Genomic DNA, 130,696 nt, shown 5'->3' on the forward strand with positions numbered 1-130,696 from the left:
ATTTATAAATCTGTAGGTCTCTGGACCTTTTCTAACTTTCTTTTCCAAAACTGTGTTCACATCTGTTTTTTTATTGCTTTAGTACCCTTTAAGTAGTGGGTTGTGCACTGCAGTTAGCAGAGCTTTTACAATCCTGGGTAAATACCATATGGTCACGCTGATTCGTTACTACCTACCTATTTTAGTAATCTTCCCCTACTAGTTTTGAGCTGCTCCTATTTGTTGTCACCAGGAAAGCTGATGCAGTGGGAATCTCCATGAGATGCTCTTACCTGGCTAGAGTCCACTTTGCTATTCCTTTCTTGAAGACCTGTGGGCCTCATTGACTACCTGACAGGCTGCCTGTTTGAGAAAGGTTTGACTACTTCTTTTGATTCTTTTAGCCAGTTGTCTCTCATAAGGTTTTTCTTACTTGTCTCCTTATGACTTTACCTTTTGCTTACCAGAATGTATTCTTTACTTGCCCCCTAGCAATTTGTCCTATGTGTTGTTTGTATCAATCAAATACTTTTTATATTGTAAAAGAACAATATCCTGTTTAGAGCAGTTTAGAGTAAGTGAAGCAATGATCTACATTAGGCACATATTATTTCCTTATTATTATGGTAAAGAGATAGTGTCACAGTTTAAACCCAGCTGTAACTCAGAACCATGCAGTCTCTCTCTCACTCCCCCCTGTTCCTTCCCCCTGGCTCCCAGAGGGATGAGGAGGAGAATCGAAAGAATGTAACTCCCATGGGTTGAGATAAGAACAGTCCAGTAACTAAGGTATGACACAAACCACTGCTGCTACCACCAATAATAATAATGATAAAGGAAATAACAAGGGGAGAGAATACAACCGCTCACCACCCACCAACCAATACCCAGCCCGACCGAGCAGTGATCTAGCCCTTCTGGGTAACTGCCACCAGTTTATATAGTGGGCATGACGTGCTGTAGTATGGAAAAACCTCTTTGGCTAGGTTGGGTCAGGTGTCCTGTCTCTGCTTCCTCCCACTTCCCCTCCTCCCTGGCAGATCATGAGACTCAGAAAGTCCTTGGTCAGAGTAAACATTACTGAGCAACAACTAAAAACATCGGTGTTATCAGTGCTGTTCCCAGGCTGAAAGTCAAAACCACAGCACTGCACCAGCTACTAAGGAGGAGAAAAAATGACTGCTGCTGCTGAACCCAGGACCCGTAGTTTGCCCATTTCTGCTCACAATCTATACTTTTGGTAACGAGAAAGAGAATAATTTCCATTAGTCTGAGATGGCCAAATGTAGGCAGCAGGGGCATTTGTGCTGTGGTACCCTTCCTTTCCATGCCATTTTTAGAATGCTCTCTGCTTTGTTAAAAAAAGAAGAAACACCTTCTGTTTTTTAAATTAATTGAGTTAATATTGCTCTCACAAGAGAGGAACTTCCTCAGAGGAAGGTCAATAACATAATTAGCAAAACATAATTAAGAAAGTGGTGCTGAAGAGCCAAGTTGTTGGCTAGATGCTTCCCTCAGTACAGATGGTAGGGCCAAGTAGTGATGGGTGTACCCCTGACACCGAAGCCAAAATCTGGTTTTAGACAGCACAGTAATGCAGGGTGAGAGGCAGGGTCTGTCCTTTGGCCAGGCTTGTGGAAAAGATAGAATTTGGCAAAAAAAATGCTCCCAGGCTTGAATGTCTGGCACTTGGAATTCAACACACAGTACAGTTTGGGTTTATAAGCACTTGATCTCTTGCAACTTTGCATCACCAGTGTGCACAAAAGGCATCATTTATGTTCTTTATTTCAAAAGTTTTTCATCGCATATTCATTTGGATTATTCAGTGTTTTCAATTTGTACTATGATACTTATTTGAAGATATGAGACTGACTGAAACCTGAAACAATGAAAAGCCTACTTATGCAGTCTACACTTTTTATCTTAATGAACCCTCTCATATGTAAGAGATTTTTATAGTGGGAATCACAATTAATTTGGAATCACAGTCATATTTGAAAGTTTGGACCTTAGTCTGTGGCAGTTCATAAAGAGAAAAACCCTATCAAGTTAGGCAATAAATTACTGGCAATGAATTGTTGTCCTTGCTTTATTAATTATCATAGAAACATAGAACCATAGAATCATAGATTGATTGGAGTTGGAAAGGGCATTATCTGGTTCAAAGCCCCCTGGCACATGCAGGGACACCTTCCACTAGACCAGGTTGCTCAAAGCCCCATCCAACCTGGCCTTGAACACTTCCAGGAATGGGGCATCCACAGCTTCCCTGGGTAACCTGTTCCAGTGCCTCACCACCCTCATAGTAATGAACTTCTTCCTTATATGTAACCTAAATCTCTTCTCTGTCAGTTTAAAGGCATTGCCCTTGTCCTGTCCCTACATGCCCTTGTAAAAAGTCCCTCTTCAGATTTCTTATAGGCGCCCTTTAGAAAGGCTGTGATAATGTCTCCCCAGAGCCTTCTCTTCTCCAGGCTGAACAAGCCCAACTCTCTCAGCCTGTCTTCATAGCACTAGTCTGATGAGTCCATTACTGTTTCTTGCACGGTGGTCAACACTGTATGTTTCAAAGGGAGGTTGAATAGATCCTATGAATACATTATGTAGTAACCGAATCACAGGGACAGTTCTTAACTTCTGGCAGCTGGTGCCTGATTTATGTCCTCAAGCATGGCAACAAAAATCCTAAATGGTTTCACAAGTCTTTTCCCAAAATGACCTTTGGTACCGATAACACTGTAGAACAACATCTGGGTTCCACCTACACATTGTGGTTTTGGCTTTGTTTTTATTTTTTAAAGAAGAGTTAATGACATTTCAGGTATTTACTTGGTATCTTCAGAAAAAGGACTTGTATCTGTCTTTGTAACAGATGCTGGAAAGGCAGAGGAAAAGGGAAATTCCCCACACTGTCCTATGGGGACAATTTAATCAAAGTATTAAGAGAGGGAATGAAGTCTATCATCTCACCTTCTTATTTCAGCTTCTCAAACTCCAGCCCCTGTTCCATCAGAGCACAAGAGGGTTTAATAATACAGCTACATTCTCACTGCTGCTAACTGGATTAAAACCAACTACTAATTTTACACACAGGAATGTCACTTTCCAATTGCTAAGCACAATTGTCTATCAGTCACTGCTGTGAAGAATCGTGTCTATTAACAAGTCAAAATCTCTGGGGATTTCTTGTTGCTTGTGACCCTTCTTTCTCATGTGATTCAATTCTCACATGGGTATATAATACCAGTGAAACTGTAATGTCTAATAATTCGGTCATGCAGAGTGCAGCTTTAGGTGTTTGAATGCTCTGGGCATGGTTTGCCTGATGTTCATTGACTAACACGTGGTTCCAGGTTTTATTTAGTGACCTATGGTTGCTTCTATAAATACATGCTTGGGCATGGATTGAATTCATTTGGCAACACTACTTAGGCATGGATGACTGATGGACCATTAGAAGCCATTGACTGTGGAGAAGGTTAATCAGACAAATCTTCTCATTAACCTGTATCTGATTCTCCTCTTCATTATTGAAAGCCAGATAATTTTAATTTCCACTGTGAAGTCAAGGAATTATTTATCTTATTATAAATTATGTTTATATACATATTAAGTGTGTGTGTAGTTTCTGTGAGAGCTTTATAAAATAGGGAATATATTGCACAAAAGCATTCTGTAATGCTCTGTAATCAGAAAAAAAAACCAACAAACAGTACATGTAAATGAATAGAAGACTTTGTTTCCAGTACAAAAATGCATGAAAATGCATGAAATGCAGCTGATGACCTTGGTCGTCATTATTTTATCTAGCCTCTTCTCAGTCTTCCAAACAGCCTTAGGTGGTAATCCCAGAGGTGGCACACTCTTGTCTCTTAGTGGCATTTATGTTTTTAAAACAGATCTCAGACCACTAGGTAAAACCCCATTTATTTATCTTCTTTTGCAATCATGCTATGCCAGTGCGAGTGGTATGTAGACAGCAGGTCAACGCATTCCTTGTGTCGTTCAAAATTGACAGTTGTTTATATAATTTTGACTTATTAATGGCAGTGTGCTACATGTATGCCTCCATCTACATGTGGGAGAGGAACCAGACTAAAGGAGTCCAGGGTATCCTTTTTCTTTGTGGTTGTTGGACTTCCCCTTAAGATTCATATTGTAGAGAAAGCTGGAAGCAGCAGTATCTCCAGCACATCATATATGCATATGGGGATATCAATCCATAATTAAATACTTAAAATCTTGTCTCTGGTGCTGGCTGACCCTGTCAGGATCTTAAGTCTCCAGGCCCCAGTGTTTCTGCCAGTAAAGTCCTTAATTCTTGGAAGATAGTTTAGGGACATGACCAACCCTGTCTCATTACTTAGGGCAACTAGGTGTTTTCCCATATCCACTAAACATGATCATTTCTTCTTTCAGATCAAGTTTTTTCTTCTCCAGTCAATGTTTCATGTAAAATAAGTGATAATCATGACAGCAGAAAACAGAATGCAACCCTCTTCAGCTCATACTCTAGGTGCCTAGATGTCCCGGGTTCAGCTGTAACAGTTATTTTCCTCTTTCCTAGTAGCTGGTACAGGGCTTTGTTTCAGCTTTAGTCTAAGAACAATGCTGACAGCACAACGATGTTTTTAGTTGTTGCTAAGTAATGCTTACCCCAATCAAGGACTTTTCAGTTTCATGCTCTGCCAGTGAGAAGGGGAACAAGAAGGCGGAAGGAAGCAGAGACAGGACACCTGACCCAAACTAGCCAAAGGGGTATTCCATGCCACAACACATCATGCCCAGTATATAAACCAGAGGAAGTTACCGGGAAGGGCAGATCACTGCTCAGGTCGGGCTGGGTATCCGTCAGTGAGTGGGGAGCAATTGTATTGTGCATCACTTGAGTTTTCTGAGCTTTCCTTTCTTCTCTTGTTGTTTCCTCTTGTCATTATTATTATTATTATTGGTGTTCTTTCTATTATCACTATATTTTACTTTATTTTAGTTATTAAACTCTTATCTCGGCCTGTACAGTTTGCATTCTTTTGATTCTCCTCCCCATTCTGGGGAGTGAGCAAGCAGCTGTATAGTGCTGAGTTACCAGCTGGGCTTAAACCACAACACTAGATTAGAGAGGAGCTTTCTGCCTTGCAAGTACAACAGACATATAAGCATTTGATAAAAACTAGAACAATTTACTATGGAGAAACTGGGAGAGCACCATCCAGTTTGATACTGTTGGCTACAAGATTAGGTTAAAATTGCCTTGAGCAGAGTGACCAAGGCTCCCACAGACCTGTATGGATGTCCTCGCTGCTTCTAGAAAGCAAGAAAAGTAAGAAGGTTGCACCAGCAGCTTGCTGGGACTGAGGGAAAAGAGGCTTTTACCCCCATCCCCTTAGTGCCAGCTCAGTGAGAGGGCTCCCCATTCCTTTTCATGGCCTTCCCAGATACTATTCCATATATGTCTCCATTTATTCAACAGGGAACCTAGGAACATACCCCCAGGCAGGTTATTTCTGGGGGGTCCAAAATCTTGGATTCATCCCACATAACAGCCTAAACTATTGCCTGGAGTTCTCCATTGACCTCGGAGGGGCTGAGCAAGATTTTTGTTCTCGGCTAAGGTTCCCAAAGTTAGTGGGATGAAGCTGGCCGAAAGTAGCAGAAGTTCATAATTTCAGCACTTGATATTGCGACATCTAAAGCCTTTTGTGGACTGATCTGCTGGGGTAATTCTGGTTAGGTAAAGGCAGTGGTGTTTTACAATTGACTTTAATGGCCCTGGAAGTCATTTAAAGAATTCTGTACAAAAGCTAATGCTGCTACTCTAGAAGTAGGTATTAACTCCCTTTGCTCTGATAATATTGAGGGATCAAAGCCATTCCTCCTAGGTCTTTCTCTAATGAAAGATGGGGTTTAACCATTCTTTAAAAGCAGTGAATCTTTTCAATTCTTTTTCTCCTAAAAGCTCTTTCTATCACATGTATTTCGATAGAGTTAGAATCATGTCCCTGTTTTCTTACTAAATGTTCCTATTTATATGTTAAAAAACCTGGCAGGTTTGCAAGTACTGAAAAAAAAAACTCTCAAGGGGACAGCAGTTTTTTAAATGGAATGAGATTTAAAGTGAGAATTCATGAATATCCCTTTGCCTGGGTATGACAGAGATCTGTGATGCTCTTATTCAGCAGAGTCCAGCTGGGAACTGGCAGGTAGTGCCTGTGTAGCCCTTTGCTCTCTGCATAGAGAAGAAGGTCAGCTCTCTAGCTGAGCTCAGCCCAGCCCCATGGTGGAGAAGGATGTGGGGGCTCTGGTGCAAGTAAGAGAGGGGGCCAGCACTTGCATGGTGGCTGTGGTTGCATCTGCAGAGTAGGCTGTATCCAGGGGTTCATAAAACCTGCATCACTTTCATGAAACTGGGCTACTGTCGGCTTTTGTTTGGTTCTGGACAAGAAAATTCAAGATTGTGGAAACCTGTCTGAGCTCAGCACTAACACACATATCACTAGACGTCTGGTTTGGCTTTTGTTGGTTACTTTTAACTGTGACTGTACAGATATATTCAGAATACAAATCACCATATTGCACTATGCATCCTTAATACGGGAAGCAATTATTGCCACTGGCAAGTCAAACACATCTGCCTGAAGGAAAATCTCACAGGCCTAGTGTGTGAAGGTGTTGCTATGAGATTGACCAGTGGTGGTTCCAGCATTGCCCTGTTATGTCACTCATCTCATTTCATTTCATCTGATTGTGCTTCCGTCTTCCTTTTTTTCCAACAGTTCCCTTAAACCAATGGATGAAAGAGCCCTAGGACCTGCGAAGGGCTGGAAGAGCTTCTGTCAGCTGCCATGGGATTAGGTCAAACTATACGGGAGCAGGAAGGATGGCACTGCTCAAGACACTGGTCCAAATTTGTACACCTGATTGAAACTCCACAAAGCCTGAGAACTTACACAAAGATAATTCATTGTTATACTTAACGGGAGGTTGGTTGTATTGCATCAGGTTCCCTTTAGGTTGCAGAGTACTTGGACAAAGCAGATTCTTACCACACCAACAGGCATCCTTTAAAAGCCTGGCAATACTTCTGTATAAAGAGAGACCACAGCTGCTTGATTCAGAAAGCAGATAAAAAAGTAAATGTATGAATAGAGCCAATATGGAGTGGAAGATGAACAAAACAATAAATGTAATAGAAAATCAAGGTCTCCTATTTATTCTTGAGCATAATGCCAAAACAAGGCAATTTGAAATGGAAGTGAAAAGCAGCACATCCTGAGTGCTGTATTATTAATTTATGGTATTGATTGATGCATCAAAATGAAGGATTTAGTGAAAATAAAAGCAAGGAAATGTCTCTGTATGGAGAATAAAAATATCTAAACCCTGTTAGACAGCACAAGATGACAAAAGCCACGTGAACAAAAGGCAGGCCCCTATAGTGTGTTTCTTGTCCCTTCTTTTTGGCAGTGATCTGAACAGGAGTCTGAGCTGGCCAGATCATTTCTCTGGTCAGGTGTTGCAATGCCGTACAGACAGGTTTAGACATGATTTTACTTAACTGCTTAGTATGGCTTGTGTGTATCCACATTTCCAGCTAAAATATGTTTGACACGACTTCAGTTGCACGCACTATGAACAACCTGTTGTCAGCAACAGTTGCTTTCCACAGCCTAAACAATACTAAGGAAAGTGAATTTGGCAAGAGACTTAACTGAAGAGGAGTACGCTCATTCCTGAGGTTACTCCACTGACCCCGCTATTGCTGCTCCAGAGTTCAGCTTAGCCTTGACCTGATTTTCTGTAGTTTGCAAGTCATGTGGCTGGAGAACTGCTGCTGCTTCTGCTGTTCCATCCATCTTTGTTCAAAGTAATAACAAAAGAATTAAAAAGGGTTCAGGGAAGGGTGACAAACGTTGGAGCAGAGAAAAACTCTCATATGAAGGGAGACTGATAAGGTTGGAGTTGTTTCCCTTAGAGATGAGACAAATAAAAAGGACACATAAAAAAGGAGGCAAAATAATAAATAGTCTAGAAGGACTCATCCGCGCACCCCTTGTGATCCACTAAAGAACCTTTAGAAGTCCATGACAATGAACTTAGATTAAGCTGCTGCTACCTGCCTCTCCCTGCTAGCTGACTGCACAGTCAAGCTCTCTGCTCTGTGCTTCTTTGCCTTTTGGGGTATAAAGGCTGAATAGAAAAGCAGGACAGGGGCAGCTGTTGTCCCTGTTTCCCACCCGTGAAAATAGGGGTATTCACAGAAAGTCAGAGAATATTCCATGCCAGAGGAGAGGGAGATACTTTTCCATGTAATACACATCTACAGAACCAGGCAATAAATAACGTTTGAAGAGCTTGTGCTTTGTAACAAGACTTTCCTGGATTGTAAGAGTTGCTGGAAAAGCTGGGTGCAGCCGTGCACACTGGTTTCTCCATCCTGTAAGCCATGATGGGTGCCCAACAGATGGTGGTTAGAGAGCCACTGCCCTCTCAGCCTGTTGCTGTAAATCTGCCCCTGCTTACTGCTAACAGGTATGTTATCATGTTTGCAACAGCAGGCAGCAACTGGAGTTTAGGAGGAATCCTTAGATGGCACATTCATTATGCCACCTCTGCTTAATGCACATCTAATGTTGACCGTCTGTTGGCTACTGGGTGGGATGGATAGGATGGGATGGACCATAGCATGGTGGATGGACAGCTGCTCCTGTGCTCCTGGTTCTGCATCTGCCAGCACCAGGGCTGCACAGCACCCCCAGAATCCATAGCAATTAATTTCTTCTCCAATAGGGAAATAGCTTCAGCCTTGACTCTGACAACCTTTTGTTGTCCAGAAGAGAAGCTTTTGCAAATACTTTCATTTTAGAGAGGAGTTAGTGCTTTTAAGAGAGGTCCTCCTGTGCTGTTTCAAACTCCATCCTTAGTTACATCTCATTCGTATGGCTAAGAAGACCACCTAGTACCTTTTGGGATCAGTTAGGGGCTAATGTAACACCAAAGTCATCAAAGTTTGAAGCTATAAATGGAAACAGACTAAAACTACATGACGTGTTGAAGTTTTCTAGCAGCTCATTGCTTTCTGAGGGAGTACTGAGGGAGTACTCCACACTAACTGAGGGAGTACTCCACACCCCACCATTCCTGCATCCACCTCGTGCTTACTGCTGGTGTTGGCCTTGGGCTCTGTTGAGCTGATGTGACTCACAATGCAGGCAAAAACCTAACATGACACAAACCTGGAATAGTCATCTGCTGGGGTGGTGATCTGAACTGGCTGATTCCAACTGAAATGAGTGATGACTGGGTGCTGCTTTTAGCTGCAAGACACCAAGCTCAGGTTTTGGGGTTGTGTTTTACTTCTGCTTGAGATAACTCACAATTTTCTATACATCCATCTTCTACAACCAACCACTGTGATAAGCAGGTAGGTTATATGGCATTGTGCGATGAAAGTAGTCTAGTCTCCATGTTTAAAACATGCACTGGTCTCAGAAGAGCACACCCAGCCCAGAGCAGGCTGACTGTACCCGCTGGCTGGGGCACTCAGCTGGACTGTCAGAGGCCTAGGCTACTGTTTCTGTATCAGTGTTTCAATTTATACAGTAGGTTGCTTTTATTAGGATGGGCAATTTGATAAGTGATGAACTGGTTAAGAATCTCTTGCTCTGTTGGTGCTGCTTGCTTTCCAAGAATGAAGGTTGGACTCAGTGGCCCTTTTACAGCTAGAAGTACCCTGTTTCACACTACAGGATTACAACACGCATCTGGGAAACAGAAGAACTGCCCTCCACTGCTTTCACTGCTGAAGGAAAAGTTAATTTCCCTTAATTGCCTCTTGCTTACTGAAAGCCTGTGCCAGCAAGTGGGAAGATGCTTGGCTGATCCTGTGGGATGCATGGTTCCCTGCACCAGAGAGGAGGATGCACAAAGACAGGCGGCAACCATGCTTCACAGGGAAAGGCAAGGCTGAGGTGTCTGGGGCTTGAGCCACACTGGGGAGACAGCTGCCTGAGTCAAGCCATTATCCTGCATCATCTGAGCCGTGAGAGTCAACGTAGCGTGTGTACACACCCCATGGTCGGCGTGGAAGCAGTATCTCACTGCTCACTGGGTAGAGCAGTATCCCTCAGAGGGATGAAACTGGGTCAGAGCCAGCGCAGTTTCTCACACATTTACAGCAGACTGGCATCAGAAACATGTCATCAGTTACCATGTTCATTTGGGTTTTGGTAACTCTGGAGGTGACGGTGACATATCAGGAGACCAAGTCCTAAAAACGTGCCACCTCGTGCCCCTGTATTTCATAGGAAACAACCGTGGCAGCAATCTCTGAGGACTCACTCAAATGAGTTCCTCAAGCAGCCAGCGATAGTGCTGTACTTCCTCAGTAAATTCAATTTTGTGTCAGTGTACTTTATTCCATGAATTTTTCATTCTTTGCTGCACAGCTTCAGCAGTAGCAGGGATGAGGAGTCATGTCCTTGGTGGTTCGTTCATTGCACACCTGGGTTTGTAACCTGGCAAGCCCCAGAAATGGTGAAAATGCATCTCTTGGGCCTGGGGCGTGGGTACCCTAGCTGGTCTCTTACTGCCCAGCAAACACCCACAGGGAGAAGCTCCATCATCTGGGAAACAGGAAGGGTCACCTGGGAGATGGGAAGAGCCAAGGCAGGTGCCGGAGCATCGGGACCCACTTGCAGGAACAGAGCCCTGGAGATGGCAGTGGGTCCCTGCTCCCAGACTGCTCCTGTGGGGGTTCTGAGTCTCTGGGGCTTTTCTTTTTACCTCCTCTTTCTTCCTTAGAGAGTCTTTGAATTCGGGGAGTTTATTCTTGTCTTAATATGGAGGGATTTACAGTGATCATTCTTGTTAACAGCTGCTAATGGGAATTTTATTCTTAAATCTCCTGCGTTTTGAAGTACCATTTTAGTTTTCAAAGCAAACTCAAATTTGTGAGCATTCATGGGAAGAAAAAAACCCGACCAGACTGGCCTTTGCACTGCCTAACTGATGTTATATTGGCTTCTCTGATTAAAAAGTATTTTTAGCTTAAGTATGTAACATAGAACCCTAGACACAGAGCTTTACAGTGCTTGTGACTTCAAACACAGTATCAACAACCTCCCCCCCAAAAGAACAGGTTGTAGGTGTGTAAAGGACTCCCTTTTTCCCTCCTGCAGAGAGTCTTTACTTTTAATATCAAAAGACTCAGCTGCAGTGATTCCCCCAGCTGCTTCAGCTTGACTCCAGTGACAGCTGAGGCTGCAGGTGAGCTCCCTGCAAAAACTGGGGTACCCCCCCAGTCCAAAGCAAAGCAGCTGGAGCTGGATGGGATGCACTCCACAGACACATTCCCTTTAGTTTTAAATTCCCTTTACTATATTATTTTGCGACATTTCTGTTCAATTTTTTTTCTCATTTTCTGACCCAATTAATGTTGTTTAACTTGAAATGGTTTGCAGTTTGTTAGAGGGATAGCAGCTATAAAATAGAAGCTAGGATGCTTTATCTGATAGCCCTCTGTGACCGCCCCCCTTTGTGTTCTCAGAGGCCTTTGTACACACTAACCTGACTAGGTGAGTTTATCTAAGGAATTTAGGCAGTTTCAGTTTATAGGGGGTTGGGTGGGTTTAAGATGCTTATGTGAAAATTGGGTATATGTGTGGACAAAAATAGTAGTAGAAAAGAAGACTGTAAAGGAATTGCCTTTCTAATACCCAGACAAAAATAACAGGTTTGTGTAACCTAAAGCTCATAGGATGAGCTTTCTTCTGACTGAGTATAGGAATGCTTATTTAGGTCCCAGATATCATGTTGCCTGTTCTGGTTTTTGGTTGTTTTGTTTCCAGTTGTAATGTATGTGAAAAAGTGAAAGATCATTTGCAAAGTCAGCTGTAAAAATAATAGTTTCATGCAACAATTGCAGTACTTTTTTAGGTAAACTTCCGACATTTCCTGAGCCACTCTTCAGAATACGGATGCAAAGGTTAATTTATGAAGATATCTGCAAATTATTTTTATAATGACATTAGAAAACAGCCCTGCATTGCTGCCCGTGAGGAGGGATGGTTATTGCCATACCAGCCACTCTCTACAAATGTGTCTGGCAAAAATAAGAGGGAAGACAAGTTCAACAAATTGTATTTGTGTTTTATTAACATTCAAAGTTGTTTTCCTTTTCATGTTAATAGGCTTTTAATGATTTTGCATGGGAGAATGTCCTGTTTAAAGAACGAGGAAACAGCTGATAGGTTCAGGAAATATAGGAAAAATAATTTAACATAACTCGTGTAGCATGGCAGCACATTGAAATTTATAACGTAACTTGTGTTGCCTCGGTTGTGAAATGCCCTCGTCTTTATTCCATTCCATACAGTTTAGTACTCAGCTGAAAGACTGTTGCTAGTAATTGTTTGTCTTTAATACCTTCACTAACAACATCAGTTTGCAGCCCACATTTAATGTAGGCTGCATTTTAGAAATAGACCCTGTATTAGATCACATCAAAAAGGTCCCTATTGCAGAGGGCAGAAACAAGCTGCTTAATAACTTCATTATTGCCTTTGTGAAAGCTTATATGGGCAACTCTGGAGCTTGTTGATCCATCAGGCTTGCTATTAACAGCAGCGATGAGGACCCCAGCAGAAGGGGTTTCCTCACGTACCCCGCTGCAGCTACCAGCAGGACCTGCCCCACTATCACTAGCACTGCTAAGCTGTCATTTGGGGACACGCTGATGGTTGCTAGTATAGGTAATTCTGAGCTTTATTAAAGCTGGGTTTCACTTGAGCTAAAAGGAGGAAAGATTGAAAGCTAAGAGGGGTTAAAGTCACTAAAAAGGAAGCACCTAAAATCAGAAGCATGACAGATAAATGAGTAGAGAAAAATAACTCAGTTGCTGCCTTGTTTCTGTTCATCCTCTCTTTTGAAAGCTCAGTGAAACTCCATACTGAACCTTCAGAGGATGAACAGGGTGGTATGTGACTTCCAGGCTTTACCTCACACAAGGAGGAATAGCTCTTAATCCCTCAGACCGGTAAATCCTGTTGCATTTAGCCAGTAAAATAATAGATATTGGAGGAAACAGCCCATTAAATTACCATTTACTAGTCCTAGAGAGATGTTTCTGAAGAAATAGATTACGAAGGCGTGAAAAAGCAACCAAGTCTCTTATCACCTCCTGGTTTTGAGTTTGGGAAAAAGAAAGACATGGTGCCTGGCTCTGGGTGAGTCACACAGCTTAGAGTAAGTCCCTTTACAGTCTTCTTATTCACTGCAATACTGATGAGAGACACATGTGCTACACGTGTTGTGCCTTACATGCAAATGTTATCTTGGGCACTGGAGGGGACTTTTCCACAACCAAACCCCCCAGACGCCTCCTGGTAAGCAGGGTCAAATTCCAGGGCAGAGGAGAGGCTGACTTCACCCCACCACAGCCTGCAGCAAATGCATGTGCTCTGAGCCATCCCAATACCAGCCTTGGAAACAGGGTGGGTTATCCACTCTTTACTCCTGTTTCTGGTTTTGATGGTGTTTCAGATCCCAGCACAGGCTGGACGAGGTGGTGGGGCCGCTGCACGGCTTGGTGAAAACTTCAGGTGAGGTTTCTGTGGTTGGATTCTGGTTTGGGGACTCAACCTCATGCTGCTTTTTCCAGGTGATGTTGTACACAGTGGAGCTGTCTCAGATAAGGGTGCAGGGTGCAGGGCTGGGGCTGTTTGTCTCTTAGGACTTCAGCAGAAATCCTGCCTTCTCAAGAGAAAAAATGTCAGTTTTCTTTTCTTCCACTCTGCTCCCCCTAACAGATTTCAGCTTGGGGTTTCCCTTTTGATGAATTGGTATTCTTTCCTGAAGAGAAATAGGTGTTGTTGAGAAGTTTCCAGTCAGCTGTATCTAGGATGACTGAAAAACTTCCCAGAGAGCTGGTTCCCTTAGCAGTACAGTGCATGGTTAGAAAACCAGCTTGCAAACACAGCCATCGGCACTGGAAAAGCCTTCAGAAACAGCTCAGGGGTGTTGCAGATACGGCAGAGGGGAAAACCCAAGTGCAGGATGTCAGTGGTAGTACCAGACAGGGCTCCCACCATCTGCCAGGATAAATGGGGTGCCATGGCTGGTTTCTGTCTCAGGCTGGGAGCTTGGAAGGACAGTGGAAACTTGCAGTATTGGGTCTTGTGGCTCTGATCCCACATACAGAATCATTAGAATCAACTAGGTTGGAAAAGACCTTTCAGCTCATCAAGTCCAACCTTTACCCCAGAACTGCCAAGTCCACCACTAAACCATGTCACTGAGGGCCTTGTCTGGTTTTTGAACACCTCCAGGGATGGTGACTCCACCAGTTCCCTGGGCAGCCTGTTCTAATATCTGACTATCTTTTCGGTGAATAAATTCTTCCTAATATCCAGTTAAATCTCCCTGGTGCAGCTTGAGGCCATTACCTCTTGTCCTATCATTTGTTACTTGGGAGAAGTACGTGAACCTATGCTGGCCATAAGCTGGTAATGATGAATTCGATGGATGGGACCTTAAGTTTGTTAAAAAAAAAACCTAATAATTAAATTGAAAACTTGACTTCAGATGGCCATAACTCATGGAAAGAAAATCCAGGCACTGGAGTACTTCCCTTCTGCTTTTCCTCATTTAAAACTGCTAGTGGCTAGTGCTGACCCAAACCACATCCATAGTGTGCCGGAGGGAGGAGTGGGAGCTGGCAGCCCACTCCTTCTGCAGGCACCCATGCTGCTGTTCCCTGTGAGTGGACCACGCTTCAACCTGATGCTTCCCAAAACTGAAAATACTTGTGCTTCTATCAGTAAAATGAGTTGGGTTTTACTAGATGATGAAAACAGGTTTTAAAATAAACCCAGTCTTTACAAAGCAATGCAAATCAGCACTTCATTCCACATGGTGTCGTACATCTCATTTTATATCTAAGCTAAACCATCAGTAACGACTGTAAACTGTATATCAGAAAATAGTGCATACCTTTGTAACTGATGTAAGTATCCAAGTCTTTTCTTTTTAATTGCAAGATTCTTTGTGTATTGGGCTTTTTCCTAATTTACAATCCTGAAAAATTGTTCAGTCACATTTGGTACATACCTAACATCCAGATCCCAAAGCACTCAGATGTCTTAACTAAAAATTCCTCCAACAGTTTACAAATGTGAATCTTAAAAAGCACTTAACGTCCATGTAACCTTTTTGATGATTGATGCAAAAAGTGATGGAACTTTTCTTCACCCTTCTACGACTTATATAAAATATATAAGGCACATCCAGGCAACCTCCCAGGAAGGATAAAAACCAAACACAGTTCTTGACAGATACAGAGCACCGAAAATCAGCCTAAAAGCGAAATTAATCTTAAAATCAACTTTGTTTGGTAACTGATGTTTTCAGTTCTAGCCAGTATCAGCTTCTGGACTTTAACTGCTCTCAAGGCATGTATTGATGTCACTAACGGGGAAGGGTCACATAAAATCTGGATTATTTTATTTCAGTCAAATTTCATTACAAAGCTAGGAGAAGGTAGGCCTAGATGTACTTTAGCAGCAACACCTTGGTCTTAGGGATTTGTAGATTTATGTTAATTTTTACACCATGAGATCTATAGCTCAATATGAACATATATATATATATATACACATAAATTTTTGCTCATTCACACACTTTCTATGGAGTGAACATCTTTCACTCTTTTTATCATCACTAAGCTTAATAATCTAAATTGAATCTGTTAATGTGAAATATGTATTTTTTCTTCTGTTAATACACACAAATCCTTGCAGAGAGCATCTTGGCATAAGTGCAGTGTTTCTGGTCCAAGCTGGGAGGAAAGAGGAGGAGATGGTGGCAGAGGAGGGAAAGAAGAAGCAAGGAGGAACATTTCTCCTCTTCCTGCCATGGGTAAGTGTCCAGGCTCACCCTGGGATGCTGAAGGCTTTGACTCAGATCAGCCTTCCCTGCCTTCAAACTTGGCAGGTACTGGATGGTACCTGGGATAAGGGCTAGCTGGGAGGGACTCTCCGAGTTTCTTCTAACAACATCAGTTTATACTATCATGGCATAAGGACCTCAGTCTGCTTTCCTCAAATCCCAGGTGAAAATGCTTTACTCTCTCGCCTTTTCCAGGCTTTTAAATCTGTCTGTGGAAAATTTCCCAAGGTCTTGGGTTTGCCTGGGGTTGTAGAATATAAACCAGTTTGGACTCTTAGAAACTCTCAGGGGACAAAAAATATTTCCCATTCAGCTCTTGCAAAAAAAGAAAGTTTTTTTCTTTTTTACTCAAATTTAAAGGTAGATAAGGGTCGTTAATTAATACCTTAAAGCTGTGTTTTCATGGAGCAAATAATGTTAGCAGATTAGACAAGCTCGTCCTGCTGTATGGGAAGGTGCCGCTGACAGCAGACCCATAAATAGATTGAAAAGAAAAAAATGGTGGGAAATGCTTGCTATGAAAATTGCCATGAAATTAGGTATTTAAACAGGAGGAGCTGATTTCTGTAAAACCAAGAGTGCTTTCTAATCTCCAGAGTGGTTCAGAGATTCAGTCCTCAAGTGGAAGAAGTCCTAGAAGGCCGCTGCCTTGTGTTGGTAAGCAAAGGACAAGGACCAGTGAATAAGAAACCAGTATTTGTTTAATAAACACATACGTAGAGCCTCTTCTCTGTAATGTATTCATCATGGAGCAGAAAAAGCACTTTGGCACCACGTCTGAAGAGGAACATTCAAGTTTTACTGCTATTGCAGTGCATCACATGTCCCACTTGATGTGCTTGCACACTCAGTGTATGTTTCGGGCTTGTAATTGAAGTGTGCTGGGGTTATTTCTTTATATTTAAATAATCATGTGCCAGACATTTTCAAGGAGTGCCAATATATCTGGCTGCAATGGAACACTGGGAGCAAACTCTTTCATACCAGCTAAGGATCTGGTCCATGTGTGCTTAAAAACAGCCTAATGAAGGAAAAACCCATCTTCCTACCTATTTCTACAGCTCTCCTCCTCATTTGGGAAGGTTCTGCTCAGCTTCTGCTTCATCTCCTTGGTCTCCTCCAAATTGTTCACAAAAGCAAATTCCACCAGAAAGAGAGGCAGCTGTTTCTGCATATATTAATAATACACAGCTCTATGAATGATTAATAAAGGATACCACTGACTTTGAGTTATGGTGTAGTAATTCACACTTAGCTGTTTAGTGGCTCTCTGCCTGCATCCAGAGTTGCATGAGGCACCCGAGCTGAATGATTACCCTGTCATGCAGACTGTTGTTTCTAGTTACTTAAATTGAGCACTGTACATATCAGACGGGATCATACAGCTGATTATGGTACACAAGAGAGACCTTGCCCACCACATGGATGGTCAAAATCAGAAGGATGAATTTTTCAAGTTGCTTAATGATACATCTGTTCGCCATGGACTGCAAGGGCTCTGTCCTTGGTGTGCTGGCAACCTAGAGCTGGTCCAAAGAGTTGTTTAAACTTGTGATCAGATTTAATCACATGTGCAAACATTGTGGTGGATCCTATAAAGTGCCTAGTGCAGAGCAAGGTCCTGCTGCTCCTCCAGTGATGGATGTGGTCATGTTGTTCACCCTATGGGAACTCACTGCACTTTCCTCTGTGCCTCTCCATGTGCTCCATGACATTTATGTTTGTGTGAGATCACAAGGAAAAAAGGGAACACTTCATTTTTAAAAAGCTTTACAAAGATTAAATTGTGCTTCCAAACAAACAAAGAAAACCTGAGAAGCTGGGGGCTTAGTAAATTAAATTGTCCATATGTGGTAGAGAACAGAAGCAGAAATCCAACCTTGCCTGGTCACCTGCAGACAGCTCAGCCAATTCTCGTTTACCTCCAGGTGATTTACCATATCCCAGTGTCAATCAAAATGGATAAGAAGGGTCACACCTGAAAAATGCCAGATTTTCTCTGTTAATTACAACAGGATTCTAGGGTGGCTTGCACAGAGATAGATGCCTATGCTCCAAAGCCCTAAGACTTGGGGAGGTGAGGCTTAGCCTTTAAATCCCTGTTTACCCCAACCTCTATTGGGGTGACAGTACACAGGAGATGTTTTACATGCTGTCTCCTTCCCACAGGTAAGTGAAAGGCCAGAGTCATCACTAACAGCCTATTCATCAAATAAATTCTAAAAAGTAACTCTGCTGATATGGAGCATGTAGGGGTGTAAAACCCCCTTAGATACTTTGTCCCTGATGATGGTCTGCAAATGGGAAGTGGAAAATTTGGTTGAGTTGTTCCAGGTGGAAGAAGCCCAAAGTATTTAGATCCGTAATTGAAGTCTTGCTCCTCTTCAGAGGGGCCAACCACAGAAAGAGGTTGGTGCCTTTGTGCTTCTGATTGAAACAAACCTTTCAGAGAAAACAATGCTAATAGAGTCATCGCTTTGGCACGTGAGCTGCGCTGGAAAGAAAGTCTGTTAATCCCCTCTATAGTTCCTCTATTTATACCCTTAGGCTGCACACAAACTGGCCAAGTACAAGAACAAAAGCTGACTAGAAACACCTCCTGTGTCTGTTGTTCTCATGAGCTATTATCCCCTTTATTAAGGATCAGGCTAAGAACAACCTCTGTTCAGGAGTGTTCTGCAAAGAAATGTGATTATCATGCTGATTTAGGTGAAACTTGGCTCTGTGACTTGCCTTTCCCTCAGCCCTCACTGCCCATTTCTCTTACTGCGCTTGTAAGGGATGGTGCCATCAGCCAGGCTGGAGGAATGCCCTGACCCCAGGCATGTCCCCTTGCCCAGGGACAGAGGCTAGGGTGGCATCAGGGCTTGTACACGCACCAAGATCAGCACCAGCCTAAAAGTACAGTTTGCTTTCTCAGCCATTACTTGAGATATTCAGTAATATAATTTTTTACAGTAAAAAATAAAAAAAAGGAAAATTAATCCTGCACTATGTATTTGTGTGTCACCTTAGAGATGGGATCCTCTAGAGAAGGGCAAGGCATGGGACTGTTCCTGATATCACTGGTGTCCTTTCTTGTGTTTCTTTACTTACCCGAATTTTAGAAATGAATCCATTTAATACTTCATTTTTCAATATATCTGAAGCTCATTAATAATTGTGATCATCTGCTCTGCAGTTTTTATTTCATGAAGATAAAAATCCACCAATGTTCTGTTTCACCGGGACTAAATGGAGATGCACCTTCTTGACCTTTGTGTCAGTCAAATCCAAAGAGGAAAACAGACCAAAGATGGCTTTTCAGATCTTTCTGCAAGGTTCATTTCCAGAGACTTTTAGAGAAATTTGTTCTTCATGGAAACATGCCAACAACTGAGGAGATGCTTTGAAAGTGTAGAGTGCAAACAGCTACAGTGGTTTTGTTAGAGAAAAAGTGTGTGTGCTATTCATCATACTTGCTTATGAATGTGAAGTTTCTTCCTTGGAAAGTTGTTTTTCTGCATCAAGAAGAACTGTGATGTACCTTATGTTCCTGCAGCTGGAACTAGTGAAAAGATCGGATTAGACTTACCTGTAAGTTTTACAAACTGTGACCAAACGTAATGCTTCTGTTCATATATTTGAAGTATGGTTGAGGATAAATCATCAGATAATGTGAACTTAAGGAGTCTATGAATTCAACAGTGAAGGTTCTTGAAGTAGTAAATTATGTTTTCAGATGATGTGATTGCAATTTTTTAACCCTTCCAGGACTGGACAACCAAAAATTTTATCCACAGGGTACTCTGACCTTTCAAGTCAGAATCCTACTTAAGGGCAGACAACACGAATAAATGAAATCAATGCAAAGAGCAACACATTAATTTGTAGGATTTTCATACTTCTGGAGCTATGATACTCATTTGTGAAATGAAAGTAAGCCACCCTCATAACATCTTATTTGTAGTCAGGCCAGATGAGGCTGTTGGCCTTTAAAGACAGAGGATGCTTATATTTAAAGAGATGAAATTCCTGTCACATTGGAAAGGCTAGTAAGATAAGAGTATTAAGTGTTTAGGCTTATGTCAGAGGATGACTGCGGGAGATGCTGGACTTAGATGAGGTGCTGCTGTGTTCTCATGAGCAGGACAGAGAAGAACTGTCCTGGTGCCATTTTGATCATAAGCTACAAAGTGTGAGTATAGTCAGTCTTCTTTCTTTGCAAGCCCAAGTGAAAATCAGAAACAACAGGAGAAAGCAAGGATTTGGGAATTTTTGCACAAATGTGACTCATTTTGGGATTTCAAAGCGGGTGAATCAGGGATTTCTAAGTTTTGTAAAAGCAAGACAAATCAGAGTATGTTTATTAGGTCATGTGCACACAACAGGCAGTCCTGAATCTGGAGGTGGGGAAAGCAATCCACCCCAGAGTCAAGGCTGAGGTATGCTTATATCTTATTTCTGGGTGTAGAAGAGGAAAGTTGGAGAGCCTATTATCCACCATGCCAAAGTTTGTCTCTTTGGGCTTGAGTGTCTGAATCCTCAGCTCACTTCTTGCCTTTTAAATCAGGAATGATCTCCCAGGACAGCATCGTAGAGAGCCAACAGCCATGTAGAAGCTATAGTAGCAAATATGGGAGCAGAACCACTGGAAATGTCCTGACTGGTTGTTGTAGAATTTTCTTTCTCTATTTAAAATGTCTATTTAAATATTTCAGAAGAAGTTTTTATTTTCCTCAGAAGCCAACTGTAATTGAGGAGAGGTATCTGGAAAATGGAAGTGGTCTTCCTGAGCCAGCTCTTTGCCGGCTTTGTTAGCATCTCTTTGAGAAGCCACTTCAGAAAGCAAGCCTTGCTCCTTCACAGGTCCTCCAGGATCCTCCCAGCCAAGCCTTGGTGGATATTCAGCTTCATTTGGATCCAGGCCCCTCTCACTTTCCTTCCAGCCTCAGCTCTGCATTTAGAAGATGCGTACTCACAAGTCAAGACAGCACATATTACTCTAGCACAGACATGGTTTAATATTAATCTTTGTTTACTCAACAGTAAAAGTTGTATTTAATCTAAGATCTGTTAAATTTAATACTGAAAAATGGAGCACTTTCTTAATGTATGTTCATGTTCTGTCTTAGTCTATTATATATGTGCTCTACAAATGTGATGCATTGGCTTTGTAAACGCACAAATAAGGAGAAAAAAAGCATTTGCACATCAAGTTACTTTTCTGTGGAGTAATGGGGCTGTGAGAGATGCAGTTCACCCCATGCGAAGCTGAGGATAGCTCATCTGATCTAATACATCATCACCTCTGAAAGGGCAGGTTTCGACTGTGTGCTCTCTCACCCTTGCACGGGTTCTGGTGCTAGCTGGATCTGTAATGAGCTGGTTTGACGCACTGATCCAGAGCAAAACTCAATAGGTAAAAATGGGGGCAATTTTCTGCTGGGTTGGTGAATTGTCTTCACAAAGAGCCTGAGGAATGCCATGCAGAAGTGCACAGTGAAGGCTGGTGGAGAGGGGGAGTGAGGGCACTTTTGGTAGCAGAAATATGTTAGGCCCCCTCATCTGCCTCTTCCACCTCCCCAGCCACGATGCGGGTCCATAAGAGTTTAAAGCAATCCATGTGGGTCCTGCTGTCCTCCCCTGCTGTGCTGTGACACAGTGCCCTGCTCTTTCCATGCACCAGCACGGACACATAATTGTGTCCATCTGGCCCCTCAATGAGCTGGTTCAGTGTGCTAGACTGTCAGAAAAGTGATCGGTATTTGCATGGTTTTATTTAGGTCTCTCCCAGTTTTGCATCTTGAGCTGGTTCTCCAGGATGTCAAATGAACACAGAACTCAAAGGATAATGGAGAAACGTGCAGGAAAGCTTGCTGGGGGACACAGGGAGGTGGTTGAACTGTGACAGAGGTGGCTTAGATTAGTTGAAAACTGTAGGCTGCAGTTCCATAACGTATCTGCTTACTGCATTTCTGTTTCCCATTTGCTTGGATGTATTTGAGAGGCACAGTTACATTTTCTGTCTGACTGATTTTTCATCTGTACAAAGCTGTATGCATACAATGGACCTAACTGACACATGATTTGCAAAAATCTCTTCTTACCTACAGGATGCTGAGAGGAGCCTAAAAGAAGGAGAATCCAGCCAAAGAGCAAAGGTGCATGAATAATTTTAAGATGATCATACCCAGATGTGAAAACCAAAACCCAAATCAACTGGTGTTTGCTCATGAAAAATGTCCACAGCTGCTTCAATTATTTTGATGAGGTACAGAAATCAACAAATACTTACCTTCAACTCTGATAAGGCTAAACTGGGTTGTAAGAAATGGATGGGCCTGGAAATGCAGGTCCATGCATATGTCAAGAACAGCAGTGAGAAAGGGTTCCAGCACTATTCCCATATGTACCATAGCTCATACTTTAACTGCTTGAGGCTTTGGGTATCCTTCTTATAGTGAGGTCCATGTACTTGATTGAGTTTGTAGTACAGGTGATACCTTGGTGAGCTATGCACACCTTCTGTGTGCCTGGGACTGCTAAAGGCCATTGGAGAACTAGAGCAGTCATTGTCTTTGATTTAGTAGCAAAACCTGTTTTCATTACTTGGTCTCAAGTCCTGAGGATAGCCCAAATCCTCCAGCACTGGAGCTTTCAATAAGACATTGTTTGTTCTGCTGCACTGTCAATAAGATGTCATTATTTAGCTGCAAGATAAGAAAGGATTTGTTAATGTCCCCTCTTGGGGGACGGTGACATTTTTTTCCCCTTACAGATCACTGCAGAAAAAATATGGGAGCAGGCTGACAAGGAAAGAAAATCAGTTCAGCTTATGTGTTGTATTTATCCCTCCCAGTTAATGCTTTAAGTTATGAGGAGCACAAATGCAGTCTTTTTCTATTATTTGTAGTTGTGTGTGAACACAGTGATATAATATGCATTGTACCTATTGTATATACCTTTTTAAGAGGGGGAAAAAAAGAGATACTTTAATATCTCCTTAAAAGCTGTACGAGGTCTCTAACCTATTGTTAATATGGAAGTAGGGTACTCTGCAAGAGGCAGATCAGGTTTTGCCTTCCCCAAATCTAACTAAATAGTTACTAATTAACAGTAGATATGGCAAGAATTTTTCAGCTCTTGCTTTGGCATAGCTGTCAGAGCTGTAACCTGGAGGCTGCATGGCTGAGGATGGAGCTGCTGCTGTCACCCTCGCCCCCTGACCTCTGCCTCTGGCCTAAACCTCCCGCAAATACCCCTGTCTGGTGTCACCTCTGTCTCCAGCAGCACAGCAGGCTTCTGCAGGCTGCCATCCCAAAACTGCCTGGTCACCCTGGGGTTTTCAGAGGCCAGGTGACGTTTTGGCAATCTCAGAAATAACAAGGTCACATTCTTTGCAAAACTACGTTTAGGACAGCGTATAAGGTCACTTATATGACAGCTTAAGGTCATATAAGTGTATACAGACAGTCTAGCTGTCTGTATAATCTTCTACATAAAGTTATGAAGACCCAGAGGGCATGTCTGAACTTGAAAAATTCACTCTGGCTTCAGGTGAAGCCTGAGCTCAAGGCACAATAAGTACCCTGAATAGGGGTATTCAGAGGACCTGGACCAGGTGCCAAGACCAGCCCTGCCCGTTCACAGTTGTGCAGGGGAATCTTAAAGGCACAGTCCTGCTCCTACAGCTGGATAACCAGCTCGGGGAGGCAGGGAAGTCTCTTGAACTCTCATTAAAATAATCATGGGATGAGGAGCACATTTGGTTGCATTTCGGTATTTCTTGGGCCAGAGGCTGCCCAGCTGCTGGTCTGCCTCTCCCACTGTCCCACTGTCTCATTCCTCACTTCCCAGCCTGCATGACCTGCTGGGCTGGCCACGCCACCACAGACACCCATGCAGTGATTAGGCATTGGAACAGGCTGCCCAGGGAAGTGGTGGAATCACTGACTGGAAGTATTAAAAGAGTGATGTAGATGGTGCCCTCAGTGACACGGTTTAGGGGTGGACTTGGCAGTCCTGTGGTAATTGCTAGACTTGATGAGCTTAAAGGTCTTTTCCAACCTAGCTGATTCTACGTTAGGCAGCACAGGCACCTGTGCCAGCACAGCCGCCCTGCCCTGCCCAGCACACAGCTGCACAAACAGAGGGGTTGGCACAAGGCAGCCTTGAGTGCTGGGAGGAGGCAGAACCCCCCTGCTTATGCTGGCAAGGACACCAAAGTATTTTCACAGGACAAGTAACCTTAACCCCTGGCTCACCTCTTGGTACCTGGGATGCTCTCAGCTCTGTAAAGCCTACGTGACAGATCCCAACCATAATCGACCCTTGCTGGAGGGTATGGGTGTTCGGGGCTGAATGACCAGGTATGGGTATTGGTCACTATTTCCACCAGCCTGCCAGGCTCCAGCAAGAGAAGATCCTGCCATGGATCCTGTGTCCTTGCCACAGAGGCTTACACGGAATTCTGCTCACTTCGAGCAGCCCGACCGGTTTAGAAAGTGACTGCATGAATGAGCACAATGCAGCTGTAACAGGAGACCAAAAGGGATCCCAGAGAATGGGGAGGTAAGGCAATAGCTGCAGGTGGCTGTGGCTCCCAGCACAGCTTATTTAGCCACTTGCTGTGTGACATCCACCCAGAAGCTGAGAAATTATGTGAGAGGCTTACATGGATGCTACATGAATATCTATTAAAATAATAATCCCTGATACTGTGTGTTAATGCTTTGGGTTTGGCTGTAATTTCCCTCAAGTTGCACAGCTCAAGAATGTTAGTTTCTTTTTGATTTTCCCCTGTAAACTCTCTCTTTATATGCTAGATGTGGCTTTTTGATGTCCTGGCCTGTGCTCCCTGCACCATGGAATGCAGTGGGATTTTCTTTGGGGTCTGTATTCTTCTTTTTTCTTTCTCTTCAGCTTAGCCTACATATTTATAGAGAATAATAACATATCTCAATACAGCGGGATTGGAGAGTTTTTTTTCTTAACTGGAAAGGAGCATCTTGCAGTGTGAGGCAAGCTGGGAGTTATGTTCCTTATAGCTGGCAGAACACCTATCAGTGTGTGCATGTGTGCGTGCTTGAAAAAGGGTAAAGGACACGTATTCACATGTGCACTTCCATACTCTGTGCTAGGACTGCTTGGAATAACCAGATTAGATTATATTTGGACTATAATGATACTATATCTTTCTGCTTGTAGGAAAATAACCCTTATTATGCTTCATCACAAAGATTCTTTTGTTCTCGCTCTGACAAATCAATGCAAGAGAACAGTTTTGGTACTGGCATCTGTATGACACATCGCCCTTAGTCAGCAGAAAACACGTTGAAAGTGGTAGTACCTCTGCTTCCACAGCTATCATAAAGCTACTGAAAGCAGATCTTGGAAATCCCTATGGGCAATAAAACCAACGCACTCAGTGCAAAGAAGGTCTCTGTTTAAAATTACTGTCTAACCTTCCTGTTCTCTAAGTCTTAGGAAAGGATCTCCTTGAAGTAGAGGAAGAGTCAGAGCAGAAGCAGGTGGCTGGCTGGCAGGGAGAGACACAGTGTGGAACGTCTGGAGGTGGGAGCATCACAGACTCAATCCAGATGAAGAAATAAATGATGACTCTGAAACATAACACAGGGTTTATCATGACAGGAGTAAGAGGGTATAAAGACCTAAACTGTTTATTTGTATGAGAACATAATGGTCCTTGTCATTGACTTGGTGTTGAAAGGAATGACTTCCATCTAGAGGATGCAGAAAAAACAGGAGATAAATTTCAGTACTAGTAACAGTTTAATGGAAAAAGATTGAAAAACAGGAGGAATATGGAAATTAGACAGGGATGATATTGTAATAAGTTAAACGTGGCATTTGGGAGCAGCAGTATTGTTCATGGAAAAACAATGCTAATCAACATCAGATGTATTGCTATTTTAAAATAGACTTTATTTAATGACAATAAATATAAAGAAATTTTAATATTGAGGAACTAACAGCAAACATTCTTAGAAAAAATACAAAAAATACCTTTTTACATTCTGAATTTTATCAACATACACAGAATCTACATTAGTGGCAATGGTCTGCAGTTTATGGTGTGTGTTAAGGCAATCAAATGGTCACTGGTCAAAATTCACCCTGATGTCAACACATCTGTACAAAGTAAGTGCCTGGCCTATATATCAAGTGTAAAAAAAAAAGAGTAAAATTGATTCATAGTGTAAAGCAAATGTTAATTTTCCCTTCAAGCAGATTTTTAGATGTTGTTCAAGTGACCTGGCCTAAAAAAAAATAAAGTTACAAATACTCATATGTTGGCAAGTGCCCCCCAGCCCCAGCATTTTGTTCTGATGCCTCTGCAGAGCTCCCTGCCTACAGCATTTGGAGGTAGCGGCTACAGAAATTGCACAGCTTAAATCAAACTATTAAAATGCAATTATTAGGCACTCTGTTGGTTTTCATCTTTCTCTCATTCAGAACTGCGCTGTGGATAACACTGTGCATATGGCACACTGAACTGAATTCCTGATATAATGTCTTCTGAAATTAAATGTTACAGCTACATTAGCAGGGAGCGCGGTGCTTCAGAATCACTGGAGCAAAACAGTTGATGTTGACTAGGTGATGCCCATGCAGTACTCACCACTCTCTTCAGCCTAGCTCTGGTTTCAGCTCTCCAGACTAAGTACCTGTCAGAGACCACTAAGTGCATATCTACAGCCTGCCTTCTGGTTCAATTTGAACCAAGAGCAATTCAGCCCACGTGCCTCGAGCCCAGTCTGTGGTGGGAAGCACTGCCCAGAAAGTGGGACAAGGGGAAGACTAGTTTCAGAAGCACACTCTTGCTCTGAACAAAGGTGGTAACGTGGAAACACATCCAAAACTGATTATGATTTTATGATGGGAGGAGCCCAAGTCATAGATCACACTTCGCAGATGTAGCATATTTTTAATCTCATATTTTAAAGGCAGGGATGTAAACTCTCAATATAAACTGAGAGCTAACTCCCCCTTTAGGAAATGCTCCAACTGATTTAAAAGAAGGGAACATGAGAGGCCACAGGAATAATTACTGGAAGACCAGGCAGTCCTGAAAATTAGGCTCACAGTGTGACCCCAGGCAAGGCACTCAATGCATTTCTCACTCTCTTTACCTCTCAAAGAGGGCAATTAATGCTTTCTTAAGACTAATAACTACTTGAAATAGTCGTGCATTTTTTCCCCCTTTACCACAGGATGCTTCCTTGCCTGTCCAGCAAATACCTGAAAAGCAGCAATACCTGGAAAGGTATTTAAGGCACATTGAGGTTGAGATCACTGATGGGGGTAAGAAAATGTTATCTCTCAGCTGAACACAAGTGCAAATGGTGGAGGGCCAGCTCAAAGATAAAAATCAAGGCTCCAAGTCAAGTTTGCCCAGGGAAGTCCCGAGTACTTCACTAAAAGGGTATTACGAAACAGTTTTTTTTTGACAGAGGTTTGTTTTAAACCAAAGTTTGGTATATTGTGCAGTGACGGGACCAGAGGCAATGTGCACAAACTGAAACACAGGACGTTCCCTCTGAATATGAAGAAACACTTTTTCACTGTGAAGATGACTTGAGCAGGTTGCCCAGGGAAGCTATGAAGTTTTCATCCTTGGAGATGTTCAAAAGCCATCTGGACATGTGGGTAGCCTGCTCTACATGGCCCTGCTTGAGCAGGGAGGTTGGACCATATGACCTCCGAGGTCCCTTCCAACCCCAACCTCTTGTGATCGGGGAAAAGGTCAAACCAGTGTTGAGAAGATGTATTTTGATAAGAAATGTTGTCTTGTTTAGAATCTTCTGAGTGTTTGTCCATCTGCCCAATTTCCTGGTGAATTAAAGACTTGTCATGATTTTGACAAAATCAAAACGAATTGTAAAGGGTAGAGTCCCCTGTGCAAAGAAGCACTGGTCCCATTGCTTCTCGGGTTGACTGCCCTTTATTGTGATGGTCTATCTTATTTTTCTGTCCTTCATCTTCTTTTTTGTCTTCAGCTGGTACCTACACAAAGTTTTCTGGGCATTATAATAAGTAAGCTTCAGTCCTTCAATGTCAGAAATGCAAGTGGTTCTCTGGAACCTATGTGAGTTTCCTTCATCTTTCCCTGATTTTGAACCAAGCTTTCCTCTCACATTCTTCCATGTAATCATGCAAAGTCTTGCTGAGTGAAAGTCTGTGTACCATGGCTGCTGAAAGGCCGCCCTCTTGTGCTACCTCTTCTGGTTTAAATGTTGCCAGAGAAGCAAGGAGGGGATTCAGCAGAACTGCTACCTCAGACCTCCAGAGGTCTTCCAGACTTCCTTGGCTGTTTAGGAGCCTGGTTGATAGAGCCCCTCGGGAGGAGGCCTGAAGGGCACAGGAGTCCAGGAAGGCTGGACATTCTGCAAGAGGGAAATCTTCAAGGCACAGGAGCAGCCCATCCCCATGTGCTGAGAGGTGGGCTGGCAGGGATGAAGACTGGCCTGGCTGAACAGAGAGCTTTGGCTGGAACTCAGGACAAAAAGGAGTTTATGACTTTTGGAAGGAGGTGCAGACTGATCAGGAGGTCTACAAGGATGTCTTCAGGGCGGAACGGAGGATCTGGGGACCTTAGTGCTGGAGGAGGTTACGGGGCAGATCATCTTGAGTGCCATCACGCAGCATGTACAAGACACCCAGGTGATCAGGCCCAGTCAGCATGGGTTTATGAATGGCAGGTCCTGCTTGACTAACATTATCTCCTTCTATGACAAGGTGACCCACATACCTAGATTTCAGTAAAGACTTTGACACCATTTCCCACAGCATTCTCCTGGAGAAACTGGCTGCTCATAGCTTGGACAGGTGTACTCTGCTGGGTAAAAAAGTGGCTGGATGGCAGGGTCCAAAGAGTGGTGGTGAATGGAGTTAAATCCTGTTGATGGTGGGAAGCGTATTGTGCAACAGCTGGCTGAATATGAGCCAGCAGTGTGCCCAGGTGGCCAGGAAAGCCAGTAACATCTTGGCTTGTATCAGAAATAGCATGGGAAGCAGGACTAGAGAAGTGATTCTCCCCCTGTACTCAGCACTGATGAGGCTGCACTTCAGTTTTGGGTCCCTCAGTACCAGAGAGCTATTGAGGTGCTGGAGAGTGTCCAAAGAAGAGCAAGGAAGCTGGTGAAGGGTCTAGAGCAAAAGTCTTATGAGGAGCAGCTGAAGGAATTGGGGTTTTTCAGCCTGAAGAAAAGGATGCTCAAGGGAGACCTTGTCCTTGGCTACAACTACCTGACAGGAAGTTGTGCTAAGGTGGGTGTTGGTCTCTTCTTCCAAGTCACAAGTGATGGGACAAGAGGAAACAGCCTCAAATTGCACCACGGGAGGTTTAGATTGGATATTAGAAAAATTTCTTCACTGAAAGGGTTGTCAATCACTGGAACAGGCTGCTCAGGGAAATGCCCGAGTCACCATCCCTGGAGGTTATTTAAAAGACCTGTGTATGTGGTGCTTAGGGACATGGTGTAGTGGTGGACTTGGCAGTGCTAGTTACTGGTTGGAACTGATGATCTTAAAGTTCTTTTCCAATCTAAATTATTCTGATTCAAAGGATATGCTTGAGGTACACAGCAGTCAGTATCTGGAAGTTCTGCTACAAAATTCAGATGTATGATTCCTTCTCATTATTAATGGAACAAAAATGCTTATAAATGCTACTTAGTTTCTGCAAATGAAATTCTTAACATATAAAAAGCTATATGAATAATCTGACTAAAAGTTCTGCGTATCTATTACATTTAAGAAGAGTACAAAATTACAAATGCAATAGCAATCACCTGGTTTACAGAGTACGGGCATAGTTTTGCTTTTTTAACAAGATTCTGATTTTCACGATTTCAGAAATTGGTCCACTAAAGCTGTTAAAAGAGAAAGCAAATGATAACCTGGAATATCACTGGCGCAGACACAAAGCAGAGCTCTCTATATATGCCTAATCTATAATTCCCTATCCTCCCAGTTTGCAACTGGAGCCAAAATAGCCAAGCAGATCTGCAGCCTAATTTGAAGATGATTGATGGCTCTAACACTTGCATCCACACCTCTAACATCCTTCCTCGTTATTTAAAGCTTCATAACGTGGTTAAGGCATATTAAATGGTTCATTCCAATCTTGAGTTCCAATAGATTCATGGTCTTGTCAGAATTCACTTTATCATGCAATGTTGTACCCCAACAAGTCCAGCTGCACATTCTTCCCGTGTCAAAATCTCAAGGAAAGGCACAGTGTGGGAGAAACACAAAAGACAGCCCTCCACAAATATTGATTTACTACGTGAAAAGACTTTTAACACTCATTACTGTTAGGAGCTTAACACCCATTACTGTTACAAGTAGGAGACCTTCAAGGCTGTGGTCATTGAGAGCAGAATGGGCAAGTGAACTAATGAAAGTACATTGACTAAGGAAAGATAAAACGCCTGAGTTTTCTACTCACTTGGAGTGCTGTAAAGTCAGTTTGTGTGCATTGATTTTAAAGGCAATTCTCCTGTTTACAGACAGATTGATGAACAGGATGGGCTTACAGTCCTGCTGCTTCTTGTGATCCAAGTCCATGATTAATTGAAATATCTTGTTATCCATTTAAGTCTCAGTATGCATAGCTAATTCAGTGTAGCACACAACAGCGCTTAGTATGTCACTTTCAATGGCTTAACAACATGATTTTGAGTTGTAATTTCCTTCTTTTTCCTTCATATTTTGTCTTTTTCTCTTCATTTTATAGTTGGGGTCTGCATTAGCAAGCAATCAACTCTTTCAAAAGGCATGATGTTATTCTTACAACAAATCTTTCTTGCTCTTAAGGTTTTATTCAAGTCAAAAGGAGAGATCTAATAGCTCTTGCCTAAAGTGGAAAGCACTGTATGTATTTCAGAATTAATGTTCATCGTCGTGAGATGATAGACAATTTTTATCTTCACATGTTAAAAAAGTATGTCCTACTAAAGCTGTTTAAAAAATTGGTAACTCTTCTCTGAGTCGCAGTGGTTGCTTTTGTCCAAGGGCAAGAGGTAAATGAGCAGGTAACAGCTGCAAGAATCAATGCTTAGTAAAGGGAATTAATCCAAAGTGTTTGGTTAGTGATTGGTAATACTTGGACAGGTATTAGTTGGCTAAATACTGTTATTCCATATAAAAAAGTACTTAGTCAGCTTTAGGTCGGAAAGTGCTGTCAACTCCTTGGATAATTTTGTCGGCTATTTTGCCCATGGTTTTCTTCACAATTTTGAGATCGTTCTCATGCAAGAGTTTCTGTGTTAGGTACTTCTCTCGTTTGACCTGGCTCTTGGTCTTTTGTGATACATCCGGAATTAAGTATGAAATAATGAACTTCACAAAGTATATGACATGCTGGGAAAGGTGAAAATGAAAAAACGTCAGTCAGGCTGAACAGGACACTATTATTATTATTATTATTATGAAGAATAAAACGTCACATTATCTCTTAAGACTCTAAGCTGGTTCTGTTTTATTTTCATCATACTGAAACAGTGTCTTAAAAAGCAGATACGACTAATGAATAGAATAATTGTCTGATAAACAAGAATTTCTGATTTTCTAATCCTGATTTTAACAAAGACTTCTCTGCCTGCTTTGGGGGAACCGTGGGTACCCAGTGCTTCTCCCCTCCATGATGATACTGGTTACAATTTCTTTTCAATTTGTTTTAGGCTTGTTCAAATGATTCTGGACAATGGACTTTTCTCTGCCACAAGAATTCTGATCTAACCAGTTGCATGTTTCTGATGATGTTGATAGTCCCTAGATCAGGCCCTATATTCCCCTCCCTTCATCTTGGACTGACTCCCATCTTTCATAAACCCAGATGTAGCTCCAGAGGAATGAGCAATTACTTTTTGATGCTCACTTGGAGACTCACCTCTTGCACTGACCATCTTTATCAGTTTCACTCTGCTAGTGAATATGTATTATGTAGATGCATTCATGAGGCTGTGCACAAACTTGTCTAAGTATATGTGAAAATATTTTTGGTGTAACTGCCCCTTCTATTTCTGATGCTAAAAATAATTTAACAATTCTTGAGAAAAGAACCTGCAAACATGTGGGGCAATCCTCAGCTGAGCTAATGACTTCACAGACCTCTTTTTCTAATGGTGCTACACTTAATTTACATCTCCCAAGCTCTTGCCCATGTTAGTACTTATCACCAGCTCTGATAGCTGTGCCTGGACAGAATGTCTTTGAAGGATTTTCTGCATGGAGGGAAGAGAAGTTCGGGTAAGTAAGTAATGCTCAAAATCTCATACTCTCACCTCCATGACAATGACGAATGCCAGCTTGGCTGCAATGACATGCCAGTAGTATATGTTATGCTCATACTGGTGCTGATGACCAGGAGGGTAGCGGAGATCCCGGTATCTGAAAGCAATGCAGGAATGTCAGGAACTATTTTCAGGAATCACTGCAGTAAGGCACTGTGGCCAGAGGATGGAGCAAGACATGTCCCTGCTTAACGCATCCAGGAACAGTTGCACGTTAACTACAGTAATGGGTAAAATCCTATCTGCAGAGTAAGTTATATTTGGCTGAAACATCTTTTTTTTGCCACTATATTAAGAAATCATTAGAAAATTTTTAAAGTGCCCTTTTTATTTTTTTTAAGACTATCAATTATGAGAAAGCCAAAATAAAAGTCAGAATCTTCTGAGTAGCACAAACTTACGGGTGAATACTTTCAGTCAGTTCTTCCATTCAGAATATGCTGGCTTTTACTGTGTTTTAACATTTCTCACCAGATATCGTTAACTGAACTAGATGATTTAGATATTAAACAATTATATTTATTTTTGTTATTGGAAAAGAATGGTTATTTGACACTTGCCTGCATGTTTGGTTTACAAACCATGGGGAAAATGGCTTGCTTGCATTCTTGAAGTCTGATATATTGAAGACAGAAAGCGTACTGTTTATATACCCTTTCATAGTGTGACTGCTGTGACTTCCATAAGGAGGGACTGAAAAGGACCAGTAATAAACCAGGCGAGGAATCATATCAGACGTAAAAGCAATGATCATAGCCTGCATTTCAGAAAAAAAAGAAGACAAAAAAGCAGAGCAGTGTTTAAGAAATAAGCCTTAATAGAAAATACGTACTTTTCCAGTTAGTGGTTCCCTCCGTAAATGAGCACATAGTTACTCATGGGCATAAAACACTCTGTTTCTGGAATGTGCACTCTGTACAGATTTTAGATTACGCTAGCTCTGCTGGATGCCTTAGAAAAGTTACACTGCAATCCATTTTTTCCTCATGAGCATGCAGTGGAGGTCAGCAGCCAAACTCACCTTAAACTACTCCAAGGTAACCTCCAGCAAACATGCTTACTATCAGATGTGCTTGTGAGATGCTTAAAGAAATCCTGCCTGATGAAACTCGTGGAAACAAAGGAAGAGTCCTTCAGTAATATAAAATCAGTTTCACCAGGAACCCTGAGGTCTGCGTGAAGGAATTAAATAAATTATATACATAGCTGAACCATCTTTGACCCTAGTAACATTCCACTCTTTCTGACGTGCTAGCCAGCCCAATTCATCTTGGCAGTTGTTGCCTCATAAGTTTCAATGTCACTACATGTGGAAAGTGTTGTTGATGCCAAGCTAATTTTTTCTCCAGTGGCAGCTGCATAGTGCTGTTTTATATATGACGTGACCATTTGTTTTTATCTTGTTCCCAGGAGAGTCCCTGTCCTACTCAGCCTGCTGGTCACAAACTGGGTAGGAAATTGGATCCGTGGGTTTGTTTGGAAGCCTTTTCTAAACGCATGAACTTCCCAAAACATCCTATTCTGGAGGACAGGTTAATTATGTTTAATCCAATCTCCTCCTCCGCTACTGCAAATTCAAAAGGTTTCCCTGTGAGAAAGACTTTCCACTGGCAAGATCTGCAGCTGAGTGCCTAGCAAGAGGCTGCCCAGCCAACTCATATCAACATCTGGGTGCCCAGCACCTAGGGAGGAGTGTGAAGCTGCACTCCAGGGCTGAAAGAGAAGCCTTTAGCCCATTAAAATGTCAAAAAACATCTAACAACATGAATGGGAAGAACCAGGGCAAAGACATGGGGGGGGGTGAGGCTTAGGTAGAGATGCCTAAAAGGTGCAGAAAAAAGCCATTGGAAGGGCATGAGACAGAGGAAGGGAATAAGTTAAGTGATAATAGTAGCATAAGAGCTGGTTAATGTCTGTCAAAGGGCTAGTATCAGCACAACACAAGAGACAACAAGGGGAAGACACAGGGAAAGGAAAGGGCAGGGAGTTGAAAAAGGTGCAAGATCCACCCAACCTCAGGTAGCACCACTGCCAAGTGATGAATGCTATCCTAATATCTTGCCTTTTGAATTAGCTTACTTTGCAGCACCTGAGAAGCTAAACTCTTGTTAAGATAAAAGTTGCAGAAACAATACTTTAAGACCATGGTCATCAAAGTGGTCAAAAAGTGTGGGTTAGATGAGTGGACAGTGAGGTGGGGCCAGACTCTTTTCAGTGGTGCCCAGGGTAAGGGGCAATAGGAACAACCTGGAGAACAGGAGATTGCACCTGAGTACGAGGAAAACCTTCTTCATGTTCTTCTTTACATTGAGGGTGGCAGAGCACTGGAACAGGCTGCCCAGGGAGGCTGTGGAGCCTCCTTCTCCAGGGACATTCAGAACCCACCTGGACACATTCCTGTGTAACCTGCTCTAGGTGGCCCTGCCTTGGCAGAGGGGTTGGACTGGATGATCCCCAGAGGTCCATTCCAACACCAACCATTCTGTGATTCTGTCCAAGCTCTACATCTGGTTCTCCAGAAAATTGTTATAATTGAGTTCAGTGGAGAAGAAGTTAATTTGGCTGATGAGAGAAAAAAAGAGAGGTGTCCTAAGACTAAAATAAACTCATTTAAAATTCTCAAGGGTAAGAGGTTTTTCTGTGCTTTACTCGAGCTTAAATCAAATGTAGTTGGCATGTACTCTCAAAAACTGTTTTTAAGTTTTAAAACTGTTTTTAACTGTTTTTACATGCCACTGTGAAGTGAAAATTATGTGTTGTTTATATTTACATGGAGAGTAGGTGTTTTTGGCTGACAAGAAATACATATTACTGTGTCTTGCAGTTGCAGGGAGACGACCTCACACCTAAATTACTCTGTTTTTAACTGAAGTACAAGCATAAAAAGTTTTATTTAAACATAATTTCTTTCTGTTCATTAGCTCATCCAGTCAGACCATAAATGAACTAGTAGCAAATGAACAGTAAGGCAAAAAAGAATCCCTTCTCTTTTTGGATCAAATAAGTTTGATGATGCTGCTTTGTATCATTTAGAAAGATGCTGAAATATGGTATTTACACAACTTAATATTTGCTCTTACTGTTTTTTTTTTTGCAGGGCCCTAGGTCTCTCATCATCTTAAATCTGAACCCTGTCTCACTCTCCTCCCTCTCCCAGAACGATCTCCAGATGTGCTCCAGAGAGCTGCAAGGACAGAAATATGAAAGCTAATCCTACAGCGTCCTCTCAAAGGAAAAGAATTTTTCCTCCTGAATTATGGGCTGCATTTCAGAGTATTGCATTGGAGAGCTACAAACAAATAGCACATTCTCTACTTCCCAAGCGTTACTGCACACAGTTTTCCATTTATACCGTAACTAATTAAAATCAGTCTTCAAATCAACAACAGATGCTTTGGTATCATGCAATACCAAGTCCGGTGACTGAGCAGCAAGTCTCAAAACTGATAGTTTTGTGCAAAAGTTGCTTGCACGTCACGAGTGGGTGTTGGAAAGGTAATGTATGGGGGGAAAAATGATACGCTACCTGAATTCTAATCAGCTATAACAAGTTACATTGAAAAGAAGAAACACTTTCTGTGAAGGAAAAATCAAGGCAGGGGTGGTAAAGACTGATGAACTATAGTAGATATTAGATGTCAAACAAGAAAAAAGCATACATAAAAGAATAAAACCGCTTCCAGCATTTGCTGTATAGCCCATACTTCACCAGCAAGAAATACAGATCTTTTTGAGGTCCTTACAACTCCTGCAGCAGGGTCTTTTGAACGTGACAGTCACTGGTGCTGTGCCCCTTGCACGCCAACAGCCCACTGAAGCCAGTGGCACATGCACTGCATTCACACTGACATTGGCTATACCTAGCATCTGACATCTCCAAAAAGGGTGAATCTGAAAGAAATGTGCCTGCAGTTGAGTCATGTGAACACTGGGGCTGAGTGCCTGTCAAGGACAGAGAGTAAAACCAAGCTGTAAATACACTTTCGCACATCGAGGACTCCATGTTTTTAGTGATGCCTTGAGGGTGTAGCATGTAAGGAGGAATCTGGAGAGAAAAAAGTTGCAAAGCTCAGATTAGCCTCAGGTGGGCCATGACTGGGTAGTGATAAACACCTACTGCTGGGTCATTCGTCTGCAGAAAGCAGGGCATGAGTACATTCCTGACAGAAGCCTAGGCATGTCTGAGTGTAGGCATGTCTGAGTCACTGTGAGGTCACCAAAGCCCCTTTAACATTATCCTGAGTATCACAAAGACAATGTCTAAGGTACTTATAACAATATGTTAAAGTAATTTTAAGACCTCATAGCAGCCTTCCAGTATCTGAAGGGGACCTATAGGGATGCTGGGGAGGGACTCTTCATTAGGGACTGTAGTGACAGGACAAGGGGTAACGGGTTCAAACTGAAACGGGAAGTTTAGATTGGATATAAGGATGAAATTCTTTCCTGTTAGGGTGGTGAGGCACTGGAATGGGTTGCCCAGGGAGGTTGTGAATGCTCCATCCCTGGCAGTGTTCAAGACCAGGCTGGACGAGGCCTTGGGTGATATGGTTTAGTGTGAGGTGTCCCTGCCCATGGCAGGGGGGTGGAACTAGATGATCTTAAGATCCTTTCCAACCCTAACTATTCTATGATTCTATGATTCTATGTATATGCAGCTTATTTCATAGTGGTATTACAACATCCAGCTGGATTGTTTAGGAAAGACATCTAAATTATCCAATGGCACAACATACTTGCTTTTTCTTCCAGGGCACCAGGAACTTTTTTTGCCTTTTATTTTGCAAGTTTTCTAGCTGCACAGTTCAAACTAGGTTATTGATGCACCAATATTGCCTCTACTTCTAGCTATGGTAGAGGAAGCTGTGCTGCATCTGTGAATTTGCATGGGAATCTGCTGGGATTTGCATCGTTTGCTAGGAGAGTTATCATTAACAATTTTTTTTGCACAAGCAGTAAACCAAAAGAGCCCCAAAGAATCCCTGGCTCCACCTGAAGTTTCTGATGATCTGAACACGTGTTACCAAAGTTGCAATGTTAAAAAATTATTTTATATCATTTTAACACCGGATTTACTACCAGGCCCTGGATGTTCACATGTCTGTGGAACAGCTGGATTTATGTTCGACTTGCCTCTGCAGAGCAGTGTGAAACTGATGGAGCATATGCTCCAGGTTGTTGTGGGCTCCCAGATTCTCTTGTAAATTTTTCATCCTCAAGTTCTGTTTTTTTCTTCTGACATTTCTCTGTGCTTAATTCTCTGCCTTTATGCCCTCCCAAGTCTCCTCTCTACATCCTAGCTATGTTTGCTGTACCTCTTGAATTGCTACAGGGCAAAATAAAGTTCTGCGCATGAGTAATGGCTATTCTGGTAGACCTTCAAATACCTGAAAGTACATCTGGTAGCTGAGGCTGACAGAAAATTTTCCTAATCACTGACATCCACCCTGGACTCCTGTTTCTATATGGCAGCACCCCCATCCCCCAGAATAATGAAAACCAACTACTGAGAAGATGATAACCCAATAGACAGTCAGGTCATGGAAGCTCATCTGTCCATTCTTCAAATGTAGCCTCATCTTTCCAGGGGTAAAACAAACTTTTTAAAATGAAGAAGGGGAAGTGAGAGGAATGTGTAGGGACACTCATCTGGGTGTGGGAAAAAGGAGGTGCACATATTTATCCCTATATGACCTCCATAAGGCAGAACCCTTGGGATTGAGACACCGCACTAGCCAAGAACCTACTGACCATAGAAGGTGCCCGAGATACAGGAATACAAGTTCATGCCCTTACTGAAATTTGAATTACTCTTTTACTTGAAATAAGTTCCCTAATTGAGTTAATATCTACAGTAGAGTGCTCAGCTCCATCTTCCTTCCCAAAGACCACCATTCTCCAAACAGGGTGAACTTCCTGTGAAAACCTGGGATAAGATGAACGTTTGTCTTCAGACTCAACTACTTTCTCCAAAAGCTCCTACTGACTACAGTAAGGTATGTTACTGCAAGGACGAGGACCTGGAGGAAGTGACAATCTAAGTGTGTGAGAAGGAATCCCTAATCTCATCGTTAACAGTAGAAAACGGTGATCTTGTTGAAAAAGGCTATTAACCATTGCCAGTCTGTGGTGTTACTGTCCCTGCAGGGGTAACCAGTGGTCACTGCTCTTTTAGAATGGCCAGCAGTGAGAATCTTTTGAAAGACAGTATGTATTAGCTACTGCTTATGAATAAGCAATCAAATAATGCACAGTGGTAAAATCCTATGGATTATTTTTCTCTCCACAATGAAGGCTATGTATAAGATCTTGGTAAATTCAAGGTATGGGAAATTTGAAAGGTCTGAATGTCATTGTTAGACATAAAAACTAAATTCTAAATATTTTAAATAAACTTTTAAAACTAATTTTAAATCCAACTGAAAAACATTAGTTTTCAAACTCTCATCATTCTGACCTGAAAATGTTAGTGCTGCAATTTTGAGCCCACATTGTATATTTAAGTATACAAGAAAGAAGCTGAATTTCTGTTTTAAGAGCAAAATTACTTAAAGCCAAATTCAAATATGAAGGCATTGACCATGAGAATTGTAACAATTAGAAAAAACAATCAATTATAACTTAGCTAAACTTCAACCTGTTTTTTTCTCAAACCTCATGCACTTAGCAGTAGTCCAAAAAGATCTTCACAGTACGCACTACAATTTTAGGAAAGATGGGCTACAGTCTTCATATGTAACAGATTTTTCTGAAGACTTTAGCGACTCTAAATAAAATTTCTTTTATTTAGATATAATATTATAGACAGTATTCACATTTTGTTACCAAAACATCTGGAAAGTCACTATTTCACAGGGGCTGAAGTCTTAAGACACTGATGCTCATAATTCATTTAGGATCATTTAAGAGCTACATTGCCACATGTGGCATTCCCACATTTGGGTGTAACACCTGCAGTGAAGACATTTTGCCTTTTGCAATTGTTGGTACCGTACTTACATTGGTGACCACAGCTAGAATGGCTATGCCTTGCATGATAGGCTGCCAGGCACCGATGTCTTGTGCCTTCTGTGGAACCATGCGCCTGAACTGGGTTGTCAACTTCCACGCATCCAACCGGATTTCCAACATGTTGTTAATAAGGGCCAGAAGAGGAGCCAGGGGGAACGATGCCACAAACAGAGTGACAAAGCCAAACTGTATAACTGTCAAAGGGAGAGGTTACATACATCAATGAGGCTTTCACTTGGTGGAGATAAGCATGTATGACCATGTATGTATACATGTGGGAGAGAGAGATACAATAAGGAGTAGCTTGGTTCCTAGTGAATCCTCTGTATGACAATATAAAGGCACAACAATACTGAAAAACCTGCTAGGTGAAGGGGACAGGAAATCGTTTCGAGTCACAACACATCAAGAGGAACTATTCTGGGTATTTAAAAATCCGTTTCTTTCTTATGTCTTCATCACAAAGACCTGGAAATCTAATGACTGTCTCAGTGCTATGCTGGAAAGCCTGAACTAACAATCATCTTATTGGTGTCCAGGTTCTGCAACAAACATGCTGGCAGTGCTGTCACAGAGGAGATGGTGGCAAAAAACCAGAGATCTGCCAGCTCCCAGGAAACCAGTGACAAGTCCTGGTGACTGCAGACCCCAAGCAGAGCAGTGTGACACACAGCTCTGCATACAACACCCGAACATGGCAGTGATCTGCCTTCTGAATGCATTTCTCAGAGGATGGGGCAAACAAGCGGCAATATTCCTCCTTGTACAACCATGTGCTGTTTCCTAATTGTAAATTGGGTTAAGGCTTAGCTGTTTAATAAAAACGTGAAAAACTACCTGTAATGGACCACCAAAATTTATCTGGGAAAACATTCATGTTTCCTCTGCCTATGCATGAGGCATTTCTTCCTGCCCATGGCAGGGGGGTTGGAACTAGATGACCTTAAGGTCCTTTCCAACCCTAACTATTCTATGATTCTATTCTACGCATTTAATAAGTGTTGCTTGTATGAAGATTCTCTTTGAAGTATGTTTGTGCCCAGCAGTGGTAGCGAATCTGAACTAAACTGCTACTTACCCATTTCAAGATACTCATAAAACAGTCCAAGTTTTCCAATGGGTTGCAGGTGGTAGTCGTGTTCCCAGCGTGGAATGACTTTTTCTGATCTAGCAGCTGCACAGTATCTTCCGATTAGATTCTTAACCCAACTATCAGCCAGGGAGAAAAAGACCACTAACATTGGTAAAATAACCTAAAAAAGTTCAGTAAATGGAAAAAATTGACATTTGTGCTGTTATAGCTTTGAACAGTGGATTTCGTTATGTTCTTGAATTACTGAAAGCCCTTCAATCATGAGTATAATCTTCCATTGCCTTATCCTGAAAGCAGTTATTTACAACCATAAATAAACATAAAAGGGCAATATATCAGAATCATTGTGGCTTATATGTCGTACAGGTGAATGACTGTATGAAATTCAAGGTAACAAACAGTCAAGTTAAATGTAGGCCTGTGGTTAGACAGATGAATTCCTTCTGATCACAAAATTTGCAGAATCACAGAATGGTTGAGGTTGAAAGTGTCCTCTGCAGGTCATTTGGTCCAACCCCTCCTTGCACAGGCAGGGCCACCCGGAGCTGGTTGCCCAGGACTGTGTCAAGATGCCTTTTTAATATCACCAGTGATGGAGCCTCCATGACCTCCCTGGCCAACCTGTGGCAGTGCTCAGTCCCCTCACAGCTAAAAGGTGTTTTCTGATATTCAGAGGGAACCTCCTGTTTTTCAGTTTGTGCCCATTGCCTTTGGTCCTTTCACTGGGCATTGGTCACTGAGATTAGTCTATCCTCTCTTCTTTACTTTCGCCCTTCAGGCATTTGTGCACGCTGATGGGATCCCCCTGAGCCTTCTCTTCTCCAGGCTGAACAGTCCCAGATCTCTCAGCCTCTACTCATAGATGCTCCAGTCCCTTATTCATCCATGTGCCTCCCTGCTGGACTTCAGTGTGTCCATGTCTCTCCTGTACTGGGGGACCCAGAACTGAGCCCATCACCCCAAGTGTGGGCTCCCCAGTGCTGAGTATACCTCCCTCAACCTGCTGGCAACACTGAAGATACCATTAACTTTTTTGCCATAAGGACACGTTGCTGGCTTGTGATCAGTTTGGTGTCCATCAGGACCCCTGGTCCTTTTGTGATGAGCTGCTTTCCAGCTGAATGGTCCCCAGCATGGGGTTGTTCCTCCCCAGGTGAGGACTTTGCATTCCCCTGCTGAATTTCATGAAGTTCTTTCTCAGCTCGTTTCTCCAGTCTGTGAAGGTTCCACTGGGTGGTAGCACAACCATTTGACTTAACAGTTTCGTGTCAACAAACTTGCTGAGGGTGCACTCTATCCCCTCATCCAGATCATTAAAGAAGACGTTAAACAGGGCAGGACCCAATAGTGATCCATGGATGACACCTCTAATGACTAGCCTCCAACTAGACTTCATGACACTGACCATCACCTTCTGGGACAGGCCATTCAGCCAGTCTTCAGTCCACCTCACTCTCTGCTCATGCAGTCCATACTTCAGTATCTTCTCTATGAGGCTTCTATAGAAGAAAACGTTAATGGCTTTACTGAAGACCACATAAACAATATCCACTGCTCTCTCTTCATCTAGTGAGCCAGTCATTTCATCACAGAAGGTTAGCAGGTTGGTCACCCATGACTTCTGACTACTAATGACTTCTGTGTCCTTCATGTACCTGGAAATGGTTTCCAGGACTAGCTGCTCCTTCACCTTCCCAGGGATTGAGGTGAGTCTGATCTTCCCATCTGAAAGGCTTGTATGAGAATTTAAGAAAACTGATAAACTGGCTGTAGCCATTTTCAGCGGTCAAATAACCATACTAAAAAAAAGGGGGTGGGAGCAAATGTCTATCAACAGAGAAAAACCCAAAAGAGTTCTCTTTATACTTGCAGAGATGCAGCATAAGAAGAACCAGATCTAGATGCGATACTCAGCATTTCAACATCTAAGTGTTACCCTAGGAAGTGAATTAAAACTTCTGGTCAGATAAAGTTATTTCCTGTACACAGAAGGAGAGTCTCTTTCTGTGGCTGGAGCTGACATCTGCAAGCATGCTCAGTCTAGGGAGTCTTCCTGAGGTAAAAGATGTTGAAAAGAAGGATGGGTCTAAAGGTCCATTCTGCAAGCAGCAGCATATATGGAGCATTGGGGTCTGGAGGAACTCTATGCCAGCAAAGCACCTTAGCTTCAACCCTAACAGTATTTACGGCACGCTTTGAAGTGGGGTCACTATGCAGCAAAGGAGCACAGTCTGTGGGTTTGGAAGAACCACAGTCAAAGGGAATACAATGCTGTGGGCTGGTGATTATGGCATTCAGGAGGGTGTGAGCAAACTGGGAGTTCCCTACTCCAAGCAACATTAACAGCCGCTGATCAGCATAATATAAGTTCTAGGAGAAGGAAATTAGTCCTGGATAGCATCTTAACCTAAATTAAAGGGAAGGCATTTGTGGTTAGCACTTTGCTTACTTTTTACATTAAAACATGACCTTCCAGAGACCTGCCTCGCTGAAAGAGAGAATATAGGCACTATGAATGTCAAATATAACTGCAAAACTAAACGAGTTAAAATAGTAACTTATGCATGACTTCTGAAAGCCCAATATATAACAACGTATCATTCCACTCAACATTAAACAACAATCTTTAATCTTTTCAGAACTTCTACTACCTCAGTTTTAAATATCCAACCTGAAACACATTGAGTCTGACTTGCAGAGGAGGAAAGCATCTCTGATGAGCCAGAACGACAGACACAGGAGCTCAGAGCTACCAGACCAAAAATACACATACTGTCTAAAAAGGCCCCAAAAGACTAGGCTTATTCGTTTAGAATACAATACACACCTATCAAATTTAGTGACCAAATGCCTGAACACATCAAGCAAAACCATTATCTTTCAAATATGAAAGAGCAGATTACTTAATAGTTTGAACTTACGGAAGAAGCACTTCTTGAATGTTGTTCCAGATTGCTTTACCTCCTACTATGATGGCAAGCTGAGTTGTGAGCTCAAGGAGACATCCACCTGGATCACACTGAAGGTTGGGAGAGACAGGAGACATTTGTGAAGCTGGGTATCTTTTCAGGCATGAATGAAGCATTTGAAATAGTGCATTCCTGGTTTATTATGGTAACATTTCTTAAAGCAATACAAGAAGACTATTTAGCCAAAGCTTTCTAGGAAGGTATGCAAAAGCCAATTCTAGTCCACATATAGTCACATATGACAGGTTGACGGGTGTCGTGGTTTAAACCCAGTCAGGCAACTCATTCGCTCACTTCCCCCCCTTTCTTGCCCTCCCCCTGCTCTCGGAGGGACGGAGAGGGGAATCGAAAAGAATGCAACTCCCACGGGTTGAGATAAGAACAGTTTAGTAACTAAGGTATAACACAAATCACTACTGCTACCACCAATGATAATAATGATAAAGGAAATAACAAGGGATTACAACACCTCACCACCAGCCGACCGATAACTTGCCCCCCCAGCCCCGACCAAGCACCGACCGATACCTCCTCCAACCCTGCAGTCTCCCAGCCCTTCCGGCTAACTCCCAGTTACATCCTGGGCATGACGTGCTGTGGTATGGAATAGCTCTTTGGTCAGTTTGGGTCAGGTGTCCTGTCTCTGCTTCCTCCCAGCTTCCCCTCCTCCCTGGCAGAGCATGAGGCTCACAAAGTCCTTGGCCAAACCAAAACATCTCTATCAGCTCTGTTCCCGAGCCAAAAGTCAAAACACTGCACTGCACCAGCTACCAAGGAGGAGAAACATGACTGCTACTGCTGAACCCAGGACAACGGGTCAGCAGTGAAAGACAGAAATACCAGGTGAACTCATGCAGATCTGTACTGTGCTGACACCAGGTGAGGGTCACCCAGCAGAATAGGAATGCTTCTGCTGATGTTCTTCTCTTTCTGTGAGTCAGTTCACAGATTGTTGAACCACGGGAAGATGAGTTTGTCTGGGTACGTGCAATATATTTCTAAACCCAACTGGTCTCATGTCATGTTCTTTTAATGTTAGGGCTAACGAAGGAGGCAATTGGCTTAGGAGGCAGTCACTTTTTGATCCCTCATGTTAAATAACGTACAAGTATGTTATACAATCCTAACTGCAGCAAAATGCCTGGACTAATGGCTCCTGCCGTTTAAAAACAAACAATATCATACACTCTTACCTCTTCATTGCGATACTTTCCTAGCCAATAAACTGGATTTCCAGGGTGGCCTACAAATTTGCCCTTAAAGAAGGCTATGTAGAAGCATGAAGAATAGTAGTTGACAAATTGAAACAAGAACATCTTTGTGGTCAGACTGTTTTCATAATCAGTTTGTGTCCTTGGAAGCTCTGCAATTAAAAAAGATAAAATAAAATAAAAGCAAAAGCCAACCCACAAGTAACCTACAAACTGCCTTAGAGCCTCAGCTGGAGATGCATACGCCCTATATTCCTTAATATGACTGAGAGCATTATAAATTAGATTGTACATAATCCCCAAGTATACTGTAACCATTATGCTAATTCTAAAACTATATGGGTTGTAATAAGGAAAGAACTTGTTCCCTGACGGTAGAGAAAAAGAACAAGCAGAAACGCCAATAACTCAGTGAAAAAAACCCACCCAAATCCAACATACTCAGGAAAGATGCAAATGTAACATTCTGAACTGATGAAACAGTATTAAATGAAACTATATTAAAACGCTGCACTACTCCACATAGCTACTTTAATGTTGATAGCCTGGATATAAAGAATAATAATATTTGTGACTGTTTATCTATTTAATGACATGGGAATGGTATCTAGCTTTGGAACAGTGACCTTATTTCATTTATTCCCAAGAAAATAGCTATTTTCCCCATAAACAAAAGCTAATATAATTGAATGTGTTATGCGTTACTGATCTGTTTTCATAAAGCTTGGTTATTACAGCAATTTTCCTTGCTTTGTCTGTTTCACAAGCATAATACTGTAAACAATTGATCTTTCATGCTGCCTATACAAGGACTTTTCAGGCAAAGAGGTCATTATCATATTCCTATGATATTGAGAAAATCTGTAAATTTCTAGATGGTATCATGTGATTTCAGGATTGGAAGATCCTGAAACATGTGGCACAGGTGTTCATCTACTGAATTCTTATTGCACATATAAATGCTATTTTTGTTGTTATTTTACCCCAAGTTTCTATCTGAGGAACAGCAGTAGCATACCGAAGTCAGTAATCAGGATTGCCACTTTTTCATAGATAATGTTGAGAACCATAATGACTACAAAGCTGATGAGTGAAGCAGTTACTGAAGTGGCTGTCTGTGGAGTCAGGTACTTGCGGATTGCGTCTGTTCCACTAATGTGCTGTGACAACGTTGCAGAAAATGCCAGGAAAACTGAGAGCCTATAGACAATGATTCCAATAACTGAAGCAATAATCAAAAGAATCTGCCAAGGAAATGCAAGAAAGATGTTAATGTTAAACCACTGGTTTTAGGAAAAAGGGAGTTTGAAACTACTTTTTACAGTAGGCAAAAGAAAACCAGCTATGTGCCTGTCATTCCATTGCCAGAGGATGATCAAATATGGTAGAAAGCACTAAATATAGAATCCATAGAAGAAGCTTTTTTTTATGCACTGTAGTCAATGTGCAGCAAAGAAAAGAGATGCTCTGGTTTATGTCTAATAACAAGGTTTGTACTGATGTAAGCAAAGATAATGAGATGTGTAATCAAATCTTACGCATCAAAGCATGTGATGGAAGAAATCTCCCTCTTTTGACATTGGGCAATTGGCATAGGATGGCAAATGTACTAGCAAGTCTGCACTGATTATAGAGGGGGTTGTTCCTTCCTTCTGCATGATAATATTAAAGATTACATAACCTCCAAAAGAACAGACAAATTTTAGGTCAAGTCGTGTGGTCTGCAGGAGTTGTAATAATGATCCACACACCCTATCTTGCTTGCCATCTCCTCTCTTTCTGCTTCTCTTCCTGCTTTTATTTCTTGTTACTTCTCTAGCTACTATTCAAATTGAGGTCCATAGATCTGTGAATATTTTTTTCACTGTCTCTGCAAACTGCCATGAATCCACCTGCCTCCCCTTACCCTGCACATAATGAGTGAAGTAGCACAAATGATAAACCCAGACCAAATCTCTTCCCTTCAATCTGGAGTCCTGCCTATTTAGATCCAACAGTAAACTACTCTTTCCTTTGTGTTACAGACATGTTAACGTTGAGGCTCCCCTGGCTGCCAGCCACTGCTCTATCTCCTATCTGTCTCTTGTCATCTAGGACAAGATCTTTTCCAGCTGCTGTTTGTGCTACAGGCAAGGAGGACACGAAGCATGCTAAAACACGGGGTTTTTCAAAGTGACCTCTCTGGGCATGATCACCATATTATATATTGTTTCGTGGGTGACTGGACTGCTTTGAAGTTTTAGTTGTAATTAAAGCAGGAGCTCTGGAAGATTAGAGAGCACCCAGATTTGCTCTGTGGAGTGAAACGAAAAACTTGAAAGACATCCAGGACTGTGAGACACGATATTGAAGCAAATGGCTGGAACAAGCAAGATAGAAACTGGCAAGGAGGAGAGCATATAAACCAAAGTCTTTCCCCTACTCCCCCACAAAAAGCAGAAACATTTGTCTTAAAATAATGAGGGAAAAGTCAGTGGACTGCATTTGCAAGCATAACTCACAAGGTACAGCTGCAGGATATTTTGATGTGCATTTTCTATTGACTCTATGCTAATGAGCATTTGGTGACTACGGCTACCTTCTTCATGTGGGTCTATACCTATTGGGCTTGGTTTATGAATCAGATTGCAATCCAGCTGAATCTGGTCCATTGTTACCTTTCGTTCAGCTCAGGATCTTTTTTTTTAAGACACTTGCTAGAGAGGTGTCTAAATTAAAAGAGAAGAACTTTACCCAGAAGAAGACAGCACTTGTACAGAAAGTCATCCGCATGCACTTCCCGCAGGCAGTGTATGGCACGTGTTCTTCTTGCTGTAAAAGATTAAGAACAGATCAAGGATGCACTCCATATTTTTTTTTCCTTAACTTTTTTTTGCTTCAATCAAACCCTTTACTATAATAATGACAGAAAAAGGGAAGGAAGTCCCTGCTTTGTTATCCTGGAAACTCACATTTATTCATGATTTCAAAAGTCTTGCCTGATTACAGGTATCTTTTGTGGGTTTTCTTTTTTGCTGCCCATTCTAAGATATAAATGACTTCTATAGAGGCTGAGTGTCCTCAGGTCTTACTGACTTCAGCTATGACAGGGCACATAGTCCTTTTGAATGGACACATCCTTCTTGGCTGATCCAAGATCCAAGGCCATTACCTTTCAAGCCCCATTGGCTAAAACTAGCAGGCACTAAAATTCCGGTCCCTGATGTCTGCAGTTCTCAATTTATCCCATAGGAACAATGGAATGGCTTTTCCAAGGAAACATCTACCCAAAATAGTGGTGTGAAAATTCACTGAGTCTTTATAGGATCTCTGAGGATCAAAATCATTATGGTTTAGCATATTCTTCACTCTTTGAATTGTCTGAAAAGGACTTTCCAACTATGACTTTATACACTGAAGGATTATAAGCTTTTAAACAGAACCATTTTTTTTGTAGTACAAGATATTAAAAGAAGACATATATAGGATAGTTTCAACTATGGCAGTTAATTTTGAAACTTTTCAAGTGCCCTCTAGTAAACATTAGTGTGACGTGGATGGAATGTGAAAGCAATGCAAATGCTCAGATAAATGCTAGGGTGATATATTGACAGAGAATAATAAAAAGTGAAGCTGAGCTGAAGTGAGCCACAAAAGCTAAAGCTACTCAAAATGTATAACAAATAGAGATCTGCACTAAGATCCTCATAAATATGAATCCTATTTCATTAAAATGAGGATTATCCTTGTCCCTGTGAGTTTGCTGTTATTAATCATAATTGCATCCACATGCACTTAGCAACAATACCTATTTATATAGGGTTCAAACAGAAACATCTTAAGATTAAAAAACCCTGTCTTGGCATAATATATAGTGTAACATCTTTCCCTCTATTTCACCCTTTTTTCCTGATGCAGTCTTAGGCAAAGATAGCAAATTCTCTATGATCTTGGCCTCTGGCAGTGACACTGAAGCATTTCTTGGGGAATTTAATAAGGTAGACTTAGTCTCCTAAGCTGGGGATGATGCTTGCTTCTGTTTATTCATGACACAGGAACCTAAGCAGTGCAAGCTCCTCAAAGCTCCTCAAGCTCCTACCTTAAGATGCCTACAGTTAGGTGTAAATTCCCTTCCATGCACCTGTACTTTATAAATTCACTATTTCCAGGCCAACTCCTTGAAACACTGCTGATTTACACAGCTCCAGCCCAGATTTGCCATTTTCATAGTGTCCTCTCACAACATGTCTGTTGCAGTAGCCATCAACAGTTATCGGAATATTTCTTACCTGTGAGATTTCATTCATCACTACATGAGTGCACCGAGCTTCATATTCCGGGCGAACTTGTTCTTCTTGCTCTAAGTACTCAACTGTGTCCCATTCATACTCCAGTTCAGCCTGCCTTCGCTTCCAAAACTCCAGAAACAAAGTAACTATCCAGAAGACAGACAAAATGAACAATGCCATGTGAGTACTGGACACTGCTTGACGCCCTGTGCTGTAACATTTGGCTTGGTTTTCCATGCAACTTTGCACAGACATGGCATAAAACCCCATGGCTAACTGGCTAATGCAATGGTGAAAATAACTGGATCTACTCCTTCATGCAATTATTGCTTTGGATGCATAGGTACTTTAATAAGAGAAACCTGAGGTAAATGGTGTTGTAAGCACCTGCGAAAGAATGCATATACGTTTATTTGCTTTCTGGCTAAGCCTAGAGTATGGTAACTTTGGATTTTGTATTATAGACTCCTTTTGATAAAGTTTGTCACAGGATGCATAAGAAAGCAAATTGGTTGGATAGGTGAAGAGAAAATACTGAAGAGTGCAGGACATCTAGCAAAGAAAAACTCAGTACACCAGAAATTGCCGCAGGGAAAAACGTTCATTGAATCTGCAGTTTCTACATGGACAAATAATGTTTGCAGGCAACAAGAACCAATGATGGTTCAGGTGAAGGTGCTTAAACACAGCTGTCCTTCCTTCTCTGCTAGCACCAATCTGATGAGGCCGCAGCTGTTTTTGCTAGGCATGAAGCTTAGAAACTCTCTGGGCTGGGCCATCAGTTAGTTCCCTTGGACTGCGCTCCTACAACTGGAAGCACAGATGCCTAAGGAGTACTGGCTAGACATGAATCCAGCCAAACTCATTACCTCGTCCTGAGACATTATGTGGGTAGGTCTGGCAGCAGAGGCAATGAGAGGCCCACTGAGAAGGCTGGGAGGTGCACATGACGATGGGTGTCAGTACCATGATCCCTGGTACCCCTGGATGCTCTGTTACTGAAGACAGTGCATCCTCAGATCAGTGGTGTGGCTCTGCAGCACTAACTCCAGGAGGAGTTAGTATCCCATTACTGCATTGTTCATTCTCTGGGAGCAATTAACCCTAAAAGTGGCGTTTGAACTTCATCCTGAATGATGAAACATCAATGGCATGCAGTTACATTTCAAAACATTAAAGGTTATTTCCAAAATATTTTTATTTCCAAAAAACCCCAAATTGAAGAATTTGAAAACCAGAAAATTCCATGGGCTGGGCTGTAAGAGGACCTTGGCATCTACACACAGGCAGAACCCCAGGAAACTCTCCTCCCCAGATTATTCACAGGCCTCTTTCACAAGGACTTCTCAGCTACTTCATACTTAGCAGCATAAAGGCCATTCCAAGCAATGGGCCATAAGACCACATCTGCCTTCTCCTGCAGAGCAAGATTAGTTTCCCATAAACCTCTAACTGCTGCCCAGCCCAAACCACAGGAAGATATACTGGCTTGCCCCAGCTGCAAATCCAGCTGCTGCTGGAGACCCCAGAAGTGCAGGGACTTTTTCTGTGACAGCCTTTCTGCTAACAGTGGAAAAGAGACACATAACATGGGGACAGCCTTCAGCCCCAGTACAAAGAAAACTTCTACTAGCCAAAATCAGCCAGCAGCCAAGCTGCATCTTTCAGAACAGGGAAGGAGCTGCTGCTGGATTTGACATTTTCCTTTTTTCCTCAACCAGTGGGCTTTTTTAACAGTGGAAACAAATGACATTTCAGAAGCAGGACATCCAAGCACTAATTCCACCTCATGCCGGTAATTTGTGGTGACCCCTTTCACGTGTCCCTCACCACTGCCACTCAGTGTGGCCCAGGTATTCTGCCTCTGAAACTGTGACAGCAAGGACTGAAAAGAAATGCTTTTGTTCAGGGACGGGATCAGTGATGGCAGCAAGTGAAGTGGAAGCTGCCGATCTAGTCATACCATCATGGGATAGGTGGCAGAAGTGTTGGTCCAGAGCAAAAAGGTATAGAGAATGAGAGCCTGAGGCAAGATTCCCTGGTGTTTTATGGTGCTTTAAGATCTTTGAAGGGAATACACTAAAAAAGAAGAAATTACTAAAAGTGCATTGATGATAATTATGCAATAATAGATCTAAAAATCTACTAATATTTTAATTGTTTTGGACCAGGAGGTCTACAAAAGTATTAGAGGAAGGTGGAAATTACAGCTGGAATTGCACCATGACCATGGGTCATTTGGATTCGGTACAATTTTGACTGAATATCTGAATTTGACTGGATTTGTAATGCAATTCACCTCCTTGTATAGTGAACTTACGACAAGAATACTAACAGACCTTGCAGCCATCACTATAACCATGCTTCTTAAGTTTGTGATTATTAATCTTGAAACCATTCTTCAAAACAGGAAACACAATTTTAATTAAAAAGCAAATTGCAAATAAATTATTTCGATGACAGGAGAAGATTACATTCGTATCAAACTTCTAATTTACTTTTATATAGAGTATTTCCTGCTAGTATTTTGATTTTAGCATGCATTTTAAAGAAGTCTTCTTTTGACACTATATGTTTCATCTTACATTACTTTAAAGCAGTAACTATTTGAAGCGCTTTAGGGGATGTTGGAAGTAGATGACCTCCAAGGTCCCTTCCGACCCAAACTGTTCTAGGATTCTAGGATCTTAGGATAATAAAAATGTGGTTTGCAAAGATGATGTATTCTTGTGAGCATACATACAAGTTTAAAATGTTACATGAGTTATTTTATTCAAAGTATCCTGTGTACAGACCTAACACTGAACTTACTTTGGTAATTTCTGGGTAAGACGGTGCGATAAAGGCCAGTTAACAAAGTTGCTAATATGAACAAACAAAATCATTTCTGGGAAAATGAACCTTGCCATATGCCTTGAATACAGCACCACATGGTTTCACCCATGGGAAACATCCTGGTTTCAGCTACGTTTTCCCCGCTAAAAGACACATCTAGTGCTTTGTAACCACTAGTTACACTTTTTACAGTCAGTTTCTTCAATAAAGACAGGAGGAACAATTTCCTGGGAACTGTAATAAATGACTGTTTTCCAATTGCCTTGTGCAGCCTCACAGCTGTTAATAGGCACAGGCAGCTCCAAAGCTCTTCAGAAAAATAACAGCTCCTCTGCCAGATATACTTAAGCATGTGGTGGCTCCTGCTGCATGAACATGAGGCAGCTCTAACGATTTCTCCTGGACTTTCCTCCAAGTCAAACGAAACAAAACAGACACTGAAAGACCAACTTTAAGTTCTACAGTTCTTTGTTTTCTTATGATGCTAAAAGGGAGTTCCTGTGAATGTGGATATCTTCTGCTACATAGAACTACCTACTGCTGAATTCCTGAGTGCTAGAACATAAAGTTGTTTCAAATTTATCTATGTTTATCTGGCTGATGCTGGAGGCTCGGCCAAAATTAGATGACAAACCACAGTTGTTGAAATCGACTTACCCCATATTCCCATAAATACTGCAAACACCAGTGTTCCAAAGCTATCAAATATACAGAGTTTCTGGAAAAATGGAAAAGAAAAAAGGCTTAAAATATAATTAACCTTTTTTTTTTTTTCTTCTACACTAACCCAGGACAGAAGCTGCCTACTGAATATGTCGATTTTTAGCTTGTATGTAGCTTAATAAACAGCCTTTATTGATTGTGTTTCCTCAGCTTCTGTCAATGTACACTATTCCACAGTAAATTAAGGAAATTAAATGCAAAGCCCAGAATTAAAAGTATAAGCCAAATGTGCAGCAAGAGGATAGTAAAATGGTGTGCTGTCAGTCTTCCTCCCATCTGTTGCATAGGAAGAGGAAAAACAGTGTTTCTAGTCCGGGAGCTCAGTATAGAGTTATGTTTTTTTAATACACCCACAAAAAGGCAATGGACACATCTGGTTTTCATGAGCAGGATGACAACAAATCAAGCCAGTTAGTGAAAACACATTGTGATGAGATACCTCTGTGGTCTCAATTTGCCTTTTCTTTCCATCATAGCCTTTTCCCTGTATTCTTATTTCTTTTACCCTTTAAATGCATTGAAGCAACACATTAAAGCTGGACAAAATATTTTTGGCAAATAGCAGAAAAATTGCAGTTTTGAGAGTGACTGAACCTATGGAAAGGAATAACAAAAGGCTAACATTAGCCTAGTGAGATGAGGTAATGGAGAAAGAAGGTGAGGTTCCTCTAGTGAGGTTAGCCTCCTCCATGGCTAACAGGACATGGCTGTATCAGAACTTCTATCATGGCCCACAACAACACCTCCTTGTTCCCATCTCCTCCTTGGTAACACAGGTCAAATTCAAGGTATGGATCCAGACAACATCTTTGGGGAGGGAAGGGGCAGAATTTAGAAATGTCAAAACATGCTTAAAAAATTTCCTTAGCTACTGAATCAAGACTTTAGGAATTGAATTTCCCATCCCCCAAATGAGGAAGTATCTCCAAATGAAACAAAGTGTTTCAATTAAAAATCCACTGTAGTCCTGTATCAAATATTTGTGAAATTAAAAAAAAAACAAACCAACAATTTGTTTCATCTTAGATCAAATTGGAGAAATCGATGTTGTTTTTACTTTCCCAAGTTCAGTCGTCCTATCAAAAGGAACAATTACTTGACTATTTCTAGCAATTCTGCAGGACATCATTAGTGGAGTAACAGCTTCTTTTTATATGCAGTACTAGAGAAAGTGCAACTAAAGTTCAATAGTGTGTCTATAAGCTGTAAATGTAGTTACCTTGGATGATTCACAAGTGATGGTGAGGTTCCAGTAGGTACATACTTTATCACACTGAGGGCACATGATGATTTTACCTCCTATGTTGGGATCACATACTTCTTGGCTAAAAACAAAACTAGTCAGTCACTTACCAACACTAAATTCTTTAGTCCTTTTTTTTTTGCACACACAGACAGCACAATAATCTCAGGGAATTGAGAAATAATTTACCAGTCATCTGCTCTCAGGAATTCCCCACCCCAGCCTGGCAATATATCCCCATTTCCATTCTTAATCCTCATCTCAAAAATGGATGACATAAGAGGAAAATGGTTTCCATCCCTCGTACATGGTAGTAATTCTCAAAACTGCTCCCATCAAAACTAAAACCACTCCTCAAAGATCTCACATTTCAACAGGAAACTCACACTTGCACGCTCACAAGAGCTACCATAGCAGGTCTGAGGGGAGAAGGAAAGGAACACTGCCTACCAGAGCAAGGAACAGCTGCAGAACCAAAATAGCTACCTAGTCCTTGTGGTCTTCTACAAAGGATCAGATTGGAAAACGCGCAGAGGGGGCTGCTAGGGCAATACAAAGAATGGCAGATTTGTCTCTTAAGAGATGGCAAAAGAGTTGCCATCTAACCAGTACGTGCTAACCTAGTATGGTGGAGGCTGAAAGGTGGTGTAATTACTTTCTGTAAATACATCAGTAAACACCATGAACTATTTAACTAAATGATAATACTAGCATAAGGCTAAATGGGTTTATACTCCATTAGCCAGAGGAGTGGAGCTCTGGAACAGCCCTTCAACATGTTTTCTAAAGATAAACACCATTCCAGAAGAGTGTATACAGTGTGACGGTCTGTAGATGATTTAGCACAGTGATGACCTCAAGGTTGAATTTGTCATATTCTGATGAGGGCTATGCATCATATCCTAATATATCCTAGGCAGATAAGGCCCCTTGTGCTTGCTCATTCTCTATTCTTCCCTCAAAATAGAGGAAAGAAATTTTGGGGGTCTTTGGATACCTTCTTCCAGAACGACCACAGTGAAAATGACATTATGGCTTCTGATTGCCACTCCTTTCTTTGTGTTTCTACACTAGGTGTGGTGAACCTAGTGCAAAATATCAATAAAATGAGGAAATAACAAACTCACAGATGTCTACCTCTCTAATGGTCCATGGACATCCATTACTCTTCTTATATTTTGTGTCTTTACTTTCAAATCCAGAACTGCTGTTTTCAGGCCCTTTCATTTTGCCTCTTATTGCGCAGTGTCTTGCAAACCCTGCACAGTCCCCCTCTATAGGTGACTGATCAAAATTTCATGGGATATTAAAAAAGGCCTGATCAGGTACCTCCATGTGCAGTTGTCCTTTGTCAGGCATCCATACAGAAAACAGCCAACTCCTACAATCGCAGCCATGATCAGCATGTTAGTATAAAAGCCCAGCCAAGCAAAGTAGATTCCAATTTTCTCGCCGTAGTATTTCCTGTGGAGGGGAAAGGTTTGGGGTTTTTTTCCTGAAATGCAAGTAAATTCACATTTCTGTTTCAAATGGCTCTTCATTTCATACATTTTGTACCAACTCATATTGTCATATTCCTCCGGTTTGAACTTTGGGATTGCAGTATTGCAGCTGGGTATTTCTATCACCACTTTAATGCCTTTGTAAGAGGATAGGAAGGGGGGAAAAATGGAAAAGGAGAGAAAAAGCATACCTTGCAAAGAAAAATTTTAACTGGCTGTTTTTTCAGGAAGTGGCTTATCATGAAACCAAGTTCAAAGTATGCTCCTGTGCATAAATTGATATAGGTGCATGGATCTGCCCTCAGAACTGAGCTGTGTCTCTTTGACATCCCCAAAACCAGACCTGCTAAGTAAATTCCTAGTTCATTACTCCAGCCTCAATCACACCAACCTGATGAAATCCAGGGGCTGCAGTTTGAAAATGTTTTTGGGATGAGCCCATTCTCTGTAGAGAAGGTATCGTTCACTTGGGCAGTTGGGATCGGTTGACAGGTGCCTAAAACTAGACTGCAAAACAGAAAAAGCATGAGAAGAAGATACCATTAATCTAACCAGCACAGATCAGCTGTCATCTCAGCAGACCCTATGGCTCTGGCCATGAAGCCAGAGCTTTGAATAGCCTTTTAGTCTAATCTGCTGCAAGCCAGGAAAAGGAGCAGGAAGGCAGCTCTGGAAAAGCACCAGCTTTCAGGATAGAAGGTCAGAAAGGCGCCAAAAGCTAAAGCAAACACTTTACGTATGTGAGGTGAAAATAACAGAGACTCACTATTAAATTAAATCGAAGCACATGTCAGCGTCTTGGCACTTAGGAATAGAAAACAGAAAAGGATCCATTCTAATTAGAGAACAGGACTAAATTAAAATGGATTTTAAGTAGCTTTAGCATGCTAACATCCTTTGCTTCAAAATAATACTGTACTGGAATGAAGGCTGGAAAGTCTGAGGGATAAATCCAGGGCTTCTAGTTTCTGTTTTAATTTCAAAAGAGAGTTCACATGGAGATAATACTTGTGGGTTTTACTAGGTTATTTGAAAATCTATTTCAATAAAGCCTGTTTTATTTGAGGGACTTTTCCATTCTGTATCTCTGATGCAACAAGACAAGTGACAGAAATCTATCATCTAATCTTGATTTTCAGAGGAGCCATGATATATAATTGTAATTGTATAAAAAGACAGTCAATAATTACTAGTCATACTGAGTCCAAATTCCCCATGCCATGATAGAAGTAGCCTGCAAGGCAGGTTTTTAATCTCTAAAAGGAAACCTTAAAATGGATAGTCATGAATGGTATTAATTCTATCCTGTAAAGCTTCGGGTTATTTACAAGAAACATGATTTGTCTTGATTCTGCCTTAAAGATTTCCTTGAAATCCTTGTAGGCCTCCTGAATATTTTAAGCCAAGTCCAAAGAGCTGAAGCAGCTACCATTCCTGACCTCTCATGTTCTTGGTGTCTTCACAGCAGAACACACCTCGGTCACAGAACTCAGGAGGAAGTGTGTGGGGTGTGGGTGTATAATAGATACAATGCAGAAAGCCAGCCCTCAGTCTTTGCTTGCTGTATCCCATGCACAGCTTAAGATGGGATTTTTCTTTAGGTAAATACTCTGAAATCTGATTTCTTTTTCCCTTTGTTTTCTTTTTCTGTTCTATTGGTAGCCTTTGTATACACAAAAATTTTCAGTATAATTTTCTTCTTGAAATGAGATGTGACACTTTTTAAAGTGTCAGAAGTGTAGTTACAAAAGCTGGATTTCTTAATACTGCCAGGTGAAATCCATCCCTGTTAAGATTCTCTCTGCATGACTCTGACATCACCTGTGAGGTACTGGACTACCGGGACAGAGCCAGTAGAGGCCTGTGTCTTCCTGCACGTATGTCGCAACGTATGGGCACTGCGGGAGTGTTTATTGCTGTGTGAGACTGTCACACATCCTAAGATGAGATTTGTAGTCTACATCTTTATTAACAATGTTGATATTTGATAGGAACTTTAATACTGAAAAACTGAGTACTAAAAAAGGGGACAATGTTAAAATTGATTTAGAACTGATGAGACTGTGCGCCATGGGAATTACCACTTAGGCCAGGCACTTTACTGAACTACATCTCCCAGGGAATACAAGTTTAACAACTCTTAAATGAAATATATTGGTTTTTTTTTCAGTTATGGAGCTACATTTTTAACCAACAGTGCTCTGAAAGAAAATCTCTTCAGCCAAACTCTGTCTTACTCAACTATGTGGATATAATGACCAGTCAAGGAGTAAAGCAATCAATAGTGCTTCTGTTTTTCGATATAAACCCCACAGATATAGTTCAGATCTCCATTTCAAAATACATTTTAGTTTCAAGCACTGGACTTACATCATGAAGGGGAAATGCTGCTTTGTAGATTCCAGTGTCCAGTAATTTGTTAATGCCAAACTTTTTCACATTGTTTTTGGTTGCATATTCCACACGGGACAGGATAAAATGAACCTGAAATTGATAAATGTTTTGGTGTCTCTTGCAACTTGAAAGTGATCACAGCTATACCTGTCTCAACATATAATCAGGTTAGGAAAGGGTAAGCAGTGCTAACAAAATTAACTGCATGGGGAACATAAACCATTCAAATTTCTCCTTTAAATTCAGGTGGAACAGAAATGGAATAAATGTAAGGTATATTTTAATTCTGGATTGCCCAGGCTGACTCATAAATGATACAGGACTACTGCATCCCAAATATTTATAATTTTTCAGGATGCTTTCATGAAGGTAATTGCACTGATTTGATTAAACGCATCTTTTCTTTTTAAGATCAAATTCTAAAAACACTCCATGGACTTACAATTCGGCTTCTAGTTGCAGGATTGAAAAATGTGTCTTTGTCTTGGACATAAAAGCTGGACAAAAGCTCCTTTTGAAAAGGGGCAGTGAAAAACTCTTGCTCAGGTTTGATGATATTTTCATCCACTCTGAAGAGTCTGCTAAACCAGTTGAAAGCTGAGTCTCGGGTTTTCAGGTCATTGGGTTGCAGGGGCAATTTGATGTGCAGAACCTCAGCATATGTGCACAGCACTTCCCAAGGTGCATGCACTTTCACAAAAATAAGTTTTTCATCCAAAACCTGGAATGAAAGAATATTAAAAATACATGTTCAACAAAATGAAAGCAAAGGACTTTTCAGAACACTTTTTAAACTATCCAGAATTTCTCTTTACATCTCATAGAAGACCAACTTAAAGTTGCATTCATTTTCTGTCTTAGGAAATATACCACTGACTTCTGTAAAAGCACTGACACGAGGTGGAAACACTCGGGCATATAAAAGCATATAAAGGTATACTAAGAAAGACAGCTAAATGTTCTTTTAATGCACTTTTTACATATCTGCAAAGTATTTTACAAAGCAATTTAAGAGTAGCATCCATATAGCCTGGCATGGCCGCTGTGGGTTTGGAGCTGTCAGTGTTTCCCCAGCAGTTTAAGTGCAACCCCAATGTGATGTGACTTGATGGAAGCAGTCTAAGCACACATGGATGCTCCTGGGCAACCCCAGTTCTCAGCTTCATAGTGAGAATGGGGAGAGGGAAAGGGAAATCAGCTAAGACTGCTGAGAAAGACTGCATGGGGCACTTTGATCCCAGTTGCATGCGCTAACCAGCACCAGTATGCAGTGGGGACATTAACAGCCACTCACCTCCCGTCTGCACATCACCTGCAGAACTTCTATTGATGCCCTGCATTACTGAGTCTCAGCCACTTGAAATTACATTACATAGCTCACTGGCTCTGGAACATCACTCAGATATCTGATCTAGCCTGGGGAAACTTCCAGTTTCAAAAGTTTTTCAGTCATGACCATGGCAGAACTACTGAAAACTGCAACATGTAAATATAGTGACATGTAAGTATAGCAAGAAGGCCACGTCAGACTTCCAGTAAGCGGTTAACTTATGAATGCGAAGAGCAAGACTACATCCTTAGATGTGCAGCACGAGTCTGCACTGCAGAAACCAAATAAATACCATGACGCCATAGATTCTGAGTCTAATTTAGGAGAAGGGGGCAAAATGACCTTTTCTGGAGCTCGCTGTAGACTGCCAAACAACAACAAATTTAGACTGGAAATGATTGCCTGGGACGGGGAGACCCATATGGAGCACTGCAACCCTGCAGGGCAGGAAGGAAAGGGGCTTTGAGGGCCTCTAACCCTTCCTGCAAGAGACAGCAGCTCCAGCAGCTGCTGTGAATTATCACAGCACTCTTGAACTGCCTGCAGGCAACATCGCAGCCCAAAAATACACAAAGCATGATAGTCTCAATCACTTGCATGGTGCCAGGCCTTGCAAAGAGCAGGGTCACGTGTAGGAGCCCTGCATTGCTCTTCTGGCAGGGGCATTCTGCCCTGCACACCCACTGGCTTCCCACATGTCCTACATGGCCATAATAGGGGGAGAACCTCAGAGTACAGCCAGTGCTTCCAAGTGCTGAACAAACACAACCTCCCATCCAACAAACACAATTCCATGTAATCTCCCAGCTTACCATCTGCATCATTTTGCAGAGGAAAGAACAGACACAAAGTTTAAAAATTGCACATCAGAAAACAGAGGCACTATTGATGGAAAAAGATGGGCTTTTTTCTCCTGAGGAGAGAAATGTTGCAGTAAATTCATATATCCAGTTTCCTTATTCCCACAGGGGCAGCTTTGCTCTCAGATACGGCCGTTCACACAGGGAAGAGCACTCACCGATCTCGTTGCTTCAAGTTGCAAGCCGTTGTTTATCAGGTTTGATTCATATACTTGTCTCTTCCTCTGTTAAAAGGTATTGAACACCATAAAACATCTGTTCCAAGTTTCACAAATACGTATGCACAGAAGAATGGAATTGCCTCCCAAAAAAATCATTGGGTCATTACCTCTATAGAGCCCACTTGACAGCTACTGGCTGATAGGTACAGTCTTACCTACTGATCTTGATCGGGGGTTTTGTCTGGTATGCAACATTGCCCATATGCAACGTTGTCCTCAAATGCAGCTACAGAGTATTCACCCTCTTAGTTTCTGGTACATTACAGAGGTAAAAATGTGTCCCAAATTTTGAATTTTGAAGAGCAATTACCCCTGAAACTTGTGATCTCCTTCATCTTTAGTCTCTAATCAAACTTTTGATGGCAGCCTCCCTCCCTGCATTAATTTGTCCTTTAGAAAGTCTTCATCTCAAGAGCTTTCATACCACTTTTGACCCAGCAACCTGTAACTTTATTCTTCTTTCACAATAATCATGAGTTCACACAGCGGTTCAAATTGTAGTAGCCTTCTACATTTTAACCTATGAATAAGCATCCCCGAAGTAAGTAGTCGAGAGCTATAGCACTTGAAGAGTCAGTGGTGTTATTCTACAAGCATTTGATGTCTCCTGAAGGATATGACAAGTTTTCCTTCATGGATCACTTTAATTTCACTTCACAGTTACCAGAACTTGGCAGGTAGTGAGTTACAAAAATATCTGAAATGTCTTGGCAATCTTTTTGCTTCTCCACACACATGGCCTCCCCCCAAAACCACACAGACAAACAGCCCCTCTCCCCTCAAAATACACAACACCATAAAGTATTTACAAGATATTTTGAAACTTCATATGGACTAATCAAATTTGAAAGCCATCTGCATCAACTGGATACTTCCACAATGAGATGTTTATGAAAGTCAAGGGTGGCCAGCTCTCCCTGGCCTACTGGCTGCATGTCAAAGTACCAGCATGGGTTAGGGGGGAGCACCTGCAGGTGGCTTGGGCTGGGAAAGGGGCCTCTGTGAGCAGTTGCCAGAAGGAGATGACATTAATACACTGTGAACTGATGGTTTTATGTGTGAACTAGGGTAGCAGGGTAAGTTAGGCATGCAGCGAGGTTCTTAGAGTGACTGGGTGATACTACTTTCTTACTCACAGATTGCTGTCATTCCACCGACCAATATTTTTGTTGTTTATATGCCCTGTGCTTAATGGATTCTGCACCTACCACTAAAGGAACTTAAAAGGAGAATGATCCAATGTTTTCTGTCACCTGGTTCTCTATAGTCAGACTAACTGCCTTAAGATCTGTGCTTAAGATGCAGGCCTGTGGAGGACCTAAGTCAATGAATGACCCTTTACATAAAGTCTTAGGAACTTTGGTAGATACATGGCAAATGATCTTTAGGACTAGACCCAAGACCCACTCAGTCTAGGTGGGTAATGCTTAAGCAAAAAGGGCAGAAATCCTCAGGAGTTCTCCCGGCACAGGTCATGTATCCCCACATAAGTTTCATCCAGTTCTTTAATGTTTAAAGACTGCTGCAAGTCCCCATGCAGAAAAAAAACATTTTCCAAAAAACTCTAGCAAGTCTTGGAATTAAAAGTCACAAACCTGAACAATAATCTAAACAGCCTACCCCTTCTAAACTTTCTTAGTTCTCAACTGCAGCACCTGCACGTGGCAATGTTCATGAGGGACCAATTTCATATTTTGTTCAAAGGTACTTGTCAAATCTGTTCCAGGCTTTCTGCCTTTTTGCTCCAGTGAATATCACCTTCTTCTTGAGTTAGGGACAGGAAGAGACAAATCTTCCAATCTGTTTTCTTCTTTCATCAATACTTTCTACATTTCTCCTTATTCCTCTATTTTGCCAAGATAAAACCACAATCCCAAACTTTGATTGGGGTCTTCATGGAGGCCTCTCTCCATGTCCCATTAATCCACTTGCTATTGGCGACAGTAGCATGCTTTTCGTATTTTTCCATTGTGTATATAACATTGTGTATATATATATGTGTAATATGCACACTTATATATACCTCATACTTTCTACTGACTAGAATTCTGATGGTAGCTGAGCTTGAAGAGGACACAATATAGCTGTTTACTGTGACATCTAAGTCTCTTCCTTGTACTAACAGCACTAACTTAGAATCCCAAATGTTAATGAGTTTTTTCCTTGCTGTAACGTATTTCCTTTCATTTTTCAAATTTCATAGGTAATAGTGCTCTCCATTTTCCTTCAAAGATAAAGGTTCACAGTTGTCTTAGCTTCTGAATAAACTATGTACTGATTTTCTCTGCAATTTTGGTTATGTCGTAACTCAATCCCCTTACCAGATCGTTAATATATGTAGTGCACAAGACAGGAATTGTTTGTCTACACCACTATTAACTCTTCTGCCTTTTCATCCTACCTCTTTGCTTCTTCCATATTCACATGATTTTTTTGTAAGGTGAATAATACCGAATAATGAAAATAATTCAACCTAAGCTCTCCTTTGTTTCAGAAAATAGAAAAGGCTAAGTAACTGCTTCGTTTCTTCTTAGATAGCACAAAGCAGGGCAATTCTCATTTACAGAAGTCTAATACTGATTTTTTTTTAATCTTATAATTCAGATTGCTTTAATAATTTATTATGGCAAGGCGTTACCCAAATTAATTTTCCCTCAAAATCTTAGAGGAATGTTGACAATATTAAGGTTTCTAATAATGCATTAATGCAAGTACTGGGGAACAAAGCCCCTGGGAGGCTTTGCTAATTAGGGGCTTTGCTATTTTATATAAATGATTGAATTATGTGTATGATGATCTATGGAGGAGCTAGTCTTTTACCCAGAGGAGTCTATAGTGGTTTTGCATTGACTGGGGAATACAGCATAAAGATATGATAGCTTATTAGGCTGGAAGGTAGAGACTGTCCCAGCTTTATTTCAGTATCTGGCATTTTGCTCAGCAACCAGCAAGGCTAAGCTGTAATGATAATGTGATGATGGTAAAGCTCAACCTGACAGATTTTGATGACTGAATGGCTAGCCAGTCGACAAAGACACTACAGGATGCATAAGAACATACAATCTTAAAGAAGTGAAAGCAAGTAAGTAAGTAAATTCCAAGTATTACAGGCATGTAGGAGGGCTAGCTCTTGCGAGCTGCTTTTACACCATAGTTCTTTCAGTGTCTCATGTCTTCCAACCCTGAGGAGACTAACAAGACTCTGAATCTGGAAACTGGTAGCAGACCACTAGCAGTTCTTTTCTCTGTGTTGCTTAAATGGTAGGGAGCACTTGCTGTGATTGACAGAAGTGACAGGACGATGCCCACTCATATCTTTAGTTTCTTTTGTGCAACAGAAAAGTTCCCTACAACAATATCTGTGTGACTTCAGAAGAAAACTCCTAACAAGGAAGGAGTGCTTGAATATCCACCTCTGCATTACCTGACAGGCAACACATAAAACACAGTCAAGAAGAGAAAGAGCACGGGGCCTGAAGCCAATCTCATGGCTATCAAGTAAAGGGAGTGGAGAGGATTGCTATATCAACATTAGCTACCTAGTCTCATGGTTTCTTTGGTGGTCTTTGAAAGCTCTCCTGAAACTCCCAGTTGTCAACATTAGGAAATTAATTGCTTGAGAAGCTCTGCTTCTGTAAGCTTCTTAAGTTTGAAGATAATAAAAATGTGAAGCAAAATATGCTATAAAGGCCAACAAAAAAAAAGTAAACCCAAAGAACTCAAAATACATATTTTCTGAGATACCCTCTGATTTTAAGCAGCCTCGTGATTTTCTGAAACCTGATTCATGACCACACAGCACTGGCAATACTGTAGTGTAGCCCTGCTCTCAACAGTGGCTTCTAGTCACCCTGTTTGGAAAGACCATTTCTGGTCCTATGGATGTATGCAGTAACTTCAGAGTAACTCCCTCCTTCCATTTGACTTCTGTCATTCTCCCTTTTATCCAATTGTGAAAGAAGTAAAATTCAGATTTGGGGTTGCCTCAGGAACAGAGATTTTATTTCAGTGAGTTCCTGCTTCAAAACCAGTCCATCCAGTAGACATCAGGGTAGGTGTGATTGCCCTCCACCCAGTGCTAAAGGTCCTTTTCTTGATTGTTATCAGACTTCCTCGGTAGGTTGACTGAGCATACCACAGGCATGTAAAGCCTGCCATCCTCTACTGCCTAAAATCACCACGTAAAATGGCACTGAGGTACCCTTCTTCTTTGTAAATGCAAGTATCGTTCTCTCACCACAGGTATGACACATGCTAAACACTGGGAAAAGTACAATTAGCTTTTGAAAAGTTATCCAAGTTTTTTTTTGCTGTTGGTTATCTAAACGAAACAAGTCTGGAAGCAGGAACTGTTCATTGTTTGCTTAGGAAGACAAACTCCTCTAACCCTGCTGAGGCTCTCTGCAAAACAGTACTTAAAAGTGTGTAATATTTTTTGTGAATTATAGTTTTCATTTAATTTGAAACAAAAATTAAAATCTAATTTTGTGAAGCACAAATTATTTCAATCCTGGAAATGAAGGTTTTGCCTACATTCCTACTTAATTTACTGACGGTCTTTCTGTTCGTTTCTGTTGGGGGGAAGCAGATGGACTAGAATGACATTCTGCATCGATTTACTTTGAATTCATCTTTCTGGCACTGACCCTTTAACTTTCAACAATGAGCTCCTTGCAGACCCCAACAGATAAAACTGTCATTTTGGAGCATTCCTGGGAAGACTGGTTATATTTAATTCCTGTTCTGATGGTAATCTACTCTGACAAATAGGGTACATAAATTGTAGGTTCAAAACCCATACTTTGAGTAGGAATTCTAATTGATTGCATTGCAGTTTCTGGAATATGCTTCTGACAGTTCGATTTTTGCTATTGCTTGCAAAATTAATTGCAAACCAACTTACAAAGGTTTGGAGTTTGAATTAAGTTGTACATGTGAACTGTATCTGTGAACATTTGGATCTGTATATTATGTTAGAAACTTCCATGAGGGTGCCATTTCTTTAATCTGATTTTGCCTCCTTTAAAACAGATTTTGGAAACATGAAAAAGAGGGAAGCACAGCACCACTGCATCTGTAATTCCGTATTTTTGATTCTTCTATCCAAATCAGCCCCATGTTTTCAGTTAATTCCTTCTGTATTAGACATTTTCCCAAGGATACTGCTAATTACTATAAATTAATGCTGGGTCATTTTCTCAGTTACACTTATGCAATTCTTTTGAAAAAGAAAGCCATTCAAATCAAATGTAATGATGGTCCCAGGACCCGATTCTTCTCTTGCTGCAGAAGAATAGATGGATCTGTGCCCTGTTTCTCTGAATCCAGTTACATTGGATAACTTGGTTGAGGTCTGATTTTCAAATCATAGAAATTTCAAATCATTCTGACTGAATTCAGTAAGCATCTGGGAACTCCTTCACTCTTGGTATCACACAAAACCACTCAGTCCAGCACACAGAACTTTTCACATCAGAAACATAGATCTGTAGTTGCCCACTAACAATTCAAGTTCTGCCCCAAATTCCATGTCATGCAACCAGGTGGGGTGCACTGTGCGTCAGAAAGAATTCGTGCCAGTGACTACATTGCTGATCCCTACATTTCACAGACCTGCAACGTTGCACATGGCCAGTGGAGACATTGCTGCTGACCTCATTGAGGTGAGGATTTCACCCTATGAGACCAGATCTGGATCTGCTATTACTAATAACCTGGAGATTCCAAATTCTGTGAACCGTAATGCTCCGGATAATAGCTCTATAAAAATGCCAGGGGTGTCAAAGAAAGAGTAGCATGAATGAAGAACCGATTTAGGCTTAAAGCACCTTGAATTATACAAGATAGTGCTTATAAAATTTGGCATTTTCAGTTCATCATTGATCACAGACAGACAGTGATGTATGCAGGATTTAAAGCTGATAGTAAATGGGAATACTGCTCATTTTGGTTGTATTTGGTCACAAGGGTAGAAGTCATTTGTCCCAGAAAAAAATACAACCAAATAAACACCAGCAAAGATAAGCTATCAAATTGGTTTTATGCTAAGACTGCTAAAATCTGTATGTATCTTGGGCAACAATATCCCCACACCACTCTGGGAACTGTGCTAGGCCAAATTATTCCTTTCCATGGAATTCCAAGGATGCAAAACTGTACCAAAAATGTCCTCTTCCTTTCCATCTCAGACATAAGGTATATGTATTTTCTTTCTTCTTTTCAAATATTCTATTCATACATGTTTCTTTGGTACTTCTCAGTTTCTGTCCTTTCACTCCTACTGTGGGTGTGAGGTAGGTCCTAAAGCAATGTCCTGCATCCCACTCAGGAGGACATACAGGAAGAAAAATATCAGTGCTGCCAGTGCCTGTACAGCATTTGCTTAGGAAGTGAAGATCTGCAGCACAGATAGCTTCCTCCACTTGCACAGCAAGTAATCTCAAGTGAGATGAAGGACTTTTCTGTCTTTGGGATGACTAAAGCACATTTGGAGTCCATATCACCCCAGTCACGTGTCTCAATCTCCTGGCTGTGCTTCTGTCTATACAGCTTTTGTTGGCCACTTTGCTCCTTGACGTCCACCAAGACCATGAGGGCCTCTTTCACAGAGCTGCTCCCCAGCCACTCAGTCTTCACTGTATCCCATCATTAGTCTAGTACACTCTCATTCTCACATATACTCTCATTCTCACATATACTTGCATTCTCACATTTTTGCATGTAAGTAGACTGCTTCCTCAGCATGCCACAGAGTCAGTGTGGCTGCAGATCTTTGTAGGATTGAGACCTATGGAAGCAAGGTTTGGTTTTTTTTTTGCAAGCATCTAGTGCATTACCCACAATCTCCAGGTCTTATTACTCGTGATTTCATTCTGGTAATGCCCTAACATTAATGCTGCACTAAAAATACTACTCTATGGTTCACATTTAATTTCCATCACTGCTTGGAAAAGTCACTCGTTATATTTTTAAGTACATTTGGGCAATGGCCAAATATTGCAAACATAAATGTCAAATGCTAATTGCTAAAACCAATTGTTTCCAAAGGGGCAGCTTTTTGTTTCTAATTATGTCTTTCAATTATTTTTTATTGCTGATCTTGTGATCAGGGATAATGCAACATCCACTCACTGCAGGACTCTTTTAAACCCTCCTAACAACATTCCTTATGGCTGCCCTGTTATTGCCAATGACAACACTGTGTAATGAATATCAACCAACTTAGCTAAAGGCCTTTTTACTCCTGTTTTTCTCTTTCTGAACTGCAAATGACTATTTGTATATGTGATGCTTTCATTGTCCTCACTGCCTCTACCAGAGGCTGCTGTTGCACATTTAGAATTCCTGTATCAGAGAAGGAAGCATGTGGGTGGGAGAGTGCAGATGCCAAGGGGACTACAATCCTGTGGATGGATATTTCTCAGGCAGTTCAAAATTAAAACATCTCAGTGGCATGGATAAGCTTGGTTTTGTGGCCCTTGTAACATAATGAATATAGTCCACTGGAGTAATTAAAAATAACCTATGATTGTTGGTCATGGTTGCTAAGAAGCACCAAGTAGAATCATAAAATCATAGAATGGTTAGGGTTGGAAAGGACCTTAAGATCATCTAGTTCCAACCCCCCTACCATGGGCAGGGACACCACACACTAAACCATGCTACCCAAAGCTCCAACCAATGTGGTCTTGAGCACAGTATGCACTGGCATGAGTCAGAAATCTTTTGCAAGGTTCCCAGGAAGGGCAAGCTGTTGAAGTTTCAAGGGAAGGAGTGATACAGGAAGAAATTCTGGTAGCAAAATGGCGTACAATTATTTCCCATAAACTACTTAGGTACTTTATTGGGTAGAACGTCAGCAGCTATGTTCATAACTGATTTGGAGCATCTGATCAGTTGCCTCCTTCTTTGGGTTCCCTGAATACCGTGATTTTAATACTGAAGTTGATTAAAGGCCTACTTCAATCACTGTGGGTACGGAAAGCTGCCCCAGACTGATTACCTTGTGTCCAATTCTAACTAGGAACCTGATACCAGCATTTTGCTGCTCACATCTCCTAAGGGTTCACTGAGGAGGATGCTCTGAGGTCACATAGCACAGTCTGACAAGTGTGCAACATACTGCCTGTTTACCCAGCAACCTACTGGCTTGAGCTCACTCCTTTTCCCAGCTCAGTTTGATGGGCTTCAGTCTCCCAGCTCCCAAGAGCACTCCGAAGACATGGCAATGCAATCACTATTCTGGGTGAGGGCATTGTCCTTCCTGCTCTCATACGCAACAAATTAGATTTATACAGAAAATAACTTACCTTTTGCTTTTTACGATCACTCCTCTTATGAGTCATTTTTCTACTTTCATCTTCATACACCAAAACAAAGTCAATTCTTCGCTGCCCATCACTGAAGAACAAGGAGTCAGCCTTACCATCAAAATCCACCTGGAAGGCAAGCAACATAGCTTAATGTGCAGACTTTCAGTTACCAGTTCCTTACTTTCTTCTTGTTACACAATATTCCAGTGAACAGAGAAATTTAGTTCATAGGGAACTCATATAACAAGAAGCCTGAAATCATAGAACCAACTCGGTTGGAAAAGACCTTTAAGATCATCAAGGCCAACCATTATGCCAGGACTGCCATGTCCACCCCTAAAACATGTCAACAATATAGACAAAAGTAGCATGGAGTAGAATGGAGGGAAAAAAATATATCCAGGAGTTTGGCAGGTCTCTGCATGACATAAAATCAACAGAACTTTGACCTAATTTTGTTCTTTAAAAATAGTATATTAGCTTTTGGCAATAGGAGGAGCATTGGGATTCAGCACCTTCACCAAAAAATGTATCTGTCAAGTAATTTCTATGCCATCGCAGGTACAGTTAGTCTACAAGATATGTTGTTGCCTGACCACAGTCTCAGAATTAGTGCATTCCCATCTGCTCCCTTACCTGCCAGAAGCTTTAGCATCTCTACAATTATTAATCCCCAAACCCACCATTGCCCCGAAAACAAAGAACATGGCCAGGCTGGAGATGAACTCTCAGAGTGGACACATTCTATGTGGGTTTATTTCTCTTTATATTCAAAACATCTCAGCAAGCAAAAAACATCTTTGTATGCCACACATCCATCATGTTATAACAGACGCCAAAATCAAAAGGGTTAATATATCCATAAACCATTGTCTAGTCCCCAGAGGAAAGTAAGACAGATTGTCATATCCACTAATAACATCTTAATGTGTTATTTCACATGTGAATGATACAGACACATTGATGACAGGGGAACCTGTATGCACAAGTAATGATTTTGTAGTTTCTTAGAGTACTATCACATGCCACAAGCCCTCCTTTCAGGTCATCAGAATTGTCATGTTATATAATGAGCACTGAACTCTCCGGTACTTGGCCAAATCTATCCATGGTGTTAATGAGGGCACTGACGCTGAAGTTGTTAGGTATCAAATATCAGAAATGATTGCATTGCATTATAGATGGTAAGATCTCCAAAACCTTCAAGACTCCCATACAGAACCACAGACAAGCCTTGGCTTCCAGATGGCTGGGCATGCAGGGTGGCCCAAGGCAGGATCAGGCCAGGTGATATGACCTAGAGTAATCTCTTGAAAATGCTGTGCTTCTGGGGACATGGAAAAGATTCCCAGATGTTGTATGCCTGGAATTTCCCCATCAGTGCAGACCAAACTTCATGAGGGATGCCAGTTCCCAAGAACTCTGGGATGTCTGATCCACAGGACAGTACATGGGAATGTGATTATGGTGTCAGAAACCCCTTACGTGCAGACTGAAACGGTTGTTCTTCAACTGCGATGTAACCAAGAAGAATGCCAGTCTTCAGTCAGGAGCACCCCTGTTCCAGGGAGCATATAGTGCTTTAGGAAGTACATGTGTCAGTGTTTCCAAAACAAACTCCCAAGAGTTTTATTCCAAACCTCTCCAAGCAGACTATTTAGTTACTGTTTATTGGCTGAGTCAAAACAGTCGACCAAGATGTATCTCCCCATAATTATGACAAAATTTCCATATTTTAGATAAACTCAGGGGAGTTTAAACTCACTGTTTTTCCACGTTGTATGCGCAAAGGCTGAGACCTGACACAAATAGGTCCTGTTAACATAGTTGCTTCAAACAGTCTGAGCAGATTCTTGCTTAGTTTGAATCCCACCTGTGCCTAAAGATCTGTGACAAATCTGACAGCAAGCAGCTCCTGATACATATACATGCATGCATATATATGCATATATGCTGACATATGGCCAATATACACATATATTTCACAACCTGGACTAGGATTCAGAAACTACCAAGGCACTCACCAAATCAACATAAAACTGCACATTGTGAATAACGTTTTAAAACACTCTCAGGTTTCAGATGGCATCACCAGACCACAATGACCCTGAGTATATCTATCCCCCAAAGCAAGTCACACATGTGAATTTCTAACTTCTTGAGAACTAGAGTTGGTATAGTCCAGTCAAGCAACCCCTTGACCCTGACAAGCTATCCTCCCACTGAGGACTAGCCATGGGTGTAAACTGCAGTCCTGCTGTGAGCATTCCCAGTCTTGTTTAAAACACATCATGAAGATTCCATGTTGACTACATTCCCATCACACAAAAAGCCTCGACAACAGCCAACAGCCCTGTTGTGATGCAGCTTGGCTGGTGCTGGGGCAGCAGCAAAGAGAGGGCGATGGGAGCTGAGCCCAGCCAGGCAGAGTCCAGCCCTGCTGCTTCTGCTCTCCCCTGGGACACCAACAGGCTCTGGTCTGTGCTAAAATTACTCCATGCTGCAATGACGGAAACACAGAGCCTAAACCTTGTGATAATGAATAATGAGGGGAAATGCTGCCCCTAAGTAAAGCAGAAGGTTTTATTTTTTATTCTTCATCTTTTGAATCTTAGAAACATCATTACAAAAACTTCTGCTTAGAGAGACTGAGTTTAGTTGTGAAATTCAAGCACTTGAAAGCATAAAAGTAGTAATAGCTTCAAAGGTGTTTTTTTTTTCTACAGTTTTTTGCTCTTTTTCATAGAATCACAGAATCATAGAATAGTTAGGGCTGGAAAGGACCTTAAGATCATCTAGTTCCAATCCCCTTTCATTAGACACCTTCCATTAGACCAGGTTGCTTAAACCCCCATCCAATCCGGCCTTGAACACTTCCAGGGATGGGGCATTCACAGCTTCTCTGGTCAACCTGCTCCAGTGCCTCACTACCCCCACAGTAAAGAATTTCTCCCTAATATCTAATTGAAATCTATCCTTTAGTCAGTTGTCCTTGTCCTGTCATTACATGTCCTTGTAAAAAGTCCCTCTCCAAATTCTTTGTAGGCCCCCTTGGTACTGGAAGCTGCTCTAAGGTCTCCCCTAAACCTTCTCTTCTCCAGGCTGAACAAGCCCAGCTCTCTCAGCCTCTCTTCATAGAAGAGAGGGCTCCAGCCCTCTGAGCATCTTTTCCTGTATGATCTGTCCACAGGAGAGAGAAGAAAGAAATGGCAGAGAGGAAACATCAGATCAAGTTTTGATCTAACAAGCTTTGAACATAATTTGTGATTACACCACTGTCTGAATACTTTTTCCTTTAAACATAGCCTTCTTTAAGCTTATAAAACCAATATGCAATAGTGATAACTGGCTTAAATGGATTGTTAATAACCAGAGAGAAAGACTGCCTGTTGATCAGTATTCGGACTCATGAATTTATTTACATACATGATTGCATTCACATGAGCATGTACATGCTATGATATACATACTCATTTATGTGTATATGTATATATAAATATATATAAAACTGTACATATATATAATGGAATATAGCTGAAAGATTAATCAATATTGAACTTCATGAATCCAGATACACAGAAGTTCATACTGTGATGTGATCTCTATTTCTTTTAATCAAGAGGGCATTGGTCAATTGACCTATCCATGGACACTTTATGTAACAATAAAATAATAAAAAATTGATTCATTACATCTGAATACTTACGAGAGAAAGATTAAGACCTGCACAAATCAATTTTAATGCAACATTAAATGTTGCTCAATTAAAAATAAGAAGTAAAACTCAAAAGGGAATATAATAGTTAAGGTTCTGACAGCCACGTTAACTTAGATGTGCGGTGTATCTTGTAATCCCTACTGCAGAGTTTGCAATAAAAAATCATATATTATTCAACATAATTACCAGGGGAAAAACAGGACTGGAAGCCAAAAAGATGTGCTGTATTCTGAAGTTAATAATTCCTCTGAGACAATGTTTGTGTTTTTTTAAATATGTAATATTATTTGACAGTATTACAAATGTTATTATCATACAAATGCACACAAGCTTGTGTGCACGCACATGAGTTAATGGGGCTGAAATTCAAATATGTATTTTTTCTTAAGCATCAGTAGCAAATTATAACCCAAAATAATGAACAGGCCTATTGATACCTCTTTGTTTTGGAAGCAAAAACCATGAGGTCTATCTACTGCACTATCTAATTTTCTTAGCCTCAACATAATCACATTTTAAGTACTGATGGAGGCAGTGGGTTGTGCGTTCTGATGTTATAATAATACCCTAGTGGACAGCAGGTTAATACTGATTAACATCATTAATAAATAAAAAAAAAGTAACACATTTAGCTGGAAAATACTAATTATATTTAGCACGCACTCTGCAGCGCTTTTGAACTTTCCAAGTGTGGTACAATCAAACACTTGCCTATCACTGAGAGACAGGGAACTATTAGCTGCTTTATTAACAGAAAGATTCTGAAAGAAAGGGGAGCCTGTCCATGGATAAAGCTTTTTGGAACACTTAGGTTACACCTATGCGATCTAGCTGAGAGGCCACGTTCATGTGGGTGTTTAGTTCAGAGCAGGATCAGACCAGGTAAGCATAAGTGGGTCTTCACTCCATTAAGTGAGACAGGAGGTAGCCAGTGGTAACAAAAAGCCCAGAAATGCGTATAATGCAGGCACCAGCTCCTCAGCACCAAAAGCCTTGTTCTACAGACCCACTGCTTGGGTCCTCACTACCAATGGATGTACACACAGCTGGTGAGATCCTGCTGGAGTTGGGAAGTGCTGCACTGATTCAATCACATTTACACGCCACCTCCTCATCATCCCTGACTGTGGTCCTCTGTGGCCACCATGGGAAAGGAATAAGGAGTTTCCTGTGTTTGCTAATCCAGCCCAAGAAGTCAATGGTAAACAGCATCTGCTCTCCCAGCTTCTGGGACAGAGTGACACTTAGAGAAGGGACAAGTGGGACATGAAGATACGCTTGCCCCTCCACACAGTGCTGTAAAGGCTGAGGTAACTGGTTTGGCTTCAAGTGACCACATCATAAAACCCACCCTCAGCCCCTTGACTCAAGAGTTCCTCAGGGGGGAGACTACCATGTGCTCCTCCACATGCTGGTATCTAAGGGGAGTTGCCATGTCTTACTCTTGAGACTGTTCCTGTAGTCATGGCTACATGTGATGCCTGCAGCAGCAGATGAAAGAAGACCGTGCTAGTGGAGAGCTCCCTTCAGTGACAGTGATGCTCCATGCCAGGGGAGGAAAAAAGGTGGCATTACAAAGAAACCTCTCTGCACTTTTCCACACTGCTCTGGGCATCATACTGTTAAACATTCAGTAGGGATAATGGTGGGAAGGGCAGCACAGGGGAAGGCAAGAAGAAAAATACGTGCACAGGAGCTGCAGTTATTTATTGTTTACTACACCCTGGACAAGCACAGCATTGTAAGCTGATTTCTTTTAAATAACAAGAGACTCTGCAGGAATGACTTTTCTAACTGGAAGGAGGAAAGAAGTGATTTATTTTGTCCGCATGAGCCTTTGGTGTGACTGTCAATAGCACCAAATGTAATCATTACTGGAGGGATAAACTACTTGTCTGCGACCTCACATAATTTTCAGATATGCTTCAAAACAGCTTGCTGCAGCGTGCCTGGGAATAAATCAGTACTGGAGAACAAGAAAGTGGAGCAGAGCCTGTATAACATCTCCTCTGCTGACAGGCACCTGCAAAAAATCCTCCTGCTGGGGACCAGCAGGTTATACTTCAGTTGTGGGTTTTACGTAGGTGAAAATTGCAGTGTCTGTTTAAGAGCACAGTTATTTTTCTCTACAGGCCTCAGGAAACTTCAAATCATGCAAATAAAAAGGAATAAATTATATTACCAGGATATCATGAAACACAATTATTTGTAAAGTGCTTGGAGATCAACTGAAGAAAGTGTTACAGAAATATATTCTTGCTATCATAACTATATAACAAGATCTTTTATTACTTTATGTTCTGAGTGACCAATAGAGACACCTTTCTGACATGAAGACCAACACAAAGCATTTACTTCTGGAAGATGTAAGATATATGTAGAAGACCCGGATGATACAAGTTTATTTGTGTATCACATACTAATGTTGGTCTGTCTCCCTGGGGCCATAAAACTGTTGTGCCTTTAACATTTTTCCTTGTGACTCATGTTTGCTAATACCAACAGAGAACTGGTTTAGTTCTAAAAGCAACAATGAGGTTATTAGCAAGCACTTAATCAAAAGAAGGTGGGGTTGGTTTCTTTCCTTCATTTCCTCAGCATGCAAAGAAATTTTTGCGAGGTAACAAAGTGAAACAAACCGAGACTAAAGGCGAAGTAGGAAAATACCGGGCATCATTACAGTCATACATTTCTGTCAGCAGAAAGCGGCTGGTAACCGGCCAGGCATCGGGATGCCTTGTCCCCTGAGCTAAGTTTGGACCAGACACCCACTTGACTTCCTGTCTGAGCGCCAGGTCGCTGCTGGCTGCAGATGAATTCCAGTCACTCCTGATCAGAGAGAGACAAAAGGTCTTACTTTTAAGGAAAGGTGAAGACAGTATTCTGCTGGAAACCTGCTTTTCAGCACCTCCCTTCTTTCTTGGGATGCGAAAGCTGGGAAATTCCCTCTCTTTCGGACTTCCCTGAAGCCTTCTCGCTGTAGAAATTATATTTGAGGGGCAGCAGTAATAGACAATTTGAAGTTATCCTTCCCTCTGCAGATATTGACTCTCAAAAGAAACCTTACATTTACATCCAAATTCAAACTATCTACCTGTAAGTAGATAAGACTGTATAATGAAACATGAGGGCTGTGAAAGGCTTGAATTAATGCTGTCTATGCAGTTTTATCTTCCTTGTATGTGTTCTTTATGATACATGACTTAATTGCACAACCACAAGCCATACTTCTATACTCCTTGTAGTAGTTCTGGAATATTCCTTATTATCTTCTTTATTCAATGTCTTTCTTTTTTTTTGTTACACCTTATCTAAATAACCTGAACCCCTAAAACAGGGATTTCCTTCTTACTATGCCTGTGGTACTCTCCTCATAGAATCTCAATGTTCTAGAAATGTTGAGAAATTTAATTTTACAAGATCCCCCAGGAGAGAAAGTAACAATATAACCCTCATTTTAACAGTGATCATGTTGTAAGGCATCTAGAGATCAATGCCAAAACCTGTTGACTGTCTGCTAAATTTGGAGTTCCAGCTTGCGACACCAAGACAGTGACATCTTTCCCGGGAGCTCAGCAATTCTCTCTGTTCAAAGAGCAACACTCATTTTCATGCCTGCATGTGACTATTTTGAACTAATGCAAACAGGGCCGCAGACGTTCCCCTCTGACATGCAGGAAATAAAAAGATAGATGTGATTTTGCAGGACTGGCACAGAAACCTCAGAACAGAAACAGGGATAAAATCCAATTATTTAGGACCAAACTCAGTTTCTCTATTCATAAGAGCCTTTCATTCTGTCCCTGCAACATCTTGCCACATTTCCAGCTCACTGAAATACTACAAACAACATCCTCACAGAATCTGAGCCTTTTGGAGACTAATATCCCAGTCATACGCTAAATGAGGTAGGGATCTTGCTGCAAACTTAGCATATTTTCCTCTTCTTAGAGACAGCACTACAAGAATGGGACTGGTTTTATTAGCCAATAACCTTCTCAGTTTTGACTACTCCAGGACAACTTGTAAAATCAAATCAAAGTTCCAGCTGCAAAGCATATTCTAAGTTTAAACAGGCACAGTACCTCCCTTTTATTCAATCGTTTAAGGTTAGGCTTCCTATTCAGTGTCCATTTCCATTTCTAGCTACAATTTACATCCACTTCACAGACAGGCTCAGGAGACCTCAGTTTCATTCTCAATTTCATCTTTCTGGCCCCTCCAACCACTGAAACTGCCCAGTGGCTGACAAAGAGGACCTGACGAGGAAGGAGCAGTGCAGAATAGATGCTGCTAAAACCGAGCAGAAATTACAGCTGATGGTAAACATGAGTACCCAAAAATAAAACTTGATTTTGACAGTTGATTTTCAGTAGAAATAAATTCTGCCAAGACTGCTTGGAGGAGACTGTCCTGACCACAAGGTATATGACAGTGCAGCTGTTTTGATGCCATTTCACTTCATTGAAATACATAAGAAAAATTAAACTAATTGAATCACAAAGAGAGTCTAAGAAGGATTTTTTTAACATCCTGGTCAGGGCAGTCAGTTGGGAAATGGAAGCCCTTGGTTCCATCTCATGTTCCAAAAAATGGTTAACTTTTTTCCAGACACCAAAGCAGTTTCAAACGAAAACCACCGTGCTGCAAAACGCTGTGGCAGGGGAGGTGAGGGTATCCGGCTCCAGAAAGAAACTCATTTCCTGGTACTTTGGATATTTGTTTCCTATAGCAGAAACAGGAACAAACCTCCTTGACACATAAGTATGAGAAGCAGTTTGCCAACAAAGCTGCTAGAGCAGCTCCCCAAGACTCTGGGGTATCTCAGTGCAATAAGGACTGAATCCCACCGTTTACACTGCTTTCAAAATGCACTACCACATGGAAATCCTTTGTCTCTTTCTTTTATGAGTCTGTTTCCCTGTTCAATTTTATATGAATCAAAAATAGCGTTCAGTTGGGTGGCCAGGCTGAAAAATAAATTATATAAACAGCTCCAATCATAATATCCACATTAAAGACAGGGCAAGCTTAATTAAACCCCTGAATTTGAATGCTTGATTTACATCTTTTAACTATTTAGCTCATTATTCATTGTATTATATGTTCTCCCAGTCATACAAAGAAAACAGTGTATTTTCTTATAGGCAGAGAAGTCAGCAGGACCTGGACCTCCACAGTCTCAGGGGACCTCCTCTTTGCAAGCTAAAGTGATAACCAGCAGCAGTGGTAGCAGGCTGTCATTCCAGGAGCACCTAGTAGATCCTCTAGTGAGATCCTAATAGGATCCAGTAGACAGCAACAGAGATGCACAGATAGTTTCAGTTACTTGTAAATAGCTGAGTTTAAATGTCAATGCTTTGGCTGACTGGGAACCAGCTCCAGCTCTCATTACTTGGTGGCACCATTACAGTATTTTCCTGAATGATTTCTCTATGTGAAAATAGTCATGAGGATCTTAGGTGCTCAAATTAATTGGTCCAATGCGATATTCTTGACACTGTTGAACCTTTTTGTTTACACCTTGTTCTCCTGTAACACTGATGCACTTGTAGAGGTAGCTTGACTAGAAAAGACACACAGTCAAAGCCAGCAACACTAACCTCCATCGTCAGAGTAATGAAATATCGAACAGGCTTTTTGATTTATATGGAGTTGCTCCCTTAGCTTTAGGATAAACTTTTTTAATCCAGGCTTATAGCTCTCTCCTTGTGCAACTGCAGACCACACTGGTACCATTATAGGGGAAAAAAGTATGCCAGCTGGGCATCAGGTTGGCAAAGCCATGGCAGGGCTTGTTGGGGTCAACTGGCCATCCCTTAGAGATAAAGTGAGATCTGAGGCAGGGTATCTTGAGCTAGAGCCAGAAGCCTGTTAGCTGCAGAAAACATTAGGTGAGCTGGGGAGCCTGAGCTTTGGGTAAAGGGAATGGATACTCCAGGTCTTTTTTCTCCTTTCCCCTTTCAGTCTGAAATTGAAGTAAGGAATTTTTTGGTGTCTCCAAGCTTTCTGTAGATATGAATCCTGAACTCACAGGTTAGACAACTAATTCCTGGGTATGCATTAATCTACAGTGTATATAGATAGAGTGTGTTCATAACTATCCTTATATACACACACAGAAATCCTATACATGCATGTACAAAATTATAAATAGAGAGGAAGGGGGTGTGTGTTTGTGTATCAGTTTATGGTCAATATATATAGGTCACTTTTAATTGAGTCCAGTGCCTGTGTCAATCTGATCTTTCACATCTGAATCAATGACTTTAGGTACCATTAGGGAAACAAATACAGCAACTCAGATTGAGTCACACAGATGAACTGCATGTGATGTTAAAGCAAAGGAATGCAATTTTTCTGGAACAGTTACTGACTGCTGCATATCTGTATGAGAAAATATTACAGATAGTTATAGTTAAAGAAGTACCCACCCATTCAGGAGTATGAAGGTTTTGCTGATCCGGCACAGTTCCGTAAGTGGGAATAATCACCTTGTTCAGTTCCAAGACTAAAAAGAAACATAAAAAATTACAACATTTTAGCATTTTGTGTGGTAGGGTTTTTTTTTAATTATTACTTTAAATTTTATTACTGGTTTGTGGAGAAGACATTTTATTGCTCTTATTTAGTAGTGTAGAAACAGAATGCTTGTGTCTCACTCTTCAGTTAGTTACAATCAGCAGGTAGCAAGGTGGCCAAATTTCACCAGGATGACAAGCTAATGCTAGAAGAGCATCCTGACCAAGCTACAGTGATGTAAATCATCCCATTGCTAGTATGTGTTAACTGGTGTTCCACAAACTCTATGCATGCTTCAGCAGTAGTTATGTTTATCTTTCAATGAATTACCAGAACAGGCTCCACCAGCACAGATAGCCCTTCCTGATGCTGACTGTACTTGTCAGGCAATAACAAATAACAGTACCAGGGAATTCTTTAGAAATCCTGGAATAGATGTGATACAGGCAATGATGCTATTACATTCACTCTGTAAGAGGAATTATTTTCACATGACCTTATAACACACTGATGAGTTCAACGCGTACTGATGCCCCAGTTACTCCTCACACATTTCTCCAACACCTGTTAAAAATGAACAACGTGCAAACTGAATTGGGTCCCTGAAAATATTGCATAAAATAAAAATGATCTTGTGAAGTATACTACTCCATGGTGCAATTTTCAAACACGCTGGGAAAACTGGCCGTCAGATCAAGCACTGAATAACACTCAAATTCATCCTAATAAAGCTGCTGGAAATAAGTTACGGAAGCTCTAGAATTGCTGCTAGGTACTGGTTTTAGTTTCTTAACAAATACTTTTGTATCTTAAGAAGTCAGATAACATCCGTGTGTTATTTTTAGACCCTTAAAATAGAGAGGTGTCTCAGCTAAGACTATCTTCCCCTGAGGAAAGGGTCAAGGACATCAGTGATACCTAAATGCCAGTGTTGTCTGGAAAGGATAGCCTCAACTTATCAAAAAATACTGTAACACTAAAAGAAAATGCCCAAACTGTAAAATAATCTGATCTATAGTATACTTAGGATAGTTAAACACCCATTACATGCAATGCCAGGACAAACATAACTAATATGCCTGGCTTTTGTTTTATTTTATCTTAAATGCTTAACTGATACATAGCCAAATTCTCAAGAATGTTTAAAAAGCTGTTTTTCACTGATGATGCTCACTTATACCAGCTGAAGATGTGTCAAAACGCTTAAAAACAGAGCATAAGACCAGCGCTCTTTACAAATCAATAGAATCTTCTCATGGCCTCTGTGCACCTGAATTCTCTGGTTTAAATACTCTTTATAGAATTTGGTAGGGACTTTGTTCCAGATGTTGAACTGTCAGTTTCCAGATCTCTACAATGGTGATAGCGTATGCTCTAGGGAGGAGACAAAAGCAAGTCCATGAATTTCTCCATCAACATCGCTTCAGAAATATACGAGTCATAACCCAAAGGCTGGCCCAGTTGAACAATCAAAGCCGGTGAGCTCTCAAAAACATAAATGTCTTTAGAAACGTCTGCCAGCATTTAAAAATAGAGCAGGAAAATGCGGACTAGTGCAGCACAGAAGTCACAAGGTGAGACCGTAATCTGAAGGCTTGAAAACATGACTATACCTTAGCAGCTAACGCAAGATTGATGTATATGTGCATCATTATATTTTAATGGTTCAGCTCACACTGGTGTGAGAAGGGCAAATATGTGTTCTTGCTATCAGTGTAATGGGCATCACTCTACATTCCTTAGGGCATTCTTTATTTGCTATCTGGACACAAAGATATCCAGACATAAAGTGCTTCTTAAAACCCGCAGAAGAAGGAATGTTTGTGCCCACATATAATGGGCAGAGTGAAGGAGAAATATAAGCATCTTGCTTTGAAATATAAACATTTTCTCTGAAACTGTGTGCCGTTATATAGAACAAGCAGATGTGGACACAGATACAAAGGCATCTGCCACCCACTGAATTGCAGTAACGAGACTCATGAGTTAAAATAGACTGCTTGCTAAGTCCTTACGATGTGTAACTACACACCCCTCATCAGTGCTGTCTAGAAATCCCTTCAGCCAGAACTGAAGAGAAGAGGGAAACTTGGCATTCACAGCAGGAAAGATAACTCCAGTTCTTTCAAATCCTGATGGATCTGGGGCTGGCCAGGAAAACCCTCTGGAGAATTTTATACATGAAGCCAATTTGTTCTGCCTCAGTGTCTCTGTCCAAAGTATCTAGCCCATGACATGGTGTCATGCACATTTTATCATTTTATCAATATTTAGCTTCTTAACACGTTTTCACTTGAAATTTTTACTCTACTGCTCAGTGCAGTCCCTGGGCCATTGGCCCAATGAAAGGACCTAGGCACAAGGTATCTTTCCCTCTTACTTTTTATGGGACATTAGCTCTGAACTTAAATTAAATACATATTAATGTTTGTGTAAAGGCAAAAATACAAGCCCTTGACACTACCTGAATGTGTACTTAGGTAAGATTTCTTCTGGCAGTGGTTTGCAAGGACAGTTGTGCCAATTTGTGCCTTTTTTAGCTGGAAGTGACCATTCTGGTCTCTCAGAAATATAAAAATCGTACCTGCAGAAACTCAGCTTTGCCAGAAAAAGCTGCACCCACAAAAAGTGTTTTTCCTACTCCTGAAATCACCTCGTTTTTTTCTTCCATCTCCCTTCCAACCTTAGGGTAAGATCAATTTAAGTATGGAGGACAAGAAAGAAAACTGCAGCACAAAAGTTTGGGGCTGGACATTAGGAAAAGCTTTCTAGCAGCGAGACCAGTAGAAGAGAATGCCTGGGAAGGGAGGTGAGGCCATGTGAGGTCTTCAACATCAAAGATTCTTCAGTGTAGATGAAATATCCTGGAACAATCTAGGCCAAGTTGAATCTGGCATGAACCTCAAGAGGATGGCGTAGATGAGCTTTGAAGTCCATTCCAGATTTTCCTCCGAGTGTAAATCTGGTCATAGTGTTCTCATAGTTGCATCCAAAAAAGACCAGTGTGCTAGGTTTTTATCCTAAAGTAATAGTTCTGCTTACTTATTTCTTCTTCAGAAACATTATTACTCCTGTTAATGTTTGGGTCAGAGCATATCAAGTGTAGATGCTTATGTTGTACCACCCAGAGAAGTAAAGCAAAAGTGTGAGGGAACCAAGAAATCTACTGGATGTGTTCCGGCACACTCTGATTTTAATTGATGGGTACATCAAGTTCTATCTTCAGTGAATCCTGGCAACTGCTTTTGTCAGAACCTTTTATCTAATGCCTTTGAATTGTAATAATGAATTCTGAGCTCTTGCTCAGTGATACCTGTTGGTCTTTGATCTAGTCCTAACAAAAGATGCTCTTGTAAAATTTGTAAGTACTGAATCTGTGCGTGCTACTTTACAAAAACATCTCAATTGTATCTGAGCTGCCAATACACCAGTGATGTATCAGCTGCCCAGAGATCATTCTGCAATCCAGGACACTGAATTGCACTGTCAACATTTCACACCTTGCCTCAAATATGCCTATACCAAGTGCCAAGAAGTCTATGTTAATCCCATGCTGTTGCTTTATAACTTGTGCATATTCCATGCTTTGGGCCAGGCCATGGGAGGTGAATCCTGCTGTTGGTACTGCCTGAGATGTGTCTTATGAGCTTTCTCTATGGTGTTGCTTTCTCACACATTGGCCAGCATTTCTGACTGGATTGAATAAACATCCTAAAACTCCCTGAGAACCAGGGTAAAACATCCAGTCTTTTCATTAGTTAATTGATAGTGACAGTGAATGGTTTTGTAAGTTCAGTGATCTTCCCACTGAATAATTCAATTTTAAAGGCTTTCATGAACATTCCTACTATCAATCTCTGCCTATTGCTATGGCAGAGGTAAGAGACAAGAGAACAATGACAGGCATGGCTGCTGCTCTGCCTGGAGCCTGAATAGTGAAATAATAGAAGCTGCCCAAAGCACAGGTGGTAGGGATTAAGCAGTTTTTTTGAGACTGTTAATTAAGAGGCCTGAGAATGGAAAAAACAGTATCCAGAAGTGAAAAGAAATACACTATTCAAAAAATCATTAATTACAATAAAACCACACAGATTTGGGATAAACTGATGTTTGAAAAAAACATTGGGCTTGGCTCTATAAACAAAGACATTGGCAGACATGCCTGAAATTGCCAAACTTCTTATGTCAAAGAAATTCTTGGCTATCATCAATTTTCTCACTAATGGAAAAAAATCAAAGGTAAATAAGGGCAGCAGCACTCTTTAAACTTGCAAATCGCCTACACAAGCCGAATTAATAGACACAGAATTATTCTGAGAAGCCAAAAAGGTTTTACAACACCAAAATCATAGTACCTGGTTCTTCACTTCCCCCAGCAAACCTGTGAGACATTGCAAAGGACGTGATCACTCTCACTGAGCATGGTACTTCATGAGCAGTCATGAATGTAAAGCCAGGAAGCAATGTCTGGAGTCCCCAGGCGTTGTTGCTTTGCTACAGATATGAGCTCTCACTTCCCTCAGAGTATTTTGTAAGAGTACTGTCTGTCACCGGTGTTTTAAAAAGTGTGAGTCCCAAATCATGATCATACAGAGTGAAAAATAAACTAATACAATATTGTGCTCTCCTAAGTACTAAATTGATGTGGTCGAGAATATCTGCTCAGCCTCTCAGTGGGACCTGCCTGCTGCACAGGGTGCCTCCTCCGTAAGCAGGAAAGATTACAGTATGGTTATAGAAAATGAGCTGCAAAGCTAAACCATAGTGCTGGGGCACATCAACTTCATCTGCTTTTCCTGGCTGTTCACAATGCTGTCCCACAACAAATACAGGAAGGAGGAAAGGGTAGCAGGCATTTACCAAAGAACTGAAGAGATTTTCAAGCCCACACTCTGTCTTAGCTCACAGCACTGCCCTCATGTAGCCATGCCTCAGACAACAACATTCACTGTATATAGAAAAGTAAAAATGTAAGTACACAATTGGACACAATTCTTTTGGACCTTAAGTAGACTGAAAATTAATGCAATAACAAAGTACGTCACCAACTGGGAAGTATCAGGAAATATTTACATGCAATTTTTTATCTGAATAGATACATTTAATGAAATGTTTGTTTGACAGCCCTGTCACCACATTAGAACAGAAAAATAGTCATTAGTAAAGTCTATCTGTTCTAACGCGGGGAGACTCAGAGAACTGGATGGAGTCAGATTGTTCCCATCTATTGGGATAAACCAGAAGATCCAAAGATGGTGGGCATTGCCCAGATACTGCTTTCTAAGTAGAGCTGATCCTGCATCACACACATCCTCAGGAAACAGACCAACACTCTGGTACTATCTCCCCATCTCAGCAGGCTGCAGTCATGCTAGCAGAAGATGGGTTTCGAGATGCACACTTGAGATGTTGATGAGAATCTGAACATGAGCCGGCTGCAGTGTGTGCTGGCAGCCCAGAAAGCCAACCGTATCCTGGGCTGCATCAAAAGGAGTGTGACCAGCAGGTCGAAGGAGCTGATCCTGCCCCTCTGCTCTGCTCTCATGAAACCTCACTTGGACTCTGTATACAGTTCTGGTGTCCTCAACATAAAAAGGACATGGAACTGTTGGAACAAGTCCAGAGGAGGGCCATGAGGATGATCAGGGGACTGGAGCACCTCCTGTATGAAGATAGGCTGAGAAAGTTGGGGCTGTTCAGCCTGGAGAAGAGAAGGCTGCGTGGAGACCTCATAGCAGCCTTCCAGTGTCTGAAGGGGACCTATAGGGATGCTGAGGAGGGACTCTTCATTAGCTACTGTAGTGATAGGACAAGGGGTAACGGGTTAAAACTTAAACAGGGGAAGTTTAGATTGGATATAAGGAGGAAATTCTTTACTGTGTGAGTGGTGAGGCACTGGAATGGGTTGCCCAGGGAAGCTGTGAATGCTCCATCCCTGACGATGTTCAAGGCCAGGTTGGACAGAGCCTTGGGTGACATGGTTTAGTGTGAGGTGTCCCTGCTCATGGCAGGGGGGTTGGAACTAGATGATCTTGAGGTCCTTTCCAACCCTAACTCTTCTATGATTCTATGCCATCATGCGCATCACCATGTTTTTTCCTTTGTGAGAGTGCTGTGTTTTGACTTCTAGGCGGTTGTTGCTAAGTGATGTTTACCCTGACCAAGGACTCTGTGAGGCTCATGCTCTGCCAAGCAAAAAGCCCCACCTCTGAGGTAGTGTCTCAGAAGCCATGACAAGGCATGAAGTAAAATACTGGATATGAACTGAGTCCTGTAATGAATGAAAACTACTCTGAAGTCCGTCACCTAATCAAGTCAAATTACTTTCACCTTATTTCATAAAAGAACACATTACTTCTGTCTGGAATAAAACTAATATTTCAGAGAGATTCATCTTCTCACAAAGGATGAGTGTTGACATATCCAAGACAGGGTTTCACGTGAAGAAATGGCAATCACTGTATTAAAAATGTAGAAATAATAACAAGGGGAGAGCATCATTAGCTGGTGAATCAGTCTAAATATCCAGAGTCATCCCTGAACACCATCTGGGCACTGCTGTAAAGCTGCTGTCCTGAAAGCAACTTTATGTAGATGGCAGCTTCCTTAAGAACATCCATCTCTCTATCTCTTGGTCCAAAAATGACAACATTCTGGTACTGAAATATGATTCTGTCCTGGCTTTTGGGTAGAAAAATAGGGGAAGAAGGGGACAGATTTATGTCATACTGTCTTAAATGCCCCAGCAGACCAAAAAGGCAGAGAACTGACAATAGGAAGCAGTTTCCCTACTGAGCAAAGATTGTGCTTTTCCAAATCTTAACACTCGGCCAGGAAGTGAAGATATTGTTATAACTACAAGCTCCGGTGCTATGAACAAAGAAAACTTTGAATAGACGCTATTTACACTAGACAAAATAACTGCTTTTTTTCCTGTTAATTTACATAAGGCTTATGTATTAATATGCTAATTATGTATTATTAATATGTATTAACATTATAAATATGTAAATTACATTTTTGTATAAACAAAATTTAACTAATAATTATGACGAAAAAAAGCCTACCAGAACAGATCATGACCTATTTTAAGGGCTGATCATAGAACAAATTGTTTTTCAGTTAAGCATAAACTATCCAAGTCGTATGTAACACAATCAAACCTGAAGTGAAGTAAAACTATTTCACAGTTGAATTTTTTCTGGAAACAGAAACTGTTGGGACTCACATACTGATTTTGTCAGCCACAATCGCTTTTGCTGGTGTAGAATATTTCTTTGCTGCAGTTTATTTTACATGTTTAGTTCATTGTATAGGAATACTGTTGGAGCTAAGAAACTATTTAGGAGTTGAAAAAGCAAGAATATGTATTTTACTTTATAAATATGTGAATCAAACAAAGAGCTTCATAGCTCCAAACCAGAATTAATAAAGGCCATTAGGTTACTGGTGCTACTTCCTTTGTTAAAAAACAAAAAAAAAAATCTAAAAATCAGTATTAAATGTGAAATATCCTTGATGGTTTTGATCCTTACATATGAAGCCACACATAACATAGTTTTGTTTAATCACCTAAATAATTTTAAACAACCCCCACCCCAAATCCTCATTAGCTAGGATGATATATTAACCTAATTGCTTTCACTTCACAGAGTAAATGAATAAACACAAGGAGTTAAGAAAATAATGTCTTAGGTTATCCTTCCAAAATGCAAGTCTAACATTTTTATCTTGCTCCTTCCCAGTTGGAGAGAGTATTATCAGGATCTTTTTGGTGGGTAAAGGCCCGTCTGGGTTGAAGTTACTTTTCCAGACTAGCTGCTCCAGACCAGCTCTTTTGGGTACAATCTTTTCTTCACTCGCGTATGAGGGCAGCCATTACAATCACAAATCATAAATGGTTTCACCTCATTCCACCAAAATGCTACTGGCTCGCATTTAGTAGCAGTCATTCTTTTAAGTTCAGTTATTTGATTGGAATGCGTTTAGATTAGTTTTATTTCATACCTGTAGACTTTATTTGAAGAATACATGCTACTAAACCCCATATTCTTCACTTTCTGGAAAGTTATGTATTTTAAGAGAAATCAAATTATTTTTATAACAAACTGTACTTCATAAGATTTTATTTATAGTTAATAAGAGATTTATACAGCTGCCTGCTGTGTGAAAGTCTTGTTCCTTGTTCTCTTCTTATAGTAGCTTGCAGTCTTACAGTACGTGAGAAAACTGATGACAATTAGTAATGCCCGAATGGCTTTCCAAGCTGTCAATAAATTTAATTCTCTGTGCGCTCACACAGAGCAGATCTGCAGGTATTATCAACAGCAAACCTAATCTATGCCACGTAATAAGAAAAACATCGATTTTAATTTCAGATGCTTAAGCATACCCAAAAAGAAGCTATAGACGCTGCTGCATCTCAAAGGCTGTCTTGGAAGATGATTCTTTCATGTTTGAAAGACTATTCTTTCCATTAAGTTATCTTCTCTTACAGCTGTGCAAACAAAGGATTGGGAACATGTGGTATGCCTTCCAAAAATAAATACTCTTTCATGACTAACCCTAAACAGGAAAACATTCAGTTGGAAATTTAATACAGGGCATTGCTAGTCTAACACCCCATGTCCTGAAACAGCCAGCTCAGAGTCGGGGTAGCTAACCAAAAACAATAAAGCAATTAGCATGCAGTTATAGAGCAAGGAATAAGACTTTATGGAAATTATTTCACTGATAGCAGTGCCTAAATATTTAAGAGGCACTGAGCTGTAAGGTTTAAGGAGTTCAGTACCCAAACTGTCAAATGGTTTTTATGTGTTTGGAGCTCGAAGTGGGCACTTGCCCAAAACCCGTAGCAAAAACCCTAAATCATTTCAATGAGACCTGGACTAGCCCCAGCTTCAGTTTCAAAAACAAACACTGGGCTAATGACATTTTAGTTACAATTCCGTGAATTCAGAGTAATCTGCTGAAATGCAAATGCTGGCTCCTGTTTTTCACTGCTGCAATGCACGCCAGAACCAACCTGTCTGCATCCAGTCTGCACATCAGACACTAGCTGACTGCAAATCACTGCAGAAACTCAGCTGCTAATTAGACTATTCTAAATGCTTTTTCTGAAGCTAAACAATTTACCCACCTTCATCTGAAACAGCTGCCAGAAACAATTATTTTGGCTCTCATCTGTCAATAGGCAATATATGTAAATATAGAAATAATTTTTGAGCTTAGAATGTATTAACACACTTACCTGCTATAATTTTAAACAATATTTGATATGCTTTTTTGTTTTACCATGAATGCGTACATGTCAAATAGCTAGCTAGCTAGCTTTGTCAGACTATAAAATAATGGAATAAAATCATTAAATAGCAAGGCTTCAGACAGATAATCTTTTCAGACATTAATCTCAGGCTGGAATATGATTGAATCATACTCTCTTCTCCACATACACCTTATAATCTATTAAGTAATTTACATATGTTAAAAGGATGCAACAAATGAACTTTTCACTTAAGAGCTGCTTTGTTTTAGCCATATATGGCATCTGGTAGAAAACTGCTGTAATACTGGCTGCCAAATGAGCCTGCTTCATGATTGATTCAACCTATGCCACATCATTACAAAATGAGGCACTCCTACATATAAACTTTATTTCTTTCCTTTTTAACAACAGTGTAAACACTGTCCTTCCCGCTGTCAAAAATGCAAGGTCTTAGTTTCTAGGATTAAGAAAAATAACTACCTCGGTCGCTTTAATGTGAACATAAGACATACGGGATCTGCTGGGTCACTGAATCCAGCACCAGCTACTGAGAACTTTGATTTTTAGTTTTGCTACTAGGTTCTGAGACAAGGAGGCCCAAAAGTACAAAATGTAATCAGTTCTAAGTAATGTTAAGTTTGATGGCTTTGTAATGGAAAACAACTGCGGTGCTTGGAGGTAGCTGACATAGTTTCAGGCCCTCAGGGCCTCAGTACAAAAGGTGTGAGAAAAGCAGAATAGAAGGACAGGACCTGGGGATGGGGAGCATCCCGGACTAGCAGATGTCCAGGATGAGAGCAGTTAAACTAACTGATAAGTAGGCGGCCAGGATGATTGCTGTGTCTGTAATGTTAATTAAGCTTGTTGGGAAAAGTAAACGACCCTTAAAGACCACCACATTTTGTATGCATGCCGGAAACCTTTGGAAAATGATGTAATATGCTCAGTAACCGTATAAGGATGACCTGTAGAGCAATTCGGGGACACACGTTAGGAGGAGCTATCCCCCGTGTCTCCCGGCGCCGCAATAAAGAATACCCGCTTGTCAACCTGAAACTCTGTTGGCAAGTTTGATCCTGGAGTTTTCTCCGAAATCAGTTCCGAAACAAAAGTTTCTTTACTTAGAATGATCTGTTTAAGTGTGAAAAAGGGATCAGGCGACGAGGCAGATGCTTTGTGCTAGCAGTAAATAAATACCCAGGTATCAGAGGATGAGAGCCACTAATTCTGACAAGCCAAAGGGCATTAGGGCAGATTCGCAGAGGGTGTTAGGCATATAAAGTTACAGATAAATTCCTGCTGAGGTATACAAATGTGTCCGAGAAGATTGACAGTTTTAATGCCAAATCATATCAAACACAGTGTATGGTCCTTAGTAACCAGGACAAATCCATCAGTTAATTGATTTATCAATTTAATAAATTACTGTTAATGTTTTCCTTGCTTAATAAAATATTTTAAATGCATAATGGTTTATAAAAAAACCACTTTCTTCTTATGTAGACAGCGTATTTAAGACAACTAATAAACATGTTTGCACGTTGCTTTTCTCTATGGTTAATTAACTTTATATACATGTATCTAAATACAAGTTCAGAGTAAATAGTTATTTTCTAGTAGATAAGAAAGTTCAACAACAAATTAGAAATCAGAGTAAGCATGCACTGAGCTACATAATTGCTGAAATGAATGTCTGTCTATGGAATTAAAGAAGGGATATAGGCACCTAAAACAGGATTTGGGAGTAACCAAAACCCTCAGGTCCAGAAGTACATACCAAAACCACAGCTGCTGGTTAACAGGAGCTTCCTGCCTCACTGACAAGCACTGTGGGCATTTCCCCTGGGGGTCACCAAGGACTGGGCTGGGTGCAGTCCCTCTGATATCCTCAGCAAGGTCATTATTCAGCAGAACACAAGGAGTTTTACTATCTTAGCTGGCAAGTGATCAGACCAGTAAGACTCCAAACTCAAACTCACAAAGTCTGGAATAGTCCTGGTTCAAGACTGTCATCACTGATGCTTATTTTAAAGAAGACAAAGGAAGGGATTAGATCCTGGTCTTCCCATTCAGAAGTGATTCCCACTACATAAAAGGTGAAAGGTACACAGTGATACCACTTGATGTAGCATTTAGTGGTGGTGGATGCTGGTGGATTTTAACAAAGGAAGTAATTTTTCATTCTAAAGCCCAAACTGTTATTCTTTTTTCTTCAGGACCCTGTCTCCTTTTGTATACAAGACAGGGCTGTGAAGAGGATGACTCCAGGTTTGGCCAGGGGAGAGGATTTGTCTGTCTAGACCCTTATCTTGTGTTTGCAAAAGATGAATAAGATACAGAGACTGTAGGAAGACTGAAATGAAGAAAATTTATCTGATTGTCAAATAATTTGTGTGTGGCCTTGGAGAAGTGGCCTATGCCCCAGCTTGGGATCCAATACACGTGATGCTGAGCAAGCTGCTTGAGCGACGTTTTGGCCAGCTTTCCATGGCTGAGTTTTCAAGGTAACTGCACAGGGTGTTTGTTACAGCTGGGAAGCTTAGCACTTTTCCAGCAGAACTGGGCATCTGTCTCTAAGTTAGCTGGAGAAGTATGGTGTGATACTTGGAACAGCCAGATTGGGAAACACTCTTAGTTTGGAAAAATCAATCCCAAAGATTTTGTAATTGGTGAGCGTTTTTCTGACAACTTTATATGAAACACAGAGAGTTCATCAACCAGAAACCCAGAATGGTGTTAAGAGCTGATTTTACAAAAGTGATTGAAAATAAATTATTTTCTAGGGGCTCTGTGGTAGATGTGTTCTAGGGAGACCTGCCTGTGAGATATGAGTCTGTTCAGCATCTTATCTTTGCACAGCCCATTCAGAAGTGTTTTACATTCTCCACATCTTATCACTTCAGCAGCCTGCATTCCTATCACTGGGGTCTGGATTCCTGAAACTCCAGCTCTCCCTAAAGAGGGAGTTAGGCAACCTGACACTCTCATCCCTGTTGGATATAGTGCTCAGTAGTAAAAGCACCATTGAAACACAGAAGAGGAAAGTAATAAAAATATATGCTGTGCAAGGCTTGCATAATTTGAGTTAAACAAGGCTTGGAGCCATGCTCTTAATGAGGAAGATAGATAAAAAGAAATATGCAATTACTACCAGTTTACTGAGTAAGGCATTGGACTTAAGAGGGAAAAAAGAACAGTGATTGTGCAATTAGAAACCTTAGCATGCATGCAAACAAATGGCAGGAAAATTGAAGTCGCCTGGGCAACGTTAAAGCTGACATTGCCCAAATTCGAAGTGCTTGACTTTCTAACCTTAATGTTAATATTTTTTAGGCATACTATATAATTAGCCACAGCCAATTAGGGATGCTATGGCTCCTGTTTGCTGGTAATATTTACATATAAATATAGAGAAAGATTACCTCTGGCTATACTGTATTATTTAATTATACAGTCAGTTTAGAAATTAAATTATATCTGAAGCATTTGAGTGATTCCCTTGAGGAGAAGTGATGGAACAATTATTACTGCAATTTGGCATGAGAAAACTTTGCTGAAAGTCTAGAATTTCACCTAATCAGACAATTTGATTAGTGGTCCATGTGTAGGAGCACTCTGTTCTGCTGCTGGGTAACTTCAAAATGCACTGTAACAAAAGTAATCATAATAACTGTGGACACTTTTCCTTAGCAACTCACATATCAAATTTATTAAGTTTAAAAAGTCAGTTCAGAATAATGTAATTAGTGCAAATTCAGTACCGTGATGGAAAAAACCTCCAGTGTGTTTTAGCTTATTACATTCACTATGAGCAAAAAGTTCTGGTTTCTGCTGACAATTCAATTCACAATGTCCAGCAACTACAGCTGGGCAACGTCTGAGAGCTTCATGGCAAACAGCTGTGGTTTTGAAGACACAGAGGTTTCTAAATTACTTTCTGGGAAAAGAGGCATTAACAAGAAGGCTGCATGTGTGCACGCAGCTTTCTAGCAACAGCGATGTGGGCAGCCTAGTGGGAAATAAGAATATGCTCTCTGCCTGGCATTGAAGAGCCCACTATACAAGTAAAACACAAAATAGACACGTGAAAATTTCAACACAAGACATTTATACCAAAACACATTTGGAAAATGTGAAGGCAATAAAAACAAACCCCAGAGTGAATACACACATTTTTCCATGGACTTTGAGAACCTGGAAGTAGAAGGAGGTAAGATCTCAACAGCCGTTACAGTCCTCTTGCAAGAGAAGGGTGGAAAAACGTAGTGGATTTCCTTGGAAAGAAGGAAGCTGTGCTGAAGGTCCTGGTCATTTCAGTTACTGGTAAAGAGCCCCCAGCTTTAGGTGGCATGAATGCACAAATCAGGCCTTGCACATTTAGCCAGAGCAAGCCTAGAGTTTAGGCAAGGTTGGTAATGCTATTAGCTTTTCAAGGTAATGCCGCCATCAGACTGCACCCTTTAGTGCAATCAGCCTCTTGCTGGAATGGATGGTCTGTCATCTGGCTTGTGAGCTGGACCGGTGCCTTGTCCTTTCTATCAGATATTAGAAGGAAACACACCACTTGCCTATGGTCATCCAGCTGCTGTGCTTAGCGCTCGCTCCTGGGTTTTGTCCTTGGATACACTGCCTGCTCCTAGTCCTCTGATTTATGTTTTAATGGAGCTTTTAGCCTATAGCTTGCCTCTGCCCATGCCTACTTGTTCTTGACTGTAAGGCTGTTCCCCAGTTTTTCACAAGGTCAGTGCTTTTTAAGAAACAGCATATGTGTGCCGCCAAAGAAAAACAACGGCACACGAGTGCATAAGAATGTGCTTATGGATCATCTCTCCTGTCCCCAGAGGAGAAAAATGGTGCTCTGGGCCTAAACCCCCATTCAATGTCCTGAAGTGTAAGATGAAGGCACAGAGGCAGGGAAGCTCCCATTGCATGCAATCAGACAGAGGCAGGATATTTTTGGTTTAGATATCTTCTGGGCTTTTAATGAATAAGTTTCTCTTTACAGCTTTTGAACCTTTAACTGCTTCTTACACTTCCTAGCGCTGGGAAGAGTGAGGAGCAGTAAGTTGTCATTCACCTCCACTCCATGAGGTGGCACATTAGAAAACTGCTCGGATACATTACACATTACTACACACCCCGAGTCAGACGCCACAGGTGCCTGAGAAATATCAGCAGTGCTGCCAATGGGATAGCGTGAGCCTTTTGAGCCCGTGATGCGCAATGATGATAATAATGTATTGGGTATCTGGATATTATGTCACCTTAAGGTTTGTGTTTACAAGCAACACACAAAGAAGGACCATTCCCTTGGTAATGTCATACTCCAGATTTCAGTGTGGCCACGCATCATCATTGTGCTTTCAGAGTAATAGTGGGGGCAGCTTTAGACCACCATTTAAGCACATGATAGTGTGGTGTAAAGTACCATTTCTAGATTTCTCCAACAATTGTTCCTAGAAACCTAGCCATCCCAGAGTGACTACATTCAGTCTAAGAGCTTGTCAGGAAAGAATGCAGGTGAATTTTAAAGTACAAATCTCCTTTTGATATAAAATGTGCATAAAAATGTGGAAAATAGGTATTTTGATAGCTTATCTCAGGCAGGAGAATAAAGACGTCAGGACTAAACATTAATGACTCTAATGAAAAATGACTGTCTTGAATCCTAAATACAATTCAGCTGTTACAAAACCAAGCAGCAAGATAATAAGGAGGAAAAAGACAGACAGAAATTCTCTTGTTTTCCTCCTGTCTCACCTGTTCCACAGTGTAATTCCATGAAATCTTAGAGAAGACCTTGAAGGAGGAGATGCAAGGTTTGCTTAGGAAAGCATGGAAAAACATTTTATTTTGGTGTCTATAGTCCTGCTAAACTGTTTTATGACATTATGAACATACCAGATGGCGGTAACACAGTAAGAAACATAGGGCTTGCTCAGTTTTTACAACAGTATAGACCTTCATGAGTGTATGACCAGTGCTGAGAGACCTACCCCTCATCACAAACTCATTTCCACTGAGATTCTAATCCATTTCTTCAGAACTGTGGAAGTGAGAGGATGTAAAACATCAGTTTTCAGATGAAAAATCCAAGCAGCCTCTACAGAGTTATTTTTCATTTCATCTCAGATAAGATTACTTACATATCTCATTAAAACAGTAGGGAAAAGGCAAGTGTGATGGGCTGGTTTTTGTGCTGAGAGGAACAAAAATGATCTTTTCAAATGTGTGAATCCTGCTCATAGATTGTAAGGCAAGAAGGTACTAACAAGGTCATGCAGTTTGGTCACTGAAACACAAGCCAGAGGATTTTGCCTACTATCTTTTGTTTCAGCTCCAACTTCTGGTTGAAACCAAATAATCTCCTCAGTTCCAAAGACTTTACTGGATTACAGACCCATAGAATAATATCAAGGAGACTTCTTCAAACAGACAACAAATTAAGATCCAGTAAATCCATCAAGACAATTTTCTCTTTATCCAAAGTACGGACTTCACAAATCAATAACGTGACATATGGACCATACTCATTTATAACTTCCTGAAAAACTACACAAGCTGTGAAACAAATGCTGCAAGCAAACATACAGAAACAGAAGAATCCAAGGACAAACCAATCTCCACTTCCTCTATACTGGGTTGTGGTTTTTTTAGGCCTAACTGTATTTATAAAGCAAAACTCACAGTGACATTATATTTAGACCCCTAAGTTTAAATGCAAACTCCACTTTGGAAAGATTCAGCACTCGGCCCTTCTAACTGGTTATTAGTTTTCTTGAAAGTCTTTGGAGTATCAGGTTGATGGAGATGTTGCAGCACAGGAATCATTCCCAGTATCTTCTGCTGGAACAGTGAACACATTACATGCTGCTCTCCCTTCACATGGAGGAGGTGGGATGGAGAAGGAGGAGGAGAGGGCCTCAGGAGGAGCAAACATCAAAAGTGACAGCAAGGAGGTGCCAGTATGAGCTGTGTCGGCCACTCTGCAGTACACACTGAAGGGACTGAGAGGGGCAGTCCCAGGCAGGGTATCTCTGGCGACTCTGGAGAAACACCTCTGAGCTCTCTGCAAGAGGCATGGCCTAGTCTTTAATGAAAAACAAAACTATCACATGCTTGAGGAATATTTGAGGTGGGACAGCTAAATTCCAAGCCATATTTTTATGCCTAGAATGAATAATGCAAAACATCTTCACTGATTTAAATAGCAATGTACATTCTAAAAAGCAGGGACATACAGTTGAGACTGAAACCTTTAGCTGAGATTTGCCTTTCTGGACTTCTTATTGTCCCATATCAAGGGGACATATTAGACAAGGATCCACAGATATGGAAAACCCCACATTTAGGAGAGCATTGGCACTTCCATTTCCCTTGTATCATGAAATTAAGCAAAAATATTTAGTTAAAAGAAAAGGGGGAAATTCTGGTCATACACTTTCAGAGACAAAAAGGGCAGGCCTGATCCCAAGAAACAAGTACAACTCAATATTTTGACCTCCTTCAAAGTATACACATTTTCTCACTTCTGTAGACATCAGTTCCCTACATTAGCACAGTGAGAAAGCTGCCTGATCATGTAGAAGAAAAGCTTTTTAATCTTACTTATTGTCATATTTTTTACCTGCATTCTACATAGACAAAAACCTTGAAGGCTGTAAGTACTTGCTGTATGAGTCCTCCTCTGCACACAGGGATATACGTTCATGCTGACCTTGCACAGCTAGGATTTCAGTGGTCACCTTTCCTGTAGCCACAGACTTTGTTTTAGTTTAATATCTGCAAAGTGGAGCAATACAGAAAACTTAAATCACCAAATGATTCCTCTGTCCCTGTTTCCTGCTGGCTGGCACTTCGGCACTGCAGTCTGGACTCTAAGAGTACCTTATGTCACTTCTGAGTGACGGACGGTCCTCTTCTGCATGAGGCAGATTGGTCATATGGAGTCAAACTACGAACCCTGAAGGCCAAGAGAATCACTGACCCTAAAGATATAAACACACCCTCCCCCTGCCCCCGAACAGCAATATACAGTCCCTGGGGGCTGAGACTGCAACATTTACACACTTAAATAACTTCATGGATGCTGATGGATCCGCTCAACTCAAAAGGATTGTTCTCATGTTTGTGTCATGTTTGGCTTGTAATATGTCCCTACACAGACTGATGCACAGAGGTGAGCAGCAGCCTGCTGCCTCTGAGGTTTATGCTGTTGTGCGAGGGCTACAGGAGCCAGATGCAGGTAATCCTGTAAAAACCAGGATCCCTACTGTAGGCTGAGAGGAGTATGTGAAATCGTGGCAATGTAACAGCTATCAGCAGCACTATACTACTTGGGTCCAAAGAGCATAAATGTCATTGGTTTTATGTGTTTTCTTTCCCTGAGAAATTTCAGAGGAGCTGTTAGTGAGATCTGACTCAAATTAGCTCCATTAAAACACAATATTGCTGATATTTTAACAAGTACAAATGATAAAACCAAGAAGCAGCTCAAGTTCTTTAGCATTTTTGTGAGCTCTCTAACTTCCCTGCTTAGATCCCATGCATGCCCAGAACCTGGCCAAATAGACACGCATATCTCTGAAAGCTGATTTTTCTGCAGGAGTGTGACCTAATGCTTTGGTGTTGACTGTAGAATTAACCCTCTGGTCAAGAATGAAGTGTTTTTATAAGCTGTTTTTATACCCTCCAGTGCTGAAGCACATCATTGCCCATGCAATGTGGCCCGGTCTCCTGCCAATCCCCGTGTACCTTGTTGAATCTGAAAGTTTTCTTCATTGCTTAAAATAATGTGAGGGCTTTGCTGTTGTTGTTGTTTGTTTCCTTTTAATCCCAGAGCAACTAACCCAAATCAGCTGCCCTCAGGCAGGAAACACAAAGAAAACAAGCCACTTTTGCTTTTGCTATGAGACTTACCAAGATAACCCCAAGCATACTGTCAGAACCACTGCCCAGTTCCATGGGAGGGGGTGTACCGTGCCTTAACTGTGATTTACAGGAGGTCAGCCTATATGCAGCAGTGGTCCCCAGCTACAAACACAGCTTTTTTAGCAGCTAAGCTGATCCCATGGTTTGCTTCACCTATGCCAAGCCTCCAGGCAGCTGTGGAGCCTTTTTATTGGGAATTGAAATGATTAACCAAATTGTAATTGCAGATCACTGTTTGGTTAGACTTCAGTGCCTATGGATCAATGAGCTATCTAATTAGAAATCTTAAGTTTGAAATATGTTTATAAAATTATACCCATTGCTATTAAATTTACATGTCTCAGAGGAGATTTATTTGAATTTCTGTAATGAGTTTCTCAGCACGTTTGCTTTAAAGTATTTCCTACACTCAGCTGTTGTACACTGTGTTTACAGGAGGGTCCCAAAAAGATACTTTTAATTTCTTTGACCGTGAAAATACTGAGTTGAAAGTCAAAACCTACAAGCATTTTTGAGCTACTTTGCATGGGGGGGTGCAAAGGCTTTAAACATTGCCAGTGCTGGACCCAGAGTTTAGGAATAAACTATACGTTTGTTTCCTAATCAGGAAATACTTTGTGGTTTTAGCAATTGAAGGACACTTCAGATTTTTCTTCTCACAGCTGCAGCTTAATAACCAACTTTTAACTAAAACCACCTCCTCCTGTGCATAAGAGGTCTAAAAGAGAGCTTTGCTGTTCTTGCAAATGCCAATAAACTAACACAAGCATCTGGAGCTCTACTTGGTGGGACTGCGTTGCCCTTGAAGCGTCTTCTTTCCTCACGTTATCATCAGCAAGGAACAGGTTAAAAAACAAAGAGAACTTTAAATCCAGCACTGACTTATTTATTCTTCAGGTCATATTGAGTTCTTCTTCTTTTTTTTTAACAAATAATATATTATATTTTCAAGTTTCTGCTGGGCTGTTTGTCTTAAGCACCGCCATAAGGTTGTAGATTAAACCGTGCTTTTGTGCAAATTCCTTCTTGTCTTTTATAGACAGCAGAATAATTAAATGAATTTAATTATTTTTCCTAGAATAAATCAGTCTATACAGAGATGATGGAAGATTTAATAGAGATATTTCCTCCATTAGGGACTAGTTCTGCATTCTCTACTATGAATAGCATTTACAAAAAAATAATGTGATTCCCACTGTAGTCAATAGGACTGCCCACAAGGGTAAAGCGTGCATTGTTTGATCTCATCCTTGTTCATTAATGCCTATAAAAACTCCATTAGAGTACTTAAGAAAAAAAACACATAGAAAGAGGACACTAATAATTTTACTAACATTGCACAAAACCTAATAAAACTCTCCGGCAATGCTAGAGCCCTCTGGATCATCATCTCAGCCTTGTTTCCTTATATGTTATTATCTCTAAAGGCAGTGCCGAAGCTAGAGCTGTGGAAATGTTTTGCAAATAATTAATGGTATAAATATAGTATTTTATTTCCTGCTGGATAAATTACCTATGAACACATTGTGATTTTTACTATATATTAAAAACATGCATGAAAATGCCACAGATGAATTATTTCAATTCACTGCACCCACAGTTATATTACCTTGGTCCCTTGCTGCAGCTCATTTACCTGCTGAACTGACTTGGAAGAATCTTTATGCCACTGCTTATGAGTTCCTGACTAGACAAATAGGTGAACAGCTGCACTGGTCTGCTTTACCAGAATTAATACCGACAAGAGTTCTTCCTTCCTCTTTCCTTTAACTTACTTCCTTTCTTAGACTGTGCCTCAATCTCAATGGGTGTTTTGCCTTTACTTCCATGTTCTTGCTCTTTCCATTTCTTTAACACTTCCTACGTTACCAGACCCTTCAGTCAAGTCCCCAGTCTGTGCAACACGAGTCTCTCCACTAATGTGAGTTCTAGTTGTTGGTGTTTATCTCAAGCTCCCTCCACTGACAGCAACAGACCCCAGCTTTTCCACAGGCAGGACGTGGCTCTTCAGCTCCTTCACTGTGCCTGATCACAGCAGCATGTCCTTGGATTACTAATATCAGTTCCCAGCATTTAGCAGGATTGCTACACCGACAACATTTTAGAATTGTGCCCTATACTTTCCACCTTGATCTGCAATGCAAATGGTATTTTCTGGTTAAATATTCTTCCCACAAAGGAAAGAACCTACAGTCTCACCTGCTGAAGTCTCTAACCCCCTTCTCCTGATCAGAAGACACTAGCACTGCCACAGCACAGGAGACTCAGTGCATGTCAACACAAGTGCTTCTTGCTCCATCTCTTGATTCCAAATTCTCTTCCCTACCCAGTGAAGATTCCTTATCTGACTGTAATTTCCCAAATTAGCAATGGTTGAGGCTCAGGTCGCAGCTCTCTGCTGCAGCAGCGGAGCAAGAACCAAGATCTCCCTGTAGACGCTGTGAAAAGCAGACGCCTTAGCAAAACATCAACCCAAGCTAGAAGCCCACAGGACAGAAACACACGGTGAACACTCAAGTTACCAGACATGTAGCCTACTGCAGCAGGTGCTCTCAAGCAGCACATGAACGGAAGAGAGGTGGTGGCTGTTTCCTGCCAAACCGGGGCGCAGCAGCTCATTCCGATGACTGCGCTGTAAGCCCTTTCCTATGCAAATATTTAATGTCCCCTGATAAACCTCATCTAAAAAAATGCTGGAGAACCTGACTAACCAGATTAATGGGGTCAGGGGAAATCCATCAGCAGAAAACTGAAAGGAAGGGAAACTATAAAAGCAAAGCAAAATCTGCTGTGAGTGGCTGCTCCTACAAAACTTTGATTTTCAGTTATGTCTAAAGAATACTGATGAATAGCGGCTTAGTTGGAAACTAATGTAAACACCACATTGAAGGGTTCAATCTTATTCAGCCTTCATACAGTATTTTGAAACTAAAATACAATTTCTACCACATGAAGCATAAGATCAGTTAAAGGATGTTTATGCTCCAGCAGACTTGTAACTACACCTCTTAAGATTCAGTCAGTTTGTTTTAATATAGTTTTGTTAATTTTCCAATCTGAATCTGTAATCATTAAAAATGTTTAAATGTGGTCTCTTTCCAAAACCCTTTGGTCTTCATGGCTCTTCCTGCTAAGGGGGTCTATGCTGGTTTGAATCTTATCCTTTTACAAACATAACACACATTCATACGGTTCTTTCCATTAGCAAAACAATCTAGACTCTGCCTATTTTACATTCAGTAATATTACGCCTTTCAACAGATCAATTGTTCCATATAAGATGGACCACCTATATTTATAAGGTTTGGAACTGAAAGGCTTGTGAAGAGAAAGATGCTCTCATATGGATGCAGGATAGGAATGGGAAAAAGGGATTATAGTCGCATTTGATGGTACCACGCAATGGAAGAACATGTGCTGGGCTGCCTGATGTTAAGGAACAAGTAAGACTCCTTTCCCTACCCTTCACCACTCAGCAGTCCATTCCTGATAAACTAACAACTGTGTTAGGTGAGTTATCATAGGCAGAGTATGAAACCATGTATACACAAATGTGGGGCCTGAGCACCCCTCTTGACTTCCTTGGAGAAGATATCCCATGTGTACGTAGTGAGACTGGGGAGTGATTCTGAATCCTGCAGAGGAGTGGGAACTGCTCAAAGATTAAATTGGGCCACCTTGAGGTTGAGGACTTTTTTCTTATTTAGTTCCAGTAATGCTTCAGGACCTCACTTCTGAAATCCATGCGAGGAATCGTGTCTGTACGTCTGCCGTTATAATCAAATGCTTGAGGTTGGGATAAGTGAGGACAATTAGAGAAAATTTCATTGAATCAAGCACAAATATCTTTCAGATGCCCATATAACTCCTCAGGAGGCACCCAAGACACTCCTTGTGTTCACAGAGCCTTCAGAGAGATGTGGGATGCCCAACTAAAGCATGAGGGGTGGAGAAGACAAAGGATTCTGTGCTCAGATGTTTGTATCCTTAGGCTGACTATCACACAAAATCTACTGTTTGCTGACAATTTGCCTGACTGCAACTTTTCATTTCCCACCGACACTGGCAATAAGAAGATAAAGGATACAGTGTCCTTTACAGCTTTGAATTCCTACCATGCTGCCACTGGCATAACCCAATGAACAAAAAGGCCAAAATGCCATGAAAACTTGAGCTGGTGGTTGTAGGGGGAATAGTTCTTTTGGTAGCCAAGCTATTTTGTGATGGCTTGACACGTTTGTGACATTACTGCCTGTATCTTTCAACTTCCAGGTTCATCGGATCTGAATCCTAACACAAGATCCTAGCAAGCTCTCATTGAGGCTAGAGCAGCAGGTGAACTCATATACTCACTCTTCAGTGGGTAAAGTGTTCCACCTGCATTCACAGTGAGCCTGGATACGAATTAAACACCCTAAAAAGTTAGAAGTGGTATTAGGCCATGCCTTGGTGAATATTTTTTAATTTTTATGTAAAAAATATCAATCAAATATCAGTTTAATAACATGCATTCTCCAGAGCAGTACTGCAGACTATTCGAAAGGACCATGCCAGACTCATGCCCTGTAGCAATAGTGACAATCCAGAAAAGCAAGCTGATTTTTTCTATTCATTAGCATACAGAGCTCAGCACTTACATAATATCTCAGTCCCCAGCTTTGTTCCTGAATTTTAGAACATACATAATCCAACCCCTGGCACCATTCTTCAGCGCCTCCTCCTTGACATTCACACCCTGTTAAATACATTATCTTGTTAAACATACAACTGCAGCAGCTGTATATGCTTAAGGCCTCAACATCGTTTTTAAAGACCTCATGTTAAGCACAGGATATTTAGTTGTCTTATTTTGTGCTCTAAAATGAGCAACCTTTTACCTGACCTAGCCCAGTTAATCCCAAACTTAGGCTAATGCTTCTTTATTTGACTTTTTTAGGGTGTATTATCTCAAACAAAAAACAAAAAACCCACACCAAACAACCACAATAAAAGACAAAATCCATTGTACTTTACAAGGGATAAGCCGGAAGGCATTATAAAGACTATTTAATTTATGACAAGTAATTGCTCTCATACAAAAACACCCTTGAGTTTGTTTCCTCATTTTTTTTACTAAAATGTCTGGTTTAGTACCAGTTCCCCCTTGGGGTTTGCCACATATCTAGTCGCAAAGTAGATCTTAATTCCACAGCATGCAACCCATCGCTTCTTAGAAAATGGCAGGTATGAAGAAATACTAAGATGTGGTGGTTTAAATGATAACAACTTCAGCGAATTTTCCATGCATGTAGAAACAGATCTTATTCATTATCCTTCCCTAATTACTTTTGAAAGATCCATTCGAGTGGAAATACAGTGTCTGTTACGGCATGTGTACATCACCCCTTCCGTGCCTCTGGTCTCCTGAAATTCAAGCCCTCTGTCTGCAATTTGATATACTGCATTAATTGCAAACCAGCTGATACAAGCCCATTTTTTGTGGGTTTCTTATTGCATTACATTCAATAACTGTAGCATTACAGCACTGCTGCATGGTGCTCTGCACCATGTAACAAAACCTTGGCTGTTTCGTACATATAAATTTTAATAACATTCCTTGTTACAAATGATAAATGCTTGAAAAGTAATTTAGAAAATCTAAGATGTTGAGCATAAATGTGTGTATGTTGGTTTTCCTTTTAGAAGAACTTGTGGGATTGTACAAATGGTGGAAAAAGCTTTAAGGAATGACCCACGATAAGTATCTAGCATCAAATTAATGACTTGATAACCAGGAAAAAAGCCAGAACTAATACTATTGAAGTTGTGCAAATTGATATAATGGGAAACAACAAGTCTTCCTACAGATTGCAGACTTATCTGTAAACTGCCCTCATGTTCAGGATAGCTAAATCCAAAATAGAAGAACAGAGAGTACTGTCAAAGTAAAGGAGGTTTTCAGTGGACAACTGGGAATTCTGTTGTGGTAGAAAAACTTCAAAAAAAAAAGAAAATCAGGCAAATTTGTGAAGCTTATCGGTTTCATAAATTCCTGCCTGATTCTTGAGATACTCTGCCTCCTCCAGAGTTTATGATTATAAATCGCTTCAAAGCCGTAATTGTATTGTAGTTAAATATTTATACTCCCACTATTTATGTTTTAGTAGATTTGAAGAAAAAAATCATTAAATCAGAATGAAAAAGTGTTTGGTACCAGCAGTGCACTGTTCAAATGCAACCACACTTGGTGACAAGGTTGTTACTCCAGTGTGGCTTGGATTTGATGAAAGTGGATGGAAAGGCTGAATGTAAAAATACAGAAGAAGAGAGGAAGTGATGTGGGTAAACCATCAGGATAACAGATATGAGAGGAAGGACATGAAGGCATGAAAGGCAGTTTAAATTTTGACCAGTATTACAGCCAGTGTTTCCTGGACCTGTACAAGTGCCAGTACACCATGAAAAGTCTCTTGTTGCCTCAGTAGCAAATCAGAATAAATGAGACCATGTGTCTGCATTCCTGCTTGCTCCTGTTCCTTGTCTCCTACACAGGGGCAAGAACAATGTTGCAAACAGAGCACAGAATCAGTAGCAGAAATTCTTGGTTATCAGCCTCTCAGACATAGCCATCCCCATCCATCTGCTTCAGGGCAGTGCATGACTGAAATGTGGCTCAATCATTTTTAGGTTGATTGCAAGACAGAAGGAAAAGACAACCAGCTGTGATAAGAGTGGACTGGGACAGTCTTAGTCATTACTGTAAGCAGACTGAAAAGCAAGATATTGCTCTTTCAGAAACAGAACCACTGTTTTTGAAAGAATCTGCTTATAAAGCCTTGCATATTATAAAATGATCAGATCTGATCCCTGCACCTACTGCTGAGTAGATCACTTTTAGCGTTAACTACAGTTAACTATTTTTTACACATGACAGTGCACAAGCCAATTTTCAGTTAATTGCAGTTAATAAATCATAGGGCAAAGCCACAGTTTTCAACCTAGGAATCTTTTAAGGCTTTCCATTGACCTTAGAAGACTTCCATAAAGAACTGACCATTTCTCAGCATCATGAAGGCAAACCTTGGCGTAATGTGTAGAACACGGTATACTTGCCATTCATATTAGAGTACCATATGTAATGTAACAATAATATTTGTAGGGTCATATGAGAAGCAAGTCAAGTTAACGAAGCCACTTAATATGAAAAAATAAAAGCTCGAGCTAGGCAATATGGTAAAATTCAGCACATGCCATGAGGAAACTAGCAGAGAACCGTGAGCAAAAGTAATGAGGTGAAGGGTAGCTGGGCCTGCTCTGCACCACTTGGATTACATCACCTCTTAGGACAGGGCTCCAGTTGTATAGTGGGCTGCACAAAAGTGGTTATTTTAGGATGCAGCTCCAAAATAACGTTGCTTGAATAAGCCAGTACTGTTGGACATTTTTACTGTAACTGGTAAAAACATGTGCTGAACAACAGCATGAAATCCTCTTCATAAAGAAGAGCTGGAATCCTCGTCAGGCCAGTATCTGCACTGTGTGACAAGAAAAAGGTTAACACAAATATCCATTTGTTGGTCACTTATAAAGCATGGCTTGATGATTACTGCAGCAGTGTCAAAATATGGAGATACGCTGACCACTCAAGGCTGAAGTAACACCTAGAAGATATATTTGAGCAAAACCTAGACAACAAAGTGAGCAAGATGCAAAGATATCCCAACAAAGAGAAGAGTATTTCATGTGGAATGGTTTGCCAGAGTGGATCATGCCTCTGGATATTGTCTGCAGAAGTTAATTTTTCTGGAAAGCACACTCAGATATTCTGTAAATCCCAAAACACAAGCAAACTAATTTAGATATGGTAGGAGGTTTGGCATCAGGGAAAGAAAAACTTTACAGTCTGACAGTTTCTACGCAGAAAATAATGGGTTTGGAGAATTTTAAATGCTGTGGCAACCGCAGGTCAATGTCCTTCCCACCATTCCCGCCTGGTAACAAGATATCTCAGAAACAAATTGATGCCACTAAGGTAACAATCCTCTTGAAAACAGCCTGACTCCAAAACAAAAAGTTGACCTTCTTGTTTAAGCACTGGGGAAAAAAAAAAGGTTTCAACTTGTCCAAAAAGCCTGACCTTAGGAGAAACCTTTCTTCCTTAAGCACAAGTCTGACTGAAACAAACCATGTCAAAGCTATGCATGGCAGGCAGGTAACTGTGGTACTTTCCTGTGGGTTGGGACTCATGAGTCCAGCTCTTTCTCTTGACTCTGGCTAAGCCTGCTTCTGACCTGAGTGGTTTGCTAGTCATCAGCATGGATAACCAAAACCACCTGTATGCCAGCATGAGCCAGAGCCACGTCTGCAAAGTTTGATATGCCATAATAATGCTTTCCGAATGAGCTATAAGCACGTGGGATTGATCTTGAACAGAACTGGAAAGAGTTCGCAAGTCCTGCTTGCTTGCTACAGCAGGGATGACTTTCTTGGGAAAAATGCAGATGCAAGTGGTACAATAAAACTGGGAGTAAACGGATGCTTTACAAGTTTCATGGACTAATAAAACAGCTCTCCTGTAATTATACCTAACGTAAAACCCTCAGGACTCTTAACACATGCATTTTGCAAGGCAGAATAGCAAATGCGATAGAGCTGGGCACTGTGCACCAACAGGCTTTGCATAAGAACTTGTGAAATCATCACTACTCAATTTTTAGTCAGTTTTGCCACATAGCATGAGTTGTTCCACACCGCTTTATCTTGCAAGCAGAACGTGCAGCTCATGATTTGCTGGCTCTAGGAGCTGAACTAACCACGGATTTGACAGAGTCGTGAGTAAGAAACAATTTAGTTGTTCTCTGGGGTGAAGAATGGAAAGAAAAAGGCATGTGCTGATTGTTACATTGCAGTGCTGAACCTCCCTTTAATTCATGGAGTGGAGTCAAACAACTCCTCTGCCTCACTTCATACGGAAAACTGAATTTGTCTTTGGACTGTTACTGTAAAGCAAGGGATACTCCCACAGCATCTGAAACAAAGGCTAGTAATGTTGGAGGAAAGACACCCCCCGACTTCCACAGGCATTGGGTGAGGCTCAAACTTTAGACGCTTTTGGAGTGGGCTGATCGAATAAATGAGTCAAACTGTACTGGCCGTTATTAAATAGAAGCAACAGGAGTCAGAGAGAGTTAATGATGCTGGAACATTTAAAAAATTGCAGAAATTCAGCCTCAATATTAAACACCACCCCCCCCAAATTCTGTGCTTCTCAGTAAAAACATTCATGATCCTCATGAACAATAATGAGCAAGAACCTTTTTATTTGATAAAATTTATATGTACAAATCTATCTTCTATTTGCTTGTCTAATTGACATTTGCCTGCGTTCCTTGTTTGTTAAATCCATTTTAACAAGTTAAGTGGAAATAATAGACTTCGGAAATAATATCTTGGGTACTGCAGCTGAAAACAGCTTCTGAACTGAAGCAAATCTGTTTCTCTTTAGTGAAATGAATAGAACCCTTCAGTCTGAACCAGCTGAGAACCAACCCCTTTTGGGAAGTTTTCTGGAAATACTTTAATAATTCCCACAGTAAATACAAATGTCATTGTCTTGCTGCTGGGACGAGACTAACATACTCTGAATTTAAACTGCTCTGGTCATTTCATTGTCTGCTTTTCTGGCAGACACAGTATCTGTATTTTTCCAGCAAAACTACCATCTTCCTATGCTTTGCCAATTTATGTTATGTTTTTCTGGAGGGGGGTGGTTTCATTTACCCTCCTTTGCTTGGCTGTCAGACTGGGGCACGCCAGAGCGGCAGGACGGGGAGAAACAGCTGCTGCCAGCCACAAGGATCGGCCCGGGGATCCTGCCCTGACGCTTCCCAAAGATCCAAGGCACCCTGGCACAGCCTGTGCCAGTGCTCAAAGATCACAAGGGCTCCAGCATCGCTGCTACTGCCAAGCGTTGTTTCTGTGCCGACTCGAGCTATTGCCTCCCGGGAGAGGGAAAGGTGCAGGTGAAGTTTTGGGTGCTTCCCTGCCCGCCGGGCAGCGCTGATGTCGGGGAAGCCGGAGCGCGGAGACGCCGCTCCACGGGGCAGCCGCACCTGGCACGCACCGCCCGCGCAGACAAAGAGATCACGCATTTTGCGCCGAACATCACCAGAAGTTGTAGCGGGAGGAGGTGAAGCTGCGCTGCGAGCACCCTTCCCGCCACCCCTCTCCGACCCCGGGCTTGTGCCCTCCCCACCGCAACACCGGCTCCACGGGCCACTTCCCCAGGCTGCAGCCGCCCGGGACCCTCCCCGTGCCAGCCCCCTACTCACCGGTCTCTCCATCATCATCATCTTCCTCCTCCCCCTCCTCCTCCTCCTCCCCCTCCAGATCCAGCAGCACATCTTGGTTCTCCGCATTCATGTTGCCGGCGTTCCGGGCCCCCGCTCCCGCTCTCCCGCCGCCGGGAGCCGAGCCCGCCCCGAGCCCTCCCTGCCCCGAAGGCGGGGCGGTGGCGGGGGGCGGGCGGGGAGGCTGCCGGCTCCTTCCCAGCAGATCCGCCCGCCCTCATCCCGGCGCGCTGCCTGCGGGCTCCCGGCGCATCCCGGCGCATCTGGGGGTCGGGACAGGCAGCAGCGCGTTTCCTTAGCCCGGACACCGTTATCACCTTCCAGCTGGAGCTGTCCGGGTGGGTAAAGGACGCTTGCTGATCTTCGGGCAGAGAGAGGCAGCGACCGTTGTCAAAATCGCCTTCTGTAAGAGGACACATTGATGTACTTCAGTAATAGCATCTTGAGTGATTAAAATGGGGAAGCTGGAAAAAAACATACTAATCATTCAATCGTACAATATCAGGCTGGAAAAGACATCAAGGATCATCTGGTCCAACCTTTCTAGGCAAAGCATGACCTAGACTAGGTGTCCCACCATGCTGTATTAGAAAAGTCCAGTGTTGGGGTATCCACCACTTCCCTGAGGAGATTATTCCAATGGCTGATTGTTCACTGCGTGAAAAGTTTTCTTCTTATGTCCAACTGGAATCTCCCCAGGAGTATCTTGTGCCATAGCCCTTTGTCTTTTCCATGTAAGTCCTTGTAAAAAGGGAGTTTCTGTCTTCTTTGTAGCCACCCTTTAAATTCTGGGACATTGATAAGGTGATAAGGTCTCCCCTAAGCCTTTTTTTCTCGAGGCTGAACAAACCCAGTTCTCAGCCTTTCCTCTTACAGCAGGCTTCCAAGTCTTTGGACCATGTTTGTAGCCCTTTTCTGGTCCCATCCTTTTTTTATAGTGGGGACAAAACCTGAACCTGGTATTCCTTTGCACGTTTTGTTTCTTTTTCTTTATTTTTCTTTCAGTTGGGCATATCGTAGAATTTGTGTTCATGATCATATCATAAGCTGATCAAACACCATCTTAAAACTAATTAGGGAACAGGTTTTCAACAGGATCCAGGGTGAAGATTTTACAATCATAGAATCACAGATGCAAAGACGTCTCTGGCTTCATTCATAGGTTTTGGCATGACCTTTTGGCAATGGGTCAGAAGCCCTGCAGTAAATCAGATGATGCATCCAGGCACTGAAGAACTCACCATTGATAAATACTTCCGAAAATGCGAAGCCCACGTATATAAAACCCCCCAACCCAGTGAGAATTGACAGAAACTAGCAGATGTTGGGGGGGGGAATGATGAAGGACTGGATTCAAAGCCCATTATTAGAGCCCTACTGATGTATTCAACATGGTTAACTATTTCATAGCCAAGAGCTTGTCCTCATCTCCATCTCCAGATACAAGCTAATAGAGTTTTGCAACACAGGGAACGCAGAATTGTCACTATGCAGAAATGCTGTGGGAGCAAACATACTCATGAGAAGGGATTTGCTACATGAGCACTCAAGCTCAGCAATATACTGGTCCACTCACATGTATTGGTCCCAGAGGGAAAGTAGAGGGTTCCTAAAACTGGAATATATCTGGAGGAGTGCCCAAAGAGGAACTGGACGGAGCTTGAATATTGGGAAGAAATGGAAATGAGACTGGAAAAATGGATTGAAGAAACTGGGAGTTGTGTTTAAGGAAAGGAGAAGATAAAGAGCAAGATATTTTTTTTTTTTTTCCTGAATAAAGCAATAAATACTGTATAAGCAATCTATTTTCAATCTCTAGTCCATTGCTGATACAAAAATGGCCCACAGGACCCAGGATGTCTGAAGTGTACAAACAGGAATCTGGACGAAAAGCCATTTGTCAGATAAGCCTGTCACTTGCTAATACTGTTATCTGTTGTCAGGCAGCTGTGGGTTAGAGTCACAGCAGGGCCTGGCATTACAACAAGTCGAAGTGCAAGCACTTTCAGACAAAAATGAGTTGGGAAATGTAATTGGGAAGTTTTGGAGCAACTCTGCTTAGCAAAGACCTCCTCACATTGATTGCTTGAAGAGGGAAGTGGTCTGCAAGGGCATAAGTGAAATCATCAGAACAGAAACTACCTCTCTCTACCCTGTTCCTGCCAGCACCAGTATTAGCAAATGAGCATTATCTGCACCATCTGACACTGAACGTTTTTCTCACTGTGTTAGATAAAGCAAGCCTCACAGAGCTGAACTGGAGGAGAGCAATATGATAGGGGGGTACCCAAAGGGGGTCAAGATGTGTTTTCTTATGTCCCAAGTTAGAAATCTGGTGTGCTGGCCTGTGACCCAGCCAGCCTGCCTCTGCCCATCTCAGCATGTGCCTTACTCACTGTCACGACCACTTGTCAGGTTTTACACTTAGTGAGGTGACATGGAGAGAATGAATCACACTGCTGCTTGCCAGAAATGTTCACAAGGCTGCAGACACCACATGGTTTCAATGAGTCCAGCAAACAGATGCAGTGACATCTTTATATGTCTGTGTTGTGTAATATTCAGCTGTCCTCCTTCCCTGTGGGTCCTCCCCGAAATGTGGTCCCAATGGTGAGGTCTCATTTTGTAGGTGATGGAAGGAGAGCAGGGACTGTTACAGAAAGGTACAGCTTGGCTTAGGACCGTAACTAGAGATTTGTGCACTCTCAGATACACACCAGGGACATCACTGTTACCTTGGTTACACACTTCCCATTTTCACATTTCATGAATGAAGAGGTAATCGAAAAGCTGCAAAGTGCAAAATAAATGTGTGCAAAAGAGAAGCATTTCAAAAGCAGGCTATACACAAAGCGTTTTGAACGTTTTTAACGTCATAAAAACACAGGTAGAGAATCTACCTCTTCAGTCCTGTTCGCACTGTAGGATTTCTCCCCACAATTAGAGAACATGAATATTGAGGGATTCATTCAGCCTTTGAACCTGAATTTGAAGCTGAATGCTCAATTTCATAGGTTACGTCAGAGGTGAGTTTTGCAGGTACCCGAAAAGGCGATAGGAGCACTTTGTCTCACATTCCTGTGAACTTTTTGAAAACACATAGCTATTCGTTTTTTACCTTGATACTTAACGCAGCTACTTCCGTGTGTGCTTTCAGTAAAGCACCACAGCAGCAAAGCTTCAGGAGGTTCATTTTGTTGCTCCTGAAAACCAGAGATTGAAAAAAAAACAGAGAAAGCAAACGGAGAGAAAAACGCAACAGCACCACCCTGCTGCCATCTCCTTGTCAGACGGATAATAACAAGAGATCCACTCAAAGAATTGCAGTTGTGTAACTTCGAGCTGACAAGCAGAGTTTTTCCGAAGCCATCTGAAATGAGGAAGTTAGGCTGAACCAAATCCTCCACTCCTGCCCCCCAGCTCTAGCATGGCTGGTTTCAATTTTATAGAAGAAGAAATAAAAGTGTTTTAACATTCCTGGTAGTGAGAAACAGAGCAGAGGTCCACAGAGCCAGTGGAAAAATTGCTTCCATGGGTAAGGGCTCCATAGCAACCCTAACAACATAGGTCAGGAAGAGACTGAAAGAGATTGTTTAGTTCACTGGTGACAGAACTTTGGCACAGGCACTAAGTGTTTAACTGACATGGATCTGGGCTGGCACCAGGGTCTCTGAGTCACAGAGCCTTTGACAATGAATCTGGCACCAAGCATCAGAAATACGCTGTTGACCACTGGTCTGGTCCAAGCCCTAGCAGTAAGGCAGGTTTGAATGCATCCAGACATTGGTGACAAATATTTGCTGCTCATGTGCTTCGCAGTCCCTGGTGAGGAGTCCATGAGGTCCCCAGGTAAATTCTTGCCAGAGTCTCACTCCTGTCAATACACAGCCAAAGTAATTTTGCAGCAGTCGAAGCTGTTTTCTTCTTGTCTTTCTCCCAGCATCCATGACAACAGCTGGTTGTTGTCCTCCTAATAATAGCATATTACATATGGAAAGTAATCATCTTAATGCCTCTGAAGCTTTTCTTATCCACATTACACAAACCCAGGCCTTCTAGCCTTCTAGCATGCATTGCTGTCTGCACTTTCCTCTCTGCTAAGATGTATGTCTAAAAAATCTCAGTGTGAGACCCTGTGGAAGGAGAATGCGATATTATTTTACAAAATCTCTTAAGTACATTGGCTTTACTCACTCACAGGCCTTTTATCAATGGTCTCATTCACTTGGACTCTCACACCCACATACTTGAAAGAGCCAAGATGTAAGTGTTTGGGTGGTCTGGCCAGGGTCACTTGTGTCCAACACAGAGAACAAGGGGGCTGTGGAGGTCCTTCCTTGAAGATATTCAGATGCTGCCTGGACACAGTACTGGGCAACTAGCACTAGATACCCCCCCCCCACGCCCCCACACCAGATGACTTACAAAGGGTCCTTCTAACCTCAGCTGCTCTGTAATCCTGTGAAGGGATGACAGGTATCAGGTCCTCATCATATGTTAAACAACACCAGACTGATTTTTGGACAGGTCCTTCATACTCAAGAGACAAAAATCACTATGGCTTGATTCTTTGCATCAGAAATTTTACTTCAACCTCCATGAGTTTTAGACACATCTGCTCCAAGCTCCTTAAGGCCACAGTCTGTATTCCAGCTGAGAAGAAAGGAAAAGGAATGGCATATATGATATGTTGTTACCTTCCTCCCATCTTCCTCTTGTTAGAGGGTAGGGTCTTCTGCTGACAGGCAGTGTGCGGTCTTGTTCTACTGGAGTGCAGTCCTCAGCTTAATACAGGCAGCAACACTTGATCTTACTGTTGTGGACTATGCCCTTGTTTAGTAATATAGTCAATTTTTTACATTACCCTCGTGCTTACACAACTCTATGCACTCATGCTTCATTTCTATCATCTTACTATTTCCATTGCAAGTCAGTATCTCACACCTTCTTCCATTGCCTAGTTCTTTCTTGTGAGATGCAGCATCCAACAACAAATATTGTATTCCAGGTAAGAACTCAGCCACAGTGAATACAATTCCTGTACCATTTTGAATGTGATGCTCCCTCTAACATATCCCAGACTGTCAGTGACTTCTTTTGCAGCAGCAGCTGTCAACTCATATTTCTGTTGCACTCCGTGATTAGTCTTAGATTAATTTCTGTACTTGGGCTCTTTGTCAGCCTATTTCCCCTTTTGTAGTTCTGTAGTTGATTTTCTGCTCCTAAGTGGACATTTTTGCCCTTGTTTTTATTATATTTCCTCATTTGATCAACTCTTTCTCATTTGTCAAGATAATTTTACTGTCTTTCACAGTGTTTGCAAACTGCTGGGGTCAAAATCCATACTGCTTAAACCAAGGTCCCAGCAGAAGAAAGACCATGAGCATCAAGAAAGCAGACAGCAAGTTTGAAGGATTGGTAGGTCAAAAACACAACAAAAACTTGTAAGGAAAGCTATCAGTTATTGAAAGATACTGTATTAAGGCCACTACAACAAATTATATCAGTGCAGACAAAATCTGGGGAGAATAGCAGAACACAAGTACCATGGTGTGATGAATTCTTCAAGGATACAGAGGTCGAAGTGGCCTATCACCTTGGGATTCATTGCAGAGCAGAGAACATAGGCATCTTTCTATTCTGCAGTCCTAGTTGGACTGAAAGAAGCAATTACCCCAGGGGCCAAACAAAGTCTATTATTCCATATTTCATAAAACATTTGACTTTTTAATGGCTGCTGAGATAGTGTGTTCCTGTGTCTGAAAGGAGGTGAATTTTAAAGCATTACTGAAACTGAAACTCAGGAACAGAAAAGACACCCTTTGAAATGCTCTTTTAGGTAGCCTGCAAAGCCCCTATTCTAACGGAGGACTAAAATCAGAGAGAAAATAAAAACAAATAAAATGGTCATTCCCCAGAAGAAATTCCCCTAAGTGCACTAAATTATTCAGAAATTTGCTGCATTAAAAGTCAATAAAAGAAAATATAGGAGAATGTACATTCTGTTCACCACATCATGTATTTTTCCTGGTACTGTTAAGTTAGTGCTTGCAATACGTTCAAGTATAGAGCAAAAGGACTGAAGAGTTTTGAGATCATTTTGTTTCATCAGGTTCTTACGTTTATTCCAGTGTGATTCACAGGTAGGGAGAGCAGTGAAGCATGAAGGGGAATTAAAATTACCCAAACTCTGTACAGCTCTAGTATTTTTCTTTTACCTTGGTTATGTTTCCAGTTGTATGTAATCCCCTCAGATTTCTTAATTCTCACTCTTGCATGCAACCTCTTGGCTGAGATGACAACTTCAGTCTCTTTTGCCCTCTATTGAAGTGAATTGGTAATAACAATTGCCAATAAAATGTGAGCTCCGATACATTAAAAAGGTTATAAATAATTGATCTCAGACCAGTGGGGTGTGTAATTACTTTATGTACAGGTCTCATAAGTGCTGCCAAGTCTTCTGCTGGCTCCTACCTATGTGTTCATTTTACCTTCTTTCACTAGCTGTCCTTAGTATGGGATGCAGACATGGTAATTATGGAAAACTTTTTGTCTGATATTTCTAACCTGTTTAATACAAAGCTTTTAATTCTTAGGAAAGGTCTATAATGGCCAATATGTGTCTTAAAATAATGGACTGAGAGTTCAGATACTTTTTCTAGCACAAATGTCTCAACTCAGATAGTTCAGAATATTTCAATTCAAGGAGTTAATGGGGTTACTTTAACAGGTGAATTATGAACAATCACATACAATCATTTTATTTGCAATGTGCTGTAATAGTTCTATGATATTGCAATTGTACTTTAAAAAACCCATCCCAAACTACTCCCATGTGTGTCAGGATATCCCTCCCTCAGTCACAGGAAATGAGTGTAGCAAATATTACTCATTCTTCAAAACAGAGCATGTTCTGAGTCATCCTGCTTTACCCTGCAAGCACACAATACACTGCAACATTACTATACGTAGGTGGGTTGGAAGGCAAAGTCACCCTTGTGGGTTAGTTCAAGCAGGCTGCATTACTAACATGACTAGTCATGGAATCATAGAACAACAGAATGGTTTGGGTTGGAAGGGACCTTAAAGATCAGCTGGTTCCGACCCCTCTGCCACTGGCAGGGGCACCTTCCACTAGATCAGGTTGCTCAAAGCCCTGTCCAACCTGGACTTGGACATGAGGCATCCACAGCTTCTCTGGACAACCTATGCCAGTGTCTCACCACCCTCACAGTAAAGAATTTCTTCCTGATATCTCATTTAAATCTCCCCTCTGTCAGTTTAAAGCCGTTCACCCTTGTCCTGTCACTATGTGCTCTTGTCCTGTCCAGATTTCTTGTAGGCCTCCTTTAGGTACTGGAAGCTGCTCTAAGGTTTTCCCCAAGCCTTTGCTTCTCCAGGCTGAACAAGCCCAATTCTCTCAGCATGTCTTTCTAGGAGAGGTGCTCCATCGCTCTGATCATCTTTATGGTCTTCCTCTGGACTTGCCTGAGCAGGTCTACGTTCCTCTTGTGTTGGAGACCTCAGAGCTGAATGCAGTACTGTAGGTGGGGTCTCACATGAGCAGAGTAGAGGGGGAGAATCACTCCCTCAACCTGTTGGTCACACTTCTTTTGATGCAGCCCAGGATATGGTTGGCCTTTCAAAGCTGATGCTAGCACCTCTGCATGCTAGTAGTACCTCTGTGCTAGTACTGCTGCCCTTTGCATGGGGATATCCCAAGCTGCTCCGAATTAGCTGCGGTGTGTGGGCATCATGGAGATGCTGGAGAAGGTATGTTCCACATGTGAGACTGCAAAGCAGTTTTGTCTTAGTGCTCTGAGAAGATGCAAATGACTACATGTTAGTAGTGGAAATTGTTACAGTAATTTGAGCAGTGTAGTGCAGCATTCCCATGTCAAAGTGCAGGTACAGTCTGGATGGGAAGTAAAGGAGTACACACAACCATGTGGTATAATTGAGTGTTTGGACTACACAGGGAAGTGCTATCAGTGGCATATATGTTCTTGGAGTAAAAGCCTGAACTTGTGACAAATATGCACATGGGAATATTGATGACAAGGTCAGAAAAGGTTGTCTTGGCACAGACTAACTCATGTGGGTTACGTCCCTTCCCCTTATTGTCACTGTCCCCTGTTACTGTGGTGGCCGATGCATCCCACACTGTAGCAAGTGTTCATTTTCACTTCCTACTTCCAGCAGGAGAAGCAAGTGCTTCCTCCACGTGCTTTCAGAAAGCCTTTGGGTTTATGGTAAACAAAGTGCTTTCAGTGACTGCTGTTGTACAACTCCCTCACTACTTGCTAGTGCAGATTCTCCATCAAAAGTTGAGAAGGGAAGAAGAAAGAGGAATTGTGCAATCAACACCACGATTAGGTAAGTGAAGACTTAATGACCAAATACTTCACAGCACTTTTAAGGATAATTTCGTTCTATCCTGTGGCCATGAAACAATCTTAAAATAACTTGTCAATAATTGTGTTCTGCAGGGATAGAATAGGACCTTCTGGCTCTAATGAAAAGCCTGGCAATCAAGCTTTATAAGGCTTTACTTAGAGCTGAAAACATGAATATAAACACACAAGGAAAATACTTAGCAACAGTTTGATTCATGTTTGTGCTTTTGGAACTCTGCAGCTCCTCCTGACAGGTAGAGGAAAGCAGCAAGCTCCTTTGGCTCCTCTTCCAGCAAAAGGAAATGGATTTCTGCTGTTTCCAGATCAGACTTATATGAGGATGGGTAGTGCTCATGCTGGGGCTGGTCTTAATTTGCAACAGTCCCTCCTCAAATCCCCAGTAACATCCCTGTTGCTGGGTTGTTCTGCTGTTAAATGCTATGTCTGTACTTGCTTGCGGTCATATAACCAATGTGCATCAGTAGACTCCACAATTCTTGATCTGTTAGCACTCTGTGACAGGCTTTAATGCTTGTCTAGAAGTTAGGGCAGCACATGTGTCTGTGTGATCTTTCTGCTGCAAAAGGAAACTGTCTTGTCACCAGTCCTTCCTCTTCCCCTCCATTGTGCCATGTTGCACCTCTGTATTTCAACTTTACTCCGAGAAGGAATTATTCTAACAGGCAGATAAAATTAGGCTGACAGACAGGAGGACAGGCTGGTCCACCTGAAAGGTGCGGAATGAGGGGTTCTGCTGTGTGCTGGTTTGAAGCCCAGTGAGGAATACCAATGTGTTCTGCAAAGTCTCCCTATTACACTTGAAAGAGAAATTGATCCTTCTTCATATATCTTCCATACCTTGCAAAATACAGTTTAGAAAACCACTCTTACTTACTACTGTGAAGCATTATATATATATATATATCTATAAAGTGTGAGAATTTTCTGACCTCAGGGTGGGAGTTGATTTTAAGCAGCTTCTTTTTAATCTCCCTGTGTCATTTTGCTCTTTTATTTTCTATTGAAAGTGAGTTTATATGAGACTTAAAATGTTAGTTGGATAAGACCAAATATCGTTCACCAGATAGAAGCAGGAAAGGAAACAGATGCGTGAGGAAGCTTGGACCACTGACTGAGCTACCCATCCTTTGCTATGTGTTTGACACAGATGATGATTTTAAAGCGAGGAGTTTGCTCTGTGTGTCTCTGTGTTTGGCCTCCTCAGCGCAGGCTGCTGCATCGCCAGGAATGTGGACGCTTTCTGCTGCCCAGGATCCTGTTTTGTTACTGCTTCCTTCTTCGGACACTTGCCAGAAAATCACCTTGGAAACCCAGGCACCAGTTTCCATGGTCACTTGGAGGAGCATGTGTTTCCTTCCATTGCATTGGGCTTTAGGGGGAGGAAACCCACAAGCTTTTTTTTTTTTGCAAGAGTGAGTTCAGTGGGATTGGGCTCAAGAAGCTGCATCCCGACCTTGTTTCCTCCATCAAATCCCCAGTGAAACCACTGGAGCTGCAGAGTGTAAACAAGGACAGAATGCGGCTTTACGTGGATGTGCTCACAACTGAGCTGTGAAATGACGTCTTACAACTTGCCTCTGACTTGTTACCAACCCAGAGAAACTCAAGGGTAAGATAAACAGGAATTAACAGAACCTTGTTCTCCTCCAATTGCAGGCACATAACATTCCACGAACAAGAAATAAAAGCCTTTGCAAGCATTCACCTGGTAGTTGAGGTGAAACCCAGCAGTAGCTGGTCAAACTCAAGGTATGATTGTGCCAGGATCCTGTACTCACAAATGGTCTGGGGCTGCTTGTGGAAAAAAGTGCAAGAAATAGCATTTTTCCTGATTCCCAGGTTCCTGAAACCAGCTAGTTGGATCAAGCATGGTAGGATCAACATGCAGACCATGCAGATGTGAAACGTGTTGATTTTCCCTAAGGAAAACAAGAAATGTACCTCAGGCTAGTGTGTAAAGACTTGAAGCTCCTCTCCATTGTGAGCACGTAGGCTGCAGCAGAAAAATCCTCACATCAGGTATTGTCATCAGGCCAGGGGAAATATAGCAAATACAGAGGATCTATTAAACACTTTGCAGTAGTTTTCCAGATCTGCAATTTGAAGCCATGGTAATTGCTTTGTAAACAGTAATTCTGCTTGTTGCAACTGGAAATTAGTGTTTCAAAGGAAGAATTTTTCCTTGCAGTTACATTTGTGACCATTATCAAATGTGGGAACTGAAACACCAAATCACTACAGCTCCTGCTTCTTCATTCTTACTTTTCCTAACCTTCTCTTCTGAAAGAAACAAATACCATAATAACATTTTTTTGTTAAATTCGATTATTCAGTGTGGGGACGGAGGGAGTGGAGACACATCACTGCCAATGCACAGAAAGGTGTGAACAGATTTGAGCTTATTTTGCCCAAGCTAAGAGCTGACTAGATGCCAGCCAGCCAGTTCAGAAGCTACACAAACATGGTAGCATGCCTAATGTGTTGCTATATCTCTCTAAGCCAATATGCCCCTGCAACCCAAAATAGCCCAGCGTATAATTTCCCACACTATACTGAAGTATGGAGAAACTAAATGATATGATTGCTGTTGCTCTTTTAAAACCAGTTTAATCAGTTCAGTAAATTCAGGCTGTTTGGGGCATGCTTCATCCATGATGCCCAGTAACTCTCACAGCAACACATTTGTGGAAGCTACTGTTGAATGACCGGTCGGTGCTCTGTTATGTGATATTCCTTTCAGAACACTTGGGATGCTTTCACTGTATTTGTATTGCCATCAGCAGCTCTGAATTCCCAGAAACCAACTGATGGTTTTCAGTAACCACAGCTCAAGTGAGCAGTTTACCTCTGCATTGATCAATTTTGTGCATACCCTGCAGAGTCGTGGATAGTTACAGCCTTTTACTGCTAACAAGCAAGAAAAGAATAAACCCTGCTTATATTAATTCACAAGTTCACTTCAGAAACATGTCTGCACCTTCACTACCTACTTATTTGCAATTTTACCACCATATTTTTGTATTGCACCAATTGTGAAGTTCGGTTTCTAAACAGATACAGTAAATTATGTGGAAATACTGCAGCACAGCCTTGGTCTTACTGTGGGTAGGGTGCAATGGGAATTGGATCCCTTCCTACAGCTACAGACCTCCCAGGAGGTTATGTTCACCTTTAGTGATTTTTGAACTGTTCCAGCCAAGTCTAATATTAGGCCTGGTTCACTAACCTTTATTCTTTGCTAGGAGAGTACTTTCTAATTATCCATGCCTAACTTGCAACTATCAGTTTCTCTTAATCATAGTATCATAGAATCACAGAATCATGGAATCATAGAATAGTTTGGGTTGGAAGGGACCTTTAAAGGTCATCTAGTCCAACCCCCCTGCAATGAGCAGGGACATGTTCAACTAGATCAGGTTGCCCTTAACTTTGCTCCCTTAACTGGACAAGACTAATATTAATTCTGTTAATTTCTGCTAAAATTGTTTTCAATAATCCATTCTTTTCTGGTGCAGTTATTTAAGCAGGAGCAGCTCGGCTTGGCTGTAGGAATGTGGCATGTCAAACTACTCATTTGTCACTCTCTCTAAAAGACATTGAAGTAATTAAACAGCACGAAATGGTGGTGATATTAATTGAGAAGAATTTAGGAAATGCCAAAATGCTGGCTGTCTGCACGTACTGAGTAGGTTTACCCAGTGCATGTACTTTAGTTTACACTCCATAAACCAGCATCATGTTACTACTTTCCTGTAAGTCTTATGGGGAAAAAACAACCAACCACAGTAATAATTATAATAGCATAATTACATATAATTATTACGTGGACAAAAACCCTCCACATAATAACTAGTGCTCTCAGTAACGGAGCTGTAGCTAGCTAAAATAAGGTAATATTAGAGCCCTGCCAGGGGAAGTCTTATGAATAAGTGCCTGTGACTTCAGAGAAAGGGCATCAGAGCAGAGCCCATCAGAAGATCAGTTAAACATAGCCCTGCACATGGACCATGGCAGATGCAGGGTAGTGTGGCTAAAGCAAAGCACCAAATGGTTTCTTCTCCAAGGGGGTCTCACTTTCATCCTGATAGGTGAAGCAAAGGTCCTCTGGCAAAAATAGTACCTTATAAGGTAACCGTAGTTAGTATCAAAATGTAAGTTGCAAAAGCCTCTTCTAACCTGGAGATCCCTGACCTTGCAACTTCCAAGTTTTTTTCAACAGCAGCCTTTGTGTGTGTGTAATACAAACGAGTGGATGTTATCCATGCAGTATTTGCATCACGTACAACAGAGAAGGAAACCTCTATAAAAGAATTCCCCTGATTGTTTCTGTGAGTGATGGATCGCCACCACTGAAATGCCACAGAATATACTATAGCCAGTTTTATTCTCAGCCACTGACTATAGATGTATTCATCCACGCTGGACCCGGCTGCCTCTGCACAGTGATATTTCTGCTTCCAAATGTGACTGGCAGCTCTTGAGCAGTCTCATCAAACAACATACACATGCTGCAGCTGCCTGTGGATGCAATTCACTTCTCGTGCATTTGCCAACGCATATTTATGTTTGATGGTTGGTAAGAGCTTTATAACACAAGATCATGCATTAGAGAAGGATATGACATTTTAGCCAGGCAAATGGACCAGCAGTGGGCTGCCTTGGTAGTGGCCTACTCTGCGTTTGCAGCAAGACTTCTGCTGAACCCCCAAACAGTTTCCAGTCCATCTCAGCACAGATAAAATGGATTTTGATTTGTTTTATGGTCTTGGTTGAAGACACAGGAGGTTGCACAAAACAGAAAACACCCCATTGCTCTAGTCTGGAGGGCTGTGAACAGCAGTCCAATATTTCAGGGAAGATGAGGATTTTAAACCTTCCCACCGCATTCCTGGAGAATATGGGAATCTATCCATATCTCTGTTAGAAGGAGAGGAGGGTGGCAGCCCCTGCTGGGGTAACCTCTGTGCTGGTGTGAGGGAAATTTGGTCCCATTTTGTCCCTTCTATAGATGCCTCTTTGCTTAGAGCCTTAGAGATCCTCTTTCCCATGTTTGTGGTGCTTCTGCCCTTGGAGATAGACCTCTCCTGGTCCACCTGGTTTAGAAGGCCCTAAACATGCTTTTTCCCAGATGTTTCTGGGGATCATCTTGGTGTGGCCTGCCAGGTATAAGGAACAGTGATGCTCAGTGATATGCAAGAGATGTCTGAGTGTGCGGATGAGATGCAAGGGACATCATGCTCTTTAAAATTACAGCCAGGCGCTCCTGGTTGTTAGCGGAGACTGAAGTGCTGATGGGTTGGTTGGTGTAGGAAGGAGCCCAGTGTGAGACAAGAGGCTCCTGTGGTCATGAGGGGAACAAACTAAGGTGCTGAACTATCCCCAGCTCCATGCCTGGAATTCCCATACAAGCTGCAATGTCTGCCTTGTAGTAAGTATCATGGTGCAGTACTTTGTTCTGGTTTTATATTTCTTTCAGTTGAAGAAGAACTTTTCTGACTGTAGGGTGTGAACTTTCAACTTCGATATATCTAATTAGTGCAAGCAGTTTCCTCTAGGAACCTCAGACCTTTCTAAGGGTCAAATCTCAAAGTCATGATTTCCTTCTGAAAGATGGTTTCAGTGAGGGTTAGGGAGCATTGGGACAAAAATCTCCTTGTAGCTGTTGGTCGTAACAGCTGTTTTTCATTCAGAATGCGATGTAAGAAACAGTAAAGCTCCTTTGTGGAATTAGATATCTGAAACAAACCCAGCTATTGCCAAGAACACAGCAACATACACCACTGTAAGGTTCCCAGATAAAAGAGAAGGTTTTCTTTGGGCTGAATACAAATGAAGAGCTGTGGGCACTGTGTGATGGAGCTAGACATGAAGAAAAGCAGCAAAACTATCACAGGCCGACAGAGATACATTAGAAAAGCAAGGAGACAACCATAGCAAGTATTAGGCATGTGGCCTCATAAAAAGTCTATAGCCATAGACTTCTTTCTATGAGAGCTCTGCCGAAGGGATTTTGAAACTGAGAATAAAGTGCTTGTCCTTTTTTGATAGCTTTGGGTTTAGTCTTTCTATGTAAAAGAGACAAAAGTCATAAAAAGATCTGACTTCATGTCAGTTTTTCTTCCTGAAGGAAACTTCCAACAAGACTTCAAACACTAAACAGCAGTTCATATCCAAATGGGAAGAGCATCTCTGCTCAGAACTTTGCCATCGTTACAGCAGGCTCTGTCTGGGAAGCGGGATGGGACAGACATAGTCCTACCAGGCAGAGGGGAATTCAAACTGTCACCATTAAAAAAATAGAGTAACCATTAAAAAAAAGTAAAAATTGAAAAAAAAAGGGTAAAAAATTAAATTAACTATTTTTAAAAATCTGAAACTCCTTCGGTGTACCGTGCCATGAATAGTTGATAGGACAGTAACGAGAGCAACAGGCAAACACCGTTATAGCCTATGCTTGTTTCATACCTCAGCTAGAGTGGCTCCACCTCTCCTCCTTCCTTTCACACGGAGCTAGGAGGGATCAAGTGGGCAGTGGCAGCATCTCTTCACAGGGATGTGCTGCCCCCAGCCATCAGGAGCGGGGTATCTCACCCAGGCACGCAGTCAGCGCGGAGGAACCTCCTCTGCCCCTTACTGGGAGCAGTAATGCTGCTTTCAGCCTGAGTGGCTTCGAGTAGCACTTGGAGCCTTGGACACCAGGAAGAGAGTTTCTCTCTGGTCCCACAGGGAGCTACAGTGGGTAGAAGGCCAGCCACTAGGTCTTAACTGAGTTAAGATTCACCTTCTTTGGCTGGCTTCTCACCTGTACAGTACCTTGGACTTCCTTGAGGAAGCCTTTTCCTACATAATCTGCAAAGCTTCCTCATAGCTTCCTGAGATGAGAAAAATCTTCCTTTCTGGTGAAGTTAAAGGGTCAGCACCTGTGGAGCATCCCTTTGACTCAACCGGTCAAAGAGACTCCGTACACCATGATGTATAAAAAAAGAAAAGGCGGATGTAGCAGAAGGGCTTCAGAAGTTTGTGCAGACAAAATGATTCACCAAGGAAAACTGTGTATTAAAGTGAAAGTAGCTAGGAAGCTCAGGCCTGGAAGCAGACTAGCAGCTCCTGTGAAGTTTGTTTGTGCATTCGTTAGCCTGAGCCTTGTGGGACTAGTTAGTTCTTCAGTGAATTTCCATTTCCTAGAGCTCTTTGAAACTTTCTGTAGTTGTGCTCATCCCTGAAAACTCAGGCTAGGCTTAGTATTTAAAATGTGTTTATCATTTCTGAAGAGCAGAACATGGGAAGAGGGTACAGAAAACAAAGCAAAATCATAACTTTCTAAACATATGCTTTCATTAAGAATGAATTACCAGATGGTTCTGGCTGCTTCAGTTACGGCCAGTGGTGTAATACATTCACAAATTCAAAGGAGAGCTGCTCTCTCTTGTGAGTAGAACAGCTAAGCTGTTCTATTAGAGGAAATAGTCTCAGAATAAATACCACCAGTACAGAAGAAAAAAAGGCTGCCCATTAGCTCCTAATGAAATTGGAAAATAAGTGATTGTTCTAAAGAAAATAGAGTGGCCTATGCAATTTGGCTGTTCCTATTTACCTTTTGAAATAGATATGGCCATACAATGCCATGGGCTTTGAATATCTAGACAGTGAGAAGCTGTCTCTTCCAGAGTCAGGAGAGATGCCCATCAAGAAAGCCAAACTGCTGGGATCCGTCTGGCTTTTGGGAATGTTGTGGGAAGGCAGAGCTATAGGCCCATGCAAACCATGGCTTCTGCATGCTTTTGGGAGCTGGGAGCCCTTCAGCCATGCCTGCCAACATGTAGGAACACTATGCAGCTGACATAGGAACACTCTGCAGCTGTCCCCATTTCCCACTGCCACATCAGCCACCTTCAGATCGTCTCAGTGGTCAGTGAAGAGGTCAGCTGTCTACCTGATATCATGGATATTTGAGTGTTTTGAGGGCTCTAGATGAATCATATTGCTAATCAGACCTACAGATGAGACCTTTTCCCAGTCATACGTGGGCTGGCTTTTCATAGAAACGTAGGCAATAAATTAGCTAGTATTCATTAGGAGCTGTAAGATGGTGTGTGTAATGATAGTACTGAGAGGAGTGCATGTGAAAATGGCATTTGTAAGCTGCTTCACCTCTATAATTTCACTCATCACTGTTGGAAGCAAGCCCCAGCAGATGTTACTGCACTCTCCAGGGGAAGGGATGCCATTAGGCATTTCAGCTGGAGAAAAAGGCCATTGTGCTTCAGAACTCCTTTCCAGTCCCACAGAGGTTAGTAATTCTTAAAGATTACTTAGTTGATCTTGATCTAAGCATTACAAGACACTGCTAGGCTAGGAAACCCTCTCAGGATCAAAGGACAAATCACTGATAGACCAAGGAACAGCAGTGGAAAGAATCCAGACTCACAGATCAGAAAAGATGAGTGTGTTTTATTTACAGAAAACGTGTGCCTGCCTATAAAAATGGATCTTTATGAGGTTATCTGAATAGTCCAGGATTGGACAGTTTGAGTCTCTAGAAATAAAGAAAACTCCTCATTGGCTTTGGATAAAATATTTTTTCAGTGTATAAATTTTTCCACAAATAACATTAAATAAATTCTCAGAGACTGTGAGTGCAGCATGAAGTTTTTTTGTTTGTTTTTTTTTTAGAGAGAAATCCTTAGGGAAAGTTCTTCAACTGATGCATACTGAGGTAGCTAGCTCCAGTGACTCCAATTGCGTTAGGAGACTTAAACCTGCCCAGTATGCATGTCTGTAATCTAGAAATATACTTAAATTGCTGCTGAAAGTAACTGAAAAAAAATCAAATCCTTATACAAATATAGAGTTTTACTAATAAGATTAATGATATCAAATTGTCATCATGTTATAAGAGCGAGCACATAGTTATTTCACCTGGGCACTTGCCAGCTTCCTGATTCTGGTTTGAAAGAGTCAGTGCTGGCGTAGTGGTTTCCACCGCTGTATTCAGCGGTACGTTCCAGTCACATCAGTGCAATTAAACACAAGCTCACCCGTGCGTGCCCGGTGCAGGCGCTAATAGCCACTTAACTACCGTCATTCCTAACCATAATTTATATGCAGCCCGAGGGCAGCTCATTAGTTCTCTCGTTGCTGCTTCTATACCCGGGGGCTTTCTCAGAGCTGAGGCCCGTTCACAGCAGTCGCTGGAGCGCAGCCCCGGGCCACGGCCACGGCCAGGGCCGGGCAGGCCGTAGCCGCCGGGTGGCAGCACGCACACGGATACCGTCCGGTCCCAGCTCCGGCGGGGCGCTCGGCCTCCGCTGCGCCCGGCAGGGAGGGGGGGGCTGTTACCGGAGCGGCGTGGGGAACGGGGAAAGAAAAAGAGGGGAAAAAAGGGAAAAGCGAAAAAAAGGGAACAGAAAAAAAAAAAAGAAAGGAGGAAAAAAAGGGAAAGGAAAAAAAAAGTAAAGGAAAAGGAGAAAAAAAGGGAAAGGAGAAAAAAAAGGAAAAGAGAAAAAAAAAAGGAAAAAGGAAGAGGGAAGGGGGGGAAGGGAAAAAAAGAGAGAAAAAAAGAAAAAAGAAACAAAAATATAAGAAAAACAAAAAGAAGAAAAAATTACTAAGAAAAAAGAAGAAAGAAAAAGAAGAGAAAATAGCAGAAAACCAGAGAGGCTTGTTTATACCAACAGATTGCTGTTTGGAAATATTATTAAACAGAGTAGGTTAGGGGATGTTTCTCTAGGAAAATAAAAATGCATTTAATTAATATTTTAAACCTCTGGAGGCCTTTAAACAATTACAGAAAATTAGACACTTGTTGGCATTTTGATGTAAATTTGACCACACGCATGTAAGGAGGAAAATGTTTTGTATGGTTTATGTGCTCTTTAGTGCACTCAAATACTCTTCAGTATTTGAATATACCCATTTATGTCCCCTGTAGGTAGGCAGGGGTATGTAAGTCCCTCAAGTGAACAGGATTTAACTCATAGCTTTGTATTTTTAACCACACAAAGGATAAGTACACAAGTGCTGGTCAGATTTTACCTCCCAGTTACTTATCTCAGTGCCTAGCAGATGATTTTTCAAAGGTAAAAATGCCTTCATTTGCACAAATGAACTTGTAGGACTGAAAATTTAGGTTTGCCAACCCAGTGTGGGGGTGCGACATGGGACAGCAGCTCCTGTTCACTGCGCAAGAACTGGAGAAACAGACTTGGAAAACTGATCGCCAAAATAAGTGGTATTTGTCCCAGAAACAAAACATCAGTGCAGGTTGATTTTACAGACAGGGAAGGAAGGAACCTCCAGCATGGACAGCCACCAAATTAAGAACAGATTATAGGACCTTCCTATAGGAACTATAGGAATTTCCCTTTAGCAACAGATAGGGAAGCAGGACTATGCAATAACGTTTTTGCTCGTTTACTTGCTTTTGAATGTAACAACTGAGTTCTGTCCATGAGTCCTGTGTGCTGAGTAACATGCTTTTGTTTTGAGAGTGGTGCTTAGAGGCTGTGTGTTCACTACGTTTTCAGTTTAACATGTTTTCCTCTGTCTGCAAGGTGTCATGGTTTAAGCCAAGCTGGCAACTAAGTACCCTTGCTCAGTCACTACTGCTCACTCACTACCTCCTTCACTCCTCAGTGGAATGGGGAGGAGAACTGAAAAAAGAACAGTAAAAAATCTGTGGGTTCAGGTAAAAACAATTTAATAACTGAAATAAAATTAAAAATATAACAATATAACAACAACATAATAGTAATAATAGGAAATAGAGAGGAACAAACCTCACCCCCAAGAAAAAAACATCCAAGTGCTGCACAATACAATTGCTCACCAAGCGCTGACCAATACGCAGCCTGAGCTGAGCAGCAGCCGGGGCCTTCTGGGTGACTCCCCCCAGTTTCTATACCGGGCATGATGGGCTGTGCTATGGAATACCCCTGTGGTTAGTTTGGGTCAGGTGTCCTGCCTCTGCTGTCTCCTGGCTTCCCATGCCCCTCCTCACTGGCAGAGCATGAGACTGAAAAGTCCTTAATGCTACATAGCAACAACATTGATGTGTTATCAACATTGTTCTCAGACTAAAGCCAAAACACAGCCCTGCACCAGAAAATCAGCTCTATCCCAGCCAAAATGAGGACAAAGGGCAGTATTTTTTTTCCCCAGAAAATAATAATCCAAAATGGAGGCTATCCTTATTGAGCATTCCCATCTTTTGCTAGGAGTGGTTGCCTTAACAGAAGAAAAGGAATTCCTATAGGACTCACTATAGGACCCCATTTCTCTGAGAAAATAATCTCCTCCAGTTCTGTGTGCTGAAGTTAAAGTAAGTGGATTCAAAGTGTTTGCATTTTATAGTCATCTTCTCTCAGACACACAAAATGCATTATCTCTGTTCTCACTGTGACAGGCTGGTACCTAATCTGACTCACTAGACTGCAAATCCATTTGTAAATAAAAGGAATTCAGACAGGATGCAACCATTATGCAGCAGTGATTCAGATGTTTGATTTTGCCTACAAGGGAAATGATGTCTCATGGGCTATTAAAAAAAAAAGGAGGAAAGTTACTGGTTCTCAAATGTCCTATGTTGTCTCTTAAAGTCCTGGCAAGACTTCCCCCTAACACAATACAAACCAGAGATGATGATTGACATGATTCTTCTTCAAGCATAGAAGAGACCCTTCTATATTTAACTGCATGGAAAATGTTTGTTGTTACACATTTCATACCTTCATGATCATTATTTTGGTCATTTGAGTGTAAAATTTTGAGGATTTGACCAAGTTTGAGATGGGATTATTTATTCTTCAGTTTGTCATTGCTTTTAGTTCTGTCTGAGCAAATAACAAATACAGTTACTGGAGAGACAACTCAAGCCTAAGACATTGAGTACTGAAGAGGCAGGCTTACCCCCAGGTTACCTATACTCTTGAAAATACTTTGTGGGCAGAGCCCTTGCTATAACTGCTATACTGAAAAATAGTGATTTTTCAGTCACAATGAAGAAACAGACTCCAGATTTCCAGGAAAGGAATGGCATTGCCAATTTCAGGGTTTACACTGTAACTTTCGGCAGATGCAAGCCTTTTGGTTTGGGATCACACCTACTCATGGCTCTTGGCTATTTTATGAGTCAAGTTTGAACTAAATCAAAGTAGCCTTACCTTACCCATTCTTCTCCACCTGGCTGCTGCAGTCCAGGATTTTGGTGGCAGATGGGTGAGAAACCTGCCACAGCCCTGAATGGTTGTTTGCCAGCTGACTTGTCTGTTAGCATGTCACCTTGTGTGAAGGCTTTTCCTGGAAATGCTTTTACCGAGCTCTGTCCTTGCAAAGGAATGTAACAGGGTAACAGGTCGTCACTGTATTTTATTTGTCATCTTTGTCAGGGCGAAGACTGTACTATGTTTGCTGTCACGCTATTGCAAAATGACATGTTATTAATCTGAGTGTATTAATATGAGAACAATGTATTAGACTCTACACGATTCCAGAGGAAGGCTTCCTACAAGCTAGAATTTTGTGTGCTTCTGGCTTTTGTATCCTGTTTTTGTTCCCTCCCATCACCAGAAGTGAGACATACCACCTCTGATAAGATCTGTTCTGGACTCTGTGAGCAGTTGTAGTGCTTCTTTGACTGCTGAGGGTGAATCATAGAATAGTTAGAGTTGGAAGAGACCTTAAAGATCATTTAGTTCTACTCCCCTGCCATGGGCAGGGACTTCAGCAAAAAGCCGAATATATTATTGGAATTATTACTTAAAATGTAAATAAAATAGACTTCAAGATCCAAGATATGCAGCAATGCATGTTCTGCACAGTTTGCTTCAGTTGCACAGTTTGCTAGATCACTCTCATGTATTTGTAACAGTGTAAACTCAGGTAAACAAGTTTTTCTGATTTACAGGAAAGCAAGATAGAGCAGCATGTGGCTAAGTGTCTATTAAAAGTAGTAGTATATATATAAGAACATAATTCAGAAATTACACAGCTCCTGAGAGAGAAAAAGCATTATAAAAGAACATTCCTTGCCTACAACTGCGATGTTCTGCTTCCATTCCATAAAAGACTCTGGGCATGTTTATACTCCTGCTCTTTCAGAGCCCTGCATAATGCAGGTAATGAAGAAGATTTTCAAAATAACTAGTTCCTTTTCAAACCTTGCATAGACACACAGGCCAGGCCCTCGTAGCTAGGCAGAGAGATACAGACTAGAATAATATGTATCATGTATAAACTTCAGATTCCTGTATTTTTCAAGGTTTATAATTTTTTTTTCTGAATATGTTGTATATTACAGATATATACACACAGAAGTGCAGATTGCTCTTATTCCTTAGGACGGACTTTTATTCCTTCCAGAGAAGCTGGGAAACAGACAAACCAATGTCTGAAGCCACCTCTTTTGGAGTTCATGATTTTTATATTTCGAGTGGAAGTCTGCTGCATGCAAGACTGATGTCCAGTTGAGTGTGTGCCTCTGAGTATCAACTGTACTCTCTTACTGAGTCAGAATACCTGGCACACATGGTTTTCTCTGGAAAACAGAGACATTTCAGGCCAAATGGGAACAGCAAGAAGTCACATACCATGCTAGCCTAAGGAGCCTCATGATTAAAGTAAACTGCACAGTATGAAGAATCAAACAGAAATGAAACTGGCTGACCACAGCTCTAATCCTTGTGTTCCAAAGACTGTGCAACCTGAAGATGTTATCTTTTTCCTTAACTACTGCATCATCTACACCAGACTTCATGAGACATGCAGACTGAGCCAGACTATCAAAAATAAGAGCATAGGTCCCCATTCAATCCGTGCATCTCAAACTCACCACCTGAAGTCATACCTGAAGAGTGATCTATATCTAAATGATGAGCAAGAAGCTGTCTAAACTTAATCATGGGAAAACACATGACAGAAAAGCCTAACCCTCCTACTTACCTCTTTAGCTAAGGCATATTTCATATGCTTATATATACTCATATTTGATTACTTCACATACCACTTGTTAAAGAACTGAGAGAGCAGATTTCAAGTCCTCCTCTGAGTTTGTTTTACATAAATTCATGATTTAATCCATAGAGTTTCCTTGATGATTTCACCCATTGCTCAAAATAATTCGCAACCTCATACATTTTATTTATACAATAATTACTTTGATTCTCATTAAGCTTGATTTGGGTTATTTCATTGTAGTTAGTTTTCCTAAAGTTAGAATAGTTTGGTTCAAATTTTAATTAACTTTGAATTGCTGGATTCATAATTTTTCAATAAAAGGCTTGAAATCCTGCAGAGTTGTTGTTTTCTTTCAAGGCTGCAACATATGTTCACCAATTGTTGATGGTATGAAGTAAGCTCAGATGATAAACTTGAAAGTTACTTTGCTCTCCTTCTGATCTGATACTCTCTGGCCACTTTGCTGACATTGCAGTGGGGAAAAAGGCACCCACTGTCCTTGATCTCTGAGTATGTCCTCACTGATAGATTGAGGAAGTTGTTAAGTGCTCGAGTAAAATTCAAAATGGAACAGAGCCCTAGGTCAGGGAAGATGTTTTGAAGATGTTACTTTAATTTCACTCAATATTGGCAAAATTTAAGCTCATAATTCATGCAGACACGCATACTCCTGCACTAGAGTTGTACTGCCATCCATCATGGTAGTCTAGCAGAGCCTCACCTTCTTGACTATTAATTTTGGCAGCCTTGCTCTTGAGGTAACTTGCCAGTGGTGCTGCTACTGGAAAGTGCCAGGTTCAACCACGCAGGGCTTCTCCATGCAAAGCTTTGAGCTATGCCACAGTCTGGCAAACTGCGTTAAAATACATGAATTCAATAAGCTTTCCTTCCCTATTCATGAATAGTGAGTTTAAAGATTTAAAACACAGAGAATATTTTTTTTCCAAAATAATTTAAGAATAATGATTAATATTTAAAGGATTAGTATGTTTTATCATGTTTTAATGATTAAATGAAATGTTGAACCACTAACTTTCAAAAATGGAGGATAAGCACCAAATTCATCTGCGAGGGGCAGCAAATAGTGAGGTAAGTAATATCAACCCTCTTTGGGTGCCTTGGCAATTACCTTGATTCCCCATCTTTCTCCATCAGTCACAAGAGAAGTCACTGAAGCAATTGTCTCTTTGCTTCTCATGGCCTCCTCCTCTACCATACAGTCCGGCTTGCTGTTCTGGAAATGTGGACAAGCTAATCATCTGGCTTTAGAATCACAGCTGTGGTGGGCTCAGCTTTTGTGCTGGACAGCAGGTCTCTACCTGCCCCCCCCCCCCCCCCCCCCCCAGTGAGACAAGCACAGCTTTG

General features: G+C 41.4%; 1 protein-coding gene and 1 long non-coding RNA gene across 3 annotated transcripts in view; one reads left to right on the top strand and one right to left on the bottom strand.

Moving 5' to 3' along the window:
* LOC130607920 (uncharacterized) overlaps positions 1 to 7,180 on the top strand; it is an 8,773-nt gene extending 1,593 nt beyond the window's left edge. Inside the window, exons 3-4 of the long non-coding RNA XR_008974394.1 lie at positions 233 to 355; positions 6,756 to 7,180. This is a non-coding gene — a long non-coding RNA (uncharacterized LOC130607920). The remainder of the gene's footprint in view (positions 1 to 232; positions 356 to 6,755) is intronic.
* Positions 7,181 to 29,170: 21,990 nt separating this feature from the next.
* ANO6 (anoctamin 6) lies at positions 29,171 to 107,099 on the bottom strand. Of its 2 annotated transcripts, XM_057425432.1 has the most exons (20): positions 106,944 to 107,099; positions 78,350 to 78,426; positions 68,195 to 68,323; positions 59,823 to 59,888; positions 57,917 to 58,195; positions 57,451 to 57,564; positions 55,472 to 55,587; positions 54,908 to 55,042; positions 53,555 to 53,660; positions 52,270 to 52,330; positions 48,778 to 48,923; positions 47,243 to 47,320; positions 45,528 to 45,753; positions 44,492 to 44,661; positions 43,251 to 43,348; positions 40,315 to 40,445; positions 39,225 to 39,430; positions 32,786 to 32,982; positions 32,217 to 32,322; positions 29,171 to 31,293 (listed from the first exon to the last, which is right to left on the bottom strand). In XM_057425432.1, the coding sequence occupies exons 1-20, from the start codon at positions 107,032 to 107,034 to the stop codon at positions 31,087 to 31,089; spliced, it is 2,739 nt and encodes a 912-aa protein (XP_057281415.1). In that variant the 5' UTR covers positions 107,035 to 107,099; the 3' UTR covers positions 29,171 to 31,086. The 2 variants fall into 2 exon arrangements, 1 of the variants encoding a protein (XP_057281415.1); XR_008974393.1 differs by lacking the exon at positions 32,786 to 32,982 and having other exon boundaries at positions 31,156 to 31,293.
* Positions 107,100 to 130,696: the final 23,597 nt, after the last annotated feature.

The sequence above is a fragment of the Pezoporus wallicus genome, unplaced genomic scaffold (assembly GCF_028554395.1).
Source record: "Pezoporus wallicus isolate ANWC-B61680 ecotype Strahan unplaced genomic scaffold, APGP_CSIRO_Pwel_v1 contig_4722, whole genome shotgun sequence".
In the NCBI taxonomy this organism is placed as follows: Eukaryota; Metazoa; Chordata; class Aves; order Psittaciformes; family Psittacidae; genus Pezoporus; species Pezoporus wallicus.

Excerpts from the sequence above, each read along its gene's own strand:
- ANO6 (XM_057425432.1), bottom strand. The coding sequence starts at position 107,034 with ATGAATGCGGAGAACCAAGATGTGCTGCTGGATCTGGAGGGGGAGGAG. Across the intron at positions 48,924-52,269 it reads AGTATTTATGGGAATATGGG|TTACTTTGTTTCTGGAGTTT; the intron begins GTAAGTCGATTT and ends TCTTCTGGATAG. Across the intron at positions 32,983-39,224 it reads TTCTAGCTGTGGTCACCAAT|GCTATGATCATTGCTTTTAC; the intron begins GTAAGTACGGTA and ends TCTGAAATGCAG.